Source organism: Pinus tabuliformis, chromosome 6 (genome assembly GCF_031772625.1).
Source record: "Pinus tabuliformis cultivar Carrire ecotype Pingquan chromosome 6, CPIR1, whole genome shotgun sequence".
Taxonomy (NCBI): domain Eukaryota; kingdom Viridiplantae; phylum Streptophyta; class Pinopsida; order Pinales; family Pinaceae; genus Pinus; species Pinus tabuliformis.
In genome coordinates, this window is record NC_142292.1 from 1,621,942,953 (window position 1) to 1,622,087,131 (window position 144,179).

The 144,179-nt window shown below is 36.8% G+C and overlaps 1 protein-coding gene across 1 annotated transcript; it reads right to left on the bottom strand.

The window, feature by feature from the left end:
* Nucleotides 1-35,561: 35,561 nt before the first annotated feature.
* LOC149265109 (protein LEAD-SENSITIVE 1-like) lies at nucleotides 35,562-98,096 on the bottom strand. Its single transcript, XM_089391607.1, has 2 exons — nucleotides 97,816-98,096; nucleotides 35,562-36,686 (listed from the first exon to the last, which is right to left on the bottom strand). Exons 1-2 carry the CDS (start codon nucleotides 97,907-97,909, stop codon nucleotides 35,935-35,937), a joined length of 846 nt encoding a protein of 281 aa, XP_089247733.1. The 5' UTR covers nucleotides 97,910-98,096; the 3' UTR covers nucleotides 35,562-35,934.
* Between the last annotated feature and the right edge of the window lie 46,083 nt (nucleotides 98,097-144,179).

The window sequence follows — 144,179 nt, forward strand, 5'->3', positions numbered from 1 at the left end:
AAAATAAATTAAAATGCAATCAAAATATCATTTCTGGCAATTAAATCCAATCCAATCAAATTCTATTTAAATAAATAATTAAAAACAAAATATAAGCTCTGTATTGATGCTTGGAATGGTTCGATTGGTAAATGATATCATTGACCAATGGATCTGCAATTAGAAGAGGCTTTGGACAAATGAAATTCAAAACAATAACTCAGAAAATTGATTTTGTTTTCAAAATTCGGAGCCTGATCTTCTGCCCGATTTTTGGCCCAATAAATGATCAAATCTGTTGGTGAAACCTCCTTCAAAATGTTCTCCTTGATTTTCTCTTTCCAATGATCCGTCCTGGGCCTCATTTGGCCAAGTAGAACTCAATTTATGAGCTTCCAAAGTTGATGGGTCAAATCTGATGTAAATCTGGAAATTTTGTTGCTGGGCTAAAAAAATGAGAATTTGAATTAAAAATTAAATTCTAAATTAGTCCCTAATTAATTCTAATTTAATTGCTAATCATTAACTAAACTAATTATGAGTAAACTATTTATTAATTTAACTAACTAATATTTAATTAACTATTTATAAACGAATTTAATCTAATTACTAATTAATATTAATCTAACTGATATTTTAAATTTAAATTAATCAAATTAATTAACTGTTATAAATTAATTAATATGATTAGTTTAAAATTTATTAATTAAATAATACATATTAATTTAAATAATATAATATATATTACATATTATATATTAATATATATTAACTAATGTTAAATATGCCAACCTACACTACACTATTAAATAAACTAACCTACCTTTCTTATCCATATGGAAACATGCTCCTATATTAACATATATTAACTTACAGTACTTTTTAACTCCATTCATAAACTAATATACCAACCCACACCATACGTATGAATGTTCCTTTTAAAAAGAAAAATCTCAAACTAATATAAACATAAAGTATGCCTTTAATGCTTTTTCACAATCGGCATTTCGGCGTGGAGAAGTGTTTCGGCTTTTCGCATCGGCAAGGTTTTTTATTCCTTTTCGCATCGGCAATTCGGGAGGGTATGACCATCGGTTTTTTTAAAATGATGCGAAATCCCGATGCGATATATCGCATCGGGGGGTGACTAATAGGCTTGTCGGGGTTCCTTAAAAATTGTTGCGAATAGAACTCCCGATGCGATCTTTTATTTATTTTTTATATTCTTTTAATTTGTTTGTTTTAAATTTTAATTTAATTAAATTAATTATATAATATATTAATTAATTTAATTAATTTAAAATTTAATTTTAAACTTAAATTTTCATTTTTTGTTTTGTTTTTATGAACATAAGTTTTTAAACTATAGCTAAAAATAAAACAACAGCCACTTAGAAAATAAATGAAAAATAATAAAAATAAACTACAGCCACTTGAATGTTTGGTTTTTTGAGATTAAGATTTGATTAGAAAATTGGAGTGAATTTCTTAAGTCCCGATGCTTAATTATTTGGCTGCATAATGAAAAATGTTAGTAAAACCCTCTACAAGTTAATATTTAAACTGAATGCGTTATTGGACAAATTTATTTACAAAATGCGATATTGTATATTTTATGCATTTTTAACCCAAGCTAGATAAATAATGAGATTTCAAAGGAGTGCCATTTTCAAACCAGTTGACCAAATGAGGTGAAACAAGCGTCAATGTGAAGCTTATAAAAAATCGATTCTAACAAAGCAATTAAAACAAGAATCCAAAGAAAACTAAAAATTAACGAAAGCATAGGGCAATCAATTAAAATAAAAATCAAAAAGGTGCCTAGCCCAAATTTTTATAGAAAGGGTCCCCATTATTCGAAGCGGACGCATCAATAATGGGGGGTGTTGTGTTTTTACCATAACAATTGGCGACACACGGGAGAAGAACCAGTTATCTCTGTTATGAATGAGATTTTCCAAAAATTAAAGTAAAATAATTTAAAGAAGAGAGGATTATGCTTGAAATGCTTGACTAAGTTTATTAATCTGAATAAAAACAAGAATCATCTAACTGTAATTTTTCTTAAAATTCCTCATAAATTAAAATATTTCGAAACTGTATATCAGTCATTAATTAGCTGAAGGGATAAAGCAGGGGTCACTTTACAGCTTAGCTTTCAAAATATACTCATTTGTCACAGGTAGAGCCACTGTTGCCAGCAAACATCCATAGTTTCGACAGGGTTACCTTTTAATCACCAATGATTTCAGAATCCCATCTTTTTAAAAATTATTGATCTAGAGATAAATCCATTTATAAATGTTTATTTTCTTTGAATTTTTATATATTTTTTTTTATATTTTTTATTTTTCTTAAAAGCCATTGTCCTGGTTTGGTGGCCAGATAATTGACAATGCCATTCACTGGTTAAAATTGGACTGAACAAGCTGGCTCGTGATGAGACCCCTTGTCTTATAATTGTTTGCAATCATAAGCCATTACCCTGGTTTGTTTAGCAGTGTTGGTAATGTCAGTCTATTTTCCCCTATGATCATGGTAAGCAGGCTCACGATGAGACCTCTTATCTTTTAAGTTTAAATATATTTCTGGATTATTCTCTAGAAAAATAAGACTTGTTGAGACAGGGAGAATCATTGACTCCTTAAGAGTTAAGAATGACAATTTCAGAGTTAAAGGTGCTTTGCTGTAAAGTGTCTTTACTTGGTTATAAATAACTTTTCTTGACTGATAATAAAACTTTGAAAGATCTTAATAAAATTTTGAAATCTCAAAATGATTACAATTTTGATGAAAAATGAATTTTTGCAGATTTTATGATACTTTGCCAACTTCTCTTGATTGATAATCTCTTCCTTAAGTATATCTATTTTAATAATAAGAAAATCAAACTTTACTAAGAGATTTAAGGAAAAGCTAATAGGTGACTATTAACAATTTTTCTCCACGTATCCTGACCATTGTTAGGTAACAAATAGGCCTTCCATATAAATCATGGCAAAGTCACCAAAATCAAAATTGAAATCCAAAGGAAAAGAATTCTTATGCTAAAATGAGAAAAGAAATCAGCAAACGAAATTAAAATGAAGAAATGTGAAAAAATGGAAAGGAAAATCCAAGTCTCGCAAGATAAACTCAAACAAGAATGTTTATACCAATGTCTCCAACAATATGAAGAAAAAGAAAATAAGCATGTAATCATTCCTTCTTATGTTGAGATTTAGAAAAACATACCTTGCAGAGTTGTGAATGCTTTAGGCTTTTAGATAACAGTGATCGTAAAATTCAGCCACAATGAATAATTTCTGTTTGATATGAGTCTTCTTGTTCCCAAGCATCATCTTAATCATTTTCTAAAAGAAAAGGAATGCTTAAAGAAACAGATTAAAGGTTCAGAAACATCCTAGTGTAGCTGTTTCGATGAAGATTATCGCTGCTTATTGAAATAAAGCCAGAAGAAGAGTATGGACTTTGAAAATATGATTCGGCAGAAGATTGAAAATTTTTGTGAAGAGCTGCAAAACAGAGTTTTATATCAGCATAATTTAAAAACAAAAATGAAACTAGAGTGATGAAATGGAAATTAATGAAAGTGGGTACACGAATCTTACCATTGGATCATTGCTTTTGATGTTACCTGAAAGGTATCAGTTTCTCCAAAGTGGCTGACTTCTTATTTTAATTAATATTAAAAACATGAAGAAGTCAAACTGACCAAAATCATATAACCCCAAAATCATTATTTATTTTATTTAAACTAAAGCAAGCAGTAAAAAATGGAATGCTTAGTGCTCAAGGGAATTGAAATTAAAGCAAATGCATCAAAAATGAGAATGAGAATTTGCAGCAATGACTGTTTCTCAAAATATCACAAGTTTCATATAAATTCCATGATTTTATAAATAGTTCGGAATCAAGACCAAATCTACGATAGTAAAATTTAAATATGAAGATAGAGAGGTCTTGAATTCCATTTTTAATTATGGAATTATATATTTAAACTAAAATGTATGAGAAATTGAAATAATTTGGATATGCTGCAAATTGGTCATTAACTGCTTTCTTACCATAGTGGTTACCCAAGCTCGCTTTTAAAATAACACATTGCCATATCGGATGATTCACATAACATGTTTCTTCACCATGCTTCAAATTTAATCTGCAGAACTTCACCTTTATTGCTATGCCATATATCGATTAAATGTTAATGGCTCATAGGCATGCATTGGAAGCTATTGCATCGGAGATTGCAATGGCAAATTGCCGATAAGAACATGTGCAATGAAATGAAGCGATCGCATCATTAAAGAAATATTATATCGGGGATCAGAGAATAAATTGCATCGTGCTTCCCATATTGCAAAATACACATTGTAGATTCAGAGAGGTGATGTGAGCGTAAGAATGTGATGAAATGATTGCAATATCGGCGATGCGATGGAAGTCGTAGCTAATCGGAAATCGGCAAATTTTGGTTACCCGATGTAACACAATATATTTTTTGCGATGCCGATATGCGATGAAGAGCGGACCTGATAACTTTTTATGATGGGATTTTAATAACATATCGGATCCGAGATATCGGCCATAAATAAAACTGCAAGGAAGCGATTGCGATATCGGCGATGCGATGGATGACGTAAATCGGCGATCGGCAATCTTAAGCACCCGATGTAACACAATATGATTGTTGCGATGCCGATATGCGATGAATGACGTGGCTAATCGGCGATCGCGATCGGCAATGTTATGCGCACGATTTAACAATTCTCAATATGCCGATATGTGATGAAGAGTGGACCCGATAATTTTATGTTGAAAATTTGATAACATATCGGATCCGAAACATCGGCCTCCTTTAAAGTTATACTCCTACCATTATTGCGATTGAACGGACGCGATATTTTATGAATTTGATTTGAATTTCATATCGGGTCCGAAATTATGTGTTTATCGCAATATCGGTAAAGTCGATTATCGGAGATAGGCGATTCATGTTCATGGAAGTATACTTCACTTGGAAAGCTCCGATAAGCGAAATGCAATATGACATATGAGTAAGATAATACATCGGAGGTCTTTAATGAACAATTTGTGATCAAAAGGAATGCTAAGAGCTACTTCCGATGAAATGTTGTGATGCGAATGGTCTTATGATATTTCTTGAAATTTCAATTGGGTTTTCTAATGAATGAAAGCAAAGCTAAAAAATGCTTAAATTCTAATGAATTAGAATTGAATTTCCCTGAACCTGTTTGCAAATTTAAAATGAGTTTACTGCTTACTTCAGATTTTGAAAAGAAATAAAAACCTGCAAATAAAACAGAACATAAATCAAAAATAAGCTAAGAAAAACAGAACTAATAATGGATGAAAATAAAGTTGTAAATGCGTACCTGAAAAGAATTTGTCTGTAAATTTTACCTGATAAATCTTCAAATTCTTCCTTTGATTAAAATCATCTCATTATTTATTTTAAATCTAAGTGCGCAATCAGCCTAAATGAAATCAATCATTCATGTTCATGGAATATAAAATTTACCAGAAATAAATATGAAACTATGCTTCCCTTTCGAAGTGAAGTAACAATTTATTACCTCTGCTCATTCCGAATTAATCTTGAGAAAAATCTGTATTGTTATAGTGACTTTTTAATAATGCCTTTAGTAAATAGACATGATGCGTTTTTACAGCATCAGATAATAAACTAAAGATTAGAATGAGATTAAGCCACTAATTGTAGAAAAATGTCAAAACAGATTTAAATGTGTGCACTTGGCAAAATGGGCATCCTTAAGATCAGCTTTTGGCAAATTCCGAGGAATATAATATGAACTTCATATGATTGTTGTGACAGGTTAGATTGACTGATAATGATTGAATTAGAATTAGGCTTATCATAGTCAATCATACATCTCATAGGATAATGGGATCATGAAGCTTTTATATCCTCAAATCCTTACCATATAAATTTCAAAAGAAAATCTTAGAAGGAAATCCCGAAATGAAGAAAAGTGGCTTTGAGGCAATCGATGCCAAGTGCAATTTTAATTGACTTTGATCAAGACATTATTCAAAATAGGCAGAGTAGAGAAATCACTATAAGAAATTTCAAAAAGGAAAGCAAGAATTAAAATTTTCTGATAAGGAAAAATGTTTCCACTGAACATGTATGAGAAGGCTGATTGCTTTGTTTTATTTTTTAATCTACAGAACTATTGCAAATAAATTAACTACATAAAACAAGCTAACTAAATTAATTCTACTCCTATTCTAACCATATACATGAAAATGACTAGGTATAGTCATATTTCCAGTGTAACCATTCTCTCATTTTTATTCCCGCGTTTATGTACAGTTCAAATGTTAGCAATAAGAATAAAAATCTAACTAAACTAAGGAAAATAAATCTGAAATAAGAATGTACAGTTATTGTTAGCAACTTAATTAAAATCTCTTTCTCATGAAATTTCCTTTCCAATTCGATACCAATTGGATCGCAAAAATCTGGATGGATTTCCATTAAGGATGGGGAAATGTTCAAGGAAAGAGATAACAGGCCGAATTGTGGATATGAGTTTTGAAATTCAAAGGCCTGGAAAGAATTGTTAGTATTATGTACAAATGTTAAATCATTGACAATTTTCCTTGAAGGAAAAACTTCCAAATAATCTTTAAATGAGTCAATGAAAAATGAATGGAAGTTTGTCAAATGACATGGAAAATTATTAATTAAATTGAATAGCTGGCCAGATTGCAAAAATACACTCTCTTGTTGATATTGCCTTTGAAAAAATAGAAGCTTCTGATGAAACATTAGCATTGATTTAAATTGGAATATTAATATCTTTTGATGCTCATGATTATAATATGAAACTTCGATTTCCCAATCGGACAATGCATCAATTGAGTGTTTGATAATAAGGTGTTCAATATGCCAGCGAAGAGTGTGAAAATTTTGCAAAATAAAATCAGAAAATAAATCTAAGTTTAAACAAAATAGCTGAGGAAACAAAAATAAAATGAAATCACTATTTGTACAACTAATGTTACAGCACAATTGGAATCGTTTTGAAATAATTTCATTTTCACAAGGAATGGCCAGAATTATGGAATTTGGGTAATTTTGAATTCCAACTTGTGAAATAGAAAACGAATTATGATTATGAATAGGAATGGGAGTTTGATCCTCATGATATGAATCATAAATTGGAATGTTTTCTTGAATAATGAAATCATGAAAATAATTTGCTACTCTAAAATGAGGATTAGTTGGGATAATTCCAAAATTGAAGCGTTCCTCATTTTCAGATGTTATTTGAATTTTCTCATGAGGATTCTCTTGAGAGGAATAGAAATCAACATCCTCAATGTCAGAGTAATTATCATAAATGACTTCACAAGATTTTCTACAATTCCCTTCTATCTCATCCAATATATCAAAACAAGGAGGAACAAGAATTTCTGGTTCATTAATGGCAAAAGAATGATCGATTATTATTTCTTTATCTTGATAAAAATTTAATGGTAATTCATTTAAATCATCCTCTTTAATTTCTGAAATATCATTAATACCAGGAGGAAAAATATTACCATTATTGAAAATATCAGGATAAAGGGAAAAATGTGAACCTGAAACAATGCATTTAAAACTGTCTCTGTTTGAGAACTCTTGTGCATTATGCTCATTGTAAATTTCAGATTGCAGATCATTCCTTTGCGTGCATATGCTTTCTTGAAGAACGCTGCTTTGCTGCTCTGATTTTGGCATTTGCTTATCATGGAGAAATTCAGAAATTTGTACAACAGTTTGCATTTTGATTGCTGCTTGTACTTGCTGATTTGCGATTTGATTTTCCGAATTTACTTCAAAGTAGCTTTCAGATTTCAAGGCGGCTTTTTCTCCAAAATTGTTGTTATTGTCTTCTTGCATTTGAATGGAAGTATTTTCCAAGCTTTGTGAAACCACTTCATCACCATTTATTTGCACATCCACGTTGGAATTTTCATTTATGTTGGAAGGGGATGAAACAAAACTTGAACTAATTTCATATGGCTTGAGAATGGGAGGCAGAGAACAAACATTTTCAAACCAATCTAATGATTCTTCTTCCGTAGGTTTATCTTCGTCTTTAAATCTTAAACAATTCAAGTGAAATCGAATATGAAAATTATTAACAGATTCATTTTTAAACCTTCGTAGATATTCAATTTCTTGACATACCTGTTTATAATCGTAGCCGTCAAATTTACAAATGAAAATTGTAACAAATTGATCCCAGCTATGGATTGAGGCAACTGGAAGAGTTTTGCACCAGTTTCTGGCTTTTGCCGTAAATGTGAGAGTAAAAATTCTGCATAAAATGCCTTCATCAATTCCTTGAAAATCATAATTTGAAACATTTTGAATAAATTGAAAGACATGGTTAAAAGCAGAAAAATTTATCTTACCATTAAACTTTGCCTGAGACAAGAGTCTTACCACTTCGGGTGGAGTATTGGAGGATGCACGTCCATGGATACAACTCCATATTGGAAAGTCAAGAGGAGCCATCGCAATAAATAAAGAATTAAAATTGAAAAGACTCCAACAGACAAAAATCTCAGGCCCTCCTTCTAGCGCCAAAAATGTTGATGCCTCGAAAATCGCTGCAACAACATTGGGGGATAACCACCCAGTCCGGACCTTAAAAGCAGCTCCTTTTCCGTTTGGTGTGGTGGCTCCGACTGTTCATCTAGGTCCAGTTACCTTCTCCCTATTGCTATTGGTTTATAATGTATCTTTAACTACCAAAAGACAGGGACATCAGATCACTTCTTCTTGCTGATCAGGCAAGAGAATGACCCTTAAGCTGATTTGGGTTCAGCCAAGCCACAACTAAAGTTTTGCCTCTTTGAGGAGAGGACTTAAAATAATGTAGAATTTACTCTAAATGCAAGCTTATTCTATGATGCAAGCAAAAGAAACTAATCTAAATCCTATCTTAATTAGGCAGATATAGATCTAACCCAACTAAGAGCAAGATAATTAAAGTATTGAGATTTAGATATGTCTTGTTTATAATGAATATCAAGTTAATGAAGTAGTTCAATTAACTGATATTATGGATATCAAAACACATCCTATTGAGACCTTTTAACTGAAATAATAAACCAACAGCACTTAGGAAGTAGTTCACATAAATGATATTGATTATCAAATCAGCAAATCCAATAACTAAACAATAATATGTGGAAATAGTTCACAACATACTACCACTCAATAAATCAGTTTTAATAAGGCAGATTTCTGAGTAAATAGTTACTCAGAAATCAGAAATTAATCTATAAGAACAGAGATACATGATAACAACATTGAGACAAACTACTCATATTGACAATAATGCACAAACATGAATAAAATGACACATCCCTGTTACCATAAAATGAAACTGATATTTAAAACAGTAGTATTAAAAATACCAATTTATTGCATCCATTTCTATGTCCTTGGTCTCCAACAGCCCTTTACATTGCTTGAACTTCTGCTTTCCAAACTAGAGCCACAATAGTGTAAGCTTTGTTCTTCATGCATAATTCAATATACAAAGGGAAAATCCTCAATAATCCCCAGATCTGAGATTTTTCACTCCTCCCTCCTACAACTCTAAATTCCAATTACAATAGTGCTTTCAGCAGTCTAAAATTGCAGAGGAGAGCAGCCCTTTTTACATTCTGCAATCTGTTATTTATAATATTTGTGAAGGAATTTTTGGAGAGGAGAGTTTGTTGAAGAGAAATCTGCCAAATATAATTTTAATTGCTCCTAATTCTGATCTTCAATTGCTGGAGCATTCTCATTGCTTGAAATCCTTTTCTCCATATCTTTTCCACTGTTTTCCTGCAAAAGAAATCAAAATAAATTAAAATGCAATCAAAATATCATTTCTGGCAATTAAATCCAATCCAATCAAATTCTATTTAAATAAATAATTAAAAACAAAATATAAGCTCTGTATTGATGCTTGGAATGGTTCGATTGGTAAATGATATCATTGACCAATGGATCTGCAATTAGAAGAGGCTTTGGACAAATGAAATTCAAAACAATAACTCAGAAAATTGATTTTGTTTTCAAAATTCGGAGCCTGATCTTCTGCCTGATTTTTGGCCCAATAAATGATCAAATCTGTTGGTGAAACCTCCTTCAAAATGTTCTCCTTGATTTTCTCTTTCCAATGAGCCGTCCTGGGCCTCATTTGACCAAGTAGAACTCAATTTATGAGCTTCCAAAGTTGATGGGTCAAATCTGATGTAAATCTGGAAATTTTGTTGTTGGGCTAAAAAAATGAGAATTTGAATTAAAAATTAAATTCTAAATTAGTCCCTAATTAATTCTAATTGAATTGCTAATCATTAACCAAACTAATTATCAGTAAACTATTTATTAATTTAACTAACTAATATTCAATTAACTATTTATAAACGAATTTAATCTAATTACTAATTAATATTAATTTAACTGATATTTTAAATTTAAATTAATCAAATTAATTAACTATTATAAATTAATTAATATAATTAGTTTAAAATTTATTAATTAAATAATACATATTAATTTAAATAATATAATATATATTACCTATTATATATTAATATATATTAACTAATGTTAAATATGCCAACCTACACTACACTATTAAATAAACTAACCTACCTTTCTTATCCATATGGAAACATGCTCCTATATTAACATATATTAACTTACAGTACTTTTTAACTCCATTCATAAACTAATATACCAAACCACACCATACGTATGAATGTTCCTTTTAAAAAGAAAAATCTCAAACTAATATAAACATAAAGTATGCCTTTAATGCTTTTTCACAATCGGCATTTCGGCGTGGAGAAGTGTTTCGGCTTTTCGCATCGGCAAGGTTTTTTATTCCTTTTCGCATCGGCAATTCGTGAGGGTATGACCATCGGCTTTTTTAAAATGATGTGAAATCCCGATCCGATATATCGCATCGGGGTGACTAATAGGCTTGTCGGGGTTCCTTAAAAATTGTTGCGAATAGAACTCCTGATGCGATCTTTTATTTATTTTTTATATTCTTTTTTTGTTTGTTTTAAATTTTAATTTAATTAAATTAATTATATAATATATTAATTAATTTAATTAATTTAAAATTTAATTTTAAACTTAAATTTTCATTTTTTGTTTTGTTTTTATGAACATAAGTTTTTAAACTATAGCTAAAAATAAAACTACAGCCACGTAGAAAATAAATGAAAAATAATAAAAATAAACTACAGCCACTTGAATGTTTGGTTTTTTGAGATTAAGATTTGATTAGAAAATTGGAGTGAATTTCTTAAGTCCCGATGCTTAATTATTTGGCTGCATAATGAAAAATGTTAGTAAAACCCTCTACGAGTTAATATTTAAACTGAATGCGTTATTGGACAAATTTATTTACAAAATGCGATATTGTACATTTTATGCATTTTTAACCCAGGCTAGATAAATAATGAGATTTCAAAGGAGTGCCATTTTCAAACCAGTTGACCAAATGAGGTGAAACAAGCGTCAATGTGAAGCTTATAAAAAATCGATTCTAACAAAGCAATTAAAACAAGAATCCAAAGAAAACTAAAAATTAACGAAAGCGTAGGGCAATCAATTAAAATAAAAATCAAAAAGGTGCCTAGCCCAAATTTTTATAGAAAGGGTCCCCATTATTCGAAGCGGACGCATCAATAATGGGGGGTGTTGTGTTTTTACCACAACAGTACCCTACTTGCATTTGGCATGGGAGTGATGAAGGTGATTTTTCTAGAATAGGTCAATCCTGAGGAGAATAGTTCCACCCACTTGTTCATGAGTTGGTTGAGGGTAAATTATTTCGAATATTTCCTTAATTCTCATGGCCCTAGGTGTCAAGATACATTCTCTTGAGTTCAAGAAAAAACATATATATAGATCCCCTCTCAAGAGGGAGAGATAATATAGACAATATTTCTCATATATGTTAGTGAGTTTCTACCAAAAATTCCTTTGCATGTGAGGTGAGCCTAGTTTTGTAGTGATTCAAAGCAAGGGTCATGCCAAGGATAGAGGAGTGCATCTATATGCCAAGGTATAATGTATTTCTTCCATTCTAATTAATAAAAGAATTAATGAATTCTCCCCCATACATTTTATGTCTTTTTAGATATATCTAGATTTGCTTATTGTTTGTATATGTTGACCTACCTCTCGTGGAGGAAAAAAGAAATATTTTGTTTGGTTGTCCTTGTGTGTATGGAATTGGAAATTAGAGCTAGGAGTAGGATCTTTGGGTTGAAGAAGGATCTCCAAAGTTGTCTACAATATTCAAAATTCACCAACCTGCAAGGGATTATATATGGATCTTCTATCTCATTTGATAAGATGAATAGTATGTACTTGCTTTGAATCTTGAGAGTTCATGTAAACTTTTCCATTCACTATCTAATAGATCCAAGGGAAATATCCATGGAGAAATAGCTCCTTGCCTTTTGAGGTAACACCCATGCACTATATCATTTTGACAAAATGCATATTTTAAACTTCCAATTTATTTAATTCAATCCATATAACTTATTTGTTTCTTTTAAGTTAGAATCCATTAAATTTGACATGGCTAAAAATGTTGAAAAATGCATCAAGAAATTCTCAATTTGATTTTTTCCTTGATTAAATTGAGAAAATTCGAATTTCCACATTAAAAGACAGCTTGGATGATGTTAACTTGAGTGACATGGCTTGTGTCACCCAATTTACTCAGTAAATTCGAGTTGGAGGAGTTATAGTTCAGTTTAGCATGTGTGATTGCTAATTTGTAGCAATCAAGGTAAGTTATCTAAGTTTTTTTTCAGTTAAACTAGTTCCAACTATTGGAAGAACTAGTGGAGGGTCAAGTTGTGCAATAGAACTTCAGTGAAACTCAGTGATCATCCAGTTAACTGATCAATCAACCCAAAGTAGCTAGTGCATGGAAAGAATTCGAGTTACCTAGTTGAGATGGAGATTCCAAGGTAGTGTAACATCAGTTGTAGACTAGTTCAGAGTGTACAGGTGTTACATGCAATCAGAGGAAGGACCTAGAGGAATTACACAATTGAATTGAGGGAATTTCCTTAAAAATAGGGGTTAATTCCTCTAGTAATAGTGCAAGGAAATATGAGCTCAAGCCAAGGCAGAAATTGACTAATTCTGGGTCAGAGGCCTTTGGTGAGCACAGATACAGGTTCTACACCTTCAGGGTAAGATCAGTTGAGCAAAGAAATTGTATTACATCTCTATTCTTATGATTAATGCAAGAGGCATTTGGGTTTTTTATCATATTTCATTCCCCAGATAAAAATGCTTATTGCATGTTTGAATTTTTTGTACTAAATTGTGAAATAATGTCTGAAAAATATTAGAGTAGGTTTGTATCTTGTGATTTTGGTTAAAAAATGATGAGTCATTGCAAATATACAACATAATTTCTACATGGTATTAGATCCGGATTCATAGTAGAGTAGAATTCAAAGTTGTTTCTCAAAGGCTTGAATTTGGAGATCACTGTTGCAGGTTTTCTTCAGAACTGAGAAGATGGCTTTCAATGGACTAAGGCCATAGTATGCCTTGGTAGGCACCTCCAATTTTGTTTCATGGAAGGACCACATGGAGGTAGTATTGGATGGCAATGGGTTGTAGGAATACATCAAGTCAGTTGTTGCACAACCACCTGAATCTAATGCCCAGACTCATTCTCAATGGAAGAAAGATGTGGCCAAAGTGAGGAGAATCATATTGGATGGATTATGAGATCATATTGTCTCTAATATCCACAGAAAAGAAACTTCGTTCACAATGTGGAAAGCACTATCATATTTTTCAAGAATAATAGTGACCATAGGAAGTTGGCACTCAATGATAAACTTTTAAGTATCAAGATGCAGAAGAATGACACAATTCTGTAGTATCTGAATAGGTTCACACAATGTCGTGATGAACTTGTCAGGGTCGGTATTAATGTCCTTGAAGAATACTTGGTAAGCCTATCCCTTCTGGGAGGGATAAATTACTAAATTGGGAGCGTTTATGGTCTGATTTGGTACAGGAGGAAATAAGGTGGAATACCAGATATGTGACTTCATCCAAGGGTGAGGATGAAGAGAAATTTGCATTAGATGGAAAGGAAAATAAGGGAAAAGGGAAGAAATCCCAATCCAAACCAGAATCTAGTCAAGGGGGCAAGAAGAAAAATTTATCAAAAATTAATTTTTGATAAAAAAATGGGTATGTTCGCCTCAGGGAAGATCACCTTATGATTGAGAGTTGGGTATTAATATGAATCCAATTTGATCCTTTGGTATTGACTTTTTCCTCACATTTTGACACATATTTTTTCATTTCATTTTAGTCATTTGTTTCTCTTCTGAACTCATGCATTAGGGAGCATCTATTATAACCCATTTCTCACACTTCATGTCATGTATAGAAACCCTAGTCCTACCTTTTGACGTGGCATCCTAAGTACATCCTTATCCCTTCTTGAATTTTCACTTTTAGTATCCCATCACTCCCACAAGCTTTTAATCTTGACACCCATTTCTCCCTTTTAATGCAATAACCTAACACCTGGGTGCCCTACTTGCCTTTGGCATGGGAGTCATGAAGGTGATTTTCTAGAAGAGGTCAATCCTGAGGAGATTAGTTCCACACGCTTGTGCATGAGTCGGTTGAGGGTAAAATATTTTGAAAATTTCCTAACTTCTCATGGCCATAGGTGTCAAGATACATTCTCTTGCATTCAAGAAAAAACTTATATATAAAGACCCTCTCAAGAGGGAGAGGTAATATAGAGATATTTGCTCATATATGCTAGTGAGTTTCTACCAAAAATTCCTTTGCATGTGAGGTGAGCCTAGCCTTATAGTGAATCAAGGGAAGGGTCATGTGAAGGATAGAGGAGGAGTGCATCTATTTGCCAAGGTATAATGTATTTCTTCCATTCTAATTAATAAAAGCATTTATGAATTCTCCCCGATATGTTTTATGTCTTTTTAGATGTATCTAGATTTGATTATTTTTTATACATGTTGACGTGCCTTCTATGGAGGAAAGAAATTTGTTTTGTTTGGTTGCTCTTGTGTGTATGGGATTGGAAATTAGAGCTAGGAGTGGGATCTTTGAGTTGAAGAAGGATATCTAATGTTGTTTGCAATATCTAGAAACTTCACCAACCTTTAAGGGATTAGATATGCATCTTCTATCTCATCTGATAATATGAATAGATGAATAGTATGTAATTGCTTTGAATCTTGAGAGTTCATGTACACTTTTCCATACACTATCTAATAGATCCAAGGGAAATATCCGTGGAGCAATAGCTCCTTACCTTCTAAAGTAACACCCATGCAATATATCATTTTGACAAAATGTGCATTTTAAACTTCCAATTTATTTAATTCAATCCATATAACTTATTTGTTTCTTTTAAATAAGAATCCATTAAATTTGACATGGCTAAAAATGTTGAAAAATGCAGCAAGAAATTCTCAATTTTATTTTTTCCTTGATTAAATTGAGAAAATTCAAATTTCCACATCAACAGATAACTTGGATAATGTTAACTTGGCTGACATGGCTTTTGTCACCCTTTTTACTTAGTAAATTCGAGTTGGATAAGTTAGAGTTCAATTTAGCATATGTGATTGCTAATTTGTAGCAATCAAGGTGAGTTATGTAAGATTGCTTTTAGTTAAACTAGTTCCAACTGTTGGAAGAACTAGGGGAGGGTCAAGTTGTGCAGTGGGACTTTAGTCAAACTCAGTGATCATCTAGTTAACTAATCAATCAACCCAAAATAAAAAGTTTATGTAGAAAAATCGAGTTATCTAGTTGAGATGGAGATTCCAAGGCAGTGTAACATCATTTGTAGGCTTGTTTTGAGTGTACAGGTGTTGCATGTGGTCAGAGGAAGGACCTAGAGGAAATGAACAATTCAATTGAGCGAATTTCCTTAAAAATAGGGTATAATTCCTCCAGGAAAAACACAAGGAAATTGGAGCTCAAGCCAAGATAGAAATTGATTAAGTCAGGGTCAGAGACCTTCAGTGAGTAGAGAGATAGGTTGTGCACTTGTAGGGTGAGCTCAGTTGAGAGAAGCAATTGTATTACATCTCTATTCTTCTTATTAATGCAATAGGCATTGGGGTTTTTTATCAGATTGCTTTCCCCAGATAAAAATAATTGTTGCATGTCTGTGACTTCTTATTGCATGTTTGAAATTTTTGTTCTAAATTATGAAATAATGTCTGCAAAATAGTAGAGTAGGTTTGTGTCTTGCGATTTTGGTTAAAAATTCATGAGTTGTTGCAAATATACAACATAATTTCTACATGGTATTAGAGCCAGATTCACAACAAAGAAGAATTCAAAGTTGTTTCTCATGGGCTTGAATTTGGAGATCAATGTTGCAGGTTTTCTTTAGAACTGAGAAGATGGCTTTCAATGGACTAAGGTTAGAGTATGCCCTGGAAGGCACCTCCAATTTTATCATGGAAGGACCGCATGGAGGCAATATTGGATGACAAGGGGTTGCTAGAATATATCAAGTTAGTTGTTTCACAACCACTTGAATCTGATGCCCAAAACCATTCTCAATGGACGAAATATATGGCCAAAGTGAGGAGAATCATATTGGAGGGATTACAAGATCATATTTTCCCAAATGTCCACGGAAAGGAAACTTTGTTTGGCAATATGGAAAGTACTGTCAGATTTTTTCAATAATAATAGTGACCATAGGAAGTTGGGCTCAATGATAAACTTTGAAGTATTAAGCTGCAAAAGAATGACATAATTCCGCAGTATCTGAGTAGGTTCACACAATGTCAAGATGAACCTGGCAGGGTCGGTGTTAATGTCCTGGAAGAAGGCTTGGTAAGACTAGCCCTTTTGGGCCTTCCCAAGAGCTGGCACAATTATCTAGATTAAGTGAATGGGAGGGAGAAACTACAGAATTGGGAGCGCTTATGGTCTGATTTGGTACAGGAGGAAATAAGGCAAAATACCAGAGATGTGACTTCATCCAAGGGAGAGGATGAAGAGAACTTTACATTGGATGGAAAGGAAAATAATAAAAAGGGGAAGAAATCCCAATCCAAACTAGAATCTAGTCAAGGGGGCAGGAAGAAAGATTTATCAAAAAACAAATTCTTCCATTGTCATGAATTCATGAAGTATGCCATGAAATGTCCACACAAGCAGGAAAGAAAGGAGACCTTAGGAGGAGTACCAGGTGAAGCCTTGAATTCATAATTTGAGCTTGAATTTATCCTCATTACATGCATGGACAACACAATGATGGGGATCATGTGTTACTTGGATTAAGGTGCCTTGTTCCACGTGATAGGGAATAGAAACATTTTCAATGACCTAGAAGAAAATGACTTGCAGATGCACATCAAGATGGGGGATGATAGAAGGTACATCAAGGCTGAGGTTGGTACAGTCACATTTCAGAGGGAGTTGGGCTCCCCTCTCAAGCTCAAGCATGTCATGTTCATTTGAGGCCTAAAGAAAAATCTCATATTTGTTGCAGTTTTTGAAGACTGTGGATATAATGTGATCTTCAACAAAGGAAAGGAATTCCTGAGACACATAGCCATGAGACATGTGAAGAAGATCGAGGTTGGGGTGAAAAACCTATACAAGATATATGTGGCATTGAGCACGAAGGCAGAGAAGGTGCAGAGCCATGATGTCGGTGAACTTTGGCATAGAAGACTTGGCCATTTGCATCATGACGCTTTGAATATCGTGCAACAGATAACCACAGGGCTCCCCAAATGACAACTTGAGTAGCAGGATGTATGCAAAGGATGTACTTTGGGGAAATACACAAAATCCACTTTACATGATCAGGACAACAAGGCCCATGCAGTCCTATAAAGGATCCACTATGATGTCTGTGGACCTTTCTCGACAACCTCCACTACCATGAACAATTATTTTGTCATTTTCATTAATGACTATTCACTGAAGTGTTGGATCTTCTTCATGCGGAAGAATGGGGAGACTTTCTCCAAATTTGTAGAGTTCAAAGAACTAGTGGAGAAAGAAAAAAGCAAGAAAGTGAAGGTTCTCAGGAGTGATAATGAAGGTAAGTACACATTGAATGAGTTTAAAAATTTCTATGCAAAAATAAGGCATTCAACGAGAGTTGACAACACCCCACAACCCAGAGCAGAATGGGGTGGCTAAGAGAAAGAACCCCAACATTGTGGTAGTAACCAAGGCGATGTTGCATGATCAGGGCCTATCTATGCACTTGTTGGTTAAAGCATGCAACACAATGGTCTATTTGCAGAACCGAAGTCAGGATCATATTTTGGGCATGATTACATTAGAGGAGGCTTTCTCGGGGAGGAAGCTTGATGTGTCACACTTTAGGATCTTGGAGCCTTTGTCTATTGCCATGTCTTCAAAGATCCTGTGAAGAAGCTAGAGTTGAAAACAGAGGTGTGGATATTTGTGGGTTACATTGAAACTCCCCACAACTATCATGTGTACTTGCCATCCCTCACAATGAAAGTTGTGCGAAGGGATGTGAAATTAGATGAAGAGAGGTCCATGAGGTTCTCTCTTGAGAGGCATCTTCAGGTCCCACAAGCAGAGGAGATTTTAGCTCCAATGGTGGAACCTCAAGGAGTTGTGGAGAAACCACAAATTGAGGAGCAGAGAGTGGAGACATCCACTCAAGGAGAACCATTTAGAGAAGGTAGAAAAATGACCCAGGAAGTTGAGAGACTTGTGCAGGATGTGAGGAAGAATGTGGGTGCTTCTTCAAATCAGCGTAGGTAGAGAAGGTCACTAGATCGGTACACTAACTACATGGCTTTGATGATGGAGCTTGTAGAGTCTGAGCCATCCTATTTCGAGGAAGTAGTAGAGAAACTTGTATGGGTTGATGCAATGGTGGAGGAGTATAAATCCATTACAAAGGATAATTTTTGGGAAGTGGTCCCAAGACTAGTAGACAAATCAATTATGGGCTCGCAATGGATCTTCAAGGTAAAGCATGCAGCATACGAAAGCATAAAAAAGTACAAGGCCAAATTTGTGGCCAAGGGGTACTCCAAGGTTGAAGGGATTAACTATGAGGAGACATTTGCTCATGTAGTGAAGTACTCATCCATCAGATCAATTATTTCTTTGGTTGCATAGATGGGGTGGAAGATCTACCTGATGGACGTGAAAACAACATTCCTCAATGGAGTTATTGAAGAGGAGGTGTGTATTGAGCAACCATAAGGATTTGAGACTTTTTATCGAGAGTTTCATGTGTGTAGACTCAAGCAAGTGTTGTATTCTCTCAAGCAAGCACCCCATGCTTGATACACTAAGATCAATAACTATCTCACTAGTTTGTGATTCACCAAAAGTGAAGCGGATGCAAACCTCTATCATATTTTGGTAGAAGGTAGATTGTTGATTATTGTTTTACATGTTGATGATTTGATTTTTACTGGTGATGAACAACTAACCATATGTTTCAAGGAGGAACTTGTAAGAGAGTTTGAAATGAAGGCCATGGTTATCACGCACTACATCCTCAGATTGGAATTGTGGCAAGGAGATGTGGAACCAGTTGTCTCTTAGGGAAAGTATGCCAACGAGATACTTCAAAGGTTCCGCATGGACATATGCAAACCCATCGAGAATCCTTTAGCGACCAACTAGAGGAAAGAGGATGCCACTTCAGGTGTGGAAGTGGATGCGACTATTTACCGAGAGTTCGTGGGTTCACTCATGTACCTTGTCAACACACAACCATATATGTGCTATTCAGTCAACCAGTTGAGCCAAGCCATGATTCAGCTGACCAAATTATTTTGGAGGGCATCCAAGCATGTTATACAGTACCTTAGAGGCACTAACCAGTTTGGAATATGATACAAATAGACATAGGGAGTGAAGTTGCATGGCTTCACAGATGTAGACTGGGCGGAAAGTCCAGCAGAACAAAAGAGTAAATCAGGTGGAATTTTCAGTGCTGGGTCTGCAACATTTTCTTGGTACAACAAGAAGAAAATATCAGTGGCACTCAACTCGGCAGAAGCATAATACATGGCTTCCATTCAAACAACTTGTGAGGCTATTTGGATGGGAAAGATAATTTTTGGATTGTTTAGTCAGACCATGGATTTCGCTGTGATCTACTATGATAATCATAGTTCCATAAAACTCTTTGAGAATCCTGTCTTTCACTATCGATCCAAGAATATAGATATCTAGTATCACCATCCACGGGACTGTGTGTAGAGGCGGATAATGTTGTTGCAGTACATTCCGACAGAGGAATAAGATGCTAACATTTTAACAACGGCCTTGTCAAGAGGGAAGTTTGAGTTCCATAGGTGTAGGATAAGGGTGGTTGATAATCCCTTTCTTGCTGAGAGGGAGTGTTGAAAAATGCATCAAGAAATTCTCAATTTGATTTTTTCCTTGATTAAATTGAGAAAATTCGAATTTTCCACATTAGGAGACAACTTGGACGATGTTAACTTGAGTGACATGGCTTGTGTCACCTATTTTACTCATTAAATTCAAGTTGGAGGGATTATAGTTCAGTTCAACATGTGTGATTTCTAATTTGTTGCAATCAAGGTTAGTTATCTAAGGTTATTTTTTTTTTTTTGCCAGTTAAACTAGTTCCCATTGTTGGAAAAACTAGTGGAGGGTCAAGTTGTGCAATGGGACTTCAGTCAAACTCAGTGATCATCTGGTTAACTGATCAATCAACATAAAGTAGCTAGTGCATGCAGAGAATTTGAGTTACCCAGTGGAGATGGAGATTCTAAGGTAGTGTAACATCTGTTGTAGACTATTTCTGAGTGCATAGGTGTTGCATGCAATGAGAGGAAGGACCTAGAGGAATTACACAATTCAGTTGAGGGAATTCCTTAAAACTGGGGTTAATTCCTCCAATAATATCACAAGGAAATATGAGCTCAAGCCAAGGCAAAAATTGACTAAGTCTCAGCCAAAGGCCTTTAGTGAGTAGAAGATAGGTTGTGCACTTGCATAGTGAGCTCAATTGAGCAAAGAAATTATATTGCATCTATATTATTTTAGTGCAAGAGGCATTAGGGTTTTTTAGCATATTGCTTTCCCCAAATAAAAATACTTCTTGCATGCGTGTGATTTTTATTGCATGTTCGAATTTTTTTTGTTCTAAATTGTCAAATAATGTCTTCAAAATAGTAGTGTAGGTTTATGTCTTGTGATTTTGGTTAAAACTTCATGAAGAATTTCAAATCTACAATATAATTTCTACAAAAAATTAATAATGCTACTTTATCTCCAAAATTAATTTTATTACTAATTTATCTACAAAATCAATTTTACTAACACATTACAATTTTCAAAATATTATTACAAACACATTATTCAACACATTAAGTACATAACTTATTATTATCTTATCTCACATATCTACACCCATATTAATCATAGCAACTCCCTCTTTCACAAACTACAACTCCTTGTTAACAAATCACTCTAACACAAATAGATCCTCTAAGTAACACTTATTTTTTCATATTAATCAATTGCTTTATTACTCAATATGAAATCTATCACCCTAAAAACTTTTATATACCATAACACCTCTTCCACAATGGCTCTCACACTGAGCTCTAATACTAAAACAAAATCTAGAACCACATAACTAATTGTCTATTTCATACCTTGAAATATATATATATAACTTCAAATTTAACTGATAATTTTAATAATATCCCAACAATAACTAATTTTCAAAATATATAACTAAATATTCCACTAAAGGCTTCTTAAGCCACATGTTCCACACCTTGCACTAATTGGCACTTTCTACTATGTTGCTGTGGGTGCTTCCTTTTCTGCTTTTTTGACCCTTTATTTCTACTTATTTCCGGAGATGTAGAGCTTTCAGCCACCCAAGGCTTCTTACTAGTTGAACAATACGTAATTACGTCCTCATCTTCCAATGTTACTTTATTTATCGACACAAATCCCAATTGAAAAAACAAGATATATGGTTAAATCTTGCACTGGACGCTTCCTTGCAATTAAAGAATCAAGAAATGCAACCACGTCTTGCACTGTTACCTTAGTTTTATCAAGGTGACTACCAGTTGAAGAATCGAGATAAACAAATGAATTTTCCATGGGTGCCTTCGTTTTATCAACGCGAATGGCAGTTGAAGAATCGGGATAGACAACAGAATCTTTCACCGGTACACGTGAATATCGGTTGGAGAATTAAGATATACAACCAAATTTTCCAATGGTATCTTGGTTTCATCAACGTGAATACGAGATGAAGAATCAAGATATATAGCCAAATATTCCACTTGTACCTTAGTTTTATCAACACAAACACCAATACTTGTTTTATATCTATTAAAAGTGAAGTTTCCAACTAGGAATAATGCCAGATCTAGCGAGTTATTAAGCATATCTCAATGGCCATAGGCGAGAAGAGAAGCAAAACAAACGCCATCCACAACTGCTACTTGCCTATTTCTCCCTAAGGCATTTTTGTTAACCATAAATCCTATATTGAAGTATATTGCAAATTCTTCACAATCGTTAGAAAATATATCATAGTTTCCAACCCATTTTGATGTGGGTACATTGCATGGTGAAGGGGATATGATTGTTGAAGCATGCATGTCTTATGAAATTGAGCGATAAATACAGTTTTATTAACATTATACTTAAATTAACACACATGACTTCCTTTAAGAAATCAATCTAAACAAGAACATATCACTCCACTATTTCAATTTCAGAATTCACAGTTGTTATGAGAAACAAAAAAGCTAAAACAATACAGAGAGATGGCAAAATTGTCTCAATGAGAGACTTTTATTAATTCAAGTTCATACACAGAGTATATAATTAGCTTATCACTAGATAATCACAACTTCGAAGATAATAATGCCTACACAATTCCAATTCACTCTTGCATTATAAAATGACACATTCTAGAACATAACATTAAAAATATAGCAATTTAGAATCTTGATTTCTGTAATTATGTTTAACACTCCCCCTTAATTAGTAAATGAATTATTTATTGCACCTAACTTGTCTCTACATAATGTAAACTTATATTTTCCTATAGGATCAATAAAGATGTCTAGCACATTATATTACAATATACCAAATCAGTTTCCTTTGACTGAAGTTCTTCTAGTACAAAATGATGATGTGTTCCAATGTGTGTTGATATAACATGATCAATTGGGTTGTTTATGAGTTTCATAGAGCTTTGATTATCACATTTGATGATTATTGGTCCTTCCTATTTTTCTGCCATGTATTCAATAATCCTTCTTAGCCGAATTCTTCATATGTTGTGTTGCATAAGGCCTTGTACTCAACTGTGTTGTAGCCACTACAACAACACCCAAAATTTTAGCCTGTATATCATAATTTTGCCCCCCCTATAATTTTCAAGGTCTTAATGGTTACCCATGTTGATCATAATGGTAAAAACCCTTTAATAATAAAGTCACCACCGAAGCTACAATTGTTGTATAAGCACACTATCTAAGCTTTACCATCTTGCTTCATCCTCGACACTAGGGTTTGGGGCATTTGCATTCATTCATTTTTCCTTAGATCTTGTAGAATTGTTCTTCCATGCCTACTTATTTATGTAGAGAGTATATTGTTTTGGTGTTTATGTGTGCTTTTGTATGTCCCTAGGTATGGACAAGACTACAACTAAATCAAAAGATGCAATTCATAGAAAAAATCATATATCATTATGTCAAGGTTTATAAGATGAAACATAAGCCATATGTAGTTCAATGTTGGCATACCATAACAGGTGTTGACCATGCTTTGTCCACACTTGAGTCCACATGCAATATTGATTTTGGAACCCCCTATACTAGACTCTATCTAACATCCTTTACCAATGGCCTCTTAGAGTTTCACTCCCTATTTACTTATTTAGGGTTTCCTTAGAACTTAGAAAATTTTACCCTAAAATATGAAAGATCTAAATTCTTCTCCTAGTCACTGCTCTTAGTCTCTATCAAGTCGCAGATCCACAAAAAGTAAAATTAAACCATTGTTTAACTTGTGATTTACTTAGATCCCTTAGACGCATAGTCACAAAATTGTGACTGGAAAATATAGTAACCTCTGCGACCTGGTCTCTTTTGCGACCTTTTGATCTCTCTCCTTTTTGTTACTTGTGACCTTCTCTCTCCCCATGACCTAATTATCAGACCCCTAGTCACTAAGTTGCAATCATGGGTGCAGAAACCAACAACTCCTACAACCTTTCTATTTATGCAACCTGGGATCTACCTCTTGTTGTGATTTGCGACTCACCACTCCTTAGTTGCATAGTCACAAGATTGCATTTGAGAAGGTTAACGACCTATGCGACCTACTCTCCCATGTGACCTTGTGACTTGTTTTTCTCCATGACCTCGTAATTTGTCTTCTCTTGTGACCTATCTTCTCTTTGAAACTTGTGACCCAATTTCACCTTGCGATTCCCCTTCAGCCACAATTTCTACTTGCGACTTGACTTTGCAAATGAAAGTTGCGACTAGTCACTAGATCTGCAACTTGCGACTAGCCACTGGTTTTGTGATTTGCGACCTCCCTATCCTTGTGTTTTCCAATTACGACTTGTTCCTGTGTCTCTCCATATCTCTACTTCTTCAACTTCCACAACCCTTTGTATTCCCTAAACCCAAACCTTATATCCATATTTCCCCTTTGTATTCTACACCTAAACTCTATCCTTCTTCATCCTTTGCATATCTCTCTTATGCCCTCACTCTCCTTTGAGATGGCATCTATGCATGTTGATGAGATTCAACATGAGCCCATTAATCGTCTTTCTGAATCCGTCCCTGATTCGCCTTATATTATGCTCCCTCCTTCATTTGTTGACCATGACTATGAAGCAACAACCCTTCCCACGAAGCATGATACAAGAATGAGTCTGTTGTTGGTAAATCAAAATCTTGGATGATTTAGTTTAAAGTGATGCTTCTTCCAATGATCCCTTACAATCTCCTTCATTCACAACCCCAACACAAAGGTTTGTACTATATGATCGCGAGTTGTAGCAAGCGTGTTGATTCATTTCTTTCTCAAGCTGGCCTCAATGTCTAGGGTTTAAGTTTTGAACTAAATCTAGATGAAACTGAGGCCTCTTCACTTGAACCTTTTCATCCATTGTACCCTCATTTGTTCCATGAATATGATACATAAACTCCTCCAAAATATTTGAATCTTTCTGGGTTAAATTAAAATCATCTACTTGAGGGTGATATTTTGCAATCAAAGGATGTGCATATTGAATCCCTCGCTCATGATCTATTCAATCAACAATGTCTAATAGCTGAAGAACAAGACCCTACTTCTCAAAAAATTCAATATTGTCCCTTAATTAATTCATCATCATTCTTAACCTTTGAAGAGTCTCATGTACCAGATGCCCAATCTCACCAAGTCGGTGGCTTTGACAACTGTTATCTTATAAAAAATGTATTCTTTGACATTTCTGATGATGATTTTGCATGTTCACTTGTTGACCTCACTAAGCCACTGATATTTGATGATCAAAAATTTGACGGTTAAAGGACTCATCCAAAAGTCGAGGCACTTTAGCTTCCGTTGATGGTTATGTCAAGTTCTCACGATTCTGGCAAGATCGTTGAACTAGGTCAAATTAGGGATTCGTATTTCCCTAAGGTTTGTTAAAGACCTCATCCACCCCAAGCACACGAAAGGTGTTTATGTTATCCCTTGATCTTGTGGGACCCCCTATGTGGGTGAAACGAGGCGCTCCATTAATCAAAGCATTCATGAGCACACCACTAACATTAAACATGGGAGAACTTGGTCTTCAACCGTCGCTGAACACGCGGAGAAGACTAAGCATCATATATGTATTGAAGAGGCTCATGTTATTACTAAGATTGCTCCTTTTCATCACCGAAAATTTAGGGAGGCCATTGAAATTGAAAAAAGGCCGAACAATCTCAACATAGATGATGGCTAGAAGATTAGCAGTTGTTGGATCCCTGCCCTTTTCCCCTAGTCCTCCCCTCCGCCACCGCTTCCCCTTGCCCTTGCCCTTCCCCTCCCCCTTTGGTTGGTTCCATTGAAGCCTTTTTTCTTTCTGGTTTTTCTCCCGTTTCCTCGAGTTTGTTTACTTCCCCCATTTTACCTTTGTTAGTGTTTTCAATTTTTCTCATTAACTTTAATTAATTAGTATTATTGATATTTTATTCTTAATAATTGATGGTTACTAAAATCTCCCTCTTTTCCTTTTATTAGATTTAGTTTCCTATAGTCTTACCTTTACCTAAGTTATATTTTTTGTGATTCTTATAAAACTTAAATATAGTCTTATTAACTAATTTAATTTATCTGATTGATCTTCATAAGATTTACCCATATTGTATTACCTAGATAGTTACATATACAGTTAAAGTAAATAAATAAATACACTTATGATCTTGCTAACTAATTAACTAACTATTGATTAGTCTTATAATAATCTTTTAATAATATATCTTAAGGTAATTTTAAAGTATTAAAGAGGATATAAAAATATTTAAGTTTGAGGTGGGATGTTTAGGTTCTTTAAAACATTTAGTTAATTATAAATAAATTTGTTAGTTAAAAATAAAAATAATTATCAATTATTTTAACAAACTGAATAAAAAATTTAATTAATAAATTAAATAATTTTGACTTCTTTCCCTTTCCCCAGTCAAATGTAGTTGTTCCCCAATCAAATGTAGTTGTTACCCGGTCCTTTGCAATTGTTTCCTTGGTAAAAAGTTGTTTCCTTATCATGTTTTAAAGTTTAATATCCAATTAATCGAAGGAATGCCCATATCCCATGATCTAAGTTCATCAAATGTGAAGTCTTTGGTAATTGTCCAGCATTAAATTTTTCCTTTATTCCGCGAACAAAATTTGCAACAACCAGATTACAATACGATTTCTTGCTGAGATTTTTGCCAACGTGTGGGTTTTGAATGCACACTTTTATGATCCACCGCTTCCCTTAATTAAGGCAGAGTCTTAGTGAGTTTTGTTGATGGTTTCAACTACTTCTCTATAAACTGGAGAAATAATATCACTTAGTTGATTTTACACTCAAAACTGCTACCTTTTGAAATCGATACTCCAACCTCTGGCAGGTCCATAAACACGGTGTCTTCCAAATGGTGATGAGCAAGGTTAGCCCCGTAGAGCAAATCCTTCTCATGTTGCTTCGTGCTTGGTTAGAAAAGAAACACACAATGACAATGTAGAATGAATGCTAACGCGGAGCTATGCCATGCTAGAGAACATAACTAGATCTCTGAGTATGTATGAAAGGGAAATGGGACTGTATCCACTCTCCCGAAGAATGAGGGTTACGAGCTGCCGGTTCATCCTATTATTGTCTCTCATTTGGGAAGGACACTCGGTTGTTCCTATTCCTACCAGTTTGAATTACCAGATTAGATCAAATCAATCATATGGCGGCATCTCCGTTTTTTGTCTAGCTCGGAGTGTTGCTACCAGTTTGAATTACCAGATTAGATCAAATCAATCATATGGCGGCATCTCCGTTTTTTGTCTAGCTCGGAGTGTTGCGCGTCCCCTGTGGGCTTGAAACGCTGATGATATGGATTCCACCGGCTTATCCACATCATATTTCACCTATGCATGGGAATATATGCATGGGAATATCCGTAAGTTTGAATAAACAAAAAAAAAATCATTTTTTTATATTATATATATTTTTATTATTATTTTGTAGGGTTAAAAACTTAAAATTTAAAAATTATTTGTTTTGAATTGGTTTTTTTTAACTATTTTTCCTTTAAATTGAATTGATTTGTTTTTTTTTTTTAAATAAAATCTAAAAAAAAATAAATTGTATCCTATCCCTAAAACAAATTAGATTTTTCTTTTTTTATTATTGATTTAGGATGAAATTTTTTAGCAAATGGAGACAAGAATATTTCAAACCCTGAAAATGTTTATAGATATCCTACTTTTTGATCCTCGAGATTGTGCGAAAACCCAAGAAGATAGCATAATTATTTGAAACTGAAAATAACATCCTACATATTTTATGCTAATTGGAAATTACAAACCATTACGTGTAATTAAATTTCCATTGAAACCATTCAGGCAATAGTAATAAAAATATATTCATTTTCAATTTTGCGAATTTAAAATGAAAATATACCAGAATGATTGAATTTAATTGTTGTGAGTGTGATTTATTGAAATAAAAACAAAAACGAAATTGATCTAACCTGTTATTTGCTTGAAATCATCGAAACCATCTTTCGATAAGGATTTCATAGGCGTGATTTCCACTCTAATTCATATCATGTTGTAACTTCTCTTTGTCCTCCTCAATCTTCTGTTCGAATAATTTTTCCTCATCAGATGTACATGATTCTTCGAATGTTGATTCGTTGTTTTCTTCTGGAGGAGTAGTTAAGATTTTGACTAGTGTTAAGATCTCTTCTTCGCAAGAAGAGGAGATCCTGACTCTTGCTAGGATCTGAGTGAGTTGTTCCAAACTTATACTCACCATTCTTATAGATATACATATGGAGTAGTTGAAAAGGGGTTCTTATAGTACCCAAAACTTAAAATATGAAAAACTTAAAGGTTGTTGCAATTGGATTTTTATTGTGTTTTTATTTTTTTATTTTTAGTGAATGGGGCTTTTTTATTTGTGGATGTTTTGTTTTATTTCTATGTTTTCTATATGAAAATGCAAAATAGACTTAAATGAAAATGCCTAAATGCAGTTAACCCTAAATGAAAATGACCTTAAATGAAAAATGCTTCCTAAACAATCCTCCTAACTAGCTTACGTCTAAGTTTGCTTCCCCAACAACTCCATCACCACCGCCATTATCCTTATAAGAGGAGTGTGTATTTGCAAGAGGAGTTCAAGAAAGTAAATCCACCTACATTTGATGGAGAGATAAAGAAGTTAAAATATGCAGAGGCATGGTTGCTTGGGATGAAGAAATTATTCAGATTGAATAATCATTTAAAAAAATGAAAGCCAAAATAGCTACCTTCAATCTCATAGCAAAAGAAAATATTTGGTGGTAAGATGTGAAGAATGTCAGAGGAATTCGAGAAGAATATTTGATTTGGGATGTGTTCAAGAGACTCTTCAAGAAGAAGTACCTATCTGAAAGATATTACGATGACGGAGGTAAGGAATTTTATGAGCTACATATGGGTTCTATAATAGATGATGAGTATACTAGAAGGTTCTTGGAGTTGTTGAGGTATGTTCCTTACCTCAGGGATGAGAAATCAAAGATTCAAAGATTCATCAGTGGGTTTATAACAACATATAGAGACAAAATTGAATTTGATGAGCCTCGGTTGTTAGAGGAAGCCATCAGGAAACTTAAGTATTGTGATGAGAAATCAAAGAGTAAGGGTTAGCCTAAGCGTGATTTGAAAGGGCATGAAACAGTTAAAGGGAAGTGGCCACTAAAGTGGGGAATACCTCATGATGCAGGTGAGAAATAAAATGTTTCTCCTTACAAGGAGTTCAATGTAGCTGAGAAGCGACATGGGTCTCATCTTGGAGAGAAGAAGAATAGAGGTGATGGTAGGGGATCATTGGAATGTTGGATTTGCGGAAAATATCATCACAAGAAGGATTTTCCATTGTACTAGGGTGGTAGGCCTAAGCTCTATAGTTATTGGGAGACATAGAACATTGGGGATGTTGGTCATAACATTCCTCAGATTTATGCAGTTGTGGACAACAAGAAGGAAGATCACCAAGCATCTATTATTGAGATGGAAGGTAAGATTTTGGATCAAGTTGTTTCTATTTTTATTGACCCTAGATTTACTTATAGTTATGTTAATCCTAACCTGATGGATAAGTGTGGTTTGAGAAAAAAAGTGCATGCTAAGTCTTGGTTGGTGCAATTGGATACAGTTATTAAGAAAATCATTCATCTTTTCGTAAGAGCTTGTGCATTTGAACTTAATGGTATGCCTACATTAGCACATCTAAGTGTGCTTCCACTGGGATCATATAGTATGCTTTTGGGTATGGATTGGTTGTACCTCCACATAACCAAAGTAGATTGTTACCACAAGGCTATTGAGTGCCTGAATGATAATGGGGAAAAGAGAATCTTGTAGGGAAAGAAGAAGCCTACATCGATGAGGATGGTCACATTTATGTAAGCAAAGCGCAGTTGTAGGAAGGGTGTGTACTGATTGAAGTTCATATTTCTAGTGACAAGGGTAAGGATGATGAGGATGTAGAAGTCCTCGAGAGGTACCCTGTTGTTATGCAACCAAATCACAAAATAGAAGAAGAGATAGATAAACGACTTCAAAAATAGCCTCTTTGAGGGGGAAAACTCCTTTCCGTTACACAAATGAACAATCCTTCCATGATACAAATCGAAAGGCCTCCTTTCTATATATAGGAGTCTAAGGGGTCACAATATCATCAGAGCCTACATAACAATAATATTGAATGGGCACAATAATAACAATAGTGGGCTTCTATGGGGCACAATAATACAATAAGAGGGTTGCACAAATAACAATAAGGGGCTACACTAGTAGTATAGGGACCTAACATGGCACTCTCCTTCAAACGTGTTTTCCTCAATGCTTGATTAGTTATCGATGCTTTTGTATAAAATTCTCATCCTCTCATGTTGAATCTTCAGCAGGTAAGTTCTACCACTTGATGAGATACTATGAAATTAATCGATTTCGTAGCTGTTTGGTTGTTGTTTCCATGACTTCTTCAAGTTACAATATTATTTTTCCTTCCTCTTTAAGTTCTGGAAATATTGCTTGAGTTGGGAGCTTGTCACCTATAAACCTTCTTTAAGCATGAAACATGGACAACTGAGTACACTCGGGAAGATGCAGGAAGCTCTAATTTGTATGCTATAGTACTAATCTTTTGCAACACCTTGTAAGGACGATAGTACTTTAGTGATAATGTATACTTAGGTCCCTATACTAATAGTGTAGCTCTTTATTATTATTAGTGCAACCTCTTTATTGTATTATTGTGCCCCATCGAAGCCCACTATTGTTATTATTGTGCCCTTACAATTATATTGTTATGTAACTCTGATTATATTGTGACCCCTTAGACTCCTATATATATAAAGGAGGTATTTTCATTTGTATCATGGAAAAATTGCTCATTTGTAATGTAAAGGAGGTTTCCCCCTCAAAGAGGTTATTTTTGAAGTTGTTAATCTATATCTTCTTCTATTTTGTGAGTTGGTTGCATAACATTTGGTATTAGAGCTTTGGATTCTATGGTTTCACTGCTTCAAACATGTCATCGTGGAATTTTCGCTATAACTTTTCTTCCACAAAACTTCAGAATCTGAAATTAAAACACATTTGAGCCAAAATTGTGATAAACTTTGTGTCCTAATTTTAGATCTTCTCTCGCTATACTTTTGGAGATATCAGCTAGGAAAGTTAGTGTTTTTGTAGGTGCCGGAAGTCCATTTCAAATAGGTAGCCTTGGGAAAATCGCCATAGCTTTCTCTTTGAGCATCGTATTCAAATTTTGTAAAAAGTGATAGAAAGAGGACATGCTGTAGTTTGTTGGGTATCATTTTTAGGGCCAAATGTTGAAACAGTGACATGTGGAACTTCGTACAAGTTCTCTCTACTGAACTAGTCTATAATCAAGTCATCATGGGAGATTGGACATAACTCTTTGTTGGAGAATGTAGTATACCAAGGGGGGATATTATGGGGTATGGGGTAAAAAGGGAGGTACCCAAGGGAATAAGGTAATAAGGTGATGGGCCATAATTAATAAATAAAGTGGTTAACCTGCATCATGTAAGGGACCACTAATAGTTAGGAATAATGTGATAAGCCCATTGTATTACATATACGGTATTGAGAAACCCATCGTAATGACCCAGCGTATTGTATGTATGAAGCCTATATAAAGGCTAGAGACTCCCCATTGAGAGGTACAACAAATTATTTTATTGGCAAGCATATGGTTTGTGGAGTGTTCTCCTAAGGAAGGAGAACACTCCACAAGCCATATGTTGTCAATACAATAATCCTTCATACCTCTCAATGGGGATTCTATAGCCTCTATATAGGCTTCATACATATAATACCCAGGGTCATTACCATAGGTCTCTCAATACCATATATCTAATACAATGAGCTTATAACATTATGCCTAACTACTAGTGGTGCCTTACATGATGCAGGTTAACCACTTTATTTATTAATTATGGCCCATAACCTTATTACCTTATTCCCTTGGGTACCTCCCTTTGTATCGCATACCCCATAATATCCCCCCTAGGTATACTACACTTGGCCTCCAAAATTGCACAATTCAGCCCTCCAGCCTGGCCCCAACTGCGCACTGTGCAATCCCTAAGTTCAAGCTCAAACTATGAGCTCTTGAACTAAACAACTACGCAATCACCAGGCCTAATTTCCCCCCTAGAAGTATGCAATTGGATGAAATAGTGTAAATCCATCTGTTGGCTCACTGACTCCCAAAGTTGCACAATTTCTCTCTCCTGCCCAGTCAGTGTTGCACATTGCGTAGTCTCAAGGCTCAAGCCTCAACCCTAAGCTCTTGAACTATGTAATTGGACAATCACATGGGCTCCTCTATCCTCCAGAACAACACAATGGGCAAAATTAGTGCTCAAGCCCTCAACCTAGCTCCCTGAGCTCCCTAACTGCACAATAATTTTACTCAGTCTAAGCCTGAGCTGCATATTGCGTACTCTCAAGGCTCAAGCTTGGCCCTTGATTGTATGAGTTGTGAAATTGTGTTGTCATTGAGCCTCTCCAATGGCCTACCACTGGGTTCCAACTCAGTCAGTGGATCATCATGCAACATCTTAGAGTAGGGGTTTATCAGACTAATGTCGTCTTGTCATGAGTGGATTGCAGATGCAAGAATTTTATCATGGTATGGAAAGATGAAGAAGAAGGAGATGGAGAAGGAGGACATGCTATAAGACACCAAAGAAGATGATGATATAAGATGATCATCAGACAAGAAGACGAAGGAACGTTGGACTACAACAAAAGACCAACTATGGGGACCGCACAAAGACTCCATTTGATTCACAACCTTTTGGAGGGTAGATATGAAGAACAAAGCATGTTTGTCATGAAGATGAAGTATTGGATACATCCCTTATTGAAGACAGAAAGAAAGAAGCAATAAGAAGGACAACCTAGCAATGCCACATCATCATGCAGACCATGTCATTAGTGTCATGTCATGTTCTATCGTGAGTCATCATATGTCACATCGTTATTGTGGATTATGTAATTATCTATTCAAAATGTATTGTAAAGTGGAAGTCCAAAGGACAAATACAAAATATGAAGAGTCATGAAAAGTCAAAAAAATTTAGGAAGTCAAATAGCCATGAGGGTAGTCAAAGAATCACAAGGAGGTGAAGAATCACTCCGTTGGTTATATATACACCCTCATTGTATGAGCAAAGGACTTTTCACCTTGGCTTCTCCCATAAGGCATTAGAGAGATAGAGTTAGTACTGTTAGGGAGCAAGTCATGGCTCCAACACTCCACTATTTAAGCTAGTTGTGCTCATTGTATAAATGTGTCCTGGAGCTTTTACTTAATAAATGAAGCTCGATGGCCAACACGTTCTTCATGCATGAATTATGAATGTTTATAAGACTGTTTTGTGAATGTTTGATTGTTGTTTGCATGTCTCTACAAGGCTGGTACTATTACCTCGCTCTTAGGGGCTCACCTCTTTTTCCCTCCGTAGTAGAAGAACCTTGACACACCTACAATTGAACACTCACAAGGCATACTCACTTGCTTCTTGAATTCACATATGCAATCCTCTCTCTTGCTAACAACTAAAGCCAAGGAAAATCTATAAGAATATATGATGATCAGGCCGATACTCCGGATGGGGCTCCTATTCCAAATGGTGTCATGTCTAATTGGGACTTCACTTCAAGGAAACCCCCTTAGTTGGCAGATTTCCAACATTTTCAATAGAACTGAAGCATGAGTATGACAAGTATCTAGGATGATATATCATTCCTCAACATTGCATAGTGGAGGAATTGGAGAGCTAGGTGAAGAACCCATCTCTAGCCTAGCTAGTTAAACTTCCACATCAAGCATCAAGTCTCTGAGTTCATCTAACCTATATTAGGAGCCCAAGGTGCAATGGGAGCCGTGTCATTTGAATTGAGAGTGATATGCTAGTTAAACTTCCACATCAAGCATGAAGTCTCTGAGTCCATCTAACCTATATTAGGAGCCCAAGGTGCAATGGGAGCCATATCATTTAAATCGAGAGTGATATTCATTTCATGACAAATTTATTCCTCCACAAGACAAATTTCCTCACGTATGTTGGGGGGTGTGCCACGGATGTGCTGGCATGGAAGCTACAGGCTAAAGATTTTGTTCTAAGGTGTGTGGTGGACCTCCCTAAAGCTCCATGATTAACATTTCCATGCTAAAAACGATCTCTCTGATGCCTCATGGTTGTTAGAGGCCTTAACATGTCACGTGGAATGGGGTTGGGATGATAGGGGAGCTACATGAGGTGACCATGAAAGAAAGATATTATAATAATTTTCTAGTCAGGCTACACTGGCATCAAACTCAGGACCATACCTTCTCCCTCTGAAAAACCGACAATGAAGGGAAGGAACTCAAAACCCAAGCAAGAGTCTACATGCATGGTGGGAGAAGATAGGAGTAGAAGGAAGTGATGGAGGAGGAAGAAAAGCTCAAGCCACAAGTCAAGGATGACAGACATGTTGGAGTGTTCACAGATGCAATGGATGCGTATACCACAGCCTTACTAAGGAGACTAGGCCTCCCTCCTTGGGAGGTGAGGCCACATAAATGTGCATCGAGTAAATGACATGCACATGGGATCACAAAGGGAAAGCGAGTTAACCATAAGCTCATTTAAATCATCTTATAACACCCCAATGAGAATAGAAATGCATCTAACAATAATTCTTATTATTATTTTTTTTAAATATATAACTATAAAATAATTATACTTACTTTTTTACTATTAATATTTTATTAATCAAAACCCTTTAAATTTTGTAATTCTTTTTATTTACCTATAATATTAATATTTTATTAATCAAAACACTTTAAATTTTGTAATTCTTTTTTATTTACCTATAAAGTAATCAAAAACATTTTAAATAGATATTTGTTTTATAAACCTAAATAAATATTATTTTAATTTTCAAAATTGTGAAAAACCATATAAATTTACTTTAACAAAGAATCAATCCAATACATTTAAAAACAAACCAATACATATGTTAAACGATAATCTTAAAATCATTCATATATATATATATAATTGATAGCGCATATTAAGAACAAAGGAAGTATATAATTAAACCGTATACATTAATTAATCCAACACATTAAAAGCAAACTATATTTGAAACCTTACATGAATTGATCAACACTTCTAAGGGCACATATATTTAGACTGCCCTCCATGACTTTGGAGATATTACTCCCACTATTTATAACGCATTCCACTCACATATTAACAATCTAGTCCTCTGAAATCATATGCACACATTTCGATCTGAGCATGACACAAATCCATCTAGCATCCACAACTAAGTTTCAATCCATTACACACAATTAGGTCACAGAGTATCTAATACCACCATTTATGACCTGAAACTTCTAAGACACAAACCAATCCAGAACTCACTACATGGCCAAATAAGACCTTCAATTTGTTTAAATTCCAACACAATTTATCCTTCTATTTGAAGACTTTTACCACCCGAAAAATTTACTTTCATGGAGGATGGGTCAACTATAAACCATCATGTTACTTACGAATGGGCGTTGCACTATTCAGAGATTCCGTGCCGTTAATGGAGCTCTTGTCCTTGCTTGTTGCTTGAGCCACTGGAGGCTTACTACCAATTGAAGAATCGAGACATATAACCAAATCCTCCACTGATACATTAATTTTATCAACGCGAACACCAATATCTCCTTTATATCTCCGTATAGCAAAATTTAGAACCGTCCCGAAGGCCACGCCTACTGGATCAACAGCAAATATAACTCCATACGCGTACTTTGAAGTTAAACAATAACGAGCAGCACCCATTACAGCACGCAGTACTGCTACTTGCCCACTTCCCGTGTCATGACTTTCAACAATGAATCCTGTCTTGCAGTATATTGCGAAGTCCTCACAATTCATAGATATTACATCATAGTTTGCAAACCCATTTAGAAGGAGGTACTCTGCACGGTGAATCACTGTTTCTGGGAGATCTGATTGTGCAAGTGTGCACGTTCCTCCACGGGCTTGTGCGAAAAAGACCGTTTTACTAACACCATACTCAAATCGATACACAGCTCCTCCCTCAAGAAAGCAATCCAGACAAGAACGTGTTACTCCATTATTTCCATTTTGTAAGCCGCAGTTGCCGATTGGATTAGTACAACTCAGATGTTGTTTTGGTATTGAACTATAGACGAATGAATTAATTAAACTGGCCCCGACTTCCAGTTCTTGGTCTGATCCTCTTGTAAAATGGACCACGTGATTATCCCCGACATAAATCCCTGTGGAGAAACCCAGAAAGCATAATATGTGAGATAAGTTAAATTGGAGAAATCATACAAAATGCATATACATTGATTGCTAAATAGATAAACAAAGCATGGTTACCAAATAAAATTCAAAATGCTCTCGATCCAATACTCTATATATATATAGATAGATAATAATTTATAAATAAAATTTGAGAATATTGATAATTAATTCTATGTAGATAAATATGATTGGGATGTGATTAATTGATATTTTTTAACGTTTTATTTTTATTATAGAAAATGAGGAGCAAAGCATTTTTAGATTATTATAATTTTGATGACTTAATAAGTCAAGAAGGTTGGATGTAGAGTGGTAAAGGTATTGGAATTGATAAGAGTGGATGTGAGTAAGAGCCTCACAATTTGGGAAAGTGTTTTTCATCTTCAACCTTCTTAGTATGGCCAAGGTGAGAGATTCTTTCCTCCCAAAATATTTTCGAAACTGACCAACTTCAAGTTTCACATCGAAGCTGATGAAAATTAGTTCTTATTTTCTCAATGTTTATTTTTAGCACTAGTTAAAACAGAAAAATAATTCTAGTAAATTTATAAATTTAAATATATTACAAACTTAAACATATTTTTTTTCAAAATATTTTAATTAATAACAATTATATTTTAAAGAAAATTGATTGTGCCCATAGACACTCTATAATCTAAGGTGGGGAAATGAATCAGTGTGGGGAAATGTTGTCACATTACATTTTAAAAATAGTAAAAAATATTTTAAATTAACAAATTAAAAATAGGAAAAAATAAAAGAAATTAATGTTTGTAATAATTACAATATTTTAATTTTATAACTTTATATTGAGATATAAAATAACGGAATGTAAAAATAAAAATAAAAAATTACTTTTTAGTATGAAGAAAAAATGTGATTTCTTCCCGAGGGAGAGGATAAGAAATAATATTTTTGATATTACATGATGTGTAATTCATCCTAAGTTCACTTTATATGTGATATTTAAAACAAAAATATATTAATAACAAAAAAATATTTGTGTGTCAACCATATCCATATTAAATAATATAATCTTAAATATATCTTTTATAAAGAAAATTAATGTAATTTAAATTCATTTTTTTTTTATATATATTTTCACTTTTGATAATTAGAGGTGTAATTTATTTCATTTTTTATATAGAGTTGATATATAAGATTTTAAAAATATCAATAAGAAAGAAAAATTTAACATGCATTATTCCATTAATTGTTGCTTTCTAATTCAATATATAAGAGAGATTTGTAATTCCTACAATCCTTAATATAGATTTGATATTTAATATTTTAGAAAATATTTATGATAAAAATAAATAGATATATGAGGGGTATGTTTTAATATTTTAATGGGGAGAATGTGCATTATAAATAAAATGTTTCAATATGAATTACATATATCTCATATTAGCTTAGATTCATTTTCACTCAAGATGTAATAAGTATTGAGAAAGATCAAATCTTTTTTCACTCTAAAAAAATTTACCTCTCAAAAATTTTGATCTCTCCACCCTAGTTAAAATAGATATAAACTGGTTCTATTTCATTTAAATTTTAACTTTTATAATAATCATATAAACTTAAACATATTATTTTTCAAAATTGCAAAAAAAATTATTTAACGGCCATTATATTTCAAATTTTAAGGGAAATTAATTCTACTTCATCTGAATTTTAAATTTTCTTTGCTACTACGTGTCTCAGTTTTTTTTTGTTGAATAGAAGAAAGTGTTCCAACATATGAACGTACCATTCCAAATTTCTCACCGTTCGTGGAAGAAGGCCAAAAATAAATAATTAAGATTGTTTAAGATTGGTTGTTAAACTAGCTTTGTTACCTCTGTGGCAGTTCAATATGATATTTTTCATTTTTAAAAACTGCAAACTTATAATTTTGTAGCATACTTTAATATCAAATTCACAGTTTTTTAGCAACTGCAAATATTTGAACATGCAATTTACTGTTATCTATAACTCTTTTAAATACAGCGAATCTGCATCAAAGTTGAAAGCTCACCTGGTGAAAGGTCAGTCGGATACCTAAACAGAAATGGAAAATAGATTTCCAGTGGAAATAAGATTCATGTCTAAAGCGAACATAAAGATTACGAGAAGCAAACCATAACCGAAATATTTTAAGGAAAAAGTACTTTAACACGAAAGAAATGCAGCTTGGTTGTCTCTTTCAAAATAGATAAAATTTGATACTTCAAATTATATTTTCTATTTATATAGAGTAAAGTAACATATAAATACATTTAATGTTGTCTCAAGATAGATAAAAATCACATTTTGAATTAAATGAAAGAGTTGCAGCTCATAGAACAAAGACGAGACTTTCTCTCTGATTCACTCTACATTACATCAAATGAATATTACACTATTAAATACATCACTGAAAAATAGGTAGTTGTAAAAAACCTCCTAAACTCTAGGAACTAATCCTAAAATAAGGAGATAGTTACAACCATATAACCATTTCTCCATTATTTTTAACTCCCCCCCTTAATGGAGAAAGGGTTATTTTGCATTCCTAACATCCCTCTAAATAACTCAAACTTTACTCGCCCTAGAGGCTTAGTAAAAATATCAACTAAATTATCAAAAGTGTTACAATACTCCACATATATTTCTTTTGACTGTATCTTTTCTCGAACAAAATGAAACTGAGTGTCAATATGTTTAGTATTTTTATGGAAAACTGGATTGTATGCAAGCTTTATTGTGCTCTGGTTGTCAGTTTTGATGCTGGTTTCTTCTTTCTGTCCTTCGCCTGCATCACTAAGCAATCTCCTCAACCAGATAGCTTCGCACGTAGCTACACACAAGGCATGGTACTCAGCTCCACATGATGATAATGCTATAGTACTTTGCTTTTTGCTACTCCACGAGATAACCCCGGATCCAATACTAAATGCGTAACCTGTGATGGATCTACAATCATCCAGGTTACCTGCCCAATCAGAATCTGAATAACCTGCTAAAGTAACATCAGAAATGTCAGTGTATAAAATACCATAATTACAAGTACCACTAAGGTACCTCAACACACATTTTGCTGCAATCCAGTGACTCTCAAGTGGTCTGGACATAAACTGGCTCAGCACACTAACAGAATATGCCAGATCAGGTCTAGTTGTCGTGAGATATATCAAACTTCCCACTAGTTGTCTATACAAAGTGGCATCCACCTATTTTGTGCCATCATCACTGCTTAACTTGAGATTCTGCTGCAATGGTGTTGCTGCTGTTTTACACTGTTCCATTCTGAATCTTTCCAACAGGGTTCTGGCATACTTTCCTTGAGTTAGAAAAGTTTGACCAGAATCTTTCCACACCTCCAAACCTAGGTAATAATGAAGATCTCCAAGGTCTTTCATTTCAAATACCTGTGACATTTGCTGCTTGATTTCTTTGATCAAATTAATTGCATTTCCTGTTATAATCATGTCATCCACATACAAAGAAAACAAAATGATTTGCCTCTATTTATTTATCTTGGTATATAGGTTTGGGTCGTTGAGGTTCCTATGAAAACCATGTTGTATAAAAAATGAATCAATTTTCTCATACCATGACCTGGGTGCTTGTTTCAAACCATAAAGTGCCTTATGCAATTTACACACTAAATGCTCCTGCCCCCTTTTCACAAAACTAGGAGGTTGTACTAAATAAATTTCTTCCTTTAATTCTCCATTCAAAAATGCAGACTTAACATCTAGTTGGTGTAGCTTCCATTTATGTTTTGTTGCTAAAGAGATTAGCATTCTAATTGTATTTAGTTTAGCTACAGGGGCAAAGGTGTCATCGAAATCTATGCCTTCTTGCTGTGAATAACCCTTTGCTACCAGTCTAGCTTTGTATTTTTCTACACTCTCATCTGCATTTATCTTAGGTTTATACAGCCACTTACAACCTATATGGGTTTTTCCTTCGGGCAAATCAACTAAATCCCAAGTATTATTTCTATATATTGATTCAATTTCCTCATTCATTGCAACGCTCCATTCATCTGATTTACTTGCTTCTTCATAGTTTGAAGGTTCTACAATGTTTAAAATTTTGGACATTAAAGCATAACCTTTCAATCTTCCAGGTAGTCTAGTCTTCCTACCTGATCTTCTAGGTAGAGGACTTACCTCAACTCTATATGTTTCAGCACTTTCCGGGCCTGCATCATCATTTATTACACTATCTGCTGCTACTTCTTCCTGTTTCTGCTCCTGCTCCTGCTCTTCATCTTCATCACTGTTCATCTCTATCAACAATGGAATGTGGCTGTCATTGCTAGAGTCTTCCTTTCCATCTTCAGTCTTTTCATGAAAAACAACATCTCTGCTTGCAAAAACTTTATGAGTCACAGGATTATATAAATTGTATGCCTTATACTCTGTGCCATATCCTACAAATATACATTTCAAGGCTTTGGGGTCTAACTTCTTTCTATTTGCTTTCGGTATATGATCATAAGCTTTAGATCCAAATATTGTTAGATGACTAACTGCTGGTTTGAGTCCAAACAATGCTTCAAAGGGGGTTTTGAAGCCTACACATTTAGTAGGACTCCTATTCTTTAAATAAACAACAGTATTAATGGCTTCTGCCCAAAAACCATTTGATATACCTTTACCTTGAAGCATACTTCTGGCGCACTCCATAAGGGTTATGTTCTTGCGTTCTGCTACTCCATTCTGCTGTGGAGTGTGTGGCACTGTGAATTGCTGCATAATCCCATGCTGCTTGCAGAAGTTCATGAACTCTCCTAACCTGTATTCTCCCCCTTGGTCCGAGCGGAGAATATTTATCCTCTTTCCTGTTTGGTTCTCTATGCATTTTCCCTAATGCACATCCATCACATTCCAGCTTGACATTATGAAAAATAGGGAGTCCATCGACCATACCTTTCTTTTGAAGTAAGATGAGGTCCTGCAAATTGAGATGTCCAAATCTCTGATGCTAGAGATTTTTGACTGTTGATCCAGCTGCAACCATTGCTTGTCGTGTCATACTCTTTGCATCCAATCTGTACAAATTCCCCATGCACACTCTTGTTGCAATTGTTTCCATCTGGCTATCCTTAATGACACAACCATTCTTAAAGAATTGCACCTACATGTCCTGGTCTGTAATCATTGAGATAGAGATCAAGTTTTTCTTAATTCTTGGAACATATAATACATTTTTAAGATGTTTAATGTCGCCACTAGGTAGCTTCACAGGAATATCTCCACATCCTTTGATCTCATACCTACTGTCATCTCCTAGATAAATTTTTGATCCACATGCAGATTCTTTAAGAAATTCAAAATAGTCCTTCTTACCGGTCATGTGTGAGGATGCGCCAGAGTCGACATACCATATGTCGTCCTCATCTCCCTTTGATGCTGAAAGAGCACAATCGATTGTGAATAGTTGAAGATCATGGCTGTGGTCCTCCTCTTCTCCAGCAAAACAGCCTTGATGTTTCCTCTGTTTGCCTTTTCTTTCATCCGCCTGCCTCTTATAGCATTCTTTAATTTGATGACCAGGTTTCCCACAATAAAAACATCTCTTAACATAATTATCAGTCATACCTCTGAATGGTCTCTTTTGAAAAGAGCTGGCCCCCTTCTGCTGCTGCTGCTGCGGTTGCTGGTGCTGATGTTGGTGTTGGTGCTGCTTTCCTCTGTACTGTCGCCTCTTCGCCATCAGAGCTAGGTCATTGCTCTGAGTTTTCAGATTCTGTCTTCGCTCCTCCTCCTGGAGCAGAATCGCTGTCAGCTCATCAAATGAAGGGGCTTTCTCCCTCGCTGATAGTCCTGTGATGAATGTCTGATATTCATCCGTCATTCTATTCAATGTGAGTGTAACTAGATCTGAGTCAGACACTTTTTCTCCAATAGCTCCTAGTTTGTCTCTCAGATCCTTGACTCTGGCCATGAATCCACCAACGGACTCATTCTCATCCATCCTCAATGTAAACAATTTTCCCTTAAGTGCCAGAACACGATTTGTATTCTGAGTCTCGTACAGGTTCTTGATCGTTGTCCATAGATTAGCGGCTAACTTGGAATCTCTGATATGTGGGATAATATTGTCCTTAACGAACATCTTCAGTATAACTTTTGCTTTCGTTTCTCTTTTATCCCAGTCTTGTTCTTGAGTCGCTGTTCCAGATCTCGGCTCATTTCCTTCAACGATCGCCCATGCATTTACGCTCTCCAGCAAAGTTTACATTTTGAATTTCCAGTTGGAGAAATTCGTTCCATCGAGTTTGCCAGACTCGTGGAGGTATGATTCTATGTTGTTGTTCATTTTCACCCAACTGAACACTCCAATCGGCCACCACCGGGCAAGTCCGAACTCCTTCCACTGAACAGATCAGGAACTTCATTGTGCCACCACCGGGCAAGTCCGATCTGCTGCCACCGAATAGATCAGGGACTTCACTGTGCCACCACCGGGCAAAATCCATCTGCTACCACCGAACAGATCAACAAGAAAGCTCCAACACGCCACCACTAAGCAAAGGCGATCTGCTTCCACCGAACAGATCAAGGAGCTGCACTGCGCCACCACGGAGCAAAAAACTTATCTGCTTCCACGGGCAGATCACAGAGCTTTGATTCGCCACCACCGGTCAGGTCCGATCTGCTACCTCCGAGCGGATCACAGAACCCCAATTCGCCACCACCGGGCAGGTCCGATCCGAGCGGATCAAGGAACCTCAATTCGCCACCACCGGGCAAATCAAATTTGCTACCACCGAGCAGAAATCTCCACGTGCCACCACCAGGCAACTCCGATTTGCAAAAAATTGCAGATTTCCAGAGAGAAAGAGGTTGGCTCTATGGCGCTCTGAACAGCTACAAATCCGTGCCAATTGCAGAAAAGAAAAATTCACGATGTCCACGGAAATTGGCGCGCTTAACAGCCACGGATCCGCACCAAATTAGTTATAATTTTGCTGGCGCGCTTATCAGCCCCAAACAAGCGCCAATTGGCGTGTCTGTTGTTTAAAAAGTAGCGCCAATCTTTTTTGTTCTGGATTGGCGCGACTGTCTTCAAAAAATCAGCGCCAATTTCTCAACCCTTTCTCCGACTCAGAGATGATCAGTCATCTGAGACCCTTCACTCCAGGTGTTACTGCAGTTCCACCTGGTCACACAAATACATTTACATATACTGTTACCACTACAGAAATGTAACTAATGATACATCCCTTAAAAAAAAAATGAGGCTATCTCTACCCTAAGCTCTGATACCAAGATAAAAATCACACTTTGAATTAAATGAAGGAGTTGCAGCTCACAGGGGTGTACGGCACCTGGGAGACTGCACTCAAACAAAGAGGAGACCCTCTCTCTCGTTCACTCTACATTACATCAAATGAATATTACACTATTGAATACATCACTGAAAAATAGGTAGTTGTAAACAACCTCCTAAACTCTAGGAACTAATCCTAAACTAAGGAGATACGTTACAACCATATAACCATTTCTCCATTATTTTAACTAAGATAAGTAGACTATTTTAGACATACAATTCCCTAGTTGAGAGAATATCTCAACAACACACCAATTTAGGAACATTTAGATATAACAACCCTAAGGAATAGGAACATACTCTTTTACATAGAAAGTCACAACTGAGACAAGTAGAATTACATTTTCCAACGCTCTCCCTTAATGACTACTTGTTTCAATCTCAATTTGCAAAATCTAGTTGTGGTCAAACATAACAAAAGAATATGTTGACGTTCATATAAATGAGCAACCATCTTCTAGAATGCATCATTGTCAACCACTGCAATCACTGGTCTACTAGGATACCTTTCGCAAACATGGTTCTATCAACCATTATAACGGCATACATGTACATGTACATGCAAATCTCCCTCCATCATCATCATCATGGGTTTTATCGGATTACCCATAACCATGCTCTGGGTTTTATCGGATCAACCTCAACGATGCCAACAAGGGCTCTCAGCCACCAAGTCTCAACTCTGCCACCAAGGCACTCAATTCAGCCACGAAGGCTCAACACAGGGACAAAGGCTCAACTTTGCCACCAAGGCACTCAATTCAGCCATCAAGGCTCACCATAGATCCAACTTAACCAGGCCAGGGTTTTCTTGGCTCACCCTCAACCATGCCAAGGGTTTGATCATCTAACCCTAAGCCATGCCTACAGGAATCCCTGTCCACTTCACTCTCACAAGTGGTTTCTGGCTTACCACAAACCAACACTGCACATAGTTGATCACAAACCTGCAATTACAAAGTGGTTTTAAGATTACCACGAACTTTATGGGGATACACATGCCTTACAAGGCTTATAATGCAACTCCAACTTTTGGAGTTACCAGGGACATATATTACAAAAACCACTACAAAACATCATAAACTTGCTTACTAATAAATGTATATGACATTTAATACACCATGAGTCTATTCCACAAACTCACACTAATTCACACAAACTTGATTATCCATCATCCTCTAATATTTGGCGCGATCTTCAGTTTCATAGTTGGCCAACTAAATGTCACTTGATTTTTTAAACCAAATTTACATTAATGAAATCACAATTTTAATGACTTGAATCACTAAAAACAACGATGACACCGACAATTTCTGCAACTGTGCATTCCTCACACAGGACATTACATATCTTAATAAACATTTTATTTAGTTCTTGTGGTGATCTGCATCAAATGATGCATCTGAATTCTCAACACTCGTTGAAATATATGGGCCATACTCAATACTACGGATTGGACTCCATATCCCGGGCTGTACATGTTCTTGTACCTGCAAGCACCTCTGATGGTACGAGGCAACGCTTCCACCGCAGAAAGTAATAGGTGTTTGTTTCCAAGGTCTAGGCTGATAAAATCATTTAAGGGCGTGGTGATATAAATTCTCAATGGATTGAGAGCGGAATGACCCAACGAGAGTGGACTAACGCTCAGCTGATTTCTCACACTCGACTACTCTTTCTCACTCGGCAGCTACAAGCAGGTCTCTGTAAACCCTGACGAAAAATCAATCAACCACAACCTCCTTTAATATTGTGTCTCTAAGTTCACCACCAACGGCCCAAGTCAGTTAACACTGCCATCAGAGCCAGGTCCACACAGTTTAGGGCCATAATTGAGATTTCCGGGGAAATTGTATTGAACAACGACATCAGTCAGATGGGTAATATCGACTCCCGCAACTCAACGCACAAGCAGCACTCTGCGTGCCACAATCGGCTGATCTCCATCGTCGGCCGATTTAATTCTCAAAACCAGTCACATGCTCCCCACCATCTCTATGAAGTCCCATTTTCTCCAACTTCTCCTTGGCGAGCTTTGGCACATCGGCGCTGCTTTTGACAAAGGGCGGGTAGATCACATAAAGAAGAAGCAGAGCCATGATCAGAGACACCAGGACGGATACCTGACCCTAGCAATGAGCTCCCGAAGAGAGCCACGAACTGGTAGGCAACGTGATTGTTGAACCCCGTTTTTATGAAGCCATGGTATTGGATCCCTAAAGTCCGAGAAGACTGCTGCGAAGGTTAGAGCTTTTGTGAGCACCACGACACCGCAACAGTTCACTGCTCAGGGCTTTACACTCGCCAACATATCTCCACACCAGGGATATGGTCTAACTCTCAGGTATAATAAACCAACATGGCAGATTCCTATTGCAGAATGTTTTCTCTACACGCAGATCATTTTGGCTTTGATCTGTGGATCGATTTCTTTAGCTAAAACGCATCTGACGGTCTCTCCCAACAACGATCAATCATTGAACAAACTCAAGTAAAATGCACACTACAAAAATACTCTCTATTCCCAGCACTCCTATGAGGGAGGCCGATGCCATGCCCATACGGGCCTATACCAACATAAAATTTGGTACTTCAAATTATATTTCTATTTATATCAAATAAGCTTACATATAATAGGTTTAGTGTTGTCTCAAGACATAGGTAGATTATCTTAGACACACAATTATCTAGTTGAGAGAATATCTCAACCACAAACCAATCTACGAACATTTAGATATAACAACCCTTGGGAATGGGAACAAACTCCTTTGCATAGAAAATCACAAGTAAGACAAGTAAGAATTACATTTTCCAACATCTCTCTACACAAAATCGCTAAACAAAAATCAAAATGCATCATATATAAATGGAAAATTCGATGAGAGGATCAAAATCTTTATACAACAGGAATAAACGATAATGATAATGGTTTAGAAAGCCAATTTAACATATGATTTTTCTTAATGATGAAAAATTGTTTGAATAGTTAATGGGATGAATGTTATCCCCCGCTTAAATTTTTCCTGTAAAATGTTTAAAGCTGTTTGTTGTGAAGTCCAGCCTGAATAGGTGCAGGCCGCTATCCTCCTCTTAAATTTTTGTGGCATGTTTGTTGCTAGTAGACTAATTAATTTTCCTCGTTTAGTCTAATTTACCTTTACCTGACAAAAAACTATTGCATGTGGATATGAAATCTGAGATAGACATTAACCGGCCCGCTCATGAATATTTGAAACCAGCATACAACCAAGAAAAATGACTTCATGAGTTATAATGGATGGCCATGTCTCAAAGAAAGCAACTTTTTGTGGACAGTAAATAAAGCCACAAATGTGGAAGACTCTTCTTCAATTTCTTAATCCCCTTTTCACACCGTGGATCCACATCCCAAAAAATGTCATATTGTGTGAGATGATGTATGTTTTGCCATGTAGTAAAAATTCTTCATACAAAACACTTAATATCCTGGATACAAAACATTAAATTTTAGTATGGAAAGAAAATAATTTGCACGGAGTGTAAGAGAAATTGTATTGAGGAATGTATATACAAAATTGACAGGATGAAGTTCATATAAGTTAACATATATAAACTTACGAATTTTGAAGGTTTTAACTTACAAGAAGATAAAATTTAGAAATTTCATTGTTATATTTAGCACAAAAGTATAACATATAAAGATAGATTCCATATATATAATTATTTATAAATATATATATATATATATATTTAATTTTTTATAAATAAATTTACATAAATTTAATTGATATATTTTAATTTATTTTTTTAATTATTTTGTCATTTTTCCTTTATGCAAATGTTCAGTGTACTTATCATTTTTTTCCTTTCTATTTTTTATTTATTTGTTTATGCTTGAATGTTCATTATCCTTGTGAATCCAAATGGGAATTCATCTTTCACAAACCACCTTTCCTACGCATGAATTTTATCCTCCTAGCCAACTCAGTGAGTGGTAATGATTCCATGACATTGTTGATGACCAACAATATATCATGTAGAAGCAAGGAATGAAAATTAGGCACATTGCACATTAGCTAGAAGATAGGGAACTCTTCATCACATTAAGAGGGTTCATAAAGCTTTTGCTAGGATACATTAACAACTGGATTAATACAAAGTTGTGAAGAAAACTCAGCTTGAAAACATTTCTTCATAACTTTTGCAAAAATATGTAGAGAATATACTAAAGTGAATGGAACTAGTGACGATTGTTCTCTGAAAATGCCACTTCTGAAGGTACAACAATACTTCATCAATTATATAGAATGGAGATACATTGTGATGGTGATATAGGTGAAAAAGGAAGTGCATATTGTTGGTTGTTGTGTTGTTGTTCAGAGTTAGGAGAAAGCAAGAAAATTGGAAACTAAAAGGCGGCTATGGTTAGTACTCATAAAAAACTTTAAAAAGGCCCTGCAAGAGTGCTACAACCAAAAAGCAATACAATAGTACTACAACCAAAGATTAGAAGAGATTAAATTCACAAAAGGATTGATTGACCTTAAATACAACTAAAAGTAACATAGTTACTGTTTCCAAGAAGATTAAAAAGCAAATTCAATTAGAAAAAGACTTCACTAGTGCTAATGTGACTATGTAATGAGAGGGTATCTAAGAGACTTCTTACTAGTCTCTTTACTCAACTCAGCCAATATTTCAAGGCATCTTTCATACTAGATATCCTTGATCTCTTTTTTAGTTGCTAAGCCTAATGCTTTTCTTAGATGTGCTTGCTATCTTCCTTTAGCTCCTACATGTTGTGATTAACTACTTTCCACTTTATATAGTTTAATGTGCATGAAAAAGACATTCACCACTAAGACTTATTGATAGGTCAGTAATATTAGTACAACTCTAGATCATTTTTTCATTTTAATTCATTATTAGCATTTTAGTGATGCTTATACATGCCAAAAACGTGAGGTCTTACACAAAGGCATCATTGAAAAAACTAGGTGACACTGTATTAGGCGTTATTGTTACATGCAATGGAATAATGCAACCACTTTGAACATTGAAAGGATAAAGGATCCAAGCTTCTATGAAGTAATAACACCCACTCATTAAATTAGCACCTTATGTAGTACACCATATACAACATGTTTAAAGTTATGAATGATTGAATTACAATCTACTTGTCAAAATTTCAAATCATTTACTCCAAATAATAGTCAACATTGCTTCCAATTAAAAGAGAGGGAAAGAAAACATATTTTAACATTTTATCTCATTTATGTTGATTATCAATATATGTTTGAAGAAATGTTAATACTGAGAGAGCGGGGCGTAGGAGGGTTTGGGAGGGGGCCGGGGGGTTGAATAAGTGTTACGGCTAACTTAAACTTTTGTTCTCATTTATACTTCTATTCAAACTCGGCAACCATCATGAGTAATCAACAACATATCATGTGAAGCAACACAAATCAACACATCAACATAAACACCATTAGCAGCATACACATGAGACACAGAGGTTTAACGTGGAAACCCTTGTGGGAGAAAAACCACCAAAGCTTGTTTGTTATTTGGTGTAAAAATAAGCTCCTATTATATTACATCAAATTGTTTGTGAGCCACCACTCATAAGAAGCACCAACTCCTTTTGATTGTTTACTAACACCCACTAGTAGGAAGCACTAACTCCATTTTTTTGTAGACACCTGATCAACTTACCAGAAGCATCAAATGAAGCATCAACTTCACGGATTTTTTGGAAGTACCAACATGCAACTCATTGGATTTATTCAAGCACCAACTTACAGATGGCCCCAACCCCCAAGATTTTTTCATATACCCACTGAGATGAAGCACCAACTCCCTGTATGTGGGCTCCAACCAACACTCAATATGGAAATCAATACACTGTAAATGGAGCCACTGCCTCTTTTCAACTCTCTGTTGTCCCCTGTAGCCTTCACATTACACAACCCACACAACACTTTTCTCTCTGCTCATTTTGCTTATTCAACCATAACATACATTTAGGTCTTCGGCCTTAAACAATTTTGTAGCATACTCAACACTTTGTTCTATGCTCTTGGATCTCTTCCTCAAGCACTCTCGGTCTCTCTCTTTAGTGTAGGTTCTTGCAACCTATCTCTACAACCAAATCACTCTTAGACTCTCTCTTCAGCATACACACTCTTGACCTCTCCACACATCTCACTCAATAATGTTGCCTTCCCCCAATCACATTGTTATAATCCTTGGTTTTGTTCCACTGCAACACAAGAAACAATGCTATCTATCTCAGCCATCACTTTGCCATCCACGCTACCTATGAGAGTACTCCAACATGGCTTCATGTATTGTCCTATTACGCAACCACTACACCTTCATTAACTCACAAAATGGGCACACAATGTTCTTCCATGTCGACAATCAATTCTTCTGCACCCAACAATCTTTTCAATTTAATTCTCCATGGCATGGAAAGAAGCTCAGAGGTGTCTTATTTCCTTTAAAGACAAGCTCCATTGATTATTCTGCACAATCGTGGTCCTTGCTATCTTGACTTAGCATTTCATGACAATTGCAACTGCCAACAGTTTCCAAATGTTTAGCTATCGACCCGTTTAAGCTTCAATATCCATACATAGTGAATGGTCATTTTGGTGTAACAACCAAATATGGAGGAACCTACCAAGTGAGCTACTGTCTCATTCAAACTCCATAGATGCATGAATATGGTGCAATGCCACATTTGGCACCCCTGCCTGAAATCGAGGACTTCTCCCAAAGCGTTAAGCCCATCCATCCAAGTGCCCAAGTTCTTTATTAAAGGCCCAAAGCCTTTTTAATTCCATCGCCGCAAAACATATTACCTCTGCTTCCCATTTTGAAATTATATTACACACTTTTTCAATTATGCCAAAATGATTTTAGCTCCTTATTTGTTGATGCCTCACCTATTTATCCATCAAAGGAACAAGTGTTTTGACCTCTAGCTAGGCCTCTAGGTGATAAAATTCTTCCCTAGCCTGTGAGGACTTAATTCCTTTTATAAACTTATCTATGCCCTTGGTCTTTCACTTCATGTATCCTCATGTTCGCGCTTAGCCCATAGCTGTCAAACTCGATGTTATCATTTGTGCCTCCCTTGTAAACTCTCAGGCTCCTCTAGGAAGGCTTAGCTGTCTCGTGGGGTCCAAACGACACATCCACTAGCGAATCAAAAACTTGCAGGGATGAGTTGTCCCGGTGGGGTACTCCTACAATACCATGGGCCAATAACATTGCTCCCAAGTTGATCTATCTTTGACACCGCCCACATCATCTTGTTGCCTAGTCAGCTCGACGCTCCCTCTATGTGTTGCTACAAAACCTTCTGGGCTCTAACTAGTGGGATGACGTCATGTTGACATCACATTTGACCAATAATATGCTGCCACCTATCCCACTATAAGAGAGGAGAAATAAATGGTCACCAGACCTTGGTTTGGCGAGAAAAACCTTTGTAAAAATTGTTAAGGGTCTGACCTTGATGAGCACCAGTATTGCAGCAAGGATGTTGCAACTCCTGGGCTACTAGCTTTACTTATCAACCCAGGGTTCATACAAACTTGGAGGTGACAGTGTTGTATGCACAAGTAAAAGTGATGGTTATGCCTGTTGTCACTGTTTAGCTAGCGATAAACCACTGGGGTTCCAAGCGAAACTTTTATAGAGTCAAAATAAGCTTGATTCTTTGATGCAAGAAGGGAAAATCTACTCTAAGAGAGTTACTCTACTGCAGTAATGGAAAAAAAACCAACATGTAATGCTAAACCATACCATACCCTAATTAACCATTTAAGAAGCTACGTTAAGAAGAATTTCTAAATCAACACTAAACAAATGCTACTATCTAAGTTGTAGAAGTAAAAAGCATCAAAGAATACTAATGTGCAAGCAAAGAAACTAAACTAAATCTGTTTTCACTTTTTTCTTTTTTCTTTTAAGGCAAAAGCAAGTATGCAAACTAATTGTTCTTATGGTTGTGACAGGTGGATGGAAGGTGTTTGAGGATGGCTAGAAGGTTTATGAATTGGTTGGATGGTATGGAGGGGTCCTGAGAGGCTTTTTGTGACTTCCTAGAGGTTTCCCATCAATTCAGCCTCAAAACAGGTTGTTTCAGGAAAACCTACAGGATGTACTAGAAACCTATAGGATGATCCTGTAGGAATTACAAGAAACCTACAAGGTACAACTGAGAGCTAATTGTGAGGTGTTGGACATGTTGGGAAGCTTCGGAAGGTGTGTGATGGGTGGAATGGAGTGTTAGAAGGTCTAGGAGCACTCAAGAGTCAATATCCAAGATAAGAGATGGCTAGATTCATCAATGTATCTAGGGGAATTTCAACGAAATATGATGAAAAACTAGTGAGGGTGATGGTGAAACAAGGGATGGCTAAGGTGGATGAAGTGGAAGGTGGCTGTTGGTGATGAAGTCTTGGTCTCCTCCTAAAGTGCCTTCTCTGCTTAAAACATGTGTGTCTTCCGACAACTATGCAACAAGATATATTTTCATAAACTAGAAAAGCATGAATCAATTGCCTATGTTATGCATGAAGAAAGTTGCTGAAGGGAATGAAATCATGAGCGATATCTTATTGCAGAAATGGATATAGAAGAACATGACAATGAAATCTGCCTTGCAACATGAACCAAATACTGAATCAAATACAACAAACTCCAAAGCTCATACAAGAACTAGAAATTTGTGTTTTTGGGGCTATTGAAGGGTCCCTTCCTCAAGTCATGGTCCCAGAGGGAGGAAGTGAGGCTGAGACACCTTCTGACAACTTTGTGGTGATCCTTTTTCTCCTTTCTAACCTGCTACTTGAAAGAAGGCGCAAATGGAAGAAAACTATCACACAACCAATATAATCTACACTATTGTAATGGAAATGCATCTACTAAGCAAATGAACAAATAATCTATGAATCTACACTAGCATACATGTACAATAAAGAGGAGCCTTGGCTACTAGGGTTGGGCCCTAACCTAAGAGCTTCAGCCCTCTAAGTTAACTCAGTGCTGGCTTGAAACAAACCTCATTCTTATTACCAAAACAACAAATTACATCAAAAAAACTTTCACAAGTCTTGCAGCTTGAAAATAGAGTAGAGTTTTACAATAAAAATCCGAATCCTACTGAGGTCCTAGGCCTCTCTACTTATACATCTAAGGTCTCCAACGAATTCCTTAAAATTAGGGAGGCTCAGCTCCCAAACTCAAGATAAACTGGTGCTTTGACTTTCACTTTCTCAGCTTCCTTCTAGTCCTCATGATTTGGTTGTTTTCACTCCGAGCTGATCAAGGAATATTTGAATGGAGGGGTAGTAAATGAGGATGATTTACCTCATATAATCCCTCTCCCCTATCCCATTCAATTTTTGACCTTGGTCTTTGCCAAAATTCCTTGTTTTTCTCCTTTAATCTTGCATTAAATGCACATTATACCACAAAGCAAAATATCCAACTCTAACTCATCTCATAAACAAAATATAATCAAAAGTATGCATTAAGTTATGAGAATAGTTGGTTTGACTTAGCTAGGAGGTGAATTAAGGCCCATATAATTACCTAATAATGAGGCTCATCATCACCCCCTACTGAAAGTGTTGCTCATCGTCTGAGCAACTTAGTCAATATCGATATCATTCATGGCTTTGGTAGCCTCTCTGACATTCCATGCCTCTGGTGTGGTCTTGTCTTCCTGTTCATAGAAGTATGCTTTCTTTTCTACCTCTTCCCACTACCTCTTTTCTTCTTCTTCTTTTCTCCCTCCTAGCATCCCCAAGGGTAGTGGTGGGCTAAGTTTTAGGCCTATCCAATTGACCTTCAACCTTTGTATAGATTTCTTATCCATAGGTGTCATGTTGAGTTCCTCTCTCAACCTTTGAGGGGAGTGATGTTCTCTTATCTTTAAGCTGTATGGCAATGTGTTCCATCTCCTTAGGCAAGCATGTATACTATCATCTCCTAGCAGCGTAAACATGTCCTCAAAGTGTGAAGTTGCTTGCTCTTGGGCAGAAAGATATCTAAGTGCCAACTGAGGATCATTTGCAATCAAATTATGGGTACTGATGAGGGCCATTGGATTTGATTGTTCAAATCTAATAAAAAGAGGTTCAATTTGCTCTCTTGCCAATATCCTTTTCATATCTACAGTTATTGACTCCTCATGGTTCATCCATGATGCCAAATCCATTAATTGTAGATCTCCTAGCTTGGCATTGGGGTCCCAAACATTCATGTCTGTGAGGGCCATGTTGTGCAAATAAAATTCAGCCATTTTCACCCTATCCTCTAGTGTACTTTGATCACAAAGATCAATAAACTTCTTGTAGTCCTGAAATGGCATGGTTCCCCTCTGTGCTAGTGTCTTAATCTGAAATTGCAGCCATTGTTCTTTGAGGTAGAGAGCATAGGATTTAGCTGGCATCCTACACTGGATTGCCTCCAAGGAGAGGCTGGACATACATGATAATTGGTTCCCTCTTTCCTCCAGTTGTCCCCTCAGCCATGCATTTTCTGTCTCTAGTTGATTTCTCATTATGGTTTCTATGTCCCTTAAGCCACTTAGCTCTCTGGTCATTTCTTTGAGTTTCTCCTCCATGTGCCCAATGTCTTCCACCCCCTTTGATTTGGTGATCTGCATCCATCGGTGAGTTCTGGCCCTCTCCTTCTCAAGCTCGAAGAACAATGGGATGGAAAATTTTGAGGCATGACCCTGCCTCCTTCAATAAACTGGTAATAAGAGTCCAGGTTAGGTTGGGGGCTAGGTTATTTTGTCTCTGGGTTTTCCTCTTTAGCTTCTTGCTGCTCCCCTACCTTTCTTTCCAATTTCTGTACCTCCTATAGATTCAGCAGAGTTTCCTATAGGACTATTTTTTCCTCTTGTAGATTTTGTTGTGGATCTTGTAGGGGTTCCTTACCCTTTGAGGAAGTTGATCTAGTAGTAGGCCTCCTTACATAAGTGATAGGGGACTGAGGAGAAGGCATTTTGTCTTTTTGTGTAGAGGAATCTTCAATCTCAATAGGAATTTTGGTTGATGATTTTGGTTTCCCCCGTCTTATTCTTGTGCTCTTTCTTGTCCTGAAATATCGTGGGGTCTGCCTCTGCCTTTTTGTTTTTTGCTTGATTAGGGTGCTAAGAGCAGTGAGGCCAGTTGTTGCCTCACTTTCAGTGGCCTCTAGAGACACCCTAGGTGACTCCTCCTTATGTTCTATCCCCTCTGTTATATTGCCTTCTTCCTCTCTGTCTTTTATGTCTTCTTCTTCTTGTAGATCTTCATCATCTCTATCAGTTTCCTCCTTAATTTCCTCCTTTATTTCTTCATCATCCTCCTTCTCTTCTCCATCTTCTTCTTCATCTTCATCATGTTCCTCTGTGTTAGCTCCTTCTTCATCCATCTCATCCTTATCTTGCTCTGTATCTTCCTCTTCATGTTTTACTTCCTTTTCACTGACAGTAGGACTAACATCATAAGTGAGAGCTTTGATGTCATCCTCTGCTAGCATGTCTCTAAAAACTAACCATGTTATAGGGGATCTGAGGTTTTGGAGGGCATCTTCAATGAGGATCCTAATCAACTCATGGTGAGCTAATTGTTGGGAATTCCCCTCCTTCACTTTGATGCTTGAGTCTATGAGTGACTGAAGCAAGAAATATGGTATGTTGAGCCTTTGATGGGGGGTGTTTCTACTCCAAATCTTAATTCTTCAAGGATCATGAAATGATAGCCATAGAAAACACTATATCTACCCTCACATGAAATGTATTTGATTAGTTGGTAGAGATCAGGGGTGAGATCTATAGTGAGGCCCCTTATTACAATAGTGGCATGGATTCTAGTGTGTGGGGTGAGGGAGAGAGCAAATTCTTGAGCCACCTCATCATCATACCCTCTGAATTTTTCGAAAAACCCCATCCAATTATGTCTTGTGAAGATTTCAAGCACTTAAGGGTGTTGTTGGATTATCACAATGTTTGTGGGCTCTCTCCTATTAAACCCTCCTGTCATCTTGCTGGTGAAGCTTGAGGAGAAAATGAGAGGGTTGAAATATTTTTTCAAATGTAGGAGAAAAACAAAGATGACTGTGTCTTTAATTCCCTTCACACAATTGCTAAATTCACTCAAATTTAAAGTATCCTTGGTTCATTTACATGCAAAGGGGAATGTAATTTTAGAGCCTACCTCTTTAGACTGGTTGCAGTGACCAACACCCGCGATATCCCTTCTGAACTCTTCTCTGCCAATCCTGTAGACAGTCTCTGTGTATCCTGTAGGCAGTCTCTGTATCCTGTAGGAATCCCTGTGCATGCTACTGTAGGAATTCGTGTGCAGTGAACGATGGATCTTTGCTTCCCATGGGTGGCTTGGGTTATGATAGCGACTTGAGTGAGGGAGTTTCGAGGAGGTGAAATGCATGAATGCATGGGAACGATGTTTTATTTTCTCTTACGGTGATTTGGGGTGAGGTGGTGTGCTGGCAGCAAGGGTACATTGCCATTTTTGGACCGTTGGTCTCCACTACCACCTCATCATTTCCCACTCCTCGTAATTAGCTCCCACCTCGTAGATCTGTAGTTTAACCGATTTTTGTCCTACTCCTTCTTTGTCTTTGAATTGACTGCAACTGCGTGTGAGAGGACACCTAGTTGTGCATGTTCTGACTAAATGGAGGTGGCCAAGTTAACTAGCCACCTTTTCACTTATAAACCAACAATCTCGTAACCCTTACAATTTTTGACTACATGATGCATATGAGAGAGCGAGCAGGATACTTACCTGTGGTTTCAATGCTATGCTGCAGTTGTCGAAGACCAGAGGTGTTGTTGTGTATTTTTGCTGCATGCCATTCTTCTTCCTCCTCTTGTTGTCTGCTAATGGTTTCTCTATTTTTGCAGGTATCTGTGGTTGAAGATCTGATGCTACTGCTTTGGAGCTCTTGGATCATCCTGCTGAAGACTTGTTGTTGGTGTGATTGGCATTCTGTGGGATAGGCTATTGAGCCCGAAAACTACCTCTCTTCCACACATCTTCTTAAACCTTTTCTCTTCTATTTTCCCATATCAGTGCCTCATAAGCTATCAAAAGTTGTTACATGTTGATTTTAGGAGTACATTTGAGTGATTTTCAAATTATATCATTGTGTGCTATTTGATCTAGGTTTTGTTTATCAGCTATGGAATGTAGCCACTTTCCACATCTAACTCGCAATTCCGCAGCCATTTTCATTGTTCTGTGGGTTACATGTGTCGGTAGGAGAAACGAGACACATGGGCAGCTCAGGAATGATCCACACATGGATGAGGTCCTATTTGCTTAGACGAATTCATGAAGAAAGGTACTGGTCAAAGGGTGTTCAATAGAGAGTCCTGCGTCATCTAGGACTCTGTTCTTACACGTAAAAGAAGCCTGAAGTTGTTCCTGAACTCATGGATCCATTTTTGCCACCTACAGGACATCTACATAACACAATCCAACATCCACCTTGCGTAGATTTACTACTCATGGCAACAAAGAGGCTGAATCCTCCGATTCTGACCTGTTCACCTGTCCATTGCTGAACAAATTCCTCTGAAAAATAGTGATCTATTTCCTTTATAAATATAAGCGTTTACAACACAGATAGTTAGTCTTGATACTGTGATGTAGCGTTATTTTGCGATTGTGTAACCGAGAGACATATTCCTTTGTTTCATAATACAAAAAATCTGTCCTTTTCACATGGTTGTTTAAAGCGTGGTTTGAAGTGACCGCGTGTTAGTCCAAAGTTGTGCAGAGGGCCCCTGTGTGGCTGAGGTTCTTTTTTTGTTTTGTATATTTTTTTATGTATATTTTCTCTCATTTGAGTTGTACATTTCTCATGTTTTGCTTACAGTTTTAATCATTCTAATCCTGTGCATGCTTTTGCATCTTATTATATTTTCTACTAACACTGATTAGTGCATTTCAGACTAGGTTATGCTCGAGCTTTTTAATGTAGTTTTTGCATCAAGTGGTGACCTGAGATTTGCTTCCTCTGCTGAAATTTAGTTTTCAGTTCCAGTTGTTATGCTTTTATTTAGTGAGATTTGTTTACTGCTTAAGATAGTTTAGATATTAGTTCTTCATGCTATATGATGATATCTCTGGAGCCTTTAGCTTAACCCCATCTTAGAAGTTAATTGGTGAGCTATTGTGATTATAGGTGAAGTAATTTATTTTGCTTTCATTAGTCTGCAAGTAGATAGTTTAAATGTCAATTGTTTCATGCTATATGATGATATTTCTGGAGTCTTTAGCTTAACCCCGTTTTAGAAGTTAATTGACGAAATATTGTGATTATAGATGGACTAATTGACTTCGCTTTCATTAGAGTGCAAATTAAATAATTTAAATGTCATTCTTTCATGCCATATGATGATATTTCTAAAGCCTTTAGCTTAACCCCGTTTTAGAAGTTAATTGACGAAATATTGTGATTATGGGTGAAATCATTGACTAGTTTCCAGTTTCTTTACTCTGTAGTTTTGAATGCAACAATTTATTAGATTTAAATTCTGTAATTAGGATGGACAACAAAGATGGTAGCCTCATTTCCAGTACTTCATTTTTATCTTGATTTATGTAGCTGCATATTTCCACTCTTGTTCAAGTTCTGATTTTGTAGACAGCATGTTTTGAGATCTTTGAAGTTCTAAGTTTGGAAATTACCATAAGAAGCATAAACATTGTCTTCAACTCTACATCCATACTTAACCTTTAAAAGTATTCTTAAAACTTTAGACTAGGATTTCCATTTGCATTAAGCACTTTAGGAGACCAACAAGAACAAAATCCCAAAACAAGATAAAACCACAAATAGTGAACTAAGAAAAGGGTTGTCTAGCACATACAGTGCACTACACTTCATCAGTTTACGACTTCCCGATTGATAACTTATGTAGAAATTTAGGACACACTAAATTGACTAAAAATTTTGGTACCATTGCTAGGGAAGTGTAACTAGGTAGGCTATCTCTTACATTAAAAAAAAAGAGGGAAAAATTAATAATTTCTTGAAGTATGCTCTCCTCTTGCACCTAGTGTGATATGGAGAATTAGAAAAGAGAATTATTAGTTCAATAATTTCTTGAGTATGCTCTCTTCTTGCACCTAGTGTGATCTAGAAGATCAGAAAAAGGATTATTAGCCCAATTAAAAAATAAAATCATCAAAAAATAAAATAAAAAAATGACATGCATAGAGAAAGATATTCTAGGGGAAGGTTTATAGCTAGGGGCAAAAGTTTGATTTTTACAACCCCAACTACTTCAAGGAATAGACAAGATACACCTCCATCCCAGACTCATACTCCCACCCTTAGGATTCTTGGAATTCAAGGGGCAGAAACTAAATTAGAGGATTCTCCCACATTATCTACTAAATCTGACCTAGGAAAAGAACCCTTATTCACCTCCATAGGGGAGCCTATTGCAGTGAAAGAAGTAGAATTACCTAGAGAAGAATAAGAGGTATATACTCTCTCTCATCACCCATTAATAGAAGAGCCAGAAGATTCTGAGGAAACTATCATGGCAGAAGAAGTACAAGATGGAGAAATTTCACTATTTGGAGGAGGGGATAGAGGTAGAGGGAGAGGAAATAATGGAGGTGGTAGAGGTAACAATGGAGGAGGTAGAGGTAATAATGGGGGAAATAGGGAAGGAGATAACTCATTTGGATTCCCTATAGTAGATGAGGAAACCCATACAACAATGAAAAACATTTCACCATCTGTCCTCCCAAACTTTTATGGATTGCGAAGTGAGGATCCTGAAACATTTTTATTTGAGTTTGAAGTCTTATGCCGAACCTATGACTATCTAGAAGACTCTCAAAAACTCAAATTGTTCCCTTCAACATTGAAATGGGCTGCTCTGAAATGGTTTATGGGATTAGTCACTCAATCTATTAGGACTTGGAATGATATGAGGTAGACATTTTTGGATAGATATCTAGATTATTGTATGCATACTAATCATAAGGATGAGGTATTCAAAATGATGCAAAAAGAAGATGAGAACTTGGAGGATTTGCTTGAGAGATTTCAATACAACTTAAAGAGAAAAAATGACCAATTCAGATGAGGAAACCTTGAAAGCCCTTTTATTGAAAGCCATTAGAGATGAATGGATAGACATTTTAAACATGATGGGGAAGAGAGATATCTCTCAACTTCCACTAAGTGACATAACAGAACTATGTGTCCATCTCTCAAGGGGAAAATCTAAAACTGGAAAAGGGCCTAGAGATCCTTCTCTTATTAGAGAAAACAAATCTGCAACTCGGACAGTAAGTAGGATAGAAATTAGCAATATGCTTGATGAGTTCAAAATTGACATTCTAGGGAGCCTTAGTGAACAGCTAGACACCCTCAAAATTCAAAACAAGCAGAAAACAAAAGTTGATGCCTTCTCCATATTTTGCCCAAAATGTAGAAAGAAACATGCTATAAGAGAATGTCCCTTAGATGCAAACGTTGTACAAACATGTATGATTTGCTCAGGAAGTCATGAGACCAAGGATTGTCCTTCAATCCTAGGACTCAAAGCTGTCTTTCAAGAGGACCCAAATTCTGTAAAATATTTTTGTTTTGTCTCAAGAAGACCTTGGCAAGGGCAACAAAATCAAGGATTTAACAATCCAATGAATTTTCAGCCCCCACCAAATTGGAATTCTTGGCAACAACCTTGGCCTCAACGTCAAAATCAGTATCAATCTCAATCATGGGCACAAGGGGTACAAAATCCTTATGAGAGATTTGCTCAATATTATCAATATCCTCCATCTTATCAGGGCTATCCTCTCCCACAAAATCCACAACTTCCAAATCAAAGCCCACAACTTTCATTGCCATTTCCACAACAACAACCTCCTCAACAAAATAAAAATCCTTAACTCTTGCTTCCATTTCAACAGAAACCAAATCAACTACTAGCCCAACCATTACCAAATCCCAATAATAAAAACTCTCAAAATGCTTACATGGTAGAAGGACAACAATTTCCTACCTACATGATTGTTCCTCTAGATCTTAATGATGTTCAACTTAGATCTGGTAGGATTTTAGAAAAGGAAAAACCTTCTATAGATGTTCAAGAGAAAGATGCTTCTGAGGAGGGATCTCTAAAAGTTAATAAAATTTTTCAAGAAGCATCCCTTCAAAACCCAACTATTCAAAAATAAAAACAAAAAAATTCAACCCCCACAACTCCTATAGTTGAGCAACCTGCATCCACATCCATACCTCCTTTTCCTAAGAGATTACAAATTGACAAGGGGATGGAAAAACAAATCTTGTTGCCTGACTATAATTTCCTAGATGAATTAAAGAATGTCTGTATCAAGATTCCCTTGCTACAAGCCATTAGAGAGATTCCTATTCTAACAAAAACAATAAAGGCGTTGAGTATCAAAAGACCAAGTAGGAAACCAAGAGACACAAAAAGAATCCACCTAGTAGGAAAGAGAGCAAATATCATGATGGGAAATATTACCATGCAGAAATATGTGGATCCAGGTAGTCCAATTGTCAAGACACAGATAAATGGAATAGAAATTCCAAATACATTTATTGACTTAGGGGTTGCTATAAACATTATGAGTAGAGAAACTGTGGAATAGCTTAAACTTCCTAATCTTCTTTTCACACCTACCTTACTGCAACTTGTAGATAGATCAGTAATCAAACCAGATGGTGTACTGGAAGATATTTCAGTCTCCTTAGATTCTTGGGAATATCCAGTAGACTTCATGATTTTGACTCCCAAGAATAATCTAGGAGGAGACCCACTCATCTTAGGAAGACCTTGGCTAGCCACATTTGATGCTTTTATTAGTTGTAGATCTGGTGACATGTACATTTCTGATGGTATTTCAACAAAGAAATTTACGTTGTATCCTCCAGCAAAAGCAATTACAGAAGTATGAGACAATGAATGGGTCGATGATGAAGACGCTATAAAACCTGTGTTTACTCTCTCTGAAGTTAGTGAAGATAGTCAAATCTTGAACACATTAGAAAATTTTGAAACATCTTCAGAATATGATCACACACAATTTAAGTTAGATTCTGATATTGAATACTTGTCATCAAGGAAAATGTCTCTCTACTCTATGGAAGAGTTTGGCAGTTCTGCGGTTGAAATTTTTCCATGTAAAACATTGAATATTAAGAAAAATTTGGAAAAGTAACAATAGGAAGAGCTAACCAAAATCTTACAAAAACATTCTACTGCATTTGCATGGGAGTATACTGATATGAAAGGTATTGACCCTAAGACTTGCATCCATCATATCTATATTGAGGAAAACATTAGACCAATCAGACAACCTCAGAGAAGGATGAATCCAAATCTTAGGGACATTTTGAAAGAAGAGCTCTAAAAATTACTCAACGTGAACTTCATTTACCCAATCTCAAATAGCCAATGGGTTTCTCCCTTGGTGATAGTGCCCAAAAAGAATGGTAAATGGAGGGTGTGCATCGATTACATGGAATTGAATAAAGAAACCTTGAAGGATCACTTTCCTTTGCGCTTTATCGATCAAGTATTAGATACATTAGCAGGCAAAAAGTACTTTTCATTTTTGGATGATTTTACTGGTTATAATCAAATTTAGGTAGCACCTGAAGATCATGATAAAATCACATTTACTTGTCCATGGGAAACTTTTTCCTACTGAGTGCTTCCTTTTGGATTATGTGATGCACCTGCAATATTCCAAAGAGCACTACTAGGAATTATTTATGATCTAATCCATGATTGTGTAGAGGTATATATGGATGATTTTACAATCTATGGTAATACATTTGAAGAAGCTTTGGAAAATTTGGAAAAAGTCCTTATACGATGCAATGAAACAAACCTTTCATTAAGTCATGAAAAATGCTTTGTGATGTTTACTGAAGGTATTGTTTTGGGACATCATATTTCAGGGGATGGGATTAAAGTAGACAAATCTAAAGTTGAATTCATCTCTAAGTTACCTATTCCAAATTGTCAAAAACATGTTAGAAGTTTTCTAGGATTTACTGGATATTATGGAAGATTTATAGAAAACTTTACCAAAATAGCATCTCTGCTCTTCAAACTACTTACAAAAGACTATGAATTCAAGTGGAGTCCTGATTGCCAGTCCGCATTTGAAGCTTTGAAAAAAAAAATATTTGAAGCACCTATCTTAAGAGGACCAAATTGGAAACTTCCTTTTCATATTTCTACAAATGCTTTAGATATAGCTCTAGGAGTTGTGTTGGGACAAAAAGACTTGGTTCCTTATGTCATTTACTACACCAGTAAAAATTTGACTCCCACTGAGTTAAATTATATTGTGACTGAAAAATAGTTCTTAGCTGTTGTTCATGCAATTAATAAGTTCAGACATTATATAACAGGCTATGAAACTTTTATTCATACTGATCATTCTGCAATTAGATATCTGATGAACAAACCTATTACTAATGGCAGAGTTACAAGATGGCTCTTACTTTTACAGGAATTCAATATTACTGTGTTAGATAGATCTAGGAAACAAAACACAGTTGCTGATTTCTTGTCTAGAATTCAAAATATCAAAGAAGACTCTCCTGTAGAGGATAAGTTTCCTGATGAATAATTATTTGCAGTAACTACTGAAAATCCTTGGTTTGCAGATATGGCTAACTATTTAGTTACAAGGAAACTACCTCCACATTTATTTCCTAGTGAAAGAAGAATGATTATTTAGGAGAGTTCAAGATATTCATGGATTTCTAATGAATTGTTTAAAACAGGTCCAGACTTTGTGATCAGAAGATGTGTCAGGGAAGATGAAATGCCTGATATTCTCAAAGCATGTCATGATGAACCATGCGGTATACACTTTGTTGACAAGATGACAGCTTATAAAATACTTTCTTTAGGATATTATTGCTTGTCCCTCTTCAAAGATGCAAAACAATATGTCAAGAGGTGTGACAGCTGCCAAAGGGTAGGGAAAGCTACCCCCTCAAATGAGATTCCATTACAACGTTAGGTACTCATCGAACCCTTTGAAAAATGGTCTTTAGATTTTATTGGACCTATTAACCCTCGATCCAAGCAGAAAAAAGTATATATTGGTATGCAATGATTATGTCACTAAATGGGTAGAAGCCAAAGCATTATTTTCTGCTATTGAAAATTCAGTAGTTAATTTTATTTATGAGGATATTTTTACTTGCTTTGGTATTCCAAGAGAAATTGTGATAGACCAAGGAAGTTAATTTACATCCAGAATGATGGAGAAATTGATGGAAGAGTACAAGGTCAAGCATAGAAAATCCACTCTTTATCATCCACAAGCAAATGGTCAAGTGGAATCCACAAACAAAGTAATAGAAGGCATAATTACCAAGACTGTGCATCTACACAGAAGAGATTGGACAAAAAGGCTTCCTGAAGCCTTATGGGCCTACAGAACTACATGGAGGAACACAATAGGACACAGTCCCTATGAACTTGTTTATGGGAAGGAAGTTCTGCTCCCCATTAAGTTCTAAGTCAAAACCTTCAAGATGGCAATTCAATTGGGAATGGATCTATCAGAAGCTCAAAAGCATAGAGTGGAGCAGTTGAATGAACTAGATGAGATCAGACAAGACGCAATTCAAAGAACTGATCTAGTTTAGCACCAGAGAGCTAAGTGGCATGACAAATACATTAAGGACAAAAAGTTTCAAGAAGGAGATTGGGCATTGCTATTTGATTCAAAGTTCAAATATTTTTAAGGTAAATTTCAGACTCATTGGCTTGGGCCATATGAGATTGAAAAAGTTTTTAGCAATGGAGCAGTAAGAATCAAAACAATTGATGAGTATCAAACTCCTCTCATTGTGAATGGCCACAGATTGAAGATCTATCATAAGCCACTCTCAAAGGAGGAGTTTATTAAAATCTTTCAAGATAATTCTATAATGAGGCTGGTGAAGAAGAATCATTCTTCTCCACCAACCTAGTCTTTGTTATTTTAATCATCATCTTAAAAAGAAAATGTATAAGCCTAAAAACCAATCACTTATTGGCAGTCTTATACAGAAAATACAGGGCGAAAATTAGAAGCTTCTGACACCCTATATTTTCCAAAGAAAAAAAAAATCTCTCATTTCACTCATAATTGTTTCATTCCATTTCATTTCATTTCACTCCATCTCACCACCACATTCCATCAATAAAAAAAAAAAATTAGTTTATATTCATATTCACCTTTCCATATATCATTCATACAATCATTTCTCATTTCCATTCATTCGCCAAGTCATATGTTATTTACTATGTCAGTTTCACAGCTGAATTCTGATTCCACAGCTGATTGCTGATTCCCCAACTAATCCTTTGTTACTCTGCAGTGACAGTAAAGTGATTAGCCAAATAATAATAAAAGCGAGATGCAGGTATGGAAGAGGAAGATCCTTTGGAGATATTAGCACCTAAAAAGTACCTACAGAAACAGCCAATTAAAAGTTAGCAAAACGAAAGAATTATGATTCCAAAGTATAGAAAAAACCATTTTCAAATAGCATTTCAAACACATAATTTGTATAGTCTGTAAATCACAAGCTCCATAATGTGTAATGATTTGACTTGATGGCTGCCTTAACTCCACCATATCCTCCGCATCAATCCTAACGGTCTCATAATCCACTCCCAAGTTTAACTGGTACTTAGTCGTACATCCTTATTACACTTGTTAAAATGGCTAATCATGCAAACGTGAGCTGATTGAATATGGCTCTCTTCCGCTGACGTTCCACTCCCCAGCCTTTTTCTGAACCCACTGACATCCACTCCACAGCCTTTTATGAACTCAAACTCTGTTCAATTTCGCAAGTTTCATGAGTGATACTCTGCCTCCACACTTTCACATCGAGTTTTATGATTTTCGGTTCATGATTTGTTTACACAGACTTCTGCTCCGTGAACCCAATCTCATTGTATGCTCCGCATTCTTCCCATTTTGTAATCACTAGTTTTCTCTGCGGCCCTCTTCCATTTTCCACTCACATAACCATTCTACTCCCATAAAACTATCATCTACAGAGGTATCTTCGCAGTAAGAAGGAGGAATGGGTCTTATAGTGAGAACAGAGCCTGAAGGAGCTAAATTCATGGAGGGATACCCACAGCTAAAAAGCACGTTGAGGAAGGCAAGATGGTTGCAGTTTATTAAGAAGTTCAAGGGTCATAATAAGGAAGTTACAAAAACATTTGCAAGATCTTTCAATGGTTTAGAAGTTCAAATTGGGGACATCAAATTTCGAGTGACAGAGTCATCCATTGCAGCAGCAACAGAGCTTCCACGAGAAGGATAACAATGGTTTAAGAATAAGGACTTCGATGAAAAGGTTTGTAGGGTCATTCTTCGTAACCCAGGTATGGACGTATCAATTTTTGAATGAGGAATTCTTGTTTCAGCCCTAAAGGATAAATGGACTACTCTGCTATTGACCATTTAGAAGTTCATTACTTGCGAGGGCAGATATGGCTCCATGTACATGTATCATATCAGATTATTAATGAATTTCTTAGAGAATGAAACCATCAACCTTCCTTATTTCTTATTGAATAGTTTGAGAAAAATGTCTACTATTGTGCAAAAGAATATAGGTGATGTGGAGCCTCATCTCTACCATCATGGCTTTATTAAGATATTGATTGAGAATCATTTCAAAGAGAGGAAAGATACATGGGAAAAATTCCTAGTTAGGAATTTCTTCCAAGACCCTCCTGAAGTGCCTGAGGGAAGTTCAACAAAGAAAAGTAGGAGAACAAGAACAAATTTAACAATCCAAGATACTCCTACTAATGTGACCGAGGAAACCAGTAAAGAAGAATTGTCTTCCGAAACATTCACTGAGATTAGAAAACAAGTAAAACAGAAAGGAAAGAGGAATATTGAAGATATTTACCAAACTCCTAAGCCTTCTTTAGAAGAAGAACAAGTGTTTTCTGAGAGATTAATTCATCTTAAAAAACAGTGAACTAAGGCAAAAGAAAAAGGAAAGGAGAAACAGAGAATAGAAAAGGGAGACACAAGCTCACAAGGTCTAAGAAGAAGCTCTAGATTAAAGGTAAATTGAAGAAAACGCAAATCAAAGGAGCTCACTTCATAGAATTGGGAGGTGAAACTCCAGATCAGTCACCAGAAAACACTCCTCCCTCTCAAAGTCCACAGTAATCTCCTTCTCCCCAATTAGATTTTGAAATCAGTCCAAGGAAGACAACACCAGAAATTAATTAAGCTCAGCAAGAGATGTATGAGTTCATTGAATCATTGGAAAAGACTACAACAGAACAAGGAACTTCATCTAATCAGCCAGGTATAGCTCAGGAAACTTTGATCCAGTCATTAAAACAAGAAATTTGTGAGCTAGAGGTCTTGAACAGACATATCCAAAAAGAAAATGAAACACTAAAAGAGAAAAACAAATTGGACAAAATTATCCATGACAATACCATGCTACATTTAGGATTATGGCACAAGAAAAATAGAAAACAGAAGAAGAAAAACAGGAGGTTGAGTAGAGCCCTCATCAATATCAAGTATAGATGCCTTATGATGAAGCCCAAAATGACAGTGACAGTAAGGAAGAAGAAGAAAAGGCTAGATGTCTTAGCAGAAGTTTCAGAACAGATGAATTGAAGAAAGGATAGTTACAGTTTTGGTTGCATGAGGACATGCAACATCTTCACAGTGGGGGTATGTTGAGCCCCAAAACTACCTCTCTTCCACACATCTTCTTAAACCTTTTCTCTTATATTTTCCCATATTAGTGCCTCATAAGCTATCAAAAGTTGTTACATGTTGATTTGAGGAGTACATTTGAGTGATTTTCAATTTATATCATTGTGTATGCTATTTGATCTAGGTTTTGTTTATCAGTTATGGAATGTAGCCACCTTCTGCAGCTAACTCGCAATTCCGTAGCCATTTTCATTGTTCTGTAGGTTACAGGTGTCGGTAGGAGAAATGAGACACATGGGCAGCTTAGGAATGATCCAGACATGGATGAGGTCCTACTTGCTTAGCTGAATTCGTGAAGAAAGGTACTAATCAAAGGGTGGTCAATAGAGAGTCCTGCGTCAACTAGGACTCTGTTCCTGCATGTAAAAGAATCCTGAAGCCGTTCCTGAACTCATGGATCTATTTTTGCCACCTGCAGGCCATCTCCATAACGCAATCCAACATCCACCTTGCGTAGATTTACTCCTCATGGAAACAAAGAGGCTGAATCCTTGAATTCTGACCTATTCATGTGTCCATTGTTGAAGAAATTCCTCTAAAAAATAGTGATCTATTTCCTCTATAAATATAAGCGTTGGCAATGCAGATAGTTAGTCTTAATACTGTGATGTAGCGTTATTTTGCCGTTGTGTAACCGAGAGACATATTCCTCTGTTTCATAATGCAAGAACTCTGTTCTTTTCACATGGTTGTTTAGAGCGTGGTTTGAAGTGACAGCGTGTTAGTCCAAAGCGGTGCAGAGGGCCCCTACGTGGCTGAAGTTCTTCTTTTGTTTTGTATAGTTTTTTAATGTATATTCTCTCTCATTTGAGCCATACATTTCTCATGTTTTGCTTATGGTTTTAATCATTCTAATCCTGTACATGCTTTTGCAGCTTGTTATATTTGCTACTAACACTGATCAGTGCATTTCAGAATAGGTTATGCTCGAGTTGTTTAATGTAGTTTTGGCATCAAGTGGTGATCTGAGATTTGCTTCCTCTGTTGAACTTTAGTTTTCAATTCGAGTTGTTATGCTTTTATGTAGTGAGATTTGTTTACTGCTTAAGATAGTTTAGGTATCAGTTCTTCATGCTATATGATAATATCTCCAGAGCTTTTAGCTTAACCCTGATTTAGAAGTTAATTGGTGAGCTATTGTGATTATAGGTGAAGTAATTGATTTTGCTTTCATTAGTCTACAAGTAGATAATTTAGATGTCAGTTGTTTCATGTTATATGATGATATTTATGGAGTCTTTAGCTTAACTCGGTTTATAATTTAATTGATGAAATATTGTGATTATAGATGGACTAATTGACTTTGCTTTCATTAGAGTGCAACTTAGATAATTTAAATGTCATTCTTTCATGCCATATGATGATATTTTTGGAGTCTTTAGCTTAACCCCGTTTTAGAAGTTAATTGACGAAATATTGTGATTATGGGTGAAACCATTGACTAGTTTCCAATTTCTTTACTCTTTAGTTTTGAGTGCAGCAGTTTATTATATTTCAATTCCGTAATTAGGATGGATAGTAGAGATGGAAACCTCATTTTCAGTACTTCATTTTTAGCTTGATTTATGTAGCTACATGTTTCCACTCTTTTTCAAGTTTTGATTTTGTAGACAGCATGTTTTTAGATCCTTGAAGTTCTAAGTTTGGAAATTACCATAAGAAGCATAAACCTTGTCTTCAACTCTACATCCATACTTGATCTTTAAAAGTATTCTTAAAACTTTAGACTAGGATTTCCATTTGCGTTAAACACTTTAGGAGACCAACAAGAACAAAACCCCAAAACAAGATAAAACCAAAAACAGTGAAGTAAGAAAAGGGTTGTCTAGCACATACAGTGCACTACACTTCATCAGTTCACGACTCTTGGATTGATACCTTATGTAGCAATTTAGGACACACTAAATTGACTAAACATAGACTGCTACAGGATTTTCTACAGGATGTCATATAGTTGCTTCTCCCTCGGAATTCTTTAATCATATTTCTTGTTCGGGTTGTGAGGATGGTGGCATGGATGGAAAGGAGTGGGAGTGTGGAGAGCAAAGGAAACTCAGGTGATGTTCTTTACTACTCTTTGTTTTCCCTTTTTTTTCTTTAAAGACTAAAGACAAAACTGTTGAAACTGGTCCTTTTTTTTTGAATGGTGAGTGCAGGGATGATGATGGTGGACGAGGTGAGGTGATAGATCATGATTAGGGTGAATTTTAGGGACCTAAAAAGTCCATCGTATGCCTTCGGATTGCTTCCTATAAGATTTCTGGGTCACTGTAATTACTATAGGATCATCCAGTAGGTTTTCAGGGGATCCTGTAGGAATACAGGGGATCTTGTAGAAAACACAGTCTTTGCATAAATCGAAGAAATGGAGTGGGAAAATGACAAAAATGATGGAGGGATGCTTGGAAAGGACTGAAAAAAATGAATATGTGAGTGGCAGGGGTCTCCTTGGGATCCTCTTTTGCTCCTTAACTGTCCTTCTCGCCCACCTGCCAATGGAAACTTTATGATAATTTTTTTTTTTTTAAAAACAACTAGGTTGCCTCAGAGAGATTTTTACCCTAGTTGTTTGCCCTGGGCGCCTCAAGAAAGGTTTTCACCCAGGGATATTCTTATTCTCTTTTTATTTTTGTTGTTTTTCCTCTTTTTTTTTTTTGGGCCGCCTCAAGAGGTTTTCATCTAAGTCCTTAAGCTTTTCCTTTTTTCCTCAGTGATTTGATGAGGGAGGAGCTGGAACTTGCTCCACTATCATCATTGTTTTATTGATATCATCAACGAACTCTTGTTTTGATAAAGGTCTCTTGTACATTTTCAATCGGTGTCCATTAACAAGAAAATGAATGACTTCTTCATCTATGGTTTTGATTTGCACTGAATTGTTATCATGGCATCTTTCCATAACATAAGATCCAAGCCATCTTGTCCTTAGCTTGCCCTTGAAGTCTTTATACCTAGAATCATATAACAATGCCCAATCGCCTTCCTGAAATTGCTTCTCCTTGATATTTTTATCATGCCATATCTTCCTTTGAAGTTGGACTACCTTTGTATGTAGGAGGGCCTGCATTCTGAATTCATCCAAACCATTCAATTGCAACAATCTCTCTTTCTGTTCACTACTAAGATCCAAATGTAGTTGGGTTGCCATTCTTAATGTGTTATATTCAAATTCAATGGATAACAAATCCTTTTTCCCATAGACCAACTCATAGGGTGTGAATCCAGTGGTGGTCTTCCATGTGGTATTATAGGCCCAGGGGACCTCAACTAGCCTTTCTGCCCAATCCTTCCTGCTATTTCTCACCGCCTTGGTTAAGATGCCCTCTAGTGCTCTGTTGGTCACCTCCACTTGCCCATTAGCTTGTGGATGATAATGAGTGGAGGTCATATGCTTGATCTTGTGATGGCTGAGAAAGTCTTCGATCATGTTGGTGGTGAACTAGTTGCCTTGGTCTGTGACCCGCTCTCTAGGGTACCCAAATTTGTAGAATACATTCTCCCTTAGGAACTCCTCCACCTTCTCTTCTATTGTTGCCTTAATTGCTTTGGTTTCAGCCCACTTAGTCAAATAATCAGAGCACACAAAAATGTACTGTTTTTGCTTTGAAGGAGGGTCAATAGGCCCAATGAAGTCCATGCCCCACTTGTAAAATGGCTCGAAAGTCACTTTAGGCTGTAGAGGCATTTCATCTCTTGGAGTAGGCCTTCCCATCCTCTGGCAACGATCACACTGACTAGTGTATTTATTAACATCTTGATGAAGAGTGGGCCAATAATAGCCTGCTTGTAACACTTTGAATGTTGTCCTCTTTGCTGCAAAGTGACCTCCACAAGGCCCATCATGATAGGTCAGAAGGATGTCAAAGACTTCCTCTTCCTTGACACACCTTCTCAAGATTTGATCTGGGCCAAGTTTGAAAAGATTGCCCCCAATCCAGGTGAAGGGGGCGCTTTTCCTGACTATCTTGCTCTTTTATTTGGAGGACAAGTTTGGTGGGAGCTGAGCTGATACCAAATCGTTTACTATATCAACAAACCATGGAGAGAGAACTGAAATAGCAAATAAGTGCTCATCTGATAACTGGTCATCCACCATTCCTTCTTCACCTACAGGTGAATTTACCCTAGATAAAAAGTATGCAACAATGTTTTCCGTACCTAGCCTATCAACTGTAATGGTTAGATCAAACTATTGTAATAAAGGTAACCATATTATAATTCAAGAATTCACATCTGGTTTGTTCATTAAATATTTGATTGCAGCATGGTCAGTATGCACAAATGTTTGATAGCCTATAATGTAATTCCTGAATTTGTTTAATGAATACACAACAGCCAAGAGTTCCTTTTCGGTCACCGTATAATTTATTTTAGCCTTTGATAAGTTCTTACTGATAAAATAGATAGCATAAGGAAGATTTTTATTTATCTGAATTAGGGATGCTCCTATCACTTTCTGTGAGACATCAGCATGAATATGAAAGGGGAGGGCCCAGTTTGGGCCTCGAAGAATTGGTGCAGTGGTTAACTTATCCTTTATGATGTTTAAGGCCTCTTGACAACTTTTTGACCATATAAACTCAGAATATTTTGCCAAAAAACCAAATAAAGGACAGGCCAACTTGCTGAAGTCCTTTATGAACCTTCGGTAGTATCTAGCTAACCCTAGGAAACTTCTAAAATCTCTCTGCTTTTGAGGAGATGAGACCCTTTGGATGATGGCTATTTTGTTTAGGTCCACTCGCAGTCCTTGTTGAGATATTGAATGAACTAGCACGATCCCTGCGGTCATTAAATCTCCACCGCATCATGGACTAATTCGACAAAAATACTCAAGACTGCTCTTTGGAAAGTGGTAGGAGCATTGCATAGGCCAAAACGAAGTACCCTATAGGCAAAAGTACCCCAAGGATAGGTGAAGGTGGTCTTATCCTGGTCTTCTGGTATTTGCATTTGGTTGTACCCACTGAATCCATCTAGGAAAGAGAAAAAACTTTACACTGCTAGGCCATCTAGAACTTGGTCAATGAAGGGTAGAGGAAAATGATCCTTCTTTGGGGCTTTGTTCAACTCTCTATAATCGACACAAATCCTCCACTTACCATTTTTCTTGGGAACTAACACCAAAGGGGACACCCATTCACTGTAGGACATAGGGTAAATCAATCCTGCATCTAGCAGTTTTTGCAGTTCTTCTTTGACTATATCTTTAAGAGCTGGATTCATCCTCCTTTGTGGTTATCGAACCAGCTTGCAACCTTCTTTGATGTATATGTGGTGAGTACACACTGAGGGGTGTACTCCCTTCATTTCCTTGTAACTCCAAGCGAAGGCTTTGAGATTTTCCTTTAACATGTTGCATAGCTTCTCCTCTTTGAGAGCAAAAAGAGATGGATTGATTTTCAAGGTTATCTCTGGGCCAAATTGTATGGTTTTGACACGGAGTGGGTTAGAATCATCCAAGCATAAGCCAATTGGATGATTGTTTTGGGTTTTATTTACTGCTTCTTCTAAAGGTAATGAACCGGGAGCTAGACTTTGGAGGAGGTGATCAATCAAGTCATCCTCATCTTGTTGTCCTCCTCCCATGGTTGCTTCCAAAGCATAAAGTTGGGCGGAATAAACTTCATCTTCTTCCTCCTCCTCCAACCATAAATGTAAATCATGTTTTAGAGAAGGTTGAGTAGGAGGGTATAGGAATAACTGCTTGGACATATGCCCATTCTTGACGGTCATAATCCCAGCTCTGCAGCTAATGTAAGCATCGGCCGTGGCCAACCAAGGCCTCCCAAGGATGAGAGGATAACCAGTAAGCTTAGCGTTAGGTTGGAGAACTAGGAAATCTGTAGGGTATTCCCAGAGTCAATGGAGACCATCACATCCTTCACAATACCCTCAAGGGTTTTTGTGGAACGGCCTACAAGTTGCAGGACTATTGTGGTCTTCCTCAATGACCCTTGGAGGTTGAGGTTGAGCATGGTGTCCTTGGTCATCACATTAATGGCAGCACCAAGATCGATTAGAGTGTGTGGGACAATGGTGCCATTGATGTGCATATCTACTACAGGGCTTCCAGGTTCCAAATATTTTGGATATATTACCTGCCCCAGCATTAAGTCGGATAGGTGCCCAATGACATTACTGGTAGGGGCATCCCTTTTTCACCTCTCTGGATGCTTGAAGCATTTCTCCTTAATCAACTTATTGTAAATGGGAACATATTTTATTGCCTAGAGAAGGGGGATCTTTACACATAGATTTTTCAATTCTCCCAAAAGTTCAGTCTCTTCTGGGGTAGGCTAGAGTGGTTGGGCTAATTTCTCAGGAAAGGGTGGATTTACTTTAAGGTTTCTTTTCTCCCTTTCTTCCTCAACCTCCTTAGGTGGAGGGGGAGGTTGGTTATCCAGGAGAACTCTCCTAGATCTCAGGTTAATCTTTTGGATTTCCACAACATAAGCTAGATATGATGTCTCTCCACTGTATACTTGTTGAGCCTGCCTATTGTTCGGGTTCAGATTTGGCTGGGCAGGCATTTGGGGTTTCTTGGGTGGAGCAGAGTGTAGGAGCTATGGTTGGGCAGGTGGTGGAGGCAATAGAGCTGGAGCATTGTTGTATTGGGGCCTCCACCCCTAGAGTGGTGTATTCCATTGAGGTTGTGGCGGAGCATAATGTTGAAATGACTGGCTAGCTGGCTGGGAATGATATTGAGATGCATAGTACCAAGGAGGGGGCATAGACCAGGAAGGATGAGCAGGGGGTCCCCAAGAAGGTATAGATGTGGTTTGGTTGGGGTTGTAATATGCATGGGATGACCCTTGCATGCCCTGCTGGTATGGTATAGGCCTAGAAGGTCTCCTTTGGTTAATGTAGCAGAGCTACTCAGTTACCCCTTCAGCTCCATGATATATAGCTTTGAGTTTGGGTAAAGAAGCGCACTTGTCTGTGGAGTGGTTTTCTTCACAAACTGAGAAAATTTCAATATAGTTCAATGGAAATTCATTCCTAGGATGCTTCCTGGTGCATCTAGGATAAAAGATGGCCAAGGCTCTCTCTGCTTCTTCCTGCTTCCTTTTAATGCTCATGGTGTCCATTTGAAAGGCAAGGGTTTGTAGCATCTCACTTTTGAAATCTTCCAGCATGTTTCCAATTTCACCCTTGATGGATGAGTTGGAAGATGATGTACTAGCCATAGGTTGATTACCCCACCCTTTTTCCTGGCCGCCCTAGAATTGTTTCTAAAGACAGTCTTGATATCATCATAGGGTAATTGGTAGATGTCTCCTCCTGCTAACAAATGTAAGGTATCCAGAAGATCTTCTCTTACTCCCCGAAGCAGGACCAACTTTAGTGATTCAGGGTCAAGTGTGCACCTGGCCCTTTTGTAATTGAGCTGGAATCTTTCTTCGTAGTCTTCTAAGGATTCATCATGGCCTATGGTCATCCTGAAAATTTCTTCTTTATTATCCTTTAATCAACAGTAGTCCCAATATTTGTTGTTAAAGGCCTGCTGCATCTGAGCCCAAGTTGCGATGATATCCCTAGGTAAACCCATGAACCAACGCAATGTTGCATCCTTGAGGGTAGATGGAAATAGTTTTAACTTTTTCTCATCATCTATATAGTCATAGGGTCAACATATAACAACAAACTCAAACAGGAAAGTGTCAGGGTCTTCTGTGTTCAGGCCATGGAATTGAGGTAGCACAGAGGGGCTTATATTTTTCATCTTAGTGTCCCCATTGGTTTCTCTGATGGGGAAGGCACCCTTAACTCTCTCTGTATTCTCTCTGTCATTTCAGTTTTTAGCCATTGGTTTAGTAGGAATGGGTTCCTCTTCTTCTTCTTCCCTTGTAGGTTCTTCAAATATGTCAGGTTACTCACTTAAGGGTTCCTCCAGTTCATAGCCACCAAAGAAGAGAGAAGATTGGTTGTTGGATGCAGTGGGGGAATTTGGAAAAAATTTCCCTAAGCTGTCCCTATTCCTACAAGGCATGAAAGGAAATATTTTTGGGTTGGTTTTGTATTATTTTTTTAAACTTGGAAAGTACTTGCAAAATTGAAATTGTTGATTGAATGAAAATTATTGACAGAATGAAAAAGCTACTTTCTGAATTCAAATCCTACTTGCAAAATGGAAAGGAAAGCATATAATGAAAAATGAAAGAAAGGAAACAACTATATTACTTTTGCAGAAGTAAACTAATGGCAGAATATTAAAGACAAGAAATAGAAGAAATGAAAGCAATATTCACATTCTACATAGACACCTCCCCAGCAACGGTGCCAAAAAGTGATGAGCACCAGTATTGCAGCAAGGATGCTGCAACTCCTGGGCTACCAGCGTTACTTATCAACCCATGGTTCGTACAAACATGGAGGTGACAGTGTTGTATGCACAAGTAAAAGTGATGGTTCTTCCTGTTTTCACTGTTCAACTAGCGAGAGACCATTGGGGTTCCAACCCAGACTTCTATAGAGTCAAAAGAAGCTTGATTATTTGATGTAATAAGGGAAAATCTACTCTAAGAGAGTTACTCTACTGCAGTAATGGAAAAAAAACCAACATGTAATGCTACACCACACCATAACCTAATTAACCATTTAAGAAGCTATGCTAAGAAAAATTGCTAGATAAACACTAAAAAAATGCTACTATGTAAGTTGCAGAAGTAAAAAGCATCAAACAATACTAATGTGCAAGCAAAGAAACTAAACTAAATCTGTTTTCATTTTTTTGGTAAAATCAAGTATTCAAACTAATTGTTCTTGTGGATGTGACAGGTGGATGGAAAGTGTTTGAGGATGGCTAGAAGGTTTCTGAAGTGGTTGGATGGTGTGTAGTCGTCCTAAGAGGATTTTTGTGACTTCTTAGAGGTTTCCCATTTATTCAGCCTCAAAACAGGCCATTTCAAGAAAACCTACAGGATGTACTAGAAACCTACAGGATGATCCTGTAGGAATTACAGGAAATCTAAACGATACAACTGAGATCTAATTGTGAGGTGTTGGAGGTGTTGGGAAGCTTGGGAAAGGTGTGTGATGGGTGGAATGGAGTGTTAGAAGGTCTAGGAGCACTCAAGAGTCAACATCCAAGATAAGAGATAGCTAGATTCACTCAATGTATCTAGGGGAATTTCAATGAATAATGATGAAAAACTAGTGAGGGTGATGATAAAACAAGGGATGGCTAAGGTGGATGAAGTGGAAGGTGGCTGCTGGTGATGAAGTCTTGGTCTCCTCCTGAAGTACCTACTCTTCTTAAAACATGTGTGTCTTCCAAGAACTATGCAACAAGATACATTTTCATAAACTAGAAAAGCATGAATCAATTGCCTATATTATGCATGGAGAAAGTTGTTGAAGAGAATGAAAGCATGAGTGATATCTTATTGCATAAATGGATATGGAAAAAGATGAAAATGAAATATTGCTTGCAACATGAACCAAATATTGAATCAAAGACAACAAACTCCAAAGCTCATACAAGAACTAGAAATCTATGTTTTTTGGACTGCTGGAGGGTCTCTTCCTCAAGTCATGGTCCTAGAGGGAGGAAGTGAGGCCAGGACACCTACTGACAAACTTGTGGTGATTTTCTTTTTCTCCTTGCTAACCTGCTACTTGAAAGAAGGCACAAATGGAAGCAAACTATCACACAACCATTCTAATCTACACTGTTGTAATGGAAATGCATCTACTAAGAAAATGAACAATTAAGCTATGAATCTATACTAACATACATGTACAATAAACAGGAGCCTTGGCTGCTAGGGTTGGGCCCTAATCCAAGAGCGTCAGCCCTCTGAGTTAACTCAGTGCTGGCTCAAAACAAACCTCATTCTTATTACCAAAACAATAGATTACATCAAAAAAATTGTCACAGGTATTGCAGCTCGAAAATAGAGTAGAGTTTTACAATAAAAATCTGAATCCTAATGAGGTCCTAGGCCTCTCTACTTATACATCTGAAGTATCTAAAAACTTCCTTAAAATTAGGGAGGCTCAGCTTCCAAACTTGAGATAAAGTGGTGCTTTGTCTTTCACTTGCTCGACTGCCTTCTAGTCCTCATGATTTGGCTGTTTGCACTCCGAGTTGATGGAGGAATATTTGAATGGAGGGGTAGTAAATGAGGAGGATTTACCTCCTATAATCCATCTACCTTGTCCCATTCAAGTTTTGACCTTGGTCTTTGCCAAAATTCCTTTCTTTTCTCCTTTAATCCTGCATTAAATGCACATTAGACCACAAAGCAAAATATCCAACTCTAACTCATCTCATAAACAAAATATAATCAACAGTATGTCGTAAGTTATGAGAATAGTTGGTTTGACTAAGCTAGGAGGTGAATTAAGGCCCATATAATTACCCAATGATGACACTCATCAAACCTCTTCTTCACTTGCCATGTTTCCCAGTGCTTGGAAAACCATCGTTGGTCAATACCATCGATTGCCACCCATCTTGACAGCCCTTGCTAGATGTTTGTGGTATTGAGAGGGGGGTGTCAAGATGAGCCTCTGTCATTGATCTCCATATCGACGGTATGAGCATATCACCATCTTGACACTCCTCTTCCCATTAACTCTTCTTCTTGTTGACCCATTGGGACCTCCTCTGATGTGTGTGGTGCCTAATTTTCCTTCAAACTTGCATGGTATTTAAACACTTCTTGTTTTGTCCCAATTCTTTGTCCTTTTCCCTACATAAACTTTCTAGCACACTCCCATCGGGTTTGCGTGTAGGGAGGGCTCCACCATCATCCAATCAAAACATTCCCCACTATTGTCAGGTCTACGTCTACTTGATGCTTCCATCCCAATGATCACCTTTTTTACCATTTAAAATATTCTAGGACCTATCCATCATGCTTAGATGTATATCAGGCTCCATTGTCGGCCAAACAAAACACTCCTTACTGCAGCACTATCAGATCACGTCCGCCCAGTCCTTGGTTAGCTGATCTGTTAAAAGTTGCATTATATTTGGAAAAGATGCTAAAATAACATGCCACTAAAGGGTCCTTTAGCTACTTTTGGCACTGCAATTTTGACTTTCAAGATGATTACTTTGACCATCGATAAAATTCGATTTAGGAGCCCATTTTTAGACTTCAATACGCCATTATAAAGCTCTTTCTGAGCATAATCCAACTATGCTACAACCGAGGACATCTGAGATGATCCTCTTTATTCATAAATTCCATCAAAGCATGGACCTCACAACCGTCATAGTCATCATATCATGGCTTCTCCAATAAACCTGCTACTATGATGATTCTCTACAAGAGACTACAACAACCATGGGATGTCCCCTGAGCTTGACACACCATGCACTTAAATGCTAGCCCCAGTTACCATCACAGCTGGTGGGCCCCAGTATTGTAGCAATAATGCTACAACTCCTGGAACTCCCTTCTTTAATTTTATCAACCTGGTAGTTCGTAACAAACTTGGAAGCGACGGTGCTGTATGCACAAGTACTAGCTCTTGCCGCAGCTGTCACTTGGTCAGCTGGCACAAGTCCACTAGGGGCTCAAGCCAACTTCTATGAGCTCTTAGAAGAAGCTTTTTAACTGATGGACGAAAGCTAACTCAAAGGAAGCTAATCTACTTGCGGAAAGAAACTGAAAGCCAAAAAGAAACGCAAACCCTAGCAAACCCTAATTCTACCAACTAGTCCTACTGATGCAAAGGAAAGAATGCAAACTACGAAAAGAGATGCCATTACTTCTAGGAAGGTAAAATGCATGTGTCTAAGTTATCACTATCTGAAGAAAACATCTTTTTGTATTTTTTCTTAAGTTGTTGAAATTATCATGCATGTGCTTCTAACTAGTTTTCCACTGTGCAGGGATGGATCAAGGGATGAAATGCTTTGGGAAAGGTTGGGATGGTACAGAGAGGGTCTAAGGAGTCTCTAGCATTCTTTCCGAGAGTTTCACAAAGTCTGGATGCCATGCAACCGTGTTTATGAACTTCTACAGGAAGTCTGCAGGGGTTTCTACAGGAAGTTCTGTAATTCTTCTATAGGATGTTTCGTGATTGGGTTTTTGACTGATAGGTGAGTGGGAGAGAATGCATGAATGGGTAGGGAGGTAGGGTAGGGGCCTGGAATGACCCAATGACTGAGGGATGAGGTGATGAGAGGGTGTGGAAGTCTAGCTTGCATCAAAGAAGGTTTAGGCAATGGAAAGGCAAGAAGGTAGGGTTACGTGGCAAAAGAGCAGATGGGAGATGAGGAAACAGACTTGGTGATGGAGGAGCTGATCTAGACGAGGCTCAGATGAACGAGGAGGTGATAAAGGTGCCCTGCGTAGTGTTTACCTGATCAAACCAACTACGTCTTGCATACAATCAAAATATTAGATGATCTATCTAACAGTTTAATGAGATCAGTGAACAACAACCTTATTCATGACAAGAATCACGTACAGCATGTGAAACATTATCAAAGAGATATAAACGCATGACTAACTCCTACCAATCCATCCTAAACATAAAAAGCTACTTTAACCAACAAAAACAACCAAAATAACAAAGCAAGATCTAAAGAGCAGATTTTATTTTAAGAACGCAGCAAACACACATAGAGATAAACAGGGGAGGTACTGGGCGCTTGAGATGGGCCCAACCCCAAGAGCTACAGCCTCCCAAGAGAGATTTAGAGCTGGTCAAAGCTGAATTCATCTTTATTAATCAAGAATGAAGAGTTACATCAAAACTGTCCACAAGGAGAGCTTGAGAATGAGCTGAAAGCAAAGCTAATCTATTGCATACAAATCGAATTACAAAATGACTACAACAAGGCTATGAAATGACTAACTACTAGCTACTATCTACTGGCTAACTAGCTAACATCCACTGGCTACACTGGCAACACTGGCTAACCCAAATGAGGCCTTAAGCCTTCTTATTTATACAAATTGAGGACCCAACAGTCCTCCTAAACTTTAGGGACTCGGCTGCCCAAAACTTGGAGTTAACAGCAGTCCTACTTGACTTTCTCGGCTGCCCTTGTGCTGATTGATTCGGTGGCCCTTGAACTCCGAGCTGATGGTGGAGAATTCGTGGTAAGGGCCCATAAATGAGGGGGACACCTTCCTACAAATCCTCTAGCTTGTTCTCCCACGAATTTGGCTGCCAAGTGCTCATTAAGACCTTCAATTTTGTCTCCAAGTGGACCAAAAAGGCTACACAAAGCACCCATTAGACTTGTTGGCATAATGACTAACCAAATTCACTCTATTAACATAAAAATAATCAAAAACATGCAATAAACCAATGAGAATGGTGGATTAAGTCAACTTAGGAGGTTGAATGAGCCCAACTAATTGTCCATTTTTGGGGCTCATCAACATCTAGGCTAGTGGACATCAATGTCAACGTCTGATGCCACCAAGATCAATGTTAATCAGGTTGACTAGGCTAGTGGACATAAATGCCAATGCCTACTGTCACCTACATCAATGTTAATTTGGTTGACATCAATGCCAACACACTTGCAACCACTAGTGATCTAGACAATGCCAAATATCCAACAATCTTTCCCTTTGGAATTTATGGCAACACCTTAGAACTTCTCCACATTGATGGTCAATCCTCATGTTTCTTCCACACTTCTCCTTGCATGATCCACTAGTGGCTTTCTCTCCTCTACATGGGCCATCACAACTTACAATTTTTCTCTCCTCTGCATGGGCCATCAAAACTTACTCTCCCCCTTTGACATCAATGGCAAAGGGTTACAAGATGCTTCTTCTCCCCCTTACAATAATTGACTGAAGGTCAAGCTATTAATGTGCATTCCACTTTGCTAACTTCTCTTCTCAAGGGATGGTGTCTCTAATGAGACCTATGAAGTGTGTCATCCAAGATCAACTACACTCATCCTGGGTAGAGGCACCTGCAAAACTAAACACTAGAAAAACAAGTCCTTGTTCCTTTCTTGTAGCTAATCCTGCATTATAAACTCAACATATGTGATATGTTCCCCTTGAACATATATTGGCTCTTCTTTAAATTCCGATACAACTCTCATCACCTTATAGCTATTGAATGAGTACTCTTTCTACCAATGCATCTTTTGTATCAATTAAAAGAAATTTATACCAATTAAAAGTTCTCATGGTATTGTTCTTGAATGAAAATACTAGCCATTATTGATGAATTGAGCTTGCTTTTCACTGTTTTTGTTGTTATTCCTTCATAGATTGTGCTCACTTCTCCTGAGCATATTAATAGTCACTACTGCTCTTCTTGAGATCATATTGCTACACATATGGACTGTTACTGAAGTAATGCCACTTGCACCACGAAATTGATACAAATCGTATATTGTGCCAAGAAAACTCTTATGTTCTCCTCTCAAAAAGAAATGTCCATTTACACAAAAAGTTTTCTCTACCTGAACCCAAGACTACTAATTGACATAGCAATACCAATTGACAACTCAGGGACATGAAAAGCTTGTACCAATTATGTTTCCTGAACACAAGACGGCTAGGCATAATCAAACTCAGAATCTTAAATGAAATAATGATATTTCACCCAAGATGCAAACCTTTCATTTCCTCTACAATCTTTCTTCCTATGGTTGAAAATTGTTTCCTGCTACTGCTTACTAAAGTAACTGCCCCTGAGCCAGTGCTCTTCGATCTCCTGCTTATACTTCCTTGCTTCTGCTTGGGGACTAATCTTGGGGAATTGACTTAACTATGGGCCTCTTGACATTCCACACTTCTACTGCAACTCATATTCTTCTCACAACTTAAAGTGTTTTGAACTCTCCATAAAACCAAACTAATTGCATTATGTTGTCTCTTGCAATGTTTATACATTTAAAATAAATAAAATCATTACTATAATAAGCAAGGGAACTTGGTCATACCTCCAATTCTCAGATGCATCACTCTATATAAGATTAACTATTTTTTCTTATGAATTATTTGGCCTCACTTGAGGCCATTCTCTTCTTTTAATTAAGAGAAATAGAGGATCTGCTCCCCTTGAGTAGATTTTCCTCCTCCTTATTCCAATGCTCCAATGGCCAGGTCCTGACAAGAGAATGATCTTTTAGTTTCTTTTCCAGCCTACATTTGTTTTCGTTTAGGCTATGCTGATTGGAAGGGCACTCATCCCTTCTTTCCTCTTTCTTTTTCCATATCTTCTTTCTAGCTTTTTTCCTTATAGAGGGGTTTTCTATGAGGGTAAGAGGATATTTCTTCTTGTTTTTCTTTTGATTTATTTCTCCTCTTTTCAACTTGATCCTTTGACACGTATCATTGAATATGTACTCGTTACCCTTTGACCCATCCTCTAATTTCATTCTCAATGACTGAGTTGCTCCATTTGCATGTATTGAGAAGAATCCTTGTTCTTCTCATATTTGCAGCTCGCTATCTTGTGCCCAATATTGCCACATTTGTAGCATCTACATGTCTTAGGAATGGGGCAAAAGGATTATTGCGTCTGGAAACATTCTTTTCAAACCCACTATTGCTGTCACCATGCTTATTTCTAGTCATCCTATGCCTTCTTGGATCACTGCTCCCCAACACATTTTATTTTCTTGAAAACCTTGTATAATATCTGGCTTTATGCCCAAAATTGTTGCAAGAAAAACAATAACCATAAAAGGGCTTTTGAGGACTGAAGATACCTTTACTTTGAGTGCTTTGTCGTTGAGGCGGAAAGGACCTTTGATGGTTCTTCATGAGACTCCCATGGTTGTCTAGATTGTTTCCTTGCATTCTTCTTTGTTGTTGTGTAGCTCTCTTCTACTACTCTACTAGATGTTGTTGCTTAACATTATGTTGTTGTATTTTCTTCTCTTATTGTTGTTGCTTTCCAACAACTTATTTTCCTTTTTATTGTTGGGACCTTCAAGTTCCTTTGTTCTATTGGAGCTTGATTCTTCTTTGCGGCCCAAACCAGCCTTGATGAGAGGGTTTCACTACTTAGAAAACATTTTATCCAAGGCCTTCCTGCTCTTTTTAAGCTTTTGATATTGAGACAATTCTTTATTTTCCCTTTCTATGTCATGTCTCAATGAGACTACTTTAGCTTGTAATCTGTCACATAAGGCTTATTTTTCATGCAAATTATTGGTGAACATTTCATTCAATCTACTAACCTCTCCTTGTTGATAATTTAGATCAACAATTACTTTCTCAGCTTTTGATTCTTAGGCTCACATTCTTGCAGCTGATCAGTTTGCCTGGGGTTGGATTTTGATAGCTCCTTGATCTATTTTAGGAAGAGATGAGATTCTTCCTAAAGTAGATCTTTTCATTGAGATATTTTTCTTAATTATTAGAGGTGCTAGCATAGCCACCACAAAGATCTAAATTCCTCTTTGTGTCCATGGAATCTTCAATAGGTCTGAGAAGTATTCCATATTCATCACTACCAGGGCTACTCCTATCCTCTTCATGGGATATACTCCCTTCTTCTTCTGAGGATCCCTCATTTGCTATTTCTACAAGGTAGGTCTATCTACATCACTTCTAGATGCATTTTTATCCTCAAAACCTTCACATGGAACATCTATAAGATAAATGACCTATCTTTTTACGTTTACCATAGAGCAATAACATACCTCTTGAGAAGCATTACCTTTCTTCTAATTCATCACCGTCATCAACTTGAGAGTGTTAAGTAGTATTTTTTGCATTAAGAGGTAGATCCCCAATCTCCTTAGCATCTCTTTTATGGGATGCTTTCTTCGTCTTCTTTGTTCTCCTCTTCTATTTGTCATTTCCAACACCATCATCTACATGTTGTGGTTCACTACTCACGCAACAAGGTTCTTTGACTTTCTCTTGAGCCACATTGATATCTCCTCCACATAAACAATATGACATGTCCAACATTTCCTGTGTTGTCTCACAATGTCTCACTTTATCAACATCTGACTTTGATAACCCTTTCATGGATTATAGGAGATAAACTGGTGCTTTGTCTTTCACTTGCTCGACTGCCTTCTAGTCCTCATGATTTGGCTGTTTGCACTCTGAGTTGATGGAGGAATATTTGAATGGAGGGGTAGTAAATGAGGAGGATTTACCTCCTATAATACATCTACCTTGTCCCATTCGAGTTTTGACCTTGGTCTTTGCCAAAATTCCTTTCTTTTCTCCTTTAATCCTGCATTAAATGCACATTAGACCACAAAGTAAAATATCCAAATCTAACTCATCTCATAAACAAAATATAATCAAAAGTATGTCATAAGTTATGAGAATAGTTGGTTTGACTAAGCTAGGAGGTGAATTAAGACCCATATAATTACCCAATATTGAGGCTCATCAGACCTCTTCTCCGCTTGCCACATTTCTCAGTGCTTGGAAAACTATCGTTGGTCAATACCATCGATTGCCACCCATCTTGACAGCCCTTGCTAGATGTTTGTGGTATTGAGAGGGCGGTGTCAACATGAGCCTCTGTCATTGATCTCCATATCAACGGTATGAGCATATTGCCATCTTGACACTCCTATGCCCGTTAACTCTTCTTCTTGTTGACCCATCAGGACCTCTTCTGATGTGTGTGGTGCCTGATTTTCCTTCAAACTTGCATGGTATTTAAACTCTTATTGTTTTGTCCCAGTTCGTTGTCCTTTTCCTTGCATAAACCTTCTAGTCCACTCCCATTGGGCCTGTGTGTAGGGAGGGCTCCACCATCATCCAATCAAAACATTCCCCACTATTGTCAGGTCTACGTCCACTTGACGCTTCCATCCCAATGATCACCTTTGTGACCATTTAAAATATTCTAGGACTTGTCCATCAGGCTTAGATGTATATCAGGCTCCATCATCGGCCAAACAAAGCACTCCCTGCTGCAGCACTATTAGATCACGTCTGCTTGGTCCTTGGTTAGCTGATCCGTTAAAAAGCTCCATCATATTTGGAAAAGATGCTAAAATAACATGCCACTAAAGGGTCCTTTAGCTACTTTTGGCACTGTAAGTTTGACTTTTGAGATGATTACTTTGACCATCGATAAATTCGATCTAGGAGCCCATTTTCAGACTTCAATATGTCATTATAAGGCTCTTTCCGAGCATAATCCAACTATGCTACAACTGAGGACATCTGAGATGATCCTCTTTATTCATAAATTCCATCAAAGCATGGACCTCCCAACCATCATAGTCATCATATCATGGCATCTCCAATAAACCTGCTACTATGATGATTCTCTACAAGAGACTACAACAACCATGGGATGTCCCCTGAGCTTGAAACACCATGCACTTAAATGCTAGCCCCAATTACCATCACAGCTAGGCTAGTGGACATCAATGTCAACGTCTGATGCCACCAAGATCAATGTTAATCAGGTTGACTAGGCTAGTGGACATAAATGCCAATGCCTACTGTCACCTACCTCAATGCTAATTTGGTTGACATCAATTCCAACACACTTGCAACCACTAGCAATCTAGACTAGTGTTGTGAAAATTGTGATAAAATCGCGATAAATTGAAATTATTGCAATTTTTTAGCTATCCTGATTTTATCGCGATTATTATAGGAAATTATCACTGAAATTTTTTTTTTGCCTATTTTTTTTAAATTATCGCGATAATTTGAAATTATGGTGATAATTTCGAATTTATCGCGATAAAAATTGAAATAATCGTGTGGGGCTTCACAGCAGCGGGTTTTTATAAAGTTTTTTTGGTTTTTTATGAGTTCATTTAGACAGTCGCGTGCGGAGGGCAGAGGAGAGCTGGGAGACCAAGCTGGAGAGGGTTTGAAGCTAATTCTAAGTGCTTAGAGGAGAAAATCAAGAGGAGACCACCGATTTCTCCATAGAAACGGGATGTGGATTATTTATTTTTTTGTTTTCATTGTTTGAAAACATTGTTTTTGTATTTTTTTCATTGTTTTTGGTTGAGTAACTTGGTATGGGCACCATTTTTTTTTTGTTTTTATTGTTCTTAAAGATTGTTTTTGTATTTCTTCATAGTTTTTGGTTGGGTAACTTGGTATGACCATGGGAACCAATTTTTTTTTTTTGTTTTCATTGTTTTTAAAAATTGTTTATGTTTTTTTCATTGTTTTTGCCATTTGGTTGGGTAACTTGGGTTTGGAATGGTTGGGTATCCTGTGTTTGAACTTTCAAATGGTTGTTTTAGGTTGGGTAACTTGGGTTTTTATTGTACAATGTAAAAATTAAAAATTAAAATACTAAATTGTAAATTGTAACTTGTAATTTTGTAAATGCTAAATTGTAATCCTTGTTTTCCCATAGGTTCACAACTACACCAAATTGAAGACTTCAAGTTTGCAACTTCAAAGTTCGAAAACAAACATGCCAAGAAAATTGGATCCTTTCTGGGAATATGGTGTACCTGATTCTCTGAATGATAGACTAAACTTGAGTTGCAAGTTGTGTGGCCACCCTATGTCTGAGGGGATGTACAGGTTGAAGTTTCACCTTGCAAAAATCCCTAGAAAGGATGTGGGGCCTTGTAAAAATACAACTCCTGGACTTATCTAAAGAGCCCTGAGAGCATTGGAAAATTTAGAGCAAACTAGAGAGACCAAAGAAGAACTCAAAAGGCAACTTAAAAGGTCAGCTGAAGGAAGTGGGCCAAGTGGCACTGGTTCTACTGCAGCATCAACCAATCTGATAGCTGCCACATCATTTTTTGTTCCTCGAACCACACCTAGTTCACAACCATCTATCGGTTCAATGCTAAAAAGAACTGAGAAAGAACAAGCTGATAAGTTGCTGGCAAAATTTCTCCTCTGGAGTGATATTCCTTTCAGCATTGTAAGGAATAATCCATTTTTCCAACCTGCTATTGATGCTATTTCTAGTGTTGGCCCAGGGTACAAAATCCCTTCTTATCATGATTTCAGATGCCGGATTCTTCAAACTGAAAAGCCTGACTGCACCCAAAGATTGGAGGATTTTAGGGCGTCATGGGCACAAACAGGATGCACTATTATGTCAGATGGTTGGATTGACTAAAAGGGGATAACCCTTATAAACTTCTTGGTTAGTTGTCCCAAGGGGCCTATGTTTATCAAATCTGTTGATGCATCTGCACAAATCAAAGATGCAAGAACTTCATGTGATTTGCTAGCTGTGTTTATTTTGGAGGTGGGCGAACAAAATGTTGTCCAAATCATAATGGACAATGCTGAAAATTATGTTGTTGCTAGCAGGATGCTTATGGACAGGCATCCTACTTTATTTTGGACACCTTGTGCTGCACACTGTATTGATTTGATGTTGGAGGACATTGGGAAAATTTCCTTTGTCAAAGATATTGTTGATTCATCCAAAAACATTACGAAAATTATATATAACCATACATATGTTCTTAGCTTGATGAGAAGATTCACCAACAACAAAGAGTTGGTGCGCCCTGCCATTACATGGTTTGCCACCAGTTTCATATCTCTTCAATCCCTCTTGAATTCTATGTGGGATGTGAAGAGAATTTTTCTTTCAGAGGAGTGGCGTGCTTTGCCAATGAGCCACAAACTAGAGGGAGAGGCCGTATGCAGACTAGTTACATACCAGGAAGACTTCTGGGTGGGAGTGCAGGAGGTGTGCACCGTTATTGAACATTTGGTAAAGGTTCTTCGGTTGGTTGATGGTGAGAAGCCCGCAATGGGCTATTTGTATGAGGCCATGGACAGTGCCAAAGAAGCCATTCAGACCTACTATGATGATAAGGGAGATGATGGGTTTCAGAGACAACTCCTATGGGGAGTGATTGATGAGTGATGGAACAACACACTCCATCATCCCATTCATGCTGCTAGGCTTTTCCTAAACCCTGCATTTTATTATGGATGTGGGTTTGATTTTGATGCTGAGATCATGGATGGATTCTTATCCTATGTCCAGAAGATGGTGCGATCTCCAGAACAACGTATAAAGATCTCTAAAAAAATTGAGACATATAGGATGACAGGTGGCACATTTGGCTTTGAGATGGCTGTCAATGATAGGACGATGAAAATGCCAGGTATTTTTTAGCTTGTAACTTTGTTTCAAATTTCATTGTCTCTTCAAATTCCATTTTTTTCTTATGTTTATTTAAAATTTTATTTGTAATTTTGTTGTAGATGCATGGTGGAAAATGTATGGTGTCGGGGTACCCCTTCTGCAAAAGCTGGCCATTTGCATCCTCAGCCAAACATGTAGCTCCTCAGGATGTGAGCACAAATGGAGTGTATTTGAAAAAATACACAACAAGAAGCGCAACAAGTTAACACTTAAACATTTAAAATATTGCAAATTTCCAATTAAATTTTTGAATTCATTAAACAATATTTTTTTTTATAATTATTAATTATTATTTCATAATCTTTGTATAGGTTGGAGTCCCAACGACTTAATGACATGATCTACGTCTACTACAATCTTCGATTGTAGGTGAGGAAACTTGAGAGGACACCTGATGTGGATTCCATCTCATTGGATGGGATTGAAACCACTGCTACATGGAGGGTTGAGGTCGAGAGGCCTCTCATGGAGTCTGTTGATGATTGGTTAGTGCAGGATGTAGTGGAGGGGGAGCAGGAGGAGGAGCAGGAGGAGGAGGAGGAGGAGGAACAGGAGGAGGAGGTGACACCACCTGCTCGGGCTACCACTGCCACCAATAGAGGATGTGGTCTACCTCCTATACCTCCTACTCCTAGTTCTTCAGCTTCTAGAGCACATCAAACTCCACTGCCATCTGCACCAGCACGAGCACCAGCATCTACATCTAGAGGGAAAGGGAAAGTTGTGGCATTTTCTCGCAAGAGGGGCAGAGGAAATCAATAGGATTAGACTTTCATTTTATTGTATATGACATTATGACATGATGAGATACATTATCATTTTTTTGTTGATATTTTGAGGCTGAGTTGGGACTCAGGAGTCAGGACTTACTATTCAGGACATGATTCAATGTTATGTGTGATTTTAGCGCTAGGAACGATATTAAACATCTTCTATATTAGTTTTTTTTTTTATCATATTTATGTGTCAATGTATTTATTTTATGTTGTAGATGGTTTAGATATTAAAAAAATTGAAAAAAAAATTAAAGAAAAAGAATATTTTTGTACTAAACGATTATTTCCCAATTATTTCCGATTATTTATCGATAATTACGATTTTTTCCGATTTTTTCCTTGCCAATATTATCCTGATAACGATTAATGCAACATTGATCTAGACAATGCCAAATATCCAACAATCTTTCCCTTTGGAATTTATGGCAACACCTCAGCACTTCTCCACATTGATGGTCAATCCTCATGTTGCTTCCACACTTCTCCTTGCATGATCCACTAATGGCTTTCTCTCCTCTACATGGGCCATCACAACTTACTATTTTTCTCTCCTCTGCATGGGCCATCAAAACTTACTCTCCCCCTTTGACATTAATGGCAAAGGGTTACAAGATGCTTCTTCTCCCCCTTACAATAATTGACTAAAGGTCAAGTTATTAATGTGCATTCTACTTTGCTAACTTCTCTTCTCAAGGGGTGATGTCTCTAATGAGGCCTATGAAGTGTGTCATCCAAGATAAACTACACTCATCCTGGGTAGAGTCACCTGCAAAACTAAAAACTAGAAAAACAAGTCCTTGTTCCTTTCTTGTAGCTAATCGTACTTTATAAACTTGACATATGTGATATGTTCCCCTTGAATATATATTGGCTCTTCTTTAAATTCCCATACAACTCTCATCACCTTATGGCTATTGAATGAGTACTATTTCTACCAATGCATCTTTTGTATCAATTAAAAGAAATTTATACCAATTAAAATTTCTCATGCTATTGTTCTTGAATGCAAATACCAAGCATTGGTGATGCATTGAGCTTGTTTTTCACTGTTTTTGTTGTTGTTTCTTCATAGATTGTGCTCACTTCTCCTGAGCATATTAATAGTCACTACTGCTCTCCTTGAGATCATATTGCTACACATATGGACTATTACTTAAGTAATGCCAATTGCACCACGAAATTGATACAAATTATGTATTGTACCAAGAAATGTCCATTTACACAAAAATGTTTCTCTACATGAACCCAACACTACCAATTAACATAGCAATACCAATTGACAACTCAGGGACATGAAAATCTTGTACCAATTATGTCTCCTGAACACAAGACGGCTAGGCATAATCAAACTCAAAATATTAAATGAAATAAGGGTATTTCACCCAAGATGCAAACCTTTCATTTCCTCTGCAATCTTTCTTCCTATGGTTGAATTTTTTTTCCTTCTACCGCTTACTAAAGAAACTTCCCCTAAGCTAGTGCTCTTCGATCTCCTGCTTATACTTCCTTTCTTCTGCTTGGGGACTAATCCTGTGGAATTGACTTAACTATGGGCCTCTTGTCATCCCACACTTCTGCTGCAACTCGTATCCTTCTCACAACTTAAAGTGTTTTGAACTCTCCATAAAACGAAACTAATTACATTATGTTGTCTCTTGCAATGTTTATATATTTAAAATAAATAAAATCATTATTGTAATAAGCAAGAGGAATTGGTCATACCTCCAATTCTCAGATGCATCACTCTGTATAAGATTAACTATTCTTGCATCTGAATTATTTGGCCTCACTTGAGGCCATTCTCTTATTTTAATCAAGAGAAATAGAGGATCTACTCCCCTTGAGTAGATTTTCCTCCTCCTTATTCCAATGCTTCAATGGTCACGTCCTGACAAGAGAATTATCTTTTAGTTTCTCTTTCAGCCCACATTGGTTTTCATTTAGGTTATGTTGATTGGAAGGGCACTCATCCCTTCTTTCCTCTTTCTTTTTCCATATCTTCTTTCTAGATTTTTTCCTTATAGAGGGGTTTCCTATGAGGGTAAGAGGATATTTCTTCTTGTTTTTCTTTTGATTTATTTCTCCTCTTTTCAACTTGATCCTTTAACACGTATCATTGAAGATGTTCTCGTTATCCTTTTAGCCATCCTCTAATTTCATTCTCAATGACTGAGTTGCTCCATTTGCATGTACTGAGAAGAATCTTTGTTCTTCTCATATCTACAACTTGCTATCTTATGCCCAATATTGCCACAATTGTAGCATTCTACATGTCTTAGGAATGGGGCAAAAGGATTATTGTGTCTGGTAACATTCTTTTCATACCCACTATTGTTGTCACCATGCTTATTTCTAGTCATCCTATGCCTTCTTGGATTACTGCTCCCCACATGTTTTATTTTCTTGCAAACCTTGTACAATATATGGTTTTGTGCCCAAAATTGTTGGAAGAAAAGAAATAACCATAAAAGGGATTTTGAGGACTGAAGATACCTTTACTTTGAGTGCTTTGTCCTTGAGGGGGAATGGACCTTTGATGGTTCTTCATGAGACTCCCATGGTTGTTTGGATTGTTTCCTTGCATTCTTCTTTGTTGTTGTGTATCTCTCTTCTACTACTCTACTTGATGTTGTTGCTTAATATTATGTTGTTGTATTTTCTTCTCTTGTTGTTGTTTCTTTCCAACAACTTATTTTCCTTTTTATTGTTGGGACCTTCAACTTCCTTTGTTCTATCGGAGCTTGATTCTTCTTTGCGGCCCAAACCAGCCTTGATGAGAGGGATCTTTAATTAGAAAACACTTTATCCAAAGCCTTCCTGCTCTATTCAAGCTTCTGATATGGAGACAATTCTTTATTTTCCCTTTCTCTGTCATGTCTCAATGAGACTACTTTAGCTTGTAATCTCTCACATAAGGCTTATTTTTCATGCAAATTATTGGTGAACATTTCATTCAATCTACTAACCTCTCCTTGTTGATAATTTAGATCAACAATTATTTTCTCAACTTCTGATTCTCAAGCTCACATTCTTGTAGCTGATCATTTTGCCTGGGGTTGGAGTTTTGATAGCTCCTTCATCTATTTTAGGGAAGAGATGAGATTCTTCCTAAAGTAGATCCTTTCATTGAGATATTTTTCTTAATTATCAGAGGTGCTAGCATAGCCACCACAAAGATCTAAATTCCTCTTTGTATCCATGGAATCTTGCACAGATCTGAGAAGTATTCCATATTCATCACTACCGGGGATACTCTTATCCTCTTCATGGGATATACACTCTTCTTCTTCTGAGGATCCCTCATTTGCTATTTATACTAGGTAGGTCTATCTACATCACTTCTAGATGAATTTTTATCCTCAAAACCTTCACATGGAACATCTATAAGATAAATGACCTATCTTTTACGTTTACCATAGAGCAATAACATACCTCCTGAGAAGCATTACCTTTCTTCTAATTCATCACCATCATCAACTTGAGAGTGATAAGTAGTATTTTTTGCATTAAGAGGTAGATCCCCAATCTCCTTAGCATCTCTTTTATGGGATGCTTTCTTCATCTTCTTCCTTCTCTTCTTCTATTTATCATTTCTAGGACCATCATCTGTATGTTGTGGTTCACTACTCGAGCAACAAGGTTCTTCAACCTTCTCTTGAGCCACATTGCTATCTCCTCCAAATAGACAATATGACGTGTCCAACATTTCCTTTATTGTCTCACAATGTCTCACTTTATCAACCTCTGACTTTGACAACCCTTTCATGATAATTCCCTTGGTTTTTGCACTAAACTTATTCTTCTCTCCATATTCTTTAGACAACCAAACATCTTCATTAATGACCATTAAATAGGATCCCATTCTAATCCTCTAGAGCTCATAGTTTGATCCATTTAAAAATGGAGCTCCCTCTGATGATAGCCAAACATGATTAGCCATTTTTTCCTTTTGATCTACCTTCAAGAAGTTAAGTTGTTCCTAAAGGAACCAAGCTTTGATACCAATTGTTTGAAACAATGTTAAAACTGAGAGGGGGTGTGAACTAGTATTAAGGCTAACTTAAAATTTTATGGTAATTTATACTTCCCAATAACAACCAAATATGGAGGAACTTCCCAAGTGATCTTCCAACTCATTCAAAATTCATGAATGCATGAATATGGTGCAATGCCAGATTTGGTACCCTTGCCAGAAATGGAGGACTTCTACCAAAGCTATCAACCCACCCATCCAAGTGCCCAAACACTTTATTAAAGGCCCAAAGCCATTTTAATTCCATCACTGCAAAACATAACCTCTGCGACCCCTTTTAAATTATATTACACACTTTTTCAATTCTTCCAAAATGCTTTTAGGTCCTTTTCTAGTGCCTAGCTTGCTTTTCCATCATAGGACAAGGTGCTATGACCTCCAGGTTGGCCTATAGGAGCTAAACTTCTTCCCTAGCCTATGAGGGCTTAATTCATTTTATAAACTTCTTTGTTCCGTTGATCTTCCACTACATGTATCCTCATGCTAATGCTTAGCCCATAGCTCTCAAACTTGGCATTATCTTTTGTCCTCCCTTGTAAACTTTCAAGCTCTTCTAGGCAAGTTTAGCTATCCAGTGGGGCATGCCTGAAGTACACACCATCCAATAAAAAAACCTGCAGGGTTGAGTTATCCCGATGGGGTCCTCCTGCAACACCATGGGACAATAGCATTGGTCCTAGGCTTAGTCATCTCGACACCTAGTCAACCCCACACTCCCTCTGTGTGTTGCTACAAAACCTTTCAAGCTATGACCAATAGTATGACATCATTTTGATGTCACCTTTGATCAATAATGTGCTACCACCTATCCCACTCCTAGAGAGGAGAGAGAAAGGGTCCCCAAACCCTAGTTTTGTGAGTAAAACCTTTATAGGAATTTCTTAAGGGTCTGGCCTCTTCTCCACTTGCCGTGTTTCCAAGTGCTTAGAAAACCACCGTCGGTCAATATCTCTGGTTTCCACTCATCTCGACACCCCTTGCTAGTGTTTGTGGTATTGAGATGGGGTGTTAGGAAGAACCACTATCATTTATATCCAGATTGGTAGTATGGGCATATTTCCATCTCAACACTCCTCCACCCCTTAACTGTTCCACTTCTTGATCCATCAGGACCTCCTCTAATGTTGATGGTGCTTAATCTACCTCTCAATTTGCATGTTATTTGAACTCGTCTTGCGTCATACCAATTTTTCATCCTTTCCCTTGCATAAACCTTCTGAGGCACTATCGTCAGGCCTACGTGTAGGGAGGGCTCCATCGTCATCCAATCAAAATGTTCCCCGCTACTGCTAGGTGCACATTCGCCTGACACTTCCATCCTAGTGCCCACCTTCACAGCCCTTCAAAAAGTTTCAAGACCTATCCCTTGGGCTTAGCTATAGAGTGGGCTCCACCATTGGCCAAACAAAACACTCCCCGCTACAATGTTGTCAGACCACGTCTGCTCGGTTCTCTGTTAGCTATTGCGTTAAAGTGCTCCACTGTTTTTGGGAAAGCTGCCAAACTAACATGCCACTGAAGGGTCCTTTATCTACTTTTGGCACTGCAACTTTGACTTTGGAGGTCGTGACTTTGGCTATTGATAAATTACGATCTAGGAGGTCATTTGCAGACTTCAATATACCGTTGTAAGCTTTTTTCTCAGTACAATTCAATTGTGCCACATCTAGGGGCATCTGAGTTGATCTTTTAATCCAGAAATGCCTTCAAAGCATGGACCTCCCAACCATCATAGTCATCATATCATGACTTCTTCAATAAGCCTCCTATTATGGTGACTCTCTACAAGAGATTACAACAACCATGGGACTCCCCTTGAGCTTGATACACCATGGATATTATTGCTAGCCCCAGTTGCCATCATAGCTAGCTAGTGGACATCAATGCCAACATCTTCTTCTACCAACCTCAATGCTAATCTGGTTGACTAGGCTAGTGAACATCAATGCCAACGTCTATACTTACCTACCTCAATGCTAATCTCATTGACATCAATGCCAATACACTTGCAGCCACTAGCCATGTAGACAATGCCAATGGTTGAACAATATATTGAAAAACATTTTTAATTAAAAATGTATGTTGTATTTGATCCCATTTAGTTATACTTCCACTCTTTACTTACATTAGATGTATTCTTTAAATCCTATTAGCATACTTTTCTAATCATCTTAAGACATTAACATATATTAAGATAACTAATATACACAACTATTAAAGCACCTGACATTCCATTAACATACCAAAATAGTTGAAAAAAACATAAAATGCAACAAAAGATCACGGGGGCTTAAATTCACAGGTTTGATTGGCCTCAAATACACCTGTAGTTTAAGGTGCGGCCTTTGGGGGAGCAATAAACACCAGCCAACGACCTAATTTTTATCTAGGGTAACAGTACGACGCATGAGGAGGTCATACCGCTTATAAGGAGCATTATTTGCTTAATGAGGGACGAAATTGCAAAATAGTACGACCAAGAGGATGGAAGTCATTAAACAGCAAAAGCAATTAAAGCTTAAGCCTGCAGGAGATAGAAATATATCCGTGTGTTTTAAGAAAACTGACTGAGCAATTTCAAATTTATTTACAATAACTCTGAAATAGGAGCCACTGATTTTTCATTTTCCAAATCATCCAACAATGGAGGAAAGAGCACATTAGTGAGGAAAAACACTTGTGTAATGTGCTGCAATGTGCATTTACCATTAAAACAGTGAAATAAAAATCTTCACACTGTAACAATACCTATCTTTATAACTAGTGCTGATAAAAATCTTCAGAGCGGCAATTAAATATTAAGAACAATCACCAAAATACAAACAGTTAATTTTAGTAGTTCGCAAATGCAAGTTCACAGCAAAATACTTTTAATAGTTAGCAAATGCAAGTTGACAGCAAAATACACAATAGGCAGAGGAAAATCAATGTACATGGAAACATTTTTGAGCCTATAAATCCAAAGGTATTGGATTCAGCCTGGCTGTTTTGTTATGCGTCTATCTATAGGTCATATGTTTTGTGATTAATCTCTAACCTCATCAACGAAGTATCAGTAGCATGTAGCATTCCTCTTCTTTTTCAGTCAAAGAATCGCTCTTACAGGAACAATATATAAAAAAAACCAACATAGAGAAGATTGGCTTAACCCAGAGATAGCCTGAATGTCAAGCCTCTTAATTTTGTACTTCTTCAAATAAATTTATTTTTATTTTTGATATTTAGAAAAATTTATTATAATTCTGTTGCTAAATCACAGTGAGGATAGTTATTACTAGTTGTTATTGGCAAATACAAATTGACTTATCACTTTTATTCAAGGAATACTAGGCTACCTATTATTACTAAAAATAAGGACTTTCATTCATATTAGAAGCTTATGGATCTTGGGCTATTAACATATTTTTTTATGTAAAAAAAATAAACTCAACCAAATAAAAACAGTTTCTTTCTCTTTATATTCCAGAAAAAATAATAATTTTATTTTATTTTATTTTATTTTATTATAACCTTATAGCAACCTAACTAGCTTCCAACAAACATATTTTGAAATCTAATATATAAGAGTAAATTCAGAAAAAAAAAATATCCATTTTATTCTAAATTATTTTTGAAATTTACAATCCAGATAAAGATGACAAATTAACCGATACTCACTCTATTCTAAATTATTTTTGAAATTTACAATCCAGATAAACTATTCTTGAAATTTACACCACTACACATAATAACCCTTCACACCAACAAGCGGATCTCTTTCATATTGTGCGGATCTAATTCAAATCATTTTGGGAAGCAAAACATAACCCAAACATTTCAAGGAAACAAAGAACTTAATAGCATAGGAGAGGCAACCTTCTTGTCTCTTCGAAAACCTAGGTTCCCGGTACCCAAAAATCCAAACGGGTCACAATTATACCCATGAGATCTTCATAAAACCCTACTTAAAGAAAATGATAGAAAACCTCACTGCCATTAAAACTAGGAAAATTCTGAAAACAATTGGGGTATCACACCATACATATCCATTGAAATGGCACAGAACCACGTCAGAACAAATGCATTACAACGCAAAAGAATCTGATACCTTCTCAGTAACTATATTGAATGTAAAGCTTATGCTTAATGCGAGGAAATGTACCGTGGTGAGCATATGTGTAACCTGCCCTCCACGAGTAAACATGGTCCCCAGCTCTGAGATCGCTTCTGTCCACCTTGTTGAAGAGAAAGCCCATTCTGATTAATTGAACTGAATCACGATGGCGCAATGCAGAGTAGCCTGCCTCGGAGTCCCGCTATCGAAATAGAATGCGCTGCGTTTTCCGATTTGCAGTAAAATGTAGGAAACTCTAGGTTTAAGCATAATTCATATCGGTACCATGATTGGACAGCGACGCCATGCGTAGATGGGACGAACCACCTGCTTGCCCCACGCGTCTTGGAACCGCGGATACATGATGATCGAATGGACACTTGTGTTGGGAATTGGACGAGCACTTTCGTTAGTCAAACTTCTGCCCGGCCTCGAGAAAATAATATGCTCTGCTCCGCACCAACATCATTACGCGTACATTCCGTACAATTTAGACGTGATTGTTGACAGTCTTTGGAAACTTCCTCTCGTCGGTGAGAGGAGCTCACCACATCAAAATCTTTAGCGAAGACAAATAAACTTGGTGATTGTTAATGAAGTCGAGTTTGAATGGTTAACGTGCAGGTTGCTATCCCCCACATACTATTAGAAACAATAGAAGAGAGAGAGTGATTACATATAAATTATCACAGATACAAATCATCATTACAATTCACACATAAAAACAAGACGGATTCCTTGTGACTCTTAATAATAGCTACACATAACATAAAAACATTAGATACAAATCATCATTACAATTCACACATTAAAAACAAGACGGATTCCTTATGACTCTTAATAATAACTACACAAAACATAAAAACATTACTTCCAAACACTTATATTTTTGTTGCTTTTTCAACACTTATATTTTGGTGCTTTTAAAGTAATTTGTATTTGTTCCTTATAAGCTGATTCACTTAGCAAATAGTGATTGAATGTGATGTGAAATCTTAACAAGTAATTTATGTTTACTCCTTATAAGCTAAATCGCCTAGCAAAAAGCGATTGCATGTGATGTGAAAACTTAACCAGATGCGATTTCACATGGATATGATATCTCATCATGACACTAATTCACACATGTTGGCCATCTAAATAGCCTTATAGATTTTAGTAAGAACCAAAATGAATTCAATTAGTTATCATGCATGGGCATGTGGAGTTGCTAAAAGAAAATACACATTTTACTCTCGATGGGAGATAGGCAACTCTTCTCCCAATGGCCCTCGTGGGAGATAGGGAACGCTTCTTCATATTAGGAGGGTTCATAAAGTGTTAGCTAAAACATATGGTCTACTTGATGAATACAATGCTTCGAAGGAAACTCAAGTTTGAAAGTATTATGTATTTGTAGCTTAAAGCTTTGAAAGAAACTTAAGTTTGAAAGTATTTATTTGTAGCTTTGCAAAATTGAATAGGGATTATAACAAAGTGGATGGAGTTTGTGAATTTACTTTAGAAGGTACAATGATACATGATCACTAATTGTAACGGAGATGCGTTGTGATGATGATATTTGAGATCTTTATTTTGCTAGAGTATTTTTTAGAATTGCAAATGGATTTGGGTAACTTTGTGAGTAAAAGAAGTGGTTTATTGTTGGGTGTCGAGTTATTGTTAAGAGGTGGGTAAAGAAAAGAAAAGTGGAAATTCAAAGTGGGCTATTGGTTGTTACTTATAACAAACATCAAAAGAGGAGTGAAATATAATGGTGTGAAGTATTTTATTGTAAGAATGTTGCATTATGTGAATGGCTTTAGTCTTTTGCTCGTTTTTGGTATATGTTGTGTGACTCCCATGGTACCTATTAGAACTCCAGGAAACTCTCCTAGGTTGTAGCTTGGAGATGCCTGGAAACATATAAATCTTCAATATTGTTCTTTGAACTATTGGAATGGATTGGGGTTTGGATCAAGTCAGATGACTGTTTCAACTCTACTTTCACTCAAAACATGCATGAACACCCTCAGCTTGACAAGGCTTTCAACCACTAATGCTCAATAGTTTATAGATTCAATGAATAGATAGAGAATCCTGACTATACCAGCAGATGCATACATAAACACATATGAATGGCTAGCTACAGAAAGAATATGAAGCTTACAAATCTAATTTATCAATGCAGAGATAAAATGACAGTTATCTGGCATTCGACAGAGAAGAAAACATGAATAACCCATTCAAGTGCAAGCTTAGAATAGAGGAAAAGATGGTGATTGAGCATATAACAGCAAAATAAGCTTGTATTACTGGAATGAATATGAGAAGCTAGGAGGAATAGAGTATCCACGGTCTCCGAAAGTTGAACCTCTAATACCTCAAACTTTCAGCCATTTACAGGCTTTTTACAATGCTCTCAAACTCTCTAAGGCTCGACATGTCTTAATCTATCCCCTATGTCTTCTAACAAACACAGTAACCAAATTCTGGTAATTTCGTCGCATTGTCAGGTAGCTCGCTCATGCCAATGATGCTCCATGATCACTTTTGTTGGTTTGGCTGCATCGTGCTGCGATTTTTTTCCCTTTTTCAGCTTTTTGTCTCTCAGCCTCTATCCACTCGAATCCCTCTTCTAGCATTAAATAATCATTTCATCATGCTTTAAAGGGAGGTGGCCACCTATTTTGCAACGGATGAGTGCATCTGGCGTTTGAAATCCTTGAAACAACCGCTTTCTATTAACACAGAGAAATGCATTCAAACTTGTAAAATCTGACAAAAACATAGTTCACCCGGACTTCAAATGTCCTCAAATCCAATCTATTCTCCTATCGGGTCCACCTGTGAGTTGCTATCGCATCTCGCAAATGGCCTGTCCCTTTGTATTTTAGAAATACATTAAAACACTAAAAGTCCCGTAAAAATGCCCTTGGGCGGATTTGAAATGACATACAATAGCCTTACAGAACCCTTTCAGGTCCGGTTTATCGCATCAGCGCTTTATCCATTATATTTCATTTGATAAATGAAATACGCAAATACAAAGGAAATTGTTGTTTCCTGGAACTCAAATCATATTGAGTATGGTTTGTAATGTTATTGGGTCTGGCTAATCGCATCGCACATATATATAGGTATAAGCCTCACTCCATTGTGTTTCTCTAATTGTGATATCGTGATCCGATTGATCACAATGGCATATCGAGATAACCCCGGGCCATTTGGTGCACGCTCTATTATTGTTTGCTGATTGCGATTCACCGATCAGATTTGGACCGTCGATAGGCCAGATCTAGCGACTGCTGTACCAAGTTGTTGTAAGCCTCCGTCAAGCCTTATTTCACTGTTTTCTTGTGTTTTTTGCCTTCTCATAGTGTTTTTACGCCTGTTTGAAGGTTCCCCTTGTGTGATAGTTTTGACCTTTTGAATGATTTTAAGAAGATTTTGAAGACTTAGAGAGTGTTTTAGATCTGTTTGGATCAACACCTTAGGGCTAACATTGGCTCCTTCTGGGGATGAAAGCATCCCTGTGAGGTTTCAAGAACTGCAGACTACTACCTTTCGAGTAACAACCCAAATAAAATTATCTCCTAGTGTTCCATTGGGAATGGAGTTTATTTGCATAGAAAACAAAAACTGAAAAAACCTATTACAATATTAAGGCCTTAAACCCTCATATGAAGTAAAGTTTCAAAAACTGCCCATTGACTGGGCCATCAAAAACACCTTCCACCTCCAAATTGTGCAGAATAAAGTATTGTTCATCTGAACTTGAGAAATGAAAAATGGTCCCGTCCATAAGGCATCAAATTTACCATGGTTCCCCTTCTTTTCCTTCAATGCATCCTATTTGAGAACCCAGTCACCAACCTGAAAACTGTCCATTTTTTCCTTCGTATCAAAGGTTTCTTTGATTTTCTTCTGATGAATTCTTGACTTCTCAACCAATTGTTCACTGATCTACTATAATTCAACCAAGTTACTCATTCTCCTCACCATACCGTTCTCTTCATCCTATTCTTCTTGCAAGAATTTGGCCACAGGGAGAATCAGCTAGATAGGAAAAATAGCATCAGCACCATAAACCAGCTTAAATGGAGAATTTCCTATGGACTTCTTTTTGGTAACTCTGTCAGCCCGTAGTGAAAACTTCAACTTGGAATCCTGGTTCTTTTTGTTTTCCTCCAACAATTTTTTGATTATCCTTACAAGACTCTTGTTAGATGATTCTGCCAGGCCATTGCCTTGAGGATAATATGAGGTAGAATGCACCAATTGAATGCCCATGGATTCACACATGTCCACCAATTCTTCTGCCCTGAAAGCTACTGCATTATTAATGACTAGTTTGGTTGGGCAACCAAATCTAGTGAAAATATTCTCATTCAATAACTTTATGATAACCTGATGATTAGCATTTCTAGTGGGTATGGCCTCAATCCATTTGGTGAAATAATCAGTGGCTACCAAGATCCATTTGCGATGGCCACTAGAATGTAGATTGATCTCACCTATGAAGCCCAAGCCCCACTGCTGGAAGGGACCATTAACATGTACTGGCTTCAAGGGTAGAGATTTTAGTTGTTGTCTTCCTGCAAACCTTTGACATCTGTCACAAGATTTCACAAAAGAAAATACATCAGAGAACAGAGTAGGCCAATAATACCCAGCTCTCAGGATCTTGTGGGTTGTGGTTTTCTAATAATGATGTCCTCCATAGATGTTAGAATGGAACTGGTGTATGACTTCCACAGATTGTGCTTTGTTTAGACATCTCAAGAGAATCCCTGATGGGTCTTTCCAATAAAGTAGGTTTTTATTAATGCAGAATTTGGCTGATCTGAGCTTAATGGCCCGGGCTTGACTTGAGCTAAGCACTAGAGGGACTTCTAGCTTCTGAAAAAAATGAACTACACTGGAATACCATTCACAGGGGGCTAGATTTTTAGCCAAAGATTGATTCTGCTCTTGCTCTTCTGCTGCTTCCTTTGTACGCTCACCACCAGAATTTGAACACATGCAATTTATGTCTAACAAACTGCAATTTTCCTCAGCCATAAGCTTAGCCAATCCTTGGCCTTTGACAAGCTTGGTGGGCTTCACCTCTATGTTAAACTCTATGAATTTTGCAATCCATTTAGCTCTCTTTCCATCAATATCTAGCTGAGTTAGGATATCTTTTACTGAGGCTGAAGGTACATACGCAACCACTTTGGATTGTAGAATATAAGTTCTGAATGCCTTTAAAGATTTTATGATAGCATAAGCTTGTTTTTTAATAAGGTCATACCTTAGTTTAGCATCCCTCAGAGTTTTGCTGAAAAAGGCCATAGGGTGTTCTATGCCTTCATCTTTTTTCTGCAATAGAACTGCTGCAAGTGTATCATAAGAGGCAAAAGAGAAGATATAAAACTCCCTGGTATAATCTAGGCTGATTAGAGTGGGAGCTTCCATGATAGCTTGTTTGATGTCTTCAAAAGAACTTCTTGCACCATCTGTCCATTTTATTTCTGATCCTTTCTTCAGCATGGAAGTGATGTGCTTCACTAGCTCTGCAAAGTTTGGAATAAACCTCCTGACAAAGTTAATCTTTCCCAGGAATGATTGAATGTCCATTTTGACCTTGGGATGGATAATGCATGAATTACTTGAACTCTCGTTGGATCGATCTTCACAGCTTCAGTAGAAACAATATGTCCCAGAAGTTTGCTTTCTTTTAGAGAAAATTGCGACTTCTTTGGGTTCACAGAAATTCCAAACCCTCTGCATTTTAGAAACACCTTCAAATGCTGCAAATGGTCCTTATGACTACTAGAAAAAACCATTATGTCATCAAGGTAAATAAGGACAAATTTTTCCTTCTCTCCCACAAAGGCTATGTCCATGGCCCTCTGAAAGGTAGCCCCAGCGTTCATCAGTCCAAAAGGCATATTGGAGTACATGAAAGTGCCCCAAGGAGTAGTGAAGGCGCTCTTTTCCTGATCTTCTAGATGTACGACAATTTGATTGTGACCTGAAAATCCATCTAAGAAAGACATGACTCTAGCCCCTAAAACTTTTTGCAGTAAGTGTTCCATCTTAGGCAGGGGGTAGTTGTCTTTTTTAGAGCATTTGTTCAGATTCTTTAAGTCAACACAAAGCCTGATTTCTCCATTCTTCTTTCTTACTACCACAAGGTTAGTTATCCACTTTGAATAGCTTAGGGGAACTATGATCTTGGCATCCAATAGCTTCTTGATTTCCATTTCAATCAAAGGCAATAAGAGAGGGCTGATAGGTCTTAATTTCTGATTAAAAGGGATGGTGTTCTTCTCCAGTGGAATCTTATGCTAGATGATGTTGGTGTCATATGCCTTAAGATCAGTGTACTCCCAAGCAAAAATATCAGCAAATTGTTTTATCAGGGTGCAATACTCACAACTTTGGGCAGAAGACAAGTGAGTGGACAGATTTATGTACTTTGGATGGGTTGGACTCCCTATATTATGTCTATGAAATACAGACTCATTTTCCTTTTTGGTAGGCTTATAAGGTACATCATTATGATCAAACAAATTCTTTAGGGGCACCAATCCTTTGGGTATATGTTTACTAGGCAACTGAACAATGTTATCCTGACCAATCTCATCCTTTAGCTTGGACTGGTTGCATTCTTCATTGGTTTTGTTTTGTTGGTCAATGTGCATTTCAGAAAATTCACTAATGACTTGTAAAAACCTATTAATTTCATCATCATATTCAAAAACTTTCAGTATTTGACATTGTCAGGCAGAGATGGTCTATATTTCACCTGAACTTCATAAGTCAATTTAGGAGGCAAAGGAGGAATGAACGTGCTAGTAGACACAGCAAGGGAATCAGCAAGCTGGTTCTTCATTCTAGGGATGTAAGAAATGATGAAACTATTAAAAGAACCCGTGAGCTTCCATACCTCATCTCTGTATGCTTCCAGCCTTGGATGCTTTGCTTGGAAAGTTTTGTTCACCTGCTGAATGGCAAGGTCTGCATCTCCAAACACCTTTAGACCTTTGATGCCCATTTCTTTAGCAGCGTTTAAGCCCAATATCAAGGCTTCGTACTCTGCTATGTTATTTGTGACCTGAAAAGTTAACTTGAAAGATAATTGAATGCATTCTCATGTGGGGGACACAAGGACTACACCTACTCCTACAGATTCTTTAGAGCAAGCTCCATCAAAGAACATGTCCCAAATTTGTGGGCCTTCTTCCTCTATGATCTAGCAAACCGGTTTCTTAAGCTGCATGGAGGCCAACTGGGATTCTTCAATCTAAAGAATACAGGCTCCAAAATCAGTGTCGACAACATAGATGGGATTATTAGTGGGATTCCTTTCATCACTGATGATATAAGCCAACTGAGCTTCTCTGTATAATCTCCTACTCTCGCCTCCAAAAACTGGGACAATAGCATAGGACAGATCATTTTGCAATGTTCCACCTAATCTCTTGATCCAACCTCTAGAAAGCAACATGCAAAACTTGGGGGTACATTTGCTACCACAATATCTATCATCATGCTCTTCATAGGCAGCTGAGACAAGGTGATGGCTAGGTCTTTTATTAATCCCAAACATTTCACTTTTCTAGAGTCAAGAGAAGACAGGTCATGATAAGGCTTGGTAATGTCAAGACCCAACTCATCCATGATAGCCTTAGGCATTAGATTATGGCTGGCTCCTGTGTCCAAAAGGAAGTTTTGAAGGATGTTGCCATGAATAGTCAAAGAGACATAGAATGATGGGGAGCTCTTATCACAATTTTCAATCATTGGTCTAAGAACAATAGTTGGTTTGTCGTCTTGCAAATTTACGTAGTCAGTGGAGGCTTGGATGGCTTTAGGCTCAAGGGCCTCAACGATAGATCTCTTGAAGGACTCATTCTTCACTAGTTCAATCAGAGGTATAGGTATTCTTAGCTTCTGAATTTTTGATTCAAAACAGAAAGGAGAAGGAGACTTGTCGAGGCCTCTTACCTCGTGAGCTAGAGCTTTGGGGATGATGGGATCAACTGCCGGTCGTTTCTACTTTTTAGCTTGTTGTATTGCAAGGACAACAACTCTTTGAATAGGAGTTTCCTTGGCATTATTCATCTTCGACCTTAGATCATATCTGTGTTGATCATCAATTTTCAGAACAACTCCACCATCCCACTCTTGGCTGATCTGGTCATTGAAAAATGACTTTTCATAGGCAGCTAAGGTAAAAAAGGAGGCACTGGCTTTGTCTTCCAGACAATGGATTTCATCATCTTCTTCAAATTTCTCTTCTTCCATGACTACATTCTGGAAGGGGGTCTTCACCCTCTGGTCTTCATTGGTATCTTTGCTTCTTTGCAGAATCTGCAACTACTCATTCACTCTTCTATATGGATTTGGATTTCTAGGAGCAAAGGTATTAGGAACTCTTCCTTTCCCAGGGTGCTGCTTAACCTTTAATTTGGAGATTTCAAAGGCTAATGAATCTATCGTCTTAGTAATTTTATCTATCTTGGGATCTGAAGATGATGAAGATTTGCCCCTCTGTCTCCTTCTATCAACATTCCCCTTGAGCTTCTCTGTGGCAATGATGTTCAATTCTACTTCCAAGGCTGCATCCTGCATATCAGCCAAGGTAGCACATCGTCTCTTCCTCAATAGTAGACAGAAGTTAGAATCAAAGGCACTGTCATAGGTGAGTTTAGCAGAGGTAATGGTGGGTTTTACTTCAGCTGGTATCTTGTTGTACATGTGGTTAAACCTCTTATTAAAATCAGACAACAACTCACCATTTTCCCTCTTTAAGTTCCCAAACTCGGAGTGGTAGTAGAGTGGATCCTTCTTAGCCCCCCAATGCTTTAGGAATGCATCATCTAAAGCCTCAATATTTGCTATAGACCTTGGGGTCAGTTCTCTGAACCATTTTCTAGCTTCTCTGTCTAGACTTTTGACAAGGACTCTCATCCATACATCATCTTCACTAATGTCCAGGTTATTAGCATAGCTATAGAATGATTCAAGATGTTCCTCAGTTGTTACACCTTCAGTCCCAGTGAACTTAGGCCTATACTTCTGATATTCTCTAGTAGGCATGGCATTCAAAGGAGTGGGCAGTACCAGAGGTCCACACCTAGCAGCTATGATTCTTTCCATTTTGGTAGGTGCTTGTGGTCCTGCCATAACTGTGGTGGCTATAAGGGTACTGGAAGTCTAAATGACAAAGGGTTGAGGAGTGACTGATAAGACTAAAGGAGTATGATGGATAGGAGGAGAGGCTTCCTTTGGGCTTACAACGAAAGAAGAGACTAAAGAATAAGGAGCTCTATGAATCTTTGAGATTTTTTCTTCACTATTAGTATTAGATGCAATACTCTCAACATGTATTTGTTATATTACAGAATTTTCTTGAAGAGATATAGAATATTGTTTAGAACTACCTGAACCTGATGCTCCTTTCTACAATGCCTTTCTCTCTTTGATGATTGTTTTAGGGTCACGTACTGGGTCAACTAGTGGCTTCTAAGGATTTCTCCTAGTATGCCTCACAAACTGAGCCAACACTATAGAGTGGAGTCGCCAAGAGGTTCGTCCTCCAATAGAGTCGCCAGATAGATGATTACAACCAAAAAAGTGTCCAGACTTTGTCTATCATCAAAGTTGGATCTGTGTCGTCCCCTAGGGAAGTTGAGCTTCAGTCTCCTCTCCTCGGCAGTGGTGCCAATTATGTTAACACTCCAGGAAACTCTCCTAGGTTGTAGCTCGGAGATGCTTGGAAACATATAAATCTTCAATATGGTTCTTTGAACTATTGGAATGGATTGGGGTTTGGATCAAGTCAGATGATTGTTTCAACTCTATTTGCACTCAAAACATCCATGAACACCATCATCTTGACAAGCCTTTCAACCACTAATGCTCAATAGTTTATAGATTCAATGAATAGATAGAGAATCCTGACTGTACCAGTAGATACATACATAAACGCATATGAATGGCTAACTACAAAAAGAAAATGAAGCTTACAAATCTAATTTATCAATGTAGAGATAAGATGACAGTTATTTGGCATTCGACAGAGAAGAAAACATGAATAACCCATTCATTGAGTGCAAGCTTAGAACAAGGAAAAGATGGCGATTGAACATATAACAGTAAAAGAAGCTTTTATTACTGGAATGAAGATGATATGCTGGGAAGAATAGAGTATCCATGGTCTTCGAATGTTGAACCTCTAATACCTCGAACTTTTAGCCATTTATAGGCTTTTTACAATGCTCTCGAACCCTCTAAGGCTTGAGATGTCTTAATCTATCCCCTCTATATTCTAACAAACACAGTAACCAAATTCTGGTAATTTCTCCGCACTGTCAGGTAGCTCACTCGTGCCAGTGATGCTCCATGATCACTTCTGTTGGTTTGGCTGCATCGTGCTGTGGCTTTTCCCTTTTTCGGCTTTCTATCTCCCACCCTTTGTCTACTCGCATCCCTTTTATAGCATTAAATAATCATTAAATAATGCCTTAAGGGGTGGTGGCCACCTATTCTGCAATGGATGAGTGCATCGGGCCTTTGAAATCCCTGAAACGGCTACTTTCTGTTAACACAAAGAAATGCATTCAAACTTGTGAAAATCTGCCAAAAACATAGTTCCCCCGGAGTTTAAATGTCCTCAAATTTGGTTTATTCTCCTATCGGGTGCACCTGTGAGTCACTATCACATGTCGTAAATGGCCTGTCCCTTTGTATTTTATAAATACATTAAAACACTAAAAATCCCGTAAAAATGGCCTTGGGCGGATTTGAAGTGACATACAATAGCCTTACGGAACCCTTTCAGGTTCGGTTTATCGCATCAATGCTTTATTCGTTGTATTTCGTTTGATAAATGAAATATGAAAATACAAAGGAAATTATTGTTTCCCGAAACTCAAATCATATCGAATATGGTTTATAATGTTATCGGGTCCAGCTAATCGCATCGCACATATATATAGGTATAAGCCCCACTCCATTGTGTTTCTCCGATTGTGATATCGCGATGTGATTGATTGCAATTGCATTTCGTGATAACCTCGGGCCATTTGGTGAGTGCTCTATTGTTGTTTGATGATTGCAATTCGCCGATCAGATCTGGGCCGTTGATCGGCCAGATCTGATGGCTGTTGTGCCAAGTTGTTGTAAACCTCCACCAAGCCTTATTTCACTATTTTCTTATGTTTTTTGCCTCTCGATAGTGTTTTTCTTCCTGTTTGAAGGTTCCCCTTATGCGACGGTTTTGATCTTTTGAATGATTTTAAGAAGATTTCGAAGACTTAGAGAGTGTTTTGGATTTTTTTGGATCAGCACCTCAGGGCTAACAGTACCAATCAATGATTAATTACATTATTTTTTCCATGTTTGGGATGAAATGTAGTAGAGTACTAAAGTTTACATTCCAAATGTTGCCACAACACTTTCCAAATTTGGCTAAGGAAATATGCATCACTATTAGATGTGATGGTACATGATGATCCAATGAATATTCAAACATGCCGAAATAATTGTTTTGCAATTTATTAAATTTTCATATGTTTGGTGTTGCAAAGGAATAATGCCAATTTGGAGAAGCAAGATATGATTACAAAAACACATTAATGTTTTTGAAATGTCACTAGAGGAATCACCTTCTAAGGATGGGAAGTAATTGTAACCATTCATGTAACCCAAGCATATCGTGTGTACGTTAGCTATGGTCTATCATCATAAGCCTTGATGTGTTTATAATATTATGTAAAACATGAAAGAAAATTAAATTTTAAATTAGAAGAAGGAAGAATAAAAGAAAGGAAATCAACAAAACTACCTAAAATTAGGATCCCTGAAAATAGCCCATACTCATGTAGATAACATATTTACCATTTAATACCCACCATAATTTAAACATGTGTTTGCATAAAGTATCGAATAGGAACAAGATGTAAATAAATATACTTACCAAGAGTTATTTCCTACTATTATTTACATGATCTTCAACACTTTAACAAATCTGAGTAAAAATATAAATGTGCAAACTTACTAGAATTTAATTGACAAAGAGACGTGATTTAATTTAAGAGACATGTCTCTTCGGTATCTTGGGTATAAAATACACTTAAACTTTTTCATTTTATATACATATGTATCACTCACATATCTCTCTCTCTCTCACATTGTGATATCTACTTTATTTTCATGGTTCTTAATTGATTTTTTGAAGAGTGATTGTTGCATGAAGATAAAAGAACTATAATATATATTCACAAGTGATTACCATAGTTCATAACTAAATTAATTGTATTCAAAAATCAGCATGGTATCAGAGCTTTGGTAAAAGAAAGAGAGCATAGATCACTCCTTGAAAAACCATTGTGATCACTTTGAAGAAAACCTAGATCTATATTCAAGTTGCATCCTTGGCCTCTACTATGAAATAAAAGAACAAGTTAAAGGGGGGAACTAACTTTAAGGTTTGGAAGACAAGAATTGACTTAATTGTTGCAAAAGAAGATATTTTGGAAATTATGTAAGGCAGAGTGACTGAACCTATAGATGAATTTTGGAAGCAAAAGTACAAGAAATATGACATCAACACCATGAGGATTACTATGGACTCCATCAAGGATCATATTATTCCCTAGATCTGAAAGCATGACACTTAAAAGATGATGTATGATGCCCTAAATAAGTTATATATTTTCAAAATTATTATCAAAGTCATGAGCTTGAGAAATGATCTTCATGATATAAGAATGACAAAGAACGATACATTGGCTTCATACTTTGTGAGGGTTTTTTAACTAAGAGATCAACTACAAGCTATTGGTGAAATTGTCTCTGATAAAGAGCTTGTGACTTCAGCACTTGATGGACTACCACATTCATGGGATTCATTTGTAGCAGGTATAAGTAGCCTAAAGGAAGCTCCAATATTGGAAAAATTATTTGTAGCTTGTGCTCAAGAAGAATTCAGACTTTTATGCAGAGAAAGAAAGCCAAAAGAAGAATAAGATTCTCAAGCCTATGCAACTCGTTCCATGAAATTTGGAGGAAGAAAGAAGTCTAATTGTTAGAAGAAGAAAAAGGGTTTTGATGGCAGACCCGATCCTTAAAGGAAGAAATATATATCTCAAATTCAGTTCTTTCGTTGCAACAAATTTGGTCACTTCAAAGCCCAATGTCATCAAAGGTTCATTGGTAGGAAGAAGAGAGGAAATCAACATGCTACCATGGAAAATTGATAGTGGAGCTTTAAGACATATGACAGGGGAGCCTGATCATCTTACAAGTTTGATGGAAAGAATATTAGCACAAAAGGTAGAACGTGGAGACAACAACAATTATGTAGTCAAAGGAATTGGGACAACATCCGTTAAGCTAGAAATAGGTGAAAATAATCACTTGAGCAACATACTCTATGTTCTAAGTTTGAAAAATAATTTGGTTCCAATTTCATGTTTAGAATATAGAGGATATAGTGTGGCCTTCATTGATGGGAAAGTCCTTATGTGGGACAATGGCTCTAGTATAAGCTCTGCTAGGGTTGTTGGGGTTCATGAAGGAAGGTTGTATAGACTCTTGGGGAAATCTTCCAAATCTTTAATACATAATGATATTAACCGTAGTGAGAAATAACATAGAAGATACACATATCTTCATTATAGAGTCTTGCCATCTTTGAAGCAGATTATTTCAAGTGCATCGAGTTTGTAGATAGATCATAAAGGTGTGTGTAAGGGATGTGCACTTAGAAAGAAATTTAAGAAACCCTTTCCAAGTAGTGAAAATAGGTTCAAAGAAATTTTGGATCTAGTCCAACCTGATGTGTGTGGTCCCATGCTGATGAAATCTCTAGGAGGCACTCTATAGTATATATCCTTTATGATGACTTCTCTTGCAATACATGGATCTATCTGATGAAGTCAAAAGAAGAAGTTTTTAGAATGTTCTAAGAATTCAAAGATGAAGTGGAGAAATAGGCAAGGAAGAGAATCGAGATCCCAAGATCATACAATCGAGGAGAATACACCTACAAGGAACTTATTACCTTATGTAAAGAAGTTTGAATTAAGAGGGAGTTGATATTTTGCTATAACATTCAACAAAATGGAGTAGTCAAAAGAAATATAAAATCTATTGAAAAGTCCATAAACGAAATGATACATGATCCAGATGTACCAATGTTCTTATGAGGAGTAGTTGTCAAGATAATTGTTTACATCCTGAATATAAGTGCCCATAGGCTTCTGGAAGATAATAACCTCTAATAAGAATTCATAGGTTAGAAATCGTAGGTTGATCATATGAGAACCTTTCGTTGTCCAGTGTTCATACATATGAGAATATTTAGCTGTCCACTTTTCATACATGTACCCAAAGATAAGAGAAATAAGTTAGAGCCTTCTGATAAGAATGGAATATTTGTTGGGTACAGTTAATCATTAAAATCCTATGGGGTTTATGGTCAAAGGGAACAACAGGTGGAAGTAAGTAGAGATGTGAATTTTGATGAAGATGCAAATTATTGGAAAACTAGAGAAGAACACTTGGACACTAAATGAAGAGAAGAAGCACGTGGCTCCTAAATAAGAGGTTAAAGGTCCTCCCTCATCCTTAGTTCATCCTAAATATCATGAGGATATGCTACAAGGACCATGTGAACCGTTAGATCCCATGTTTGTTCCCGAAAATACAAAAAAACTAGCTTGTCTCAAATCCACTTTGCAAGAATCATGTAGAAGGACATGTGACTCCATAAGACCTTCAGGGAATATAAGAAACCTAAGAGGTATTATGATTATGTAGCTTTAATGACTAAGTTGATTGACTCTGAACCTTCCAACTTCAAGGAAGCGGGTACTTCACAAGTGTGGAAGGATGTAATGATGGAGGAATACCAATCTATCATGAAGAACAATGTTTGGGAAATTTTTCCAAGACCTGAAGGAAATTATGTGGTCACCTCAAAGTGGATCTACAATATCAAGCATGCAACATATGGGAGCAGTTAAAAATACAAGGCAAGATTCCTGGCTAGAGGATTCTACTAGAAAGAGGGAGAAGACTATAATGAAGACTTTGCACCAGGTACACCATGATTTAGATCTCTTATCTCTCTTGATTCATTTATGGTACGGAAGCTACATCAAATGGATGTGAATACCAATTTCCTCACTAGTGTGATTGAGGAAGACATGTATCTGGAGCAACCCCAAGGTTTTGAGGTTCATGAGAGAGAATCTCATGTGTGTAGATTAAAGAAGGCATTGTATGGACTCAAACAAGCTTTGAGAACTTTGTATTATAGAATTGATGGATATATGATGAGACTTGGTTTCTCTGACAGTGTCATTGATCCAAATATTTATATCAAGGTTGTAAAAGGTGAGTCAGTGATAGTTCTACTATATGTTGATGATTTGTTCTTGATCGGTGTAAAGCATCTTATTCCTCAGTGTAAAAGGGACTTGGCCTCTAAATTTGACATGAAGGATATTGGCTTGATGCATTATGATTTGGGGCTATAAGTATGGTAGAATATTGGTGAAATCCTTCTTGGACAAGGATAATATGTCGTCAATATCCTTTAGAAGTTTGGCATGATGGAGTGCAATTGTATGGAAACTCCTATGGTGATGAACTTGAGAAAGATGACATATTTTGAGTCTAGCCTAGTGGATCCATAAATATATTAGAAGTTGATTAGATCATTGATGTATTTGATAAATACTAGGCTATAATATATTTGATTTGTTGTAAACAACTTGATCCAGTTCTAGATGGAACTGGGACATGAACATTGGATTGCAACAAAACATATATTGAGATATTTGTGTGGTATTGTTGACTATTTTTGAGATATTCTTGGAATGGTGATATACAACTACATGGATATATGGAATATAACTATGAAGGGAGTGTAGATGACAATAAGAGTACATCTCATGTATGTTTCAATTTGGGTTCAGATATGATATCCTAGATGAGAAGGAAGAAGACCTCTATCACACCCAGTACTGCAGAAGCAGATTATATTGCAAGTTGTTTGGCATGTTGTGAGAGAGTATGGATTATGAAGATACTCTCTAGATTGTTCGACCACATGTTGGAACCAACTATGTTGTTCTATGATAATAAAAGTTGTGTGAATATGACAGACAATCTATTGTTTCATGGTAAGACAAAACATATTGAGATCAAGTACCACTACATTCATGATATGGTATAAAAGGGAGTGGTGAGTGTGGAAGTGTTTTTGTGGCTATGGTGTACCAAAAGAAACCTCCTTAGCAGTTTATTGTTCCCTTTAAAGGATCACAGGAAGAATTGGTGTTGTTAGTGGACAAACTTAAATAAACACAACATTGTAAATAATGGAAACAATGCATACATAAACATCAACTAAACAAATAGGTAAATACACAAACAATGCTCAATGGAGAAAACAAGTCAATAAAATAATGGAAAAAGCTCCCTTTATTGACTGCTGGTAGTAGAGGTTGAATACAATAAATGAATCTTAAACACTCGAAGAGAATTCTTTGAGATTTGACGCTCAAAAATCCTCAACAATGGGGTTTATTTTCCTCAATATCTTTGCAAGTTTCTCCTCTCTCTAAAATAAGTATGAAGAATCTCCAAACGTGGATTCCTCTTTTCACACTAGGATGATGGATTTCTTGGAAGAAATATGGCCGACATGCTAGTGATCTTCGCTTCTTTGGCTTCAACAATGGAATGGTGGTTTTCTCTGAAAGAAATTTGGCCAACAGAACAATGTATCATATTTTGTCTCTCCCGTGGCTTATATATATAGAATTTTTGAATCCATGTTCCCCTTCTTGGTTCATGCATGATAATGACACATGAGTAGGACAAGATGATTCCATTGAGGGTTGCATATATTCAGACTGTTACACCAGAAAATCCCTCTTGCGGACAAGAGCAATCTCCCTAGGTCATAAATGGAAACTAGAAACAATCATGACAATTTAACTGGCACTTTCCCTAAGTTGAACTTGTTTGAATTATAAGTAGTATAGCTAATGGATGAGCCTCTTACCTATTTCACGAAATGCCTGATGAATATACCTTGTTGTGACTTGATGTAGTTCTTCAATGCTTGATAAGACCTGCAAACATAGACCATAAAAGGATCAAAAGCACATGTGATATAATAATCCAAACAACTTAGCCTAATGATCAATGAAATTAGGGATTGAATTTTCCTTAATAAATATTATAAACAATTGTAAACCATTCATCATTCACATAAGACAAAATCAATGGGAGAAAGTGTTCATTTGTATTAATCAGAAAATAAGAGGAGCCTTACAACCTTCGCCTTGATGCCATGAGGTCCCTCCCAAATGCCTTCAATCTCCTCCTTAGATGACAATATTTCCAATCTCAAACCAACAACATAAGTTTGTCTTCTCTCAATTTTGACCTCCTCAATCCCTCTACCCTCTAGTCATTTTATAGGCTAAGAGGAGGAAGTTTCAGATCCATGAGAGGAGGATGAGACTCCTTTATTGAGGGATTAGGTTACCATGAGAAAAGGGATGGAGATGCATCTTCTGAGGGTTATAGTTCGAATAGTCATCACCTAGAAGATTTCAGTTGGTAAATATTTGGCCAACTATGTTTCTAGAATGTCATTTTTATTTTTACTTTCTAGAATTCACCAGTGCAAGTTTATAATGGCAGGAAAAGCACAACTTTGCGTTGTTCTTAGATTCAATTTCAGTGCATGCGTAGAAAAATCTAGAGAAAATGGTGCAAGTGGAACTTAACAAGGTGTGACAGCTATTTGACTCAAATTTCTCATGTACTTCAACATATTTTGGGTTTTTTGACTTATGAGGGAGTTGGTTCAAACATGTCATGGATGGTCAAAATATCCATAAAATGATCAAGTGTCATGGCGACAAATTGACATGTAAAAAATTTCCCCTAAAGTCCAAAGTTTTTAAAAACAAGTTTAAAGATTGAAGCGCTTTATCATTCCAAGGATGGGATTAGAGGCAATGGTCGGAAACCTGCAAGGAGCATTAAAGAAACATAATGCAAATATATATCAAAAAATCATCTTTGAGGTAGGCATTCCCATACCCAGATTAAAGAGAACTCAATGAATAAGCATAGAAAAAATAAGATCATATAGATAATAGACACATCATGGACATAGCCACTTGTCTACATATCACAAATATAAAATTCCTCGCAACCTAGATTGATGAAACTAGATCCAGGGTCTTGATCTCCATCTCTCGATCCATAGTATGATTCTAACCATGCGATTGAATGTTTCGAAGTCGAACATGGTAGAAACCACTTGATTACCGGTCAATAATGTGAACCGTTAATAAGCGCAAGAGAAACTACCAATAATAACAATGGCTCTCAAGGTACTCCCAGTACAATCTATGAAGTGTGAATAAGTGATCTAAAATTGAACACTCAAAATCATTCGATCGAAGGACAATGATGAGAACCTTTCGTCGAAAGCAAGAAAACTACCATTAAGGCATGTAGACTTCAAGGAATTGAAGGTTCCTAAATCAACTTCCTAGATAATGAGCTGAAGTCGACAAGAAGTGATCCGTTGTAAGAAAGCCTACGACACAAAACATAACTGGCTCAAGGATGGCTGATGCAAATGAAGGCATATAATTTGCAAAGGGTTTTGAACTGAGGTTGAACTTCTCTTGAACACATAATGACACGACAATGACTTGGCAACATTTTACTTAACGATAATACCCAAAACCATGAAGACTTTCAATGAGGTTTGATTAACTGTAAGGCAAATGGATTTCCCAACCTAGACATGAATGTGATGGAGTGTCATGTTCAAGAGTGACATGCTACCTTTTAAAACTGAAAATGTAAAATGGGCACCTTGGCCAATTTTTCCCCACCATTACTGGCTAGTAGCTCTTTATTTTTTACAAGCTTGAGGAGGATAACATATGTTTGGATTGTAAGCACATCCTTTGGATGAGTCCATCAAGATATCTTTAACGAAACCTAAGAAGGAGTGGTTTGGTCTCGTCATGTTTAACGAGTCCTATACTGTTTAATTTTTTCGAGTCCAGTAAAGGGTAAATCGATGTCGTTTTCTTTTAAGAGTTTTGAAAAAGATACAAAAGGACACTTATTTAGTTCTTTTACCATAAAATTTTAACGAGCCCAGAGAAAGTAAAGCTTGATGTTTTTCATTTTTAGAGTCTTTTTCATGAGTTTAGTCTCTCAGTCCCGAAAAAGGATAAAATAATACAAGAGAGAACTCTATTGACCATATCTAGTCAATGTATACCTTTTTCGTAAACAATCCTGGCTCAGTCTATAAAAGGGGTAAACTTATACTGAGTGGACGATTGTTCATTTGCATTTATGAGTTCGGAAAAGAAAGTACTCGGAAATTTTTTCGTTTTGAAAGAGTATGAAAAGGGCCTAAAAAGAGGACTCCATTATTTTCACTTTTCGTAATTTTTTAAGAGCATGAAAAGTGATAAAAGTCTGCTAAAATGTCAACAATGATTCATCTTGACTCTGTAAATGATCCTACACATTTAAACTCAATAACTCATCATAACTACTAAAAAGGGACATTTTCCCTCCCTAAAAGGTTCAAAACATTAAAAAATAATATTTTTTAAGATTCAAAAACTTATAATAGCGGGAAAAAGTAATTTATTTCTACCATTTGCATTTTCACTAGTTCAGAGCAAAGAGAGGATTTTTTACCATCAAACTTCCAAGACTGATTTTGAGCCAACCAGTGTACAAAATCGTGCATCGTTTCTTCCAGGTGGAAGATCTCTCGATAATTTAGTTTTTTTATCTATTTAGTTTTTCATTTGAAGCTTACATTTTATTTTTTGGGAAAAAATCTTATTCAAAAATGCGCCCTCAGCCTTGCGTGGGTTTTCTTTTCAATCAGGTCCACACAGGCTGATAAAATTTTCCATACGGAAAATCATGGCCTGCGTGAAATTTTGTGGGAAAAATCTGCGTAGTTGTGCCTCGTCCATAAAAGGGCCGGTGCGCAGGCGTTGGGGGCTAAGTTTTAAACAATCTTTTACCCATAAAAAATGTGAAGTGAGTTTTAAAAATGTTTCTAACTGCTTTAAAATGTTCATTTTGGGTCATCCGATTTCTCAAAAATGGAGTAGAGGGAAAGAGGACATGAAGCCAATGAATTGGCAGCTTTAGCGGATCCGGCCACCTTGCAAGCTTTCAAGACTTTTGGCCTCCTGAAATACTATTTTATCCCTGGGATGAAAGCTCAGGTAGATCTAATGACATGGTTGGTAAGGACCTGGAATGTCTAGGAATAATGTTTTGTGATCGCTGATTATCGCCTTATGATTGACGTTGATGATATCTATTTCCTAACTGGGTTGTGTCATCGGGAAGTTGATGTTTCACTATTTGGATCAAGAGCAGGGGGAGACACTATCAATGGATACCTATGGTGCTTTTGCAGGGGTGCATCACCCAAGGATGGACAAATTGACACCCTTGAGGACCATTTCTTTTACTATTTGCAAACTGTGTGGAAGTGCTGCCCTTCATCTAGCCACATGGGCACAGATGCAGACAACCGTGGAATGCTGGGAATCCACAGTATATAACTAGTGCGAGGAAATGGTGGTGAATATGAAGGGCCAATTGACTAGGTGCAAGAATGGAAAACTGAAGAATTTTGGTTATGGTTTCATTCTTGTTTATTTTTCCCTATAGAGGGTTCCTATTCTTCATCCACAACAAATTCTGGCAGAGAAGAGGGGTTCGAGGGATCCACGCATGATGAGTGGGTTGCATTAATGGCACGCCATGGAGGTGATGGCCCCGTAGTGAGGTATACGACAGAGTTCTTTTAATGGTTGGACCAATAGATTGTTCCAATCAAGGACTTTCCATATGCCGAGATGGATTACAGAGGTGATCCTGATATCCCACTTCCAGTCGGAACTCAGTGGGGTGATCTAGGTAATAATTTCTCATTTTGACATATTTTTAAATTTTTATGTGTTTTTTTCCTTCATAGGTTAATTATCTGAAATGATTGTGCAGATGTGGGTCCAACCTAACCAACCGGGCTGAGAGGATACGATAGACGTGGTGAGAAGCCTATAGTAGCTGTGATAGTGAACCCAAGTGGCAAAGGACATCCTAACAGAGTTGGAGCATAACCTTGAGAGGTTGACTTCCAACATCCCAGAGACTGGGACTGATGATATTCCACATGCCTATTAGAGGCATGTAGTTGGGATTCCAAGGCCTCTCAGATGTTTGCTGTGCTGAGTTTCTTGTGCTATCATGTCTTATCATGAGCATCATCATGCCTAGTTTTTCTAGTTTCTAGGACCCTTTTTTACTTTATGGTGTCAGCATATTCCGAAAATAAAATGCCACGAGGCCTTGTGTCGTCGCATGACATATTTTGTATGTTATAAAATAATATATTATAGAGAAATGGAACACATAAATCTAAACATAGAAAACAGATAAAACAAGAGAGACATAGATATACGTGGTTCACCTAATTTGGGCTACATCCACGGAGAAACAACCAGTCCTTCCTTTTATATTATCCAACAAACTGAAGAGATACAACCTACAGTCGATCCGTTGTAATTCCCTCTTCCCTCTCACACAATCTCCTCTCTCTTTCTCACTAAGAATATAGATCTACATAGATGCAATACAATTCCCTCATATATAGAGAGGGGTTGCCTTCTAGGGAAAAAAACCCTAAATTAAACATAAGTTCTACCATCATATCTCCACCTAATGAATGGCCTAGATTAACTATGAAATTACAACATTTTACAAGGCAATTTCACACCTATTTTTAGCTTCGGGGGCGTTACCCCTGATCCCTGGCTAGGGGGTGGGCTCCAAATAATCATTGTCGCCCCCTTGGACCCGCCTAGCGGCACACATTTATGGGCGGCATTGCTACCACATTACGAGCTGGGGTATAATGTGGTGATACCTCTAAATAAAGAAGATAATTAGGCTCCACACCCAACATTGTGGACACACCCAAACTCTATTTTAATGAAAAACCTACTACATTTTACCTATATTTATCTCAATCAATGTATGAATTAATATAGTTTTTAATTTACATATGTAGAAAATGTCTATTTAACACATGATTCACCAATGCATCTGTTAATGTGTTTAAATATCTCGGAATCTGTTGATATTCGATGTAATCAAATTTCATTTCCAAGAGACGGACTCATAAAAATACTCTTAACATAGCTCGACTCCTTACTATATAGATACCGTTTAAATGTAATACCATGAGATGTGGATATAACCTAATGATCAAACGTTGGATACCAAATGTGATGATATCAGTTAATAGCTCAATGACTGCACTATATTCCGTTATGTTGTTCGTTGTTTGACGGAAACATATTCCATGAATAGAGACTAGCTCATCATTGGGTGAATAAATAACCCACGTTGCGGAAGATAAATTTTGAGTACTACGACTAGCGCCATTAGAAAAGCCAATGTAAGTATGAGAGGACATCGAAATCTACAAATCAAGTGTAAAAATGAGATAAGCATGAGAAGTAGTAGAAAATGTGAAAACATTAACTATCACACATACCTCAAAAGATGGTAAATAATGTACAAATCTTCACCAAAATATTATGCAAAATATTTATTTAGGTAAAGAACATTTCTAGCTTTCCCAAAGGAACACCATCGTAATCAACCAGCTGATAGGCACCTTTAGCTAATACACATTTTATGATGTAAGGCCCATGCCACATGGGCTCAAATTTCCATGCACTTCACTTGTCACGATCTTGGTCATAAACCAAGACTAGGTCACCTTCTAAATATATACGAGGATTAACTTTTTGATCATATTGGACTTTGACATGTTTCTGGCGAGCTTCACTAGCCAATACAACATTACGACGATTTTCATTTAAATGAGCTAAATGTGCAAAGCGTTATCCGTCTACAGAGGTAGAAGGTAATAATTCGATATCTAGCTTGAGGATGGGATTTCACATTCAATAGGTAATACGACTTCAAAACCATAAACAAGTTGGAAAGGAGTAAAACTGGTCGATGTTTTTACAATAGTACGGTAAGCCCACAGTGCTGAAAAGAGCATATAATTCCATTTTCCTTTATGTGTACCAACTATCCATTTAATCATATTGGTTAAAACTTTATTGACAGCTTCGACATGACCATTAGCTTGTTGATAATATGGAGTAAAGCTATCATGGAGAAGATTGAGTTGTGCGGATAGTTCAACCATCATAATGTTACAAAAATGACTACCATTGTCCGTAACAAAAGCTTGTGGGATACTGAATTGAGAAATTACATGATTGAAAATGAAAATGGCTACTGTTTCGTCATCGTCAAGTAAAGTAATTGACTGCAAGGATAATGTATCCATGCCCCCTAACTAAGTGAGGGTTACACATGATGAAGTCGATGCCCCATTTGGAAAAAGGACCGACAATAGTGATAGGGTTAAGAGGTGTTGGAGGTGCTTGCATTTTGTGATCATAGAATTGGAAATTATGGCATTTGTGGACTGTAGTAATGTAGTCTTTAAACATTGATGACCAAAAATAAGCAACACGTAATATCTTTTGGGTAGTAGCATACCTAGACATGTGACCACCACATGTTGCAAAGTGGCAATCATTTAAAGCCTTTTTTGCTTCTTGAAAAGTTAAATAACATCCAAATACAGAATCGAAACCATGATGGTAAAGAGTGTCGCCAACAATATTGTATTGTTGGGATTGGTATCGAATTCGCCAATGATCAATTTTGGATAACTCAGGCCTAAATTTTTTTGTTTGGAGATATACAATGATGTCTCCATACATGGATCTAACGTACTAATAAGAAAGAGAGACTTCTTAACAAAAGAATCTTTTGCCACAGTTTCTATATCATTATGGGGAAAGTCACACAATAGTTCAGCGAAAATCAAGGATTTCTTTGATTTGGATTTTTCAAACTCCGAATCAAACTCTTGTAAAATAACAATCCACTTTTATTATTTTCCCCCTAGCAATTGTTTCATGAGAATGTACACCATAGGGTTACAATCTGAAATGAAGGTTTTTTTTCGAAGAAGTATATAGTGATGGAATCATTGAACATCTTGCACAACTGCCAAGGCTAGCTCCTCCACATGTGCATATTTAATCTCATTTTTAGTGAGACTCCTACTCAAATAGTAAATCACATGTTCATTGCTAAAATCATCCTCTTTGACTAACACCATGCCAATGGTGGCATCGAATGTAGCTAAGCACAGAAGTTAGTCTCGATTATAATCGGGTGGATGCAGTAACGACACATTGGTTAGTGCATTTTTAATTCATGAAAATTTTTATCAGCAAGCTCATCCCAGAAAAATGGAATACACTTTTTCAACAGTCGAGTAAAACCTTGGGTTAGTTCAACTTAATTGTAGATGAATCTATGCAAAATGTTTTCCTTCCATTGCAAACTTTGGAGTTGAGTAAGGCGAGAAGGAGCAGGAAAATTCAAAATTGCCTCCACCTTGAGGGGATCGACATGAATGCCTTCCTTTGAAACAATGAAACCTAGAAGTCACATTGATTGTACACAAAAAACACATTTGTGCGGATTCAAGCAAATATTGTAATGCCTACACTTAATGAAAATTTCTTTTAAGTGCAATGGGTGATCCTGCTGTTTCATAGAATGATCCGGTAGGTCATATAAATAAGGTTGAACAATATGCTTGATATTGTGGAAAGCATAAGATGTTGCTTGCTGAAAATTTGCGCCAACATTTTTTAGGCCAAATGGGAGCTTGTGATAAGCAAAAGTTCCCCATGGGCATATAAACATAGTTTTATATTGATCGGAAGGGAGTATGTTTATCTAATTGTAGCTAGAAAATCCATCCATAAATGAAAAAATTTCTTTTTCGGCACAATCATCGACAATTTGGTTGACATACAGAGTTGGATAATTGTCCTTGGGACGAGCTTTATTGATATCTCAGTAATCAACACATACTCGAATAGTTCCTTGGTTTCTATTAACGAGTACAATATTTGATACCCAATCAGTTAAAGGAACGGGGTAAATGAAACCTGCTTTTAGAAATTTTTCAACTTTAGTTTTCTCGGCGGCAGCCTTTCATGAATGTATAGGACGTAATCATTTTCTAATTGGCTTAACATCTAGATAAGTTTTTATTTCATGTACAACAATGCTAGGGTCAATTCATAACATCTCTTCATAGGATGAGGCAAAAAATGTCACGAAATTCCTTAAATAAGGCTTTGTAAGTTGAAATCTCTTCTAATGAACAAGAAGCTCCTATATGAATATTTTTAGTTATTCCGGGTTTCACTAAGATATCTATAGGTATCGTTGTTGATATGCTTCCTAAATTCTGTTTAGAATTGGAAGAAAGGGTAGATATTGGACATTGAGAGTCACTAAGGGTCTGAGATGAAAACATAGATGAAAAAATATTCTCAATTTTGTCAAAGGATGGCAAGAAATTTGAATGATGATGAGTATCATCCCATGGAATTTCGTCCAAAGTCATGACTTCCATAATCCCTTCATTAGTTAAAAAATCAGTGTTAAAAGGATCGGGCATAGAGATTGGTTCTAAGTATTCAATTGATCATTATCAAATGTTGATGAGTTGGAAAAACACTGAATTGCCTCATATGCTAACTCAAAAGGGCCACAAAGCATTTCATTGCCATATAAAATCATTACCGATTCTAAAGGTACTTTCCAAGGATCTCCTAATTTGAAAGTACTTGATGTAATCATGTTAATCTGGGCATCATTATGAGGTAAATTGGGTGGAGGAAACGCGAAAATTCCCATCAAAGATGAGTCTTTGAGCAGGCCAACACTAAATTCCTCATACAGAGTGGTTTATTTTCCAACAAATGGGATACTACTGGTGGAATTAGGGTCTGAGGTATAGTATGATAATTGATCTACTTTCACAATTCTTCCTTTGTGAAGAAACATAATCATCCTAAAAAGTGACGAGACTACTTCTGCCATGGTATAAGTCCATCTTTGACCAACCAAAGGTTATATTCAAGTTGAGCATCAACAACCTCAACATCTATTGCAACTGTTTTTCCCTCTTATTTTATTGGTAAATCATTTAAAAGTCGATACGAACAGAACCCTCTTGCATCGAAGGCATTTAATGTCATGGGAGATTGATTGATTGTTGGAGAACCCAAGGATTTCCAACATGCAATGGAAATAATGCATGTCGATGCTCCTTCGTCAATCACTGTTCAAAAAACTCGTTGAGTTTTGACGTGAACTGGTATCTGAAAAGCCAGTTGGTGTGAGAGATGTGGTACATGGTTTTTGAGATCGAAAACAATCAAATGGGAGTCTTGAGGATCTACCGCTCCTATAGCTGACAATAATAATTTCCTTTGTGTTGGACAAGTTTTCAGCACTTCAAGGGCAGACATGGACGAAGTTGACATAGCCAGATCTTCGATGATGTTATATTTTTTGGTAGCCCTCGCATGAGGATTAAAATATGACTTACGAAGCATACCCTTAGGAGACAAACAAATTATCATATTTGGGTTTGGTTTTTCAATATGTAATAGTTCAGAAGAAGGAGGAGTAGATATGGAAGTTTGACTAGGTGAACTGGAGTCATCTCCATCTTCAACATGACTCTTTGATGTGTAATCTTTGGATCTCATTGCTACCATAAATATGGAATACATCATCATGATATCTTTCGATGCAGATGAGGAGGATTGGTCATGAGAAAACATTTTACTGTCTTGTGGAGGAAACATATCCTTCAAAACAGTAGGTGTGGTTGAAATTTTGATGAATTTGGAAATTTTGGCTAGATGAGGGCACTCCTTCGTGTAATGATCTTCCTCACAAATTAAGCAAGGATATCAAGGTTTCCTCTTTTCATCAGAAGGTTCATTCTTGTTTGATTTCTCCTTTGAACGGTTGCCTTGTTTAGGGTTTCCTTTTCACTTTTTCTTATTTCTGGATTGTTTACCCTTGTCAGTATATGACTCTACTAAGTTAATTTCCAAAGTAATTTCGAGAGAAGGATCTTCGTCAGGTGAATTAGATAGAGCCAAAACCTAAAATTTCTTAGAATTTTTCTTTTTGTTCTTATTTTTCTGGTTCACATAACCAATCATGCCATTTGCGGCATGTGATTCTGGAAGAGATGGATTATTTGGGGTAGATCGGGGTAAATTTGGGATCTTTTCATACAAAGTAATAGACTGAGTCTAAACAAGATTAAGGTATTGAGCACAAGCAATTATCTTCTCTTCAGTTACAACACCCCCTTTGGCCACATCTTCAGTTATTACTGGTAAAAGAGATTTTATGAACCATTCAGCCAAAAGCTAGTCTGGAATGTAAACTTTAACTAAGCAACATCTTCGTCTCCATTCATGAATGTGATATTAGATATGGGTTAATGTTGATTGCTTTAAATAATTTAAAAGTTTAGTTCCATTATCATACCAAATGGGCAACTGAAAATGGGTCAAAAAGATTGTAGCAAGGGCATTAAATGTGTTGAAGGAAATGCACAATAATTCTACATACCATTTGGCTGCCAAACGAGTTAAGGCTCATTGAAAAGGTTGTAATCTAATAGAATTGTCGTTTAATGTGTTGGACGTGCACCAAAGATGATAGGTCATAACATGGTTGGATGGATCTTCACCCGACTTACCTACGAACTTAAGAATATCACTAGGAAACTTAGTAGGAATAGCCAACCAAATTGTTAAATAAAGAAGAGGATCATTAGTTAACCGAGAAAGGTCGGGAAAATCCAAAGTTGGAATGAAGGGAAACAGATGATTAGGGTCCTACGATGGATATTAATAACTCTGAGGGACGCATCCTGTACTGGGAGGAGGATATCTGATTATCATGGGATAGCCTGAGCATTTGGAATCTACATACCTCCTAGGTATCCAGGATGAGCCATACTGTATTGCGGTTGAATAGGTTGTTGAAATGCATGACTTGGGTATGGTTGATTCTAAAATGGGAGACTCTGACCCATTTGAAAAAGTGGTAATGTTGTCTTAGAATCAAGTTCAATGAATCAGGTTCCCAAAGACGAACTTCATGTTGAATGTTATCCTTTAAAGTACCTATGAAGACATCAATCCTTTTATTATTTGGAATATCATTTTCCCTTATATTCAATTTTTGAAAGTCCTCAATGTGCTCTGCCATTGAAAACTTTTGTTTGAGATTTATCAATTGGCTAAAGAAGGTGTTTCTCTTTGTATCCTCATAATGTGTTATCATTTCCACCGTGAAAATTGACCACGTAACAAGTTGTTTATGAGAAACAACCCTTTATACCATAAAAATTGATCTAGTTCTAAATATGAAGATGCAATACATACCTTTTGTAACAGTGGTACACCATGTAGATCAAAATATTTCTCCATTTGTCGTATCCAATTTACCAGATCCTTGCCATCAAACTTCCTCACATCGCCTTTTCTTGATTTTAGGAGCTCGATATTGAAATGACTATAACTCTGTAATTTCGGTGCTTCCATTTCTAAAATTGTGATCTGCAGTAGCCCTCTATGTCCTCTTTCCAATGCCACTTGTCTGATCAAATTTAGATTCTCCAAAAAAGAGTTATGCACAATCTCCCAAGATGACCTCATTACATACCTTTTCATAAGAGCGAACTTGTATGAAGTCCCACGTGTCACTATTTTGACCTTAGTATCCGAAAAATATATACATGAAACTATAGTCCGTCCTCTTTATATAACTTCTTATGAAATTTCAATCTAGTGCTCAAAAAAAAAGTTATGACGATTTCCCCAGGTCACCTGTTTGGAATGTAATTTGGGAGGCTACAAAAAGGCCAACTTCCTCAGATCATATCTTCGCAAATATAGCACGAACAACTCTGAAATTTAGACCCGAGGATTAAAAAGATTTCAACCCAAATGGGTTTTTGTTTTAGCATCTGAAACTTCGCAGAAAAAAATTTATAGCGCAAATTCCATGATAACGTGTTTGGAGCAGCAAAACCCTAGAATCCAAAGCTCTGATACCAAATGCTATGAAACCAGCTCACAAAAAGATAGAAGAGATAGTTAAACGCCTTAGAATTCAGTCTCTTCGAGGGGGAAACCTCCTTTACATTACACAAATGAACAATTCTTGGATGATACAAATGACAAGACATCCTTTCTATATATAAGAGTCTAAGGGGTCATAATATAATCAGAGCCGACATAACAATAATAATGTAAGGGCACAATAATAACAATAGTGGGTTTCTATTGGGCACAATAGTAACAATATGGGGACTACATGGGTACAACAATATAATAAGGGGGTTGTACTAATAACAATAAGGGGTTATACTAATAGTATAGGGGCCTAACAGTTGGTGTTAATCGAAATGTTATAAAAAACTAAAAATAATTGGTTGTAGTTAGATCTTTTCCATAAATCTCATGGTCAAATAAATTATCCCTTATTCTTGATGGGCCTGTTTTCTGTGTATTTATTGAAATAAATTCATATATCCCTAACTCGCTTGGATTTGTGGAGAAATTAAGTCATAGAGGATAAATCCAAGAAGTGGTTGGACAGAGGGAACTTAAAGTGACTTTCAATGGTTCCATATCTCATAATATTGAGATCTAGCGTGCTAGGAATGCTTACCTTCCTAGAAATCAACATATGTTAACATTTTAGTTTGCACCATATACAATTGATGCACATATACAAAAGTTGCATATAAACGGAAATATGCGCATATACAGAAGTTGCACATATACAATAGGTGCACATCTATAGAAGTTTCACATATACGGAAGATGTGCATCTAGAAAGTTTCACATATATGAAAGATATGCATATATACAAAATATATGTGTATACTTGGAAGTAACGCATATACGGAAACTATGCATATACAGAAGATATGTGCATATACAGAAGATATGCATATAATGAAGATACACATATACACATATATGCACAAATTTTGGATATGCACACATCTTTTGTATATGCATATATTCCGTATATGCACATATCTTCCGTATATCTGCAACTTTTATATAGAATTTATGTGACTTTTGTATATGCAAATATTTCTTTTATGCTAGATCACACATATAAGGCTACCTAATTTTTCTATCTTTGGTATGAAATAGATCTCACTAGTTCCATCAAACATTGACAGTAGACCCAGCTAACCCAACTATTGAACTATAGGACTAATTCCAATGGAAGAATGAGTAATTTGTACCTCTGCATTATGGATCACATAATGTATATCCCCATGGAAAATATATATAGCACAAAGATAGACATAGAAGTAGATTTGTTTTATATAATCACACAGATGATGAAGAATGGGTATGGGATCGGAAGAATATAGACATGGGCCACATCTAGAAATAAATACAAGAGACATCCCCTTAGAACTATCTAGAGTTACATGCGTCATCCATGCGCATATGCTCTCACATCTCTTATTTTAATAATTGAAATAAAAATTATAATTTTTTAATTAAAAATAAATAGTATAAATAATAAATAAAATTAAATATGGACATGGGATATACACGCAAAAGTTTTCATCCCTCCCATGTGCTTCTCTAGAACACCATTTTAAATTGTTTGCGAAGATTTAAATCACAACTTCCAAAATTTGAGGTTTATTTTCTTCATGGTTTTCTATGACTGATGATCAAATCAACTATATGATAAACCTTTTGAGTGTAGTGTGGATGGCAGAGTGAAGGGATGCTAGACTATACAATGAACCTGGTGAAGGGTATTTAAACTTTTTTGACTAGCGACTCGCCTAAAATATCTTAACATGCACACACACTTAACTCAGTGAACTCACACTTTAAATATTGACTGCACTTAACTCTTTATCCATCACTCAACTTGACTCAACACTGAGTTAACTAACTCTCTAATTTTAGCTAACTCCTCATGCGGGAGTAATTACAACTTCTAACGCTCCCCCTTAATTATGACTATATGATGCAACATGACTCAACATTACTTAACTATGCCTGATAGTCTTACAATAGAAATTTATTCAATTAACACTATAACATGTATGTTGGTCTATGTCTCAGCTAAGCTTACAATGGCTCAAGACTTTCAATATTTTGCATTTTCTTTTTATCTTCTTCCAAATTTTAAATCATCGAAATTGCTTCATTCTCTGTTGCGGGTGTTCGTTGTAGGCTGCATATTTCTTTACTTGTTGTTGCTATAAGTTTTCTTTGACTTTTCTTGAATTTTTTCCGAAACACAATCTCATCTTGTCTACTACACCTTCCTCTTCAAATATTCATTCAACCATGGACTACTGCCTCAACATTGCATCTTCAAACTATCTTCTTTGCTTTGCTTCTTGCACTTCATATTCATGACTCTCTTTTTGCCATATTTCTTGATAGCATAATCTTATCTCTTCTTGATTCGATTGCTGAAAAATGGTTTCAATGCATTCATATTTATCTTTCATATCATTCGTTTCACTTTCATCATCAGGTACTGTTGCTTTTTTCAAGTAATCTACACACTCAAGATCAATATTCACCATTTCATTCAATTCTTTTATTCCATCTATTGCTTTAAGACTCACATCAATTTGTTCTATTGGTTTCTAAATCCATTCTTCAATGAGCTTCAAATCTGCATCAAATTTATTAACAACTTTGTTTTCAACCTTTTCGTCCATGCTATTATAAACACCTGCATATTCAAAAACAATGTTAGAAACATCTTTATTAAGCTCTTCACTAAGAGCTTCCTTCTCTGCCTCTTCCTTCTCTCCCTTCTTTTCAACTACATGGAGGTTGTCTTCCATTGTTATGTTGTAACTAGATATTCTCTAAACTTTATCCTGTTATGTTTTTGAGACCGAAATTTGCATAGAGATGTCTGATGTCATATCATTGGAATCCAACTGAAAAGGAAATTGAAGGCTGGTTGAATAGGAGAATTCACGAGTTCGCAGTGTAGGAGAACAGGAACCTGCAATTATCAAGAGAAGAGTGGTTAGACTGCTACCTATACATGAAGATCCACGAAATCTTCTTCGCGTATTTCCCTACTAAGCTCTTATACATCCTGACGGTGGTTGATAGTAGTGAAATGATGAAATCCTTGAGATTTTGTATATTAGACAATGCTCTATTTTGGAGAGATCATGAAGGTATTATTCTTAATTGCTTACAAAAAGATGAATTTGACAAAGTTTTGCAAGAGTTTCATGTAGGGGACTATGGAGGACACCTTTACTAGAATACCACTGCAAATAAAATCCTTAGAGTTGGTTTCTACTGGCCTACCTTGTTTGCTAATGTAAGAAAATATGTGACCTCCTCTCACAAATGTCAAATTTTTGAGGTGAAGAAAAATATTTTACTTTTACCCCTCAAGCCAATCTCTGCTGAAGTACCTTTTCAACAATGGGGTTTAGACTTCATTGCCAAAATTCACCCACCCTCCTCTACCCAACACAAATGGATACTCATAGCCACAGACTACTTCACAAAATGTATAGAGGCCATAACTTCAAGGCAAACTACAGATATTGTTATCATAACCTTCCTTGAAACCAATATTCTATCAAGATTTGGATGTCCAACTAAGCTCATTACTGATAATGTAGCAACCTTTAAATCCAAAAGAATGATAGATTTATACAATAAATATCATATCACCCTGGGTCATTCTACAACCTATTACCCTCAAGGAAATGGACTGGAAGAATCCTCAAACAAAAGCCTGGTAAACATCATCAAGAAGTTACTAGAGGAAAATAAGAAAAATTGGAACAAAAAGCTAGTCAATGCCTTATGGGTAGACATATTGACTACTAAGAAATCAATTGTTACTTCTCCCTATCAACTAGTTTATGGGATGGAAGTTGTCTTTCCATCCTCTTTGGGAGTACCAGTAATGAAGATACTTCAAGAATTGCAGGTTGAACCAAATAGTATCCAAATAAGAATCAATCAAACTATTCATCTTCAACAAACTAGAGAAGAGGTCTACATTAGGTCTCAAGTTGTGCAAGAAAGGGTTAAAAATATTTTTGATAAGAGAACCAAGGCTGAAGATTTCTACCTTGGTGACAAGGTGCTCAAGTGGGATTCAAGGAGGGAAGACAAAGGTAAACATGGGAAATTTGATTTCCTATCGAAAGGTCCCTATATCATTTATGCTTACGGAGGAAATAATTCTTTCTTCTTGAGAGAAATTGATGGTATAGATGCATAAGGTGGGCTAGTGAATGGTCAGATGCTAAAACACTACTTTGAACCTAGTTACTAATTTTCATTTCCGATTTGTACATATTCTATTTTTAAAAGTCTAGTTTGGATTGGATGGTGATTTTTGAAGTTGAAGCTCGAAGAGAAGGCCCTGAGCTTTGAAAGATTTACTGCCATAAGTATCAATAATGCAGATGCATAGAGGAGCACTTTGCAAGGTAACATTAACAACAATTCAAAGGCCACTGACCTTGAAAGTTCTTGACATTTCACTAGAAAATGCAATCCCCAAGTGGAGACACTGTTAGGTTTCTATACCAACATTACTACACCAAGGGCACTTTTGAGACATTTTTTTGAGACAAAAAAATCTTTTGTCTCAAAAAAAATCTTTTGACTCAAAAAATCAATTTTTTATTTTAGTTATTTTATATTAAAAATTAATATTAATTGATTTGTCTTAAATATAAACTTTAAGACAAAAATAGGTCGAGACAAAAATATTTTAAGACAAAACGTTATATTTAAGACAAATATAGTTTAAGACAAAAATATTTTAAGACAAAAGTAGTTTGAGACAAATAAATTTTAAGACAAAACTTTATATTTAAGACAAAAATAATTTAAGACGAAAATATTTTGAGACAAAACTTTATATTTAAGACAAAAGTAGTTTGAGACAAAAATTTAAAGACAAAACTTTATATTTAAGACAAAAATAGTTTTAGACAAAATTATTTTAAGACAAAAACAATTTAAGACAATTATTTGAAGACAAAATTTTATATTTAGAACAAAAGCATTTTGAGACAAAAATATTTTAAGACAAAACTTTATATTTAATACAATGACCACTTTTATATTTAATATTTATAAGAATTACTGTTGGTTTGAAAAAAGTATTAAGAATGAATATATAGATATGAGAATGTGAATATTAAAAAACTATTAAGAATGAATATATGGAGATGAGAATGTGAATATTAAAATACACTAGAAATAAAGGAAAAAATGATTTAAAAGAAGAAATATGAAGAAAAAATCATTAGGCGTATATTAGTAGGTAACATATTTGTAATGATAATGAAGCTTGAAAAGAAAGAGGTATTCCTGTTGCTTAAGAGATGCATTTCTAACATTTAAGGCCATAAAGAAAAGTGTAATGATCACGATGTTAAGGGAGTAATTTAAGCTTTCGAAATTTTGTGTATGCAACCTTTGAAGTTAGCCATGGGGCCTCTTCCTAGTAGTGTTGGAGGATTGGATGTAAGAGGCAAGCAACTTGGTGTATGTTAATCTCTAAGAAGGTAGTTAAGTATACTTGTTACTCATAAGTTATGACTGTCTCGAGAGAGCTAACTTAATCTTTGAAGAAATAAAATAACATCTCTGACATCACAATAAGGTGGAGCATTTGAATACAAAAATACCAACATTTAGATATGGCATATGCATTTTTCTCTAGGAAGGTGGTGATATATCTCAATGTAAGTTAGGTAGGATCAAACTCTAAGAATAAAAATTATAGACAATCCCCTTCCCAATCATGAATCATGAAGCTCATCTCATGGAACATCAGAGGGCTCAACAGCCCGGGGAAGGGACAATTAATGAACATGCTACAACAGGAAAATCCTCAAATTCTCTTCTTGCAGGAGACCAAGTGTAATTCCACAACGTTGGATCAGATCCTTGCCAAAGCATGGCCTGGAAGCAAAGAAGTGGCGGTGGAAGCCATGGGAGCCTCAGGAGGGCTAGCCATCGTTTGGGATAATAGAGCTATAACACTTACCAACATACATGCCAGTAAGCACTTTATTCAGGCCAAGTTTCATTTAATAGGGAAAAATGTTCATGGAAACTTAACTAATGTCTACTTGCCCCAGGAGGCAACAAACAAAGTAGACACATTGAACACCCTAACTCAGATCAACTCAGAAAGATCCCACCCACTTTGGATCACAGGAGGGGACTTCAACATGATTACAAGATTGGAGGAAAAAAGAGGAGGACAGATCAAGCTGGACTGTGAAAGCACGCACTTCAAAAACTACATTCATAACAACAGGCTTATAGATATGGAATTCAATAATGGCGTTTATACTTGGAACAACAAGCGTGCAGATGCCCACCAAATTGCATCTCGGTTAGACAGATTCCTAATCTCTGATAACGCAATACACCTTGGTGGGAATCTCTTGGCCTATATATTGCCACTCTCTGGCTTGGACCATTGGCCTATTAGGCTTCACTGGCAAAGACCGGGAAACAATGTTCGCAGGCCCTTTCGCTTTGAAGCCTTTTGGCTGAATCACCCCGATTTTCATAACCTGATAACAGAGACATGGAGAAATTTCACACCACCAGAAGGCGAAAAGATGTACAAGTTCCAACAAAAGCTAAAACATATCAAGGAAAAAATAAAACCGCGGAATCGCTTTACCTTCGGCAATATCTTTCAGGCGCAAAACAATCTTGAACAAGAAATGCAAAAATTACAATAGAGAATCATAGCTGAAGGCAAATCCGAAACCATAGCAGAACAAGAACGTCAACTACAAATGCAGATCTCAGAAAGAGCAAGATAGGTAGAGATTCTTTGGAGACAAAAATAAAGGATCCAATGGCTTAAAGAGGGCGAACGCAATACAAAGTTATTCCACCATACCACTATCCAATGGAGAATGCACAACAGCATTACTCTCCTACAAAATTGACAAGGGGAACATCTAGAGAAGCATGAAGATATAGAACAGGAACTCCTCACCCACTTTCAGAGGGTGCATCAGGAAACAGAGACTGATCGACTGCCAGCTATAGAGAAGATCATCAAGATTATTCCTAAGATCATAACTGAGGAACACAATCAAATACTCCTCAGACCTATTTCTTTATGGGAAGTGGAGACAACTATGTGACATCTCAAAGTTGGGAAAGCACCCGAACCAGACGGCTTCGCTTCGGACTTCTTTCACAACTTCTGGGATCTAATCAAGGAGGAATTTTGGCAAGTAGTCGAGGAGTCTAGAGTTAACAGATGGATGCTTCCATCCTTGAATGCCACCTTCATCGCCCTCATCCCTAAGGAGGAGAACAGCCAGACCCCGAACAAATTCCAACCTATTGCACTATGCAATGTATTATATAAAATTGTCTCCAAAGTGATCGCCACACGCCTCAAGCCCCTGCTTCCTCTTCTTATGTCACCGGAGCAATCAAGTTACGTGGAAGGAAGGCAGATCACAGATGGCATAATTCTCACTCATGAAATCATTCACTCCCTAAAGCAAACCAAAAAGGCAGGTATGCTCCTAAAATCGACCTCTCAAAATCTTTCAATACTTTAAGCTGGAAATATATTAAAAAAATACTGCTAGCCTTTGGCTTTACCCCCCCTTGGGTAAGATGGATTATGAGTCTCATCACTTCTACATTTTTCTCAATTCTTTTCAATGGGACCCCCTCCACCCCCTTCCACCCATCCAGAGGTATCCGACAAGGGGACCCTCTCTCACCCTTTCTATTTGTTATTATGGCGAAAGGTCTTGGACATTACATCAAAGATGCCCTTCAAAACCAGCAATTACGTGGCCTTTCTTTCCAGAATACCCATGATTTCACCAACCAGCAATTTGTGGATGACAATATGTTATTTGGTCATCCTTCGGTCCAGGAAGCCCGTAAGATGAAATCAATTATATCTGACTTTTCAGATGCCTCTGGCGCCTGCATTAACAAATCAAAATCTCAAGTCTTCTTCTTTCACACACCTCCCATCACTCAAGCCTCCATAGCCAGAATTTTGGGCTTCTCGATTGCATCTCTGCCCTCCAAATACCTGGGATCTCCAATGACAGCCTCTGCCTTAAAGCACTCATCCTAGAAAATTCTCCTAGAAAAACTGGAAGCTCGTATCTCTTCATGGACCTTCATAGCTCTCAATATGGCGAGTTGCCTAGTTCTAATCAAGGCAGTGCTATAATCTTTGCTGCTCTACCTCTTCACGGTCCTAGCAGCACCCAAATGGGTTCTTAAAGCAATCAAAAATCTTCAACGAGATTTTTTATGGGGGAATACGAAACAGAAAAAGAAAATGGGCTCTGGTAAAGTGGGAAATAGTTTGTCACCTAAAATCCTTTGGAGGCACTGGATTACGGGATCCTCAGCACAGCAACGAGGTCATGGGAGCGCGCATCTGGTGGAGATGGCTCTCGAACCCATATACTCCTTGGGCAATCCTCTGGACAGCTAAGTATGCTCATAATAGACCAGTGGATGATTTAATTCGGCTCAAAGAAGTTGGCACAAGCTCTCTAATTTGGAATGATGCCAAACAACATAAAGATCTAATCCAACAATAGAGTTTTTGGGAAATCAGGAATGGAGATAATGCAAGCTTTTGGGAGGACTCTTGGCAGCAAAGACCAAAATTGAAGGACCTACTCACGCCCCACCAGCTTCAAGATTGGGTAGAGCAACATATGATCAAAGTAAATCAACTTTGGGAGGAAGTTCAGAACCAAGGTTATAGGCAATGGTTATGCTCGAACCTCATTCTTGGGCAAGCCACGCAATCCATCAAAGATAGCCTGGATACGGAACTCTCAAACAGGAAAATTCACCCATCAGATAAGAAAGACATCATCAGATGGGGTTATGAAACGAGAGGTATCTTCACTTCCCGAGAAGCATATCATATAATACTAAGGGACCATACTGTCAAGGATAGCCTCTCGCACAAAGTTTGGGAACCACCAATTTGGCCAAAAATCTCCACCTTTCTCTGGTTGTTGTGCCAAAATAGAATCCTTACTTGGGATAATCTAAGGAAATGGAGTTTTCACAGACCTTCCATCTACCCAAATTGTAAACAGGCAGAAGAAACTAAGGAACATCTCCTAAACTCATGTCTGTTAGCAACCTGACTTTGGGAGAAGGTTAGCTTCAGATGTCAAAGAGATGGACGAAATAACGAGGATTCAACCAGCACTATTCGTTCAGAATGAAAATACGCCAACGAATAACAACACAAATGAAGAACCACGAGTGACGTCAAACACCTGCAAGCCGGTAGCAGTTGACAGACCCAAAATCGAGCTCCCAAGTCAGCGCATCAACACTCAGATCTAGTTTATGAGGGATCATGCTTTGATAGGAAAGTTCATAGGCCTTTGGCCAACGGAGAAAGCTTTGCACGGCTAGATCGCAGCCAAATGGAAGCCAAAAGGGCATATAACACTACAGTTAGGGCCTAAGGGCTTCTTTACTGCCATTTTCAATTATCTGGAGGACCGAAATAGGGTATTGGATGGAGGACCATATTTCTTCAACGTAGGAGCTCTATACCTAAGAGGATGGATCGAACACTTTAACCCAGACAAAGAAGATCTGAGCTGGGCGCCGGTGTGGTTGCGCCTTTATTCTCTCCCTCTGGAGTATTGGGACTGCGAGACATTGGGAATGGTTTAGGCGAATTCATTAAAGTTGGCAGAGGAGACAAAGTTGAAGCGATACACCTCCTATGCGTGGATCTGTGTATACATGCACCTTAGCAAAGCTCTCCCAGATGTAGTAAGCCTCTACCATGATGATTATGAATGGTTACAAACAATAGATTATGATCATGTACCATTCCGCTGTCGAAAATGCCATGCCCTGGGCCATTTATTCCGAGACTGTCCCTCCAATATGAAATCCACGACCACCCCTTCAATGGAAAAATCCGACCCAGATGGGTTCACAAAAGTTACCAACCGCAAAAAGACCCATAAAAAGCCCTCTACCTCAGTCAAAAAACCTGTCACCATCACCTCCTTGCCTTCAACAAGCAACAACTTTGAAATCCGCTCCGGCCGAAGGTTCATATTTTGGATAATCAGAAACAACCTCAAGCCATTCGTAAGACTTCCGCCCATTCTGCTCCATCAAGCTCAAAGAAAGCCCTCACTTCTAAGCAACCCGCGGACACCAAAACACCCTCTCCCAATAACATACAGAAAAGGACTGCTCAAGGTATGGAGGTAGATAGCACTCAGATGCAGCTCACAATTGTAGATGATTCAGAGGCAGAGCAGGAAATAGTACAACACATGGAAGAGGAACCGGAGAGCTTCGACATCGGAGATCTAGATATACTGGGACTTGAACAGGCTTGTAAGAAAAAGGAATATGACAAAATTCCTGAGCCACAGTTAGAGAAATTAGAAGTAATTCTCTCAAGAACACAGAAGTAAAGATCATTAGGCATCCAAACTGGTAGTCAGTGGGATGGAAGAAATATATTCAAAGACAACAAGAAACGAGGACGGAAAACCGATCTTCAGAGAACCATCCACATAGGGGAGATGCTGGTGGAATCTGGAAGATACTCCAAACTCAACAAATACTATAATCCCCTTCCCAATCGTGAATCATGAAGCTCATCTCATGGAACATCAGAGGGCTCAACAGCCCGGGGAAGGGACGATTAATAAAGAACATGCTACAACACGAAAAGCCTCAAATTCTCTTCTTGCAGGAGACCAAGTGTAATTCCACAACGTTGGATCAGATCCTTGCCAAAGCATGGCCAGGAAGCAAAGAAGTGGCAGTGGAAGCCATGGGAGCCTCAAGAGGGCTAGCCATCGTTTGGAATGATAGAGCTATAACACTTACCAACATACATGCCAGTAAACACTTTATTCAGGCCAAGTTTCATTTAACAGGGACAAATGTTCATGGACACTTAACTAATGTCTACTTCCCCCAAGAGGCAACAAACAAAGTAGACACACTGAACACCCTAACTCAGATCAACTCAGAAAGATCCCACCCACTTTGGATCACAGGAGGGGACTTCAACATGATTACAGGATTGGAGGAAAAAAGAGGAGGACGGATCAAGCTAGACTGTGAACGCACTTCAAAAACTACATTCATAATGACAGGCTTATAGATATGGAATTCAACAATGGAGTTTATACTTGGAACAATAAGCGTGAAGATGCCCACCAAATTGCATCTCGGTTAGACAGATTCCTGATCTCTGATAATGCAATACATCATGGCAGGGATCTCTTGGCCTCTATATTGCCACTCTCTAGCTCAGACCATTGGCCTATTAGGCTTCACTGGCAAAGACTGGGAGACAATGTTCACAGGCCCTTTCGCTTTGAAGCCTTTTGGCTGAATCACCCCAATTTTCATAACTTGATAATAGAGACATGGAGAAATTTCACACCACCAGAGGGCGCAAAAATGTACAAGCTCCAATGTCAACCTTTTGATCGCGCACGAGATTTTGAACCGGAGCTCTCGTGCCCCTACAACCTCGCCTCCTGCGGCCCTCCACAGGCCTCCCACCTGGCAACCCCTGTTGCTGGGCCTCCAGTCTTCCTCCTCGGCACCCTCGCAGTTGGGCTCAGCCCTCCTCCTCCGACCAGTGCTGCGAATGGCTCCCTTTTGGCCTTTCCATGGCATGGATCGACCCCTCCCAGATGCAAGACAATGAAGACCAGGCTGAGATATTTGCCTCTCTCATTTCTGAAAATGCTACCATCCGAAACAAACCCACAGCTTCAAAGTTTGTCAAGAAATTGGCTGACATCCAAGAAATCTCCCTTCCCCCTAGTCTCCCAAGGAAGGCAGCAATCTCTCTAGCAGAGAGAGGTCTCTTTGACAATTTACTGGCCTGTGGCCCTCTAAATTCTAAATTCTTGAAGGGAACTCAAGATATTGGACTTAAGTATACACATGTCAGTGACTTCAGGTGGATTGGATACTCAGATTCAAACTTTTATGGAGATAAATAAATTGGGGTATCTACTTTAGGTTATATTATGAGTCTTGGATCAAGATTTGTCCCCTAGAGGTCACACAAATAATGAGTTCCATCAAATTCCACAAATCAGGCAGAATATGTGGCAACAAGTGAAGCAACAAAGGAAATTTTGTTGCTGAAGAAAATTCTAGAAGATTAACAGGAGAAACAAGTGCATTCAACTCCACTCACGATTGATGACACTTTTATAATAAAGTTGGCCAAGAACCCAAAGTTCCATGATCAAATGAAGCATATTAATACAAAATACCATCTGATTGGACATCATGTTGATGCCAAGACAATCCATCTATGCCATTGTTCCACAAATGAGAAAATTGTAGATATCTTCACCAAAGCACTTGGAAGAAAAAAGTTCGAAAGATTCAGAATGATGTTTGGACTTGCCAAAAGCCCTTTAGATTAAGGGGGGTAATGTTGACACCTAATCTTTGGGATTAAGTAATCCATGTAAAATAGAGTAAATAGAAAATAATGAGAATTGGAATATGAAGAGACACTGGGAGATGAAGCCCAAGAGTCTCTCCCTCCATGTAGATATCTATAATCAATCTCAATGCAAAATCATAATTCATTTTGAGTAGCTATCTCCTGGCCTGCCATGACTTAAATCGAAATCACTTGACTTGACTCAATTAACATACTCTCCAAATTTAGGGAAATATTGAATGCAGGAGTAATTACAATTTCCAACACTCCCCTTAATTATGACTGTATGACTCAACACAAGTCAAACATGACTCACTATGTCTACTAGGCTTATAATGTACATTGACTCAATTATCACTCAAACATGCCTTCTGGTCTATGTCTCAGCAAGGCTTATAGTGACTCAAAATTTTTACAATTTTTCATTTTCTTTTTCTCTTCTTCGAAATTCTATATCCTCGAAATTTCTTCATTCTTAGTTGTGCATTCTTCTTGTAGACTCCATATTTCTTTACCTGTTGTTGCTGCAATGTTTCTTTGACTTGTCTTGAGTTTGTGTTGAAAAACAATCTGATCATGTCTTCTACACCTTCCTCTTCAAATATTTGTTCAACCATGGACTGATGCCATAACTCTTCATCTTCAAATTGTGTTCTTTTCTCTGCTTCATGCACTTCATATTTCTAATCTTCTTTCTGCCATAATTCTTCATATCAAAATCAGATTTCCAGACACAAGTGGGCTTCTCTCATCAAATAACAACATATCTATAAGAGATTTATGTTGCATCATGTGCAACCACTCATCACTAGTTAATCATTCTTCATCAAATTTAACATCAACATAACTTTCATCTACTCTATTATGGGATATTTAAGAATTCATGTGTTCATTAACAATTTCAACTTCACCAAATTCATTAGTTATGGATGGATTCACCAATTCATATCTACTCTACAATCAACACACACATGTTTTTTGTCACTATGGGATTCACTATCATCTGCACCATCCATGTGAATATTCTCGTGTTCTGCCTCACAAACAAATGCTTTAGCGTCTCTCTCCATAATATTTGTTGCATCTTCTTCATCCACATGCATGTTTTCATAATGGGTTTAACTTTTATAGTCTTCACAACCATTATCCACTTTCGAGTCGGATAATCCAAGCTCTTTTGTCCTCTCATAGTCTTTCTCATGTACTATCATATCTATGGTTGACTCAACAAATTGTGACACATCTTCCTGCTACATGTCACTCCCCCTTGCACCAAATTCTTTTTTCAAGATCTTCCATGCTTCCTCGGAAGTTGTAGCCTTTACTAACTTGAACATAAATTTCTCATCCAATCCCTATTTTTTTAAATCCAATGCTAAAGCATTGCATGCTTTTTCATATGGGTTATTAGACCCGTTCTCAATTAACTCTTTAGCTTGAAGAAAAATTAGCATCTTGATAACCCAATGATAAAAATATTTACCAATAAAAATAGGAGGCGGTAGCAGATCAAAGCTACACCAATCACCCTTGATTTCTGATTTATCTTCTTAAAGACTTCTCAGTTCATTGGCTGCAGCCTGAACCTCTCTAAACATAGTGACAATCTCTTGCTCTTTCTTGTGACTCCTTTTCTTAATATTTATTAGTCGCTCTTTGCGAACCATGATTCTTGTCTTTCCTCTGTCTTATAGCTTGTTTCCTTATTTCATGAGTCTAACTTCCATATTGCCCCCAAAAAGAGAATACGATTTTCAATATGTGCCCCCATAAGACACAATCTTCACCCAAAACACTATCATGATTGAGAAAAAAAAAATTGCAGACGAACATACAATTTCCAAACCCTAAATACATTTCCAATAAACCTTTTTTTTAATAGCATTCACTTTTTTATTTTTTATATATAAAAAAATAAAAATAAAAACATATATCTCCAAATAAACCTCCAATCCCTTCAAAAAACACCTTTCATAACCTTCTCTATTAACCTTTATATGAAAGTCTTTCAACTGAATCTTGAAACAATTTTTAAAAACTTGCCATGTTTTTAATATATTAAAAGAACTCCTTTAAAAAATATGATTAAATAACTTTTGGTGTCACACTGTATTAGTCCCTTTATGCATCATTGTTTATGATAATTTTTTTCATAAAATACCTTTAATATCTCCTTTAAAAAAGGATTTTGAATCTATTGTTTTTAAATTATTTGATCTTGTCGCACGGATTTTCATTGTATGTGTAGATAAATGTTGCGTGGGATAAGAACTACAGGTACTCTTTATCATAATAAAACAATGAGATTACCTCTAGTACAATGTTGTATGGCAGCTCTGGTCACAATGGATAGTGGTGGTTGGGTATTCACGATAGTTGCGATTTCTTTTTAAAAAAAAATGGGTTTTCAAGCCCTCAATCAACTCTATTTACATTGTTGGAATACTAAACGAACTCGGCTATGACACTTGAGAAGCTTTCGACTCTTTTATCACTCACACAATGTGGCTCTGCATGTTATGACAGTGGACTCTCTCACTCTTTAGATCCTCCATCTCCATGAATTTAGCTATGATACCAATTTGATCAAAGGCGAAGGAGGTAAGGCACAAAATAACAAAAAAATTCACACACAACACGAGTTGTGACTCTTCTATTTATCACACAAAACGTGATGATTACAATCAACCCAATGTGGGGTATTTATACTTTTTCGACTGGCCAAAAATAACTTCACATGCACACACACTCTAAATTCAAATTTTCCCAAAATATGACTTAACATGAATTCACTCGACTTGACTCATTTAACTGACTCCCCAAATTTTTTCAAACTCTTGAATGCGAGAGTAATTACAATTTCCAACAGAGGAGGCATGTTAGGCTTGCATGAAATCCACATGCCACCTTGAGTATGCCAAATACATTGATTGAATTTTTTCATTAAGATGAAACACACCTTGAGGGTAGACAGGCTCACTTGGGTTAATAATGGGGAATTTATTGGAAATAGTGATCCAACTTTGGAATCAACATGCCAAGTTTCACTGTCTGCTCCACTATCTAGTCCACATTCTTTAAGCTTGGCTTTGGTGGGGATCCATTGAAAATCCACCCTATGGCTCGGATGCAGTGAAAACGGGAAGGGGAACAATCACAAATAGAAAGAACGGCCTTTTATTCTCATTTCTTATTCAACCAATTAATTTTCTCACTTTTGATTCCATTGTGAAAAAAGATAGAGTAGAGTGCATCTCATATTGTGCTAGTGAAGGATGTCAATTACTTGGACATTTTTCCATCCTTACAAAGTAAGGTATATCGATACCCCAAAGGGCCTTCATGTGAATTATTTTTAATAATGGACTCTCAAACACTTTGTCTCTGTCCACCTTTACTAATGTCAGCTCTAACAAATAAGTAATTAAGAGGGCGAGGAATTAGAGAAAAAAGAAGCTCCACCAAAAAGAGAGCAAGGTAAAGTTCTTTGTTAGTGATTCGTAGAGTGGACCCGATGGGACTGAGTCAAGAGTGTTTCCATTTAATAAGTCAATTACAGACCCAGAGATAAGTTTTATTATGAGTGTTTTTCTAACAAGTCAAGACACATTTTGCTTGCCCTTAGACTTGAACATAACTGTTAAAATTTTGTTCGGACAATTATATGTACTCCTCTAGATGTAAACAATTGCATTCAGTTACTATTCCTTATTTCATTCCATTATGTTTGCCCGATTTGTTATTTTTATTTAGAGTACAATATAATATTTGAATGGATATTAGTAATTTAGGTCAATATCAGTATATCTTCAGTGGATGTTGCATCACTTAAATCATCACATTGGATAGGATGAACTCAAGAAATGGATTGGAACTTGTCCTTCTATTCATGTTCTTGAAATTTTTCGCATTTACTGTGTTTATTGATTTGTTGTTTATTTAAGTCAATATCGATATTATTTTGTACATGTTGCATAAATTTAATGATCACATTGGTTAAGCTGAACTAGAAAATGGGTTTATAACTTGTCCCTATATTCTTGTTCTTGAAATTTTGGGCACTAACTGAAAGCTATGTTTTCTAGAGAGAGAAAAGATACCAAGTAATTGACATTATGTTGGATTTGTGTAGGGTCTTCTTCATTTTGTACACAACTTCAAACCAACCAATGTCCAAATCTCTTATTATTTCAATATTTGAATAGCTATTTGTGGTTCATGTTTATCAATCTGGGGATTTATGCCACAAAATTAAGGAAATTCTTGAAATTCGTTGCTCAAGTAACATATTCCCAGTATCCACCATAGTTATTGTGAACTTGTGTGGATTGTATTTCATTAAGTAATCAATGGTTTATGTCACTTAATTATTTTTTTATAATTGACATATTTTGACTTGTTATATCTATTTCATATTAGTATATTTTGACATGCTCAATTTTTTTACTAGATGACACGATGCAGATTTGTAATAAATTCATATTTGGAACTGTTTGGGGTAGGTTGGAATCATTCATGGTTCATAGTTCCAACCTTCTCGGTGATATTTTTCCCCATTTCTAAGTGAGCAAGCATTGGATTAATTGAAATAAGTTGATATATCCCTAGCTCTCTTGGATTTGTGGAGAAAGTAAGTCATAGAGGATAAATTCAAGAAGTGGTTGGATAAAGGGAACTTAAAGTGACCTTCAATGGTTCCATATCTCATAATATGGGGATCTAGTGTGCTAGGAATGCTTACCTTTCTGGAAATCAACATATGTTAACATTTTAGTTTGCACCATATACAATTGATGCACATATACAAAAGTTGCACGTAAACA

Coding starts and splice junctions, on each gene's coding strand:
- LOC149265109 (XM_089391607.1), bottom strand. CDS start 97,909: ATGGGCTTTCTCTTCAACAAGGTGGACAGAAGCGATCTCAGAGCTGGG. Junction 36,687..97,815: donor TTACACATATGCTCACCACG/GTACATTTCCTC, acceptor GTTTCTCCACAG/GGATTTATGTCGGGGATAAT.